Source organism: Pseudorasbora parva, chromosome 9 (genome assembly GCF_024679245.1).
Source record: "Pseudorasbora parva isolate DD20220531a chromosome 9, ASM2467924v1, whole genome shotgun sequence".
Lineage (NCBI taxonomy): Eukaryota > Metazoa > Chordata > Actinopteri > Cypriniformes > Gobionidae > Pseudorasbora > Pseudorasbora parva.
In genome coordinates, this window is record NC_090180.1 from 29,063,863 (window position 1) to 29,208,041 (window position 144,179).

General features: G+C 37.9%; 6 protein-coding genes across 11 annotated transcripts; 2 read left to right on the forward strand and 4 right to left on the reverse strand.

The window, feature by feature from the left end:
- Positions 1-29,276: 29,276 nt before the first annotated feature.
- Positions 29,277-38,143, reverse strand: LOC137088835 (uncharacterized). The gene is made up of 10 exons (XM_067452187.1): positions 37,975-38,143; positions 35,398-35,471; positions 35,167-35,257; positions 34,991-35,079; positions 32,096-32,224; positions 31,132-31,331; positions 30,863-31,022; positions 30,522-30,635; positions 30,362-30,406; positions 29,277-29,592 (listed from the first exon to the last, which is right to left on the reverse strand). Coding segments are annotated over exons 1-10 (1,047 nt in total). The 5' UTR covers positions 38,118-38,143; the 3' UTR covers positions 29,277-29,590.
- A 3,008-nt stretch (positions 38,144-41,151) lies between these two features.
- On the reverse strand, positions 41,152-66,573 carry LOC137089848 (ubiquitin carboxyl-terminal hydrolase 37-like). Its single transcript, XM_067453417.1, has 12 exons — positions 66,388-66,573; positions 46,877-47,240; positions 46,699-46,780; positions 46,452-46,601; positions 45,667-45,792; positions 45,383-45,506; positions 43,872-44,008; positions 43,685-43,784; positions 43,518-43,597; positions 43,326-43,432; positions 42,484-42,600; positions 41,152-41,264 (listed from the first exon to the last, which is right to left on the reverse strand). Exons 1-12 carry the CDS (start codon positions 66,421-66,423, stop codon positions 41,152-41,154), a joined length of 1,536 nt encoding a protein of 511 aa, XP_067309518.1. The 5' UTR covers positions 66,424-66,573.
- On the reverse strand, positions 66,481-68,929 carry LOC137089849 (gastrula zinc finger protein XlCGF57.1). Its single transcript, XM_067453418.1, has 3 exons — positions 68,893-68,929; positions 66,582-67,440; positions 66,481-66,508 (listed from the first exon to the last, which is right to left on the reverse strand). The coding sequence occupies exons 1-3, from the start codon at positions 68,927-68,929 to the stop codon at positions 66,481-66,483; spliced, it is 924 nt and encodes a 307-aa protein (XP_067309519.1).
- A 3,344-nt stretch (positions 68,930-72,273) lies between these two features.
- On the forward strand, positions 72,274-84,215 carry LOC137088836 (natural killer cell receptor 2B4-like). 3 transcript variants are annotated; one of them, XM_067452188.1, is made up of 5 exons: positions 72,274-72,488; positions 72,845-73,183; positions 73,341-73,667; positions 82,510-82,647; positions 83,792-84,215. In XM_067452188.1, the coding sequence occupies exons 1-4, from the start codon at positions 72,449-72,451 to the stop codon at positions 82,641-82,643; spliced, it is 840 nt and encodes a 279-aa protein (XP_067308289.1). In that variant the 5' UTR covers positions 72,274-72,448; the 3' UTR covers positions 82,644-82,647; positions 83,792-84,215. The 3 variants fall into 3 exon arrangements, with proteins under 3 accessions (XP_067308289.1, XP_067308290.1, XP_067308291.1); XM_067452189.1 differs by having other exon boundaries at positions 82,513-82,647; XM_067452190.1 differs by having other exon boundaries at positions 72,274-72,484.
- Positions 84,216-86,937: 2,722 nt separating this feature from the next.
- Positions 86,938-116,778, forward strand: dhx30 (DEAH (Asp-Glu-Ala-His) box helicase 30). 2 transcript variants are annotated; one of them, XM_067452177.1, is made up of 20 exons: positions 86,938-87,114; positions 87,203-87,327; positions 89,014-89,124; positions 90,829-90,995; positions 93,391-93,499; positions 93,933-94,082; positions 94,396-94,548; positions 96,756-97,232; positions 100,018-100,416; positions 100,500-100,575; positions 101,767-101,871; positions 103,814-103,989; positions 104,930-105,136; positions 105,838-105,919; positions 110,642-110,835; positions 110,927-111,077; positions 113,846-114,003; positions 114,301-114,404; positions 115,365-115,504; positions 115,884-116,778. In XM_067452177.1, exons 1-20 carry the CDS (start codon positions 86,940-86,942, stop codon positions 116,177-116,179), a joined length of 3,555 nt encoding a protein of 1,184 aa, XP_067308278.1. In that variant the 5' UTR covers positions 86,938-86,939; the 3' UTR covers positions 116,180-116,778. The 2 variants fall into 2 exon arrangements, with proteins under 2 accessions (XP_067308278.1, XP_067308279.1); XM_067452178.1 differs by having other exon boundaries at positions 100,018-100,401.
- An 8,838-nt stretch (positions 116,779-125,616) lies between these two features.
- LOC137088829 (zinc finger protein 569-like) lies at positions 125,617-137,023 on the reverse strand. 3 transcript variants are annotated; one of them, XM_067452180.1, is made up of 3 exons: positions 136,883-137,023; positions 133,518-133,666; positions 125,617-127,279 (listed from the first exon to the last, which is right to left on the reverse strand). In XM_067452180.1, exons 2-3 carry the CDS (start codon positions 133,603-133,605, stop codon positions 125,727-125,729), a joined length of 1,641 nt encoding a protein of 546 aa, XP_067308281.1. In that variant the 5' UTR covers positions 133,606-133,666; positions 136,883-137,023; the 3' UTR covers positions 125,617-125,726. The 3 variants fall into 3 exon arrangements, with proteins under 3 accessions (XP_067308281.1, XP_067308283.1, XP_067308282.1); XM_067452182.1 differs by having other exon boundaries at positions 125,617-127,109; positions 133,518-133,610; positions 136,883-136,977; XM_067452181.1 differs by having other exon boundaries at positions 133,518-133,610; positions 136,883-136,977.
- Positions 137,024-144,179: the final 7,156 nt, after the last annotated feature.

Genomic DNA, 144,179 nt, shown 5'->3' on the forward strand with positions numbered 1-144,179 from the left:
AATGGCCGATAAATGAGGAGCTTCCTCAAATTAAGATGACCAATCGGGAAAGCTCTTGCAATGTCTGAGGGGGGCCCGGCTCACTGCAACAAACGAAAAAACCTTACCGTCCGGAGAAAGAGCGCACAACGAGATACAAACCCCACCGACCAATAAATGAGGAGCATCCTCAAATTGGAAAGACCGATCGGGAAGGTTCTTGCAACGTCTGAGGGGGGCCGGGCTCACTGCAACAGACGAGAAACTAACCCTAATGGCCGATAAATGAGGAGCTTCCTCAAATTAAGATGACCAATCGGGAAAGCTCTTGCAATGTCTGAGGGGGGCCCGGCTCACTGCAACAAACGAAAAAACCTTACCGTCCGGAGAAAGAGCGCACAACGAGATACAAACCCCACCAACCAATAAATGAGGAGCATCCTCAAATTGGAAAGACCGATCGGGAAGGTTCTTGCAACGTCTGAGGGGGGCCGGGCTCACTGCAACAGACGAGAAACTAACCCTAATGGCCGATAAATGAGGAGCTTCCTCAAATTAAGATGACCAATCGGGAAAGCTCTTGCAATGTCTGAGGGGGGCCCGGCTCACTGCAACAGACGAAAAAACCTTACCGTCCGGAGAAAGAGCGCGCAACGAGATTCGACATGCGCGAAGTTTGAAAACCGTCGATCGGGGGCTCAAGCCGCATCTGACGGGAGATTAGAATCACAGCGTCAGATGAGTGAGCCCTACCAAATTGATAAATGGGGCGTCGAAATTAAAAAGAAAGACTGACCGAGGGGGCCCACCCAGCTTCCGCCAGGAGCAGATTCCTGGCATCAGATGAGTGGGTACTATCGGCTGACGGTACGGAGAAAGAGATGGGGAAACACCCGCCAGGAGAGCTTTCACTGCATTCGACGGGAGATCAATGCTCACTGCAATCGGAAAGGGAAGCTTCACCGGACGGAAAAGAAAAGATGGATAGTGACTGAGAGGCTCTGACGGCATCCGATGGGAGACTAAGACTCATTGCTCCCAATAGGGGAGCCTCGCCAGATGGATAAGGGAGAAAATTAGCCAGAGAAACTGAGCTCCTGCGGGAGCAGAGGAAACAGCACTGCTGCGGCAGTGGAGAAAATTAGCCAGAGAAACTGAGCTCCTGCGGGAGCAGAGGAAACAGCACTGCTGCGGCAGTGGTGAAATTAGCCAGAGAAACTGAGCTCCTGCGGGAGCAGAGGAAACAGCACTGCTGCGGCAGTGGAGAAAATTAGTCAGAGAAACTGAGCTCCTGCGGGAGCAGAGGAAACAGCACTGCTGTGGAGAAAATTAGTCAGAGAAACTGAGCTCCTGCGGGAGCAGAGGAAACAGCACTGCTGCGGCAGTGGTGAAATTAGCCAGAGAAACTGAGCTCCTGCGGGAGCAGAGGAAACAGCACTGCTGCGGCAGTGGTGAAATTAGCCAGAGAAACTGAGCTCCTGTGGGAGTAGAGGGAACGGCACTGCTGCGGCAGTGGAGAAAGTTTAGCCAGAGTAACTGAGCTCCGTGTGAGCAGAGGGAACAGCACTGCTGCTGCTGTGGAGAAAATTAGCCGGAGAAACAGAGCTCCTGTGGGAGCAGAGGGAACGGCACTGCTGCTGCTGTGGAGAAAATTAGCTGGAGAAACTCAGCTCCTGTGGGAGCAGAGGGAACAGCACTGCTGCTGCTGTGGAGAAAATTAGGCGGAGAAACTCAGCTCCTGTGGGAGCAGAGGGAACAGCACTGCTGCTGCTGTGGAGAAAATTAGCCGGAGAAACTCAGCTCCTGCGGGAACTGAAGGAACGGCACTGCTGCGGCAGAAGAAAAAAAATGGTTGAACAGACAAATGGAGAAACATGTTTGTATAACCAACTGAGACTTTTGAAATTACTGCTTGATTATTGCAGAATGCTCTTTTTAACTAGTATGAAGGAAATAACATATACTCCCTCACAATTGTGTGCAACAAATTACGATATAATCGTAGTACAGAAGCCTTGTCATTGTATGCATTTACTTGGCATAAACGAGAACTAATCATGATTGTGAACTGCTCTGAAATAAAGCGTTGTTGTTGTGAAGGCTGTAGAACGCACAGATTCTGAATGTGAAGCTCACGTTTATTTAATGAAATCATGTCCTTTGAGGTTTGCGTAATCGTGATATACGTTTTCTTTCCCCAAAATATAAGATGGCTTAAAATAATAATTATTATGCTATACAATATAGCCTACTGTAAGAAATTTGTGTTATATTTAGGAAAACAGGAGCTCCAAATTGGATTGTATTTCATGAAATGCAGCTCGTCTTGCTTCGTCCGGATTCTGACTTTCAGTTTGCAAAGTCTCTGTCCAGATCAAACTGAACGAAGGTTAGGTTCGTTTCTTGTGCGAAAGCGTTCTGTATGGTTTGAATTATCTGACCATTTACAGGAGGTTCCTTTTTATGTTGATGTAATGTTAAAAGCCTTATAGAAAGCCTTCTTTAGGTGAATGTTGTTTATATGAATGGCTACAACTTGTAAAGAATTTTTTTTTTTTTTTTTTTTTTTTTGATTTTTTTGATTTTATTTATTTATTTATTTACTTTTACACGCAACCACCAATATTTCCACTTCTGGTGTCATTATAAATGTAGTACTAGTGAAGTAATTAGATGTGCTTAGTTTTCACAAAAGCTCTCTCTGTTTGCTGCAGATCATTAAACTGTTACACTGCCTTAGAAGTCTGTCCAAATCATTGACAAAACGCTGCTTTACAAGCCATGTCTCGTAAGGCAGTGAGGCAAAGAGTCAGCTGGCTAAGTTTTTGGGAGTTACTCGCCCGAGTGACAATGCGCTGACGTCAGACGCACGTTCGTTTACGAGCCGATCAATGTCAAGAAGCAGCACACTACAATAGTAATGGGAAGTTCGGATCCTTTTTACTGATACGGATCTTTGAATCTTGTTCAGCAAAATGGACGAATCTTTTCTAAGTTATCCCGTTAATTTAAGCAGAATCTAATTAAAATGTTACATGTTACATTTTCCAGCACGTTTAGTACTTCCCTGTACAGAACATATGCGCGTGCTCGGCAGGGGCGTAGCACCAAATTTTGGGCCCTGGGTACAAACCATCTTGCTGGGCCCCGTACCATGTATGTGTATGTATAGAAAACTGACATCTAAGGCCCCCCCCCCTGCCTCGGGCCCTGGTTACTCAGTACCCTTTATCCCCCCAGTCCCACGCCCCTGGTGCTCGGTAAACAAATGAACGAATCGCTCTCTGAGAAAACTCGTTGTTCAAAAGATTCGGATTAAAGATTCATACAATGAATGAATCGTTCGTACACAGCATCACTACAGCAGGACGCAGTATGTCATGTAAGTTCTTTAGTGCACTCGCACAATTTGCAATGTGAAAGCAAACGAAAATAACCCAACATGTAAAAATGAATCAAAACATGAGCTTCAGTTCAGACCCCGGTGCGGACTTTAAGGTGTGGAAATGCCCTGAGTCGCAAATGCTTGTAAGAAGGTTGTACTCACTGTGTCCCTGTGTGACCGAGCTCATATGGGCGTCAAGTTGAGACGCATTGAATCAAGGGAGAGCTGGTTCCGACTAGTGGCTTGTCTTTTTTGTGATGTACGCTGTAGCATTGTCATTATCTGAGTGATGTAGCCTCAAAATATCTGTACATTCACTTTCCCAGAAGTATAATTATTTGTTTATCGCCACGGTCACCGCGTGCGCGTCCATGATGTACGTATTCTCGTGGATTAAAAGTAAAGTAGGCAAAGTACACAGCGATCGCAAGCTTGAGGTGTGCCAGTAATACATTCATTATTTAAGATCGTTTTCTATTTCTTAAGTCAGAAACTGTTGTAGTTTAATGTTGCAAGTCTCTGCAGTGTGCATTCTTTGATGAACGAGTGCTGCTTTTGCAGTTGACTTTGTTGTCGTGGTTCCAAAAACGCAACGTTATTAACATGCTTTTAGGACATTGATTATTGAAGTTGTTCATCGATTAGAATTGTTAGAAGACAAAATGCCAATTGTGTTTCGTAGGGAAAAGCAGAAATCTTTTACCATGAATGCTGATGAAGCGGTATGAGTTGAGTTTATAAATAGCTTAAACTTTTGTTAGGAAAATTCTTGTTTCTTGAGCATTTGGAGTTAGCCTAGCAGCGTGAGTTTGCAGGTGGGGCGACCTGCCTGAAGCCATCCATGCCAAAATGAAAATGGTCAACGAGAGGAGGTAAATCTGTAGTATAAGTACACCTCCTATCGTTGATCAGATTGATTAGCTTACTATGCTCCACCTGTGTTTAATTAGGTTTAATTATCTGACGTGCTCCTCTTGTTAATTAGGTTTGATTAGCTGACGGCTCCGTTGTTTAATTATCTGTTAGTGCTCCTCCCGAAATTAGTTAATAAAACTTCACTTAATACATTAATAATATAACATATATACACACAATATTTTCAGTACTATGAAATATAACATACAATATAAAATACTTTAACCAAACAAATGTACAAATTTATGTGAAATAATAATTAGAACTGACAGTAAAAGAAATCCTAACATTCTGTAAAAGTGTGACAGGCTATTATCAACTAATTATTTAGGTAAGCATGGAGGTAGCAATAAAAAAAGAAATGGTCAATTTTTTCTTTCATTGTTTTGGTAATTTCAATGTCTCTGGGAATCCTCTGAATAAACATGTCTTCCTGTGTGTAGACAACGAAGTCACACCAGTCCAAACCAGAAATCAACATCTGTCCCTGGATCTGCCAAAAATATGCATGAGATTTTCTTAATGTGTGTGTACCTTCACTGATCTTAATATATGGGCAGTCAACATAGCTTGCTACATTGGGGCATTTCATTTCAACTAGGCCAAACACAGACTGCCCCTTTGGATCATACACGATGCCATCAGGTGATGACCCTATCCAGGGTGCGTCGGGGTGGATAAGAAAGCCACATGGATAGTGGTTAACCTCCCTTGCTCTGCAGTACTCCTCTACTGCTGCAGGTTCCATGTCAAGCCCCCTCCGCATGTCTGCAGTCTGATGGCAAGGTCTAAGAAGCCTTTTGGCAAGATTTTCAGCAGAGCTCTGTGCCCTGGTGTGACAAACCTCTCTGAATTTGGAGGAGGTGATGCGGGGCCGCCTTAGTTGGTGCCACTCAATGCAGGAACTTTGCTATTTTGTACCGTTGGCAATTTTGTGTGCTGTCTCTAATGTTGTTGCCAGGGACATCATGTGGTGCTGCTGATGTTCAGTGCAGACAAAAGAGCAGGTAGAGGGCCCCAGCCTGTAATCATGAAGTGGCAGCTGTGGGAGAGAAGGAGCATCTGTGTGTGGACATGTTTTCGGCACTCTCTTTGCTGGCATGTGATAAGATAGCACACTTCCTTCTTGCACATTTCCAAATGCAGAAGCAACCAGAGGAACATTAATGTCCATAGCCATAGTTGTTATCAGCGGAGCCACATCACTTGGAAGATCATGGTACACTTCATCCACCCTGAGTGTAGAAAGTTCAGGCAGAGGTGAACTGACACCTTTATACAAGTTGCTCCTATGGAAAAGACCACACACACACACACACACACACACACACTTAGTTATAAACAAGTTTAACAAACAAACAAAATTATTATAAAATAACATTATTTGTTTGAAAAGTCTGAAGAGATGTTTTGGACTTTCTAGCTTAAACAGAGCATAAATGCTAACAATGAATGTTAAAACAATGTATCATATGATTACTTTATCTGAGGTCTCACTGATATGATAACTACAGAAAAAGTCTTTAATGATTGTTCATTGTTTAGTTTATTTATTTGAATATGTAATTAAAATAGATAAAGAAAATGTATATACCTAAGCATACAAACCTACATATATACTATACAATTCAAATAAATAAATACATGGATCCTCAGGACAAATTCCAAAATTATTGTAAATAATTATAAGAAATTCAAAAAGAAGAAATTTCCCATGTTCAAAAATGAGTAGGAAGAAGCTCAAACAAACTTATGATAATAAAAATAACAAAAACAAACTTACGATAATAATAAAAGTACTAACCTGATGCCTTCTACCAGTTTTCGTTCCTTGGTTCTGGCTGAAAGAATCACCATGTCATTCACCAGACCAGGCTTAACACCCTGCATGTAAACAAAAAAAAAAGGATACCAATAAACACAAATTTTCATAATTAGAATCAAAGTACTCTGTTAGAAACATTTGTTACCATGGTTCTTGGCTTATGCCACTTTTGTTCAGTCTCTGTGCAGCTGTGTGTTGGGGGAACAGAGGTGATACTCAGCTGGCAATAATGTGCAGTCTGGTACAACAGTGCTGCAACAACACTTACACAAAGCTGTACCTGCCACACAGCTACACTGACAGCTTTCTAGCTGTACAGGACGGGTATCCCTAAGCACAATCTGTGAAAATACACAAATATGTTACAATACAATAAAAGTGCAGTTTTAAAAAGGAAAATGGATGAGTACAGTGAGAATGTTAAAATAAAAATCATTTTTAAAATGTAGCCGAATTATTATAATTTATTATTATTATTATTATTATTATTATTCTCACTCTACTCATTTAACTAACAAGGGACACAGAACGTGTGTCAAAGACGGAACAAAATAGAACTCAGTTTCTGTGAATGCTTAGCGTAAATATTTAAATAATGATAAATGTTTTAACACACTAGTGTTATTGATGGTATATGAAACAAAATATGTATTTAAAACAGCCTTTAGCAATATCACATGCGATGATTCACAGAAACTTGATCTGACGAACGGAACCTGTCTCATAAACCAGCCTGCTCTGAACCTGCAGGATAACTTTCCCTTACACTCAAACTGTGAGGCTTTTGGCTTTTCCTCATTGATCGGTAGCACTCAGCCCTAATGGTTACCTCTCCTGTCTTTGAATCCTTGTTTGAAACTGAGATTGACAATGGCGTTAGGAAAACTGTATCTGATTGACACACAATTATAGACAGACCGAGACAGACACAAACAATTTTCACCTGCTGCGCTAGCGTTAGATAGCTATGTATGTTAAGGGAACATAAACACTACACGTATAACGTTAGATCTTACCTTCATAATTGTGAATGTAGCTTGAAACATACAGTTTGAAGCCCTTCTCCTTCTTGGTTGTCGATGTATGACACAGTGTTTGGATTATTCGACTCACGTCGTTGACCGTAATCCTAGGTACATCTTGAAGCGACCGGGTGAAAAACGCCATAGCTGCTACTGACGCTACGCGCACCGGAAGTGACCTAGCTGGCTGACTTGGAATGCGGAAGAGAGTGTGCATGAAGCGCATTGTATGTGACTGGACAGCTTGCGCTAGTATTCATTTCCGCCCCTAAATACTGTTTCGCGCGCTCGCGGTGTACAAATGCGCGCTCGGGGTGTACAAATGCGCTCGCGGCTGCACAGATGTGCTCTCGCGTTGTTATTTTCCTCTCGTGGGTCTGTTTTGCGCGCTTGGGTTTATTCGCGTGCTCGTGGTTTTCGTGCGCGCGACTTTTGACTTTATTTAAACGCCATACCCACTTGCCTTTGACATCCCACAGTCTACTGTGCACGGCATTTGGCACAGAATGAGCAAGGCAGTTATCTGCATTTTTAGGCAGTTCATCGCTTTACCCAGCGCAGATGACCTGGAGGCAGTGGGAGCAGGTTTTGCCCAGCTGGCAGGGTCTCCAGTGTTGTAGCTGGTGCCATAGATGGATGTCACATTCGCATCAAACCACCAGCAAGTCACATCCAGTGCTACTTCAATCGAAAGCTGTTTAATTCTGTCCAGCTGCAGGCCATCTGCAGGCCATTGACCACAAGGGGAAGTTCCTCAACATTTTTGTGGGGTATCCTGGGTCTGTGCACAATGCCAGGGTGCTGAAGAACAGCCCTGTGTACGCTGGCCGCCTGTATCCACCTGCAGGAAAGTGCATCCTCGGAGATGATGGGTATCCTTGCTTGAGTGCACTCATCTGCCTCATGACCCCATACAGAGAGCCTGTGCAGAATGCTGTACAGGCTCCCTATAGCAGGAAGCATTCTCAAGCACGGAGCATCATTGAGAGGGCCTCGGGGTACAAGAAGTAAAAACGATACAAATTCTGTTCGTTTTCTCACACACACCACTCGTTTCGTGTCTTAGGCCATCAGTGTGCACTTACGGTGGGGGATTGTTTAATTTGGACTTCTCTGTGTTTGCTCTTTGAGGTGGTGACCATAGACCTGCATTATGTGAGGCACAGACAAGAACGGTTTGACCTAAAATGATCAAAATTTAAACTACTATTTACATTTTATCGGTCTAAAAATGATAAAACTATATTTTTTCTGAATTGGCTGAAAAAGGACACCCTCAGTTTTCACATTTTACACTTTTAAAATGTGTAAACTTTTAAAGTCAGTCGTTTACTTATATGATGTTAAACAAATACAATTTAACCACAAATAAACAAAAAGTTGTTTCTAAAAGTACTTACACTTGAATAAAGCTGCGTCTCCGTTTTCCGCCATCTTCAAATACGGCAACTGCTCTCTCCTGTGGCACCATGGGATAGTAAAGTGTCCATCGTATGCGCACTTCATAATCTCACCAGAAGTAGTAGGCCATCTGGGTACTTTTCGCATACTGTTTTTCGAATTCTATGAATTCGGACATACTACTCTGCTCACGTACTGCTTTTCGCATACTATGGAAGTACGCGATATCGGACTCAGCCCTAGCCTTTATTATGTATATCTATGGTTTAAATGTTTTGTCCTGTTGCTTTTGGCTCACTATGGGCTTCTCCCCATTCTTCTCCCATGACTTTATGTCTCCACGTCCCCCCCGACTGCCTCATAGACAGTAAAAAATTGCCTGCGAGCTTCTCCTCCTGTCTATACGGTAATTTCTTGAATCAACTCTTTAGGGGAAACATCAGCTAGAACACCTAGTGGTCATTATCAAAAACACACAAAGGAACCTACATGAAATATTGTTTAATAACTTTTGCAACCCTGTGAAAAACGGTCTATATGACAGTAAGCTAATAAAGCATATCCAGTCTAGGCTTGGGATGAACATGTTTAGTGTCGTGTTTGTGTGTTCGGGAAGCTGCAGTGATGGAAACAGTGACCGTTTAAGATGGTGTTTATTAAGGAAATGTAATTGGCCAAAAAACATTTGCATGCGCAAATGTATATATATATATATATATATATATATTTTAAATAAATACGCATGCATGTGCGTATATTTACTTATAGCCTACATAATAATTATACACAGTAGAACACACACACACACACATACACACACACACACACATTATGTAAACACAAACTTTTATTTTAGATGCGATTAATCACAATAATTTTTTTCAGCACTATTATAATACTATATATAGTATATATAAATTTATATTTTTGTTGCTGAATGAAAGAGATTGCACGCTCAATGTGGAAATTGTGAAAACAATGATACTTTACTGTGTGTGCGCAAACATATTAAGAGGCGCATGGATTTACAACGTTATTTCAGTTGTGCTTATCCAAAAAAAGAAAGGTCAGGATAGAAATTCATAGAAATTTCAGCTCAGTTAGAACCCAATACATGTGTTTTTGTTTTTATTTTATATTTGACTCTTGTTTAATTTTCTACATACATTTTATATTATTTTATATTCAGGCTGTTTAAATTCTTTTCGGGCTACTAAAATCTCAAGGGTGCCTGTCCGAAGGGCTACCAGGGATTTAGACATTTTGCGAGCCCTGAGGAGGTTCAACCAACTCTGAGTTTAAACTTGAACTGAGTTGACTTACCCTGTGAAGGGCAACCTTTCAGAACAGCTGAATTGAGGTAGTTCAAGCAACTTTGAGTAGCTTTACCATCCACATTGGACTCACACCAGTTTGCCTACCGTAGCAGTAGGAACACAGAGGATGCTGTTGCCATGGCACTGCACTCTGTGCTCACACATCTGGAAAATAAGAACACTTATGAACGTATGCCGTTTGTTGTCTTCAGTCAGCATTTAACACTGTCAACCCAACCAAGTTAATAGCCAAACTTGGAGACCTGGGCGTTAAGACCTCCATGTGCAACTGGATTTTGGACTCTGACCAACAGACCCCAGAATGTTCAATCAGGCTCCACCTGCTCCACATCCATTACACTTAACACTGATGTACTAAAGGGCTGTGTGCTTAGCCCGTTTCTCTCCTCCCTCTTCCCCTCCGAGCAAGCCTGTGTATGGATCTAATTCCATCATCAAGTTTGCAGATGACACTACGGTAGGGCTGGGTGATATGGCCCAAAAAGATTATCACGATAGTTTTCCATATCAGTCGATATTGATAAATATCACGATAAATGTAATATCTTTATTTCTTTAAAGTTTAAAGGCATATTTTTGCTCCTGAGTGAAATATGTAGAAAACAGACAGTTAACTGTGGTTTTAAACTATCCTTTATTGTCAAAACATGACAAACACTTCCCAAACAGGTGAACAATTTATTAAAACTAAGGTAGATTTATTTATTAAAATCTTAATTGTGGTCAGCATTTTTGTACTCTATACTGCATATCAATAATATCATTACTTAATCGTGTTAGTAAAACACACCCATCTTACCGACACCTCACCGACAAGTGGGCTGGTCGCGAGAGGAGGGAGAGAGCAAAGTTTAATATTTGTGGATCTCCAGTAAGGGCTGTCTAGTCTATTTTATTCATTTTAAACGTCGGATGACATTATTTCTCTTTTGATACAGGCAATGCTGAGTCATTCATACATCACCAAAGACAAGCAATTATGACAGCGATCATGTACAAGTTCGATGTTTTAGTGATTGTATTTTGGTACAGTTAGCGTTTGCTTGTTGTAAGTCACCCAGCGCAACTAACAAAGTGATAAGCCTGTGTGTGAATGTAGTTAATGTAGATTTAATGTTGGGCTCAGTATTATATGTAAGAACTTCGAAGAATTAGGATAATTTAATAATTAAATTCCGTGTGGTGAAGGTGAACCTATGATAAGCAGTCCAGTCCACGTACGTCACTCTGTTTTATGTCGGATGGGATCGCCAAAATATCTCCAAACCACTGAAGTTGAGCGAACTAACTTATCAACGATATCTGTGTCCTCCGAGCTGGTTGTGAGCTCTGAGTTTTCTTCACTATCGCTCATTTTTATCGTTCCACTTCACTACGATCCTCAAAGCCTTTCAGCCACTGACTGTAAACAACAGCGCGTGCAGCACCCAGCAGGGCTGGACTGTGGCTAAAATTCGGCTCTGGCATACCCAGCACATCCGGCCCATGAGTTCCTCGTGAATGTGTTTGCTGGGGTTGGGGCCTTAAATTGGCTTATATAAATAAAACTAGGACAAGGACAAATAATGATAGATATTATCGAATTTGCTGCAAATGCAAATAAACTTAAAGGGTTACTTCACCGCTTTTTCATATTAAACTATGTTATTCCCTTAACTAAAACGAGTTGATACATACCTCTCTCGCCTCAGTGCGTGCACTTAATCTCTCTGACATGCAGTGACGATCTGATAGCATTTAGCTTAGCTCCCTAAGCCCAGTTCATTCACTATGGTACCAAACAGAGATCAAGTTAGAAGTACCAAACACCTCCACGTTTCCCCTATTTAAATACAGTTACACGAATAGTTGAACGATGAAGTATGGTGACAAAATAAAACGTGGTACTTCTCTAATCGGATTAAAAAGGAGAACTATAATGTATGGCGGATTAGCACTTCTAAGAGTACTTCGGCTCGGCGCAGTAAAAAGTCCCAGCCGAAACATCTTTCCTCACACCTCCCCCTCACTCTCTCATTTCTGTCAATAGGGAGATGTGAGGGAAGATGTTTCGGCCGGGACTTTTTACTGCGCCGAGCCGAAGTACTCTCAGAAGTGCTATTCCGCCATACATTATAGTTCTCCTTTTTAATCCGATTAGAAACGCGCCACGTTTTATTTTGTCACCATACTTGATCGTTCAACTACTCGTGTAACTGTATTTAAATAGGGGAAACGTGGAGGTGTTTGGTACTTCTAACTTGATCTCTGTTTGGTTCCATAGTGAATGAACTGGGCTTAGGGATCTAAGCTAAATGCTATCAATCAATCAATCAACTTTATTTATATAGCGCTTTTACAATCACGATTGTGTCAAAGCAGCGTCACAGTGTCAAACAGGATAATATTGCGACAAAATTAGATTTGGCTGTACAGTCGTTCTGGAGAAAACTGTGATGTTATCAGCTTATTTTAATTTATCATATAGCGACAATGTTGGCAGATCAGTATTATAGTTTATAGAATTAAATAAGCCCCATTCATACATTTTATTTGTATAATAAGTTGAATAACTTTAATCATATTTTTAGTGTCCCCAACTGAGCAAGCCAACCCAAAGGCGACAGTGGCAAGGAACCAAAACTCCACCAGGGCATGATGGAGAAAAATAAACCTTGGGAGAAACCAGACTCAGTCGGGGTGCCAGTTCTCCTCTGGCCTATTAACACACCGTGTATGATTGTTATTCTGGCAACCTTACAGGTCAGAAATCATATTAGATTGGAATATTCAAAATTTCAGGGTATCACGGAAGAGACAGATTTATTTAGGATGGGGCGTTGATTACACAAGAGTATGAATACATGAAAGATCGGAATTATTGCGCCGAAGACGGGTTTTGAGCATGTCGTGCCAGTGAGGCAAATTCGGAGGAGACACCAATTGACACGGCTCAGCAGACACTCCAGGATGCGTCGGTCATGTCCAGGCAGGTCCACAATCCGATCCGGACAGGGCCCAGATCCGGGATAAACCTCGGGATAAACAGAGAGACTAACATTAGCGTAGATGTCACTCTTTTTATGATGTAACGAGTAAATCAGGTGTTATGGGAAGTGTTCCCGGTTCCGGCTGACCTAGTTAATGCAGCCTAACAATCAGTCAATTAATTTGAATAATGAAAGCTAAAAATGTTCTATGTGTATGCCATAGTAAAGAGATGTGTTTTTAGTCTAGATTTAAACTGACAGAGTGTGTCTGCTTCCCGAACAATGCTAGGAAGACTATTCCACAGTTTAGGAGCTAAATAGGAAAATGATGGACCGCCTGCAGTTGATTTAGATATTCTAGGTATTATAAACTGGCCAGAGTTTTGAGACCGCAATAGATGTGATGGAGTATAATGTGTTAAGAGCTCGCTTAAGTACCGGGGAGCTAAACTATTTAGTGCTTTGTAAGTAATAAGCAAGATTTTAAAATGTATGCGATGTTTAATAGGGAGCCATGCAGTGTTGACAGAACTGGACTAATATGATCATACTTCCTGGTTCTAGTAAGAACTCTAGCTGCTGCATTTTGGACTAGCTGGAGTTTGTTTATTAAGCGAGCAGGGCAACCACCCAGTAGAGCATTACAATAATCTAGCCTTGAGCTCATGAACGCATGTACTAACTGTTCAGCATTTTGCATTGAAAGCATGTGGCGTAATTTAGATATATTTTTAAGATGATAGAATGCGGTTTTACAGATGCTAGAAACGTGGCTTTCAAATGAAAGATTGGTATCAAAGAGCACACCCAGGTTCCTCACTGACGACGAGGGCTTGACAGAGCAGTCATCAAGTGTTAGACAGTATTCTCGGTTACTACTTGTGGAGCTTTTCTGTCCAATAATTAAAAATTATCAGATTGTCTATCAGATTGTCACTGCATGTCAGAGAGATTAAGTGCACGCACTGAGGCGAGAGAGGTATTTATCAACTCGTTTAAGTTAAGGGAATAACATAGTTTAATATGAAAAGGCAGTGAAGTATGCCCTTGGCAGTAAAGCGCCGATGATTTTGAGCTAGGCTGCAGAAAAGTAAATTTACTTCTTTTAAATGCTGTCAGCATTTACTCACACTCGTGTCGTTCCAAGCCTATATTTTGTGAAACACAAAATAAGATGTTTTGAAGAATGTTGGCAATCAAGCCATTTTGGTTAGGCTACCATTTGAATATTGTATGAACAAACAGACTCAAATCATTTTATTTTATGCTACACAGAAATAAATTCATTTAGGCTTGGAATGACATTAGGGTGAGTAAATGATCACATTTTTGGATTGAACAATCATATTTTTCAAGAGTTAACACATAATTTAAGTAAGACACTGATATCTATCTTTCATGAGGCTATTAAATTTCATTAAATCTATTTAAAAAAAGTTAATAAACTTTTAAAAAAGGGGAAAAAAAGCTTTGTCCTTAATTCATGGGATCCAGACTTTAAAGCTGTTTTATAGACTGTAGTTTAACTGTAGGCCAGTGTTATTTAAATGTATGATCATGGTAGTCACAGGGTAAAAAACATAGACTGTAAAAAACCTTGCTCCTCATTATGGCTATATGGTTTCTAAAACTATATAAAACATATATAATAAACTATTATATTTGTAAGTTAAAAAAAATGTAAACACCTGTAGAAAATACGAAAACAGCCTCTATAAAAGTGATTTATATTCTGCAATATTAATTTAAGTAATATAGCAACATTTTTAATAAATGTTTCTTCCAAAACACCATATTTCTTCGCGGTTAGCTGCAATGTAAATTGTGGTTCTGCTAAAGTGATACGTTTGTGTGTTGCCATTTTCTACTTTACCTCGTCATGAATACAACATGCTCGCGGCTGTTTTCAGCTGATTCACCACAGAATCTGTAATGTTCCCATATCATAGGATTGTATAAAACTAAATTCGGAGTCAAAGTTTCGTATAGAGCAGCATTTAAACGCAGCATACGTTCGTCAGTGGCTGCGCTGTGCGGAATATGTGGATATTCACCAGTTTCATGCGCTCAAATAATAAATAAATAAATATAAAAAAAACGCCTAATATGGAGGGGAGGTCTCTCTCGCTTCGGCTTGTCAATTCAGAAGACAAACCAATGGGCCGCTGTCGCTGTATGTTGTCGGTGGTACAATTTTTATTTTTTTTTTAAACACTACCGGCCCCAAAGTGCGTCGGCCCACCGGGCAAATGCCCGGTATGCCAGATTACCAGTCCAGCCCTGGCACCCAGAAGCCCGGTCTGCCATGCGCATGCGCAGCATTACGCATAACGCTTAAAAAATAAATTTATCGAACAGTTGTTATCGTCTTATCGAGGAAAATTATATTGTGATAATTATCGTCAGATTGGTCTCATCAGCAACAACAATGAGACTGCATATAGGAAGGAGATCCAGCGCCTGGCCATATGGTGCACTGAAAATAACCTGCTTCTCAACAACAGCAAAATGAAGGAGCTCATTGTGGACTTCAGGAAAGAGTCAAGAGGCACAAACGACACCATCCACATCAATGGAACGGCTGTTGAGCGTGTCTCCAGTTTCAAGTTCCTGGGGATCCACATCTCGACGGACATGTCCTGTAAACACCAACACCTCCAGCCTGGTCAAGAAGGCTCACCAGCACCTTTTCTTTCTGAGGACACTGAGCAAGAATCCGCTCTCCTCAACTATCCTGGGGAACTTCTACCGCTGCGCAATAGAAAGCATCCTGACCAACTGTGTTACAGTATGGTATGGGACCTGCTCTATTGCAGAGCGCAAGGCACTGCAACGAGTGGTGAAAGCCGGCCAACGCATCACAGGGACTCCACTACATCCCATTGAGCACATCCAGAAGAAACGCTGTCTGTATCGAGCTCGCAGCATCCTTTAAGACTCCTCTCACCCAGCCTACAGACTGTTTACTCTCCTGCCCTTTGGCAGACGTTTCAGGTGCCTCCGGACCAGGACCAGCAGACTAAAGAACAGGGGTTTTTCAAAAGCTGTCTCTTTACTGAACTTTAACCCTCGTTGACCCAACTCCCCTCATACATGGCTAACTCTCCTCTCACATCTGCCTTTACTTCATTTGCACTACTGGAATGCTCATTTGCACTACAGACGGTTTAATACAGCAACATCTGTTTACTGTTTACTACTCCACCTTAACTTAAATATGCTAATTTGCACTATATCATCCATTGCTATACTGCTCATCTTAATCTAAATTATTATATGCATTGATCTGTTACTACGTTTATAGTAATAACCATCTGTATCATATTGCATATAATATCATATTCATTGTACATATTCACCTGTAAATTCTGTTTATAGTAATAGTTTTCTGTATATTATATTTATATAGTACATACTAACCTGTATATTCTGTTTATAGCAATGACCATCTCTATTTATATCAGTACATAACCATGACCTGCACTTATTCAACCACTGTAAATACTGCACTTTCTACTATTGCACTTCTGGTTAGACCTAAACTGAATTTCGTTGCCTTGTACTTGTGTAATGACAATAAAGTTGAATCTAATCTAATCTAATCTAATTTTATACTGTGATGAAGATGAATTTCGTGTAAGATTCATAACATATATGGTGTTTTGCATGTAAGAGTTTCCATGATGAAAGCATTGTTGACTAGTAGTAGCTAAAGCTAACTTAGTTCTAAAAAAAAGTTCCTGGATGCGGTGTACTAGCTTTTACACATGCATTTTGTTATCTAAAGTAAAATTTTGCGAAATTCAACACGACAGCGATCAACTTGAGCTAAGCATAATGAGTATTTATCATCACTACTAATGGCTCTCTAAGTGAACATTGTAACTTAACGCTAAGTAATGTTATGTAAGCTATATTAGGCAGCAACATGTGCTAGGGAGACATACTTCATGAAAACATAATCCCAAAAAATGTATAATCAAAATGAAAGATTACCTGAATGAAGTTTACCTTGTCTTGAACTCCTCAAATCAAACGTGCATGTGGGCAGATCCTGTAGCAAAAGGGGTGGTAGCCAAAAAGAGAGAGAGTAACAGTCGCCCAAGCCAATCACTAGTTTCGTCCTGGACAAAAATAATGAGCAGTGTTTATTGCAGATTAAAAAGTCTAGAGTTACTAGATTTGTATACTCTCTTTTTCAGAGTACTTACATGTTAATTATGTATTGACATATAAAAAAAAGTTTAAACAAATTTGGACAAAAGTTTTTTAGATAATTCTTACCTACCCTACCTTTAAAGTTTTAAGCATAAAAGGTCCATATAGGTGTAGGATTAATGACTTTACAAACATTTGACATATTAAATACATTTAATTAAGTGTCTATTACAATGTGCAGCAGCTTTTTCCACATAGTCTAATGCTCTTTTCACAAAATGTTCTCTAATCTAGCCTGTTACATTTGTAAATTAAGGTAATTAAATTAAAGGTAGGAATTGGTTAAAAAAAACTTTTTTTTCCAAGCTTGTTTAAACTTTCTTTATATATCAATATATAATTAAAATGTAAGTACTCTGAAAAAGAAAGTATAAAAATTGAGTGTCTGTAGACCTCTCACGACTGTTTTAAAGACAGCTCATTATTTCCATTCACTCCACCTTCTCCTTCCCTGCGCTCTTTCCAAAGCCACGCCCCCAAAATACATGAACGCCCTACACCGACCCCTCAGCTGAAGACGCATTATTTACCTCAGACTAGCAGTGTGCATGTAGTCACATCATGTCAGAATCACATGTGATAAAACATCGAACTTTATCAGTATGAATATAAACAAATAAGATGTCTTTTAGTACTATCAAGCTAGAATGGTAAAATTTAAAATATATTTTTGTTTGATTTGGTAACGAGCTATTTATATTTATAAGGCAAAGAAAGCGGGTGTGATATAAAACTGTTCAATGTTTTATATGTAATATGTCCCTTGTCCATTGGGTGGCGACCAAGTGCTTGCCAAGAGTTGAGTGAAGTGTTGGGCAACTGAAGAAGTGCAGTCCAGTACTCATGCTGTCAATGTTGCATGTATGTTCCACCAAGTTCTGATGTTAATAAAGCGTACACGATAAAGAATGATGTCGATTTATTGATACATCACATGGTGTCAGAAGTGGAGAGCCATTATCACCATGGCAAAGTTTCAGCCCCCGGACAGTTTTGATTTTGGTCACCCCGAACGATGGCCTGAATGGCGTCAGAGATTTCGCCGCTACAGGATAGCCACCAAACTGGACAAAGAAGAAGCTGAAGTCCAGGTCTGTACGCTGCTTTATTCGATGGGAAAAGAAGCTGAACATGTGTATCAGACATTTACGTTCGGAGAGGAAGAAAGAGAGGACTATGACACGGTAATAAGTAAGCTCGATGACTACTTTGTACCGAAAGTTAACGTTATTCACGAGCGTGCTCGATTCCACATGAGGGCTCAAAAGCCAGGTGAAATGGCCGAGGAATATATCCGTAGCCTCCACGAGCTAGCGAACACATGTGACTTTGGTGCTGCTAAAGACGAAAATATTCGCGACAGACTCGTGATTGGGATTATGGATCGAAAACTGTCAGAAAAGCTTCAGTTAATGCCCGACTTGACTCTCAGAAACGCCGTAGAGCTTGTGAGGCAGTCAGAACAAGTCCGTGGCCATGTTAATGAACAAGCTGCCAGTGTTATGCTGCGTTCACACCGCACGCGAATGACGCGATTCGCGCGAGTGATTTACATGTTAAGTCAATGCAGAGACGCGAATAGGCTTTCTGCGGCGCGATTCGCGCGAATGAGGCGGCGCGAATGGCGCGATTCGCGCGAATGAAGCGGCAATGATCACGCGAATTGAGCGTTTTGAACGCGTGATTCGCGCGAACCACGCGAAACACGCGAATCGCTCAAGTTGAAAAATCTGAACTTTGGCGGATATTCGCGCCGCGTTAACCAATGAGGAGCCTGCTTACTGCTGTCACGTGGTGAAGTGACGGATGGGAAACCCATAGGGGAACCCCGAGGCCAGAGTAATTTAAAAATACTACTCTATTGTGTCACAAAATGTACTTTTAATAGTTTTTCAGGCGAGAATGTAGTTGTTTAAAGCTCAAATATGTGATTTATTTATTAAGAGAGCTCCTATTTGAAAATTTGATCTGGTGTTTTCGGAGGTGTGAGACCCAGGCGATCACCGGAGCTCAGCGCTCATCAACCCCGGTGAGAGCAGCCTTAACTCGGATAGTCTTTCTGCCGACTGCCGCTGCCTGGCAGAACCCACTCCCATGACGCGAATTTGCGTCTGTTGTGTAGTGAATGTCACACGCGAATGAGCACTTTTTGTATAAAAAAACACAGATTTGAGCATTAAACAACAATATTATCGCCTGAAAAAGTCTTCAAACTACGTTTTGTCACACATTAACAGTAGTATTTTTTACAGAAAAGAAGTCAAGTGACCCAGTCAAAATGACTAGCAGAACCCCCTCCCATGACGCGAATTCGCGTCTGTTGTGTAGTGAATGTCACACGCGAATGAAGCGAATTTGACGCGCGAATGAAGCGAATGGATTCAAAATGTTCACGCGTCCAACTTCGCGCGAATAGCGCGATTTATTCGCGTCATTCGCGTGCGGTGTGAACGCAGCATTATGCGCGAATAGCGCGATTTATTCGCGTCATTCGCGTGCGGTGTGAACGCAGCATAAATCGCGCTATTCGCGCGAAGTTGGACGCGTGAACATTTTGAATCCATTCGCTTCATTCGCGCGTCAAATTCGCTTCATTCGCGTGTGACATTCACTACACAACAGACGCGAATTCGCGTCATGGGAGGGGGTTCTGCTAGTCATTTTGACTGGGTCACTTGACTTCTTTTCTGTAAAAAATACTACTGTTAATGTGTGACAAAACGTAGTTTGAAGACTTTTTCATGCGATAATATTGTTGTTTAATGCTCAAATCTGTGTTTTTTTATACAAAAAGTGCTCATTCGCGTGTGACATTCACTACACAACAGACGCAAATTCGCGTCATGGGAGTGGGTTCTGCCAGGCAGCGGCAGTCGGCAGAAAGACTATCCGAGTTAAGGCTGCTCTCACCGGGGTTGATGAGCGCTGAGCTCCGGTGATCGCCTGGGTCTCACACCTCCGAAAACACCAGATCAAATTTTCAAATAGGAGCTCTCTTAATAAATAAATCACATATTTGAGCTTTAAACAACTACATTCTCGCCTGAAAAACTATTAAAACTACATTTTGTGACACAATAGAGTAGTATTTTTAAATTACTCTGGCCTCGGGGTTCCCCTATGGGTTTCCCATCCGTCACTTCACCACGTGACAGCAGTAAGCAGGCTCCTCATTGGTTAACACGGCGCGAATATCCGCCAAAGTTCAGATTTTTCAACTTGAGCGATTCGCGTGTTTCGCGCGGTTCGCGCGAATCACGCGTTCAAAACGCTCAATTCGCGTGATCATTGCCGCTTCATTCGCGCGAATCGCGCCATTCGCGCCGCCTCATTCGCGCCGCCTCATTCGCGCGAATCGCGCCATTCGCGCCGCCTCATTCGCGCGAATCGCGCCGCAGAAAGCCTATTCGCGTCTCTGCATTGACTTAACATGTAAATCACTCGCGCGAATCGCGTCATTCGCGTGCGGTGTGAACGCAGCATTAGTGCTCAAATCAGCGAGGTGGCCGGCACCAGGAAAAAAACTCACTATAGTGAGAGAGTCAGACAGCACCGTGGCTCGAAAGTAGGGCTGGGCGATATGGCCCAAAAAAATTATCACGATATAATTTAGCATATCAGTCGATATCGATAAATATCACGATAAATGTAAAATCTTTATTTCTTTAAAGTTTAAAGGCATATTTTTGCTCATGAGTGAAATATGTAGAAAACAGACAGTTAGCTGTAGTTTTAAACTATCCTTTATTGTCAAAACATGACAAACACTTCCCAAACAAGTGAACAATTTATTTAAACTGAGGTAGATTTATTTATTAAAATCTTAACTGTGGTCAGCATTTTTTTACTCAACACTATATATCAATAATATATCATTATACAGGGCTTGACATTAAGCATGTTCATGTGCTTGTCCTTGGAACAAGTAAATCGTTCAAGCTTGTCCAAGTAAAAAATTAGCTTGTCCGGAAAAGTGTGTGTTTGTGTGTGTGTGTGTGTGTGTGTGTGTTTGTGTGTTGTAAATATAATTTATTCTGAAGCAATATTCTCACCAGTGTTCAATCAGCTTTGACATATTTAAATCTGCATATTTGTGGTTTTTATTTTTATTGAATCATTTGAAATTTGTGATATTTTCACCTTTTATAAAGGGCATTTTCCCTTAATCTTATTAACTATAGGCTAAGCTTCATGTTTCATTTTATATTTGTAATTTTGATCAATACATTTAATTAAAATAAAACACTATAAGGGCTGTTACCAATCAAATTAAATAATTTACACTGAAAAATTACAACAGCATTAAATAATGTTTTGAGATTTGTAGTTTTGAATAGACAAATAAGACATGTTGGAAAGTATGTTTAAAGATCAAATTAAACCACCAGTAGGTGGCAGCAGGTGGCCGTCTTAATGAGCGAGTCATTGAGTCGTTCATTCAAACGATTCATTCAAACAATGAATCGTTCATTTACACACGTTGTTGTGAGACGGTTCTGCTGTGAACGATTTTCGCAGCTGAAACAGAACAAATAATGCAATATTGAGCGTTTATATATTTAATTGTCTAAGTAAAACACTAAGAACGCAATCGGTCAAAAAAAAGCGTTTTAAGAAACATTTTGAGGCCTCTTCTCTTGCCTCACAGTGGATTGGTCCACCGTGCATCTCACCGACACACACACACAAACACACCTCACCGACAGTGGGCTGGTCGGGAGAGAGAAAAGTTCAGTATTTGTGGATCTCCAGTAAGGGCTGTCTAGTCTATTTTATTCATTTTAAACACCAGATGACATTATTTCTCTTTTGATACAGGCGATGCGGAGTCATTAATACATCACCAAAGACAAACAATTATGAAAGCGATGTACAAGTCCGGTGCTTTAGTGATTATAGTTTGGTAACGCTAGCTTGTTGTAAATAAGTCACCCACTACAGCTAACAAGGTAATAAGCCGGTGTGTGAATGTAGTTAATGTAGATTCACCGCTGTGTTGGGCTGCATGTTATATGGAAGGACTTTGAAGAAACAAGATAATTTAATAATTAAATTCTGTGTGGTGAACGTGAACCTATGATAAGCAGTCCACGCACGTCGCTCTGTTTTATGTCGGATGGGATCGCTAAAATATCTCCAAACCACTGAAGTTGAGCGAACTAACTTGTCAACGATATCTGTGTCCTCTGAGCTGGCCGTGAGCGCTGCATTTTCTTCATTATTGCTCATTTTTATCGCTCCACTTATCTCCGATCCTCCAAGCCTGTCAGCCACAGACTGTAAACATTACCGCGTGCAGCACCCAGACGCCCGGTCTGCAATACGCATGCGCAGCATTACGCATAGCGCATAAGCATTATATCGAGAATTTATCGACCTGTTGTTATCGTTTTATCGAGGAAAATTATATCGTGATAATTATCGTTATCGTTTTATCGCCCAGCCCTACTCGAAAGTAAATCAGACGGAGCATGTTAATGAGTGGAAATGCAAAAGATGTGGAAGAAATCATGGAAAAGGGGAAATTTGTCCAGCAAAAAGTGCTGAGTGCCGCAAATGCAGGAAAAGGGGTCATTTTGCTGCAGTTTGTAGAACCCGAGAAATCCATGATGTCAGCAAACCACAAGAGGGCAGTAACGTCACACATTTCCTGGGTGAGTTAACTCACATTGATGATAAAAGTGGAGCATGGATGGTCACACTCCCAATTCATGGCTCAAACATTGACTTTAAAATAGATACAGGTGCAGACATAAGTGTAATTTCTGATAAAACCTTCTCTATTTTGAAGAATAAACCAGAACTTAACAAAGTTAATGTGAAACTTGAGAGCCCAGGGGGAACATTGCACTGCAGAGGACAGTTCAAAGCTATGACTACCTTTAAAGATAAACAGTATAGTTTTGAAGCATTCGTGGTGACTGGTCCCCATGTAAATAATCTCCTTGGTCGTGATACAGCAAGTGCGATGGGTTTAGTTAAGATGCTGGAAGAGCTTCAACCTATTTCCTTTTCTGAACTGGGGTTAGTAAAGACAAAACCCATTAAAATCTGCCTAAAAGAGGATGCTGTACCATACAGTGTGCATACTGCAAGACGGGTGTCCATTCCCTTACTTTCAAAGGTCAAAGCAGAGCTTGAGAGAATGGTACAATGTGGTGTCATTGAGGAGATCACTGAGCCTACCGAGTGGTGTGCCCCTATGGTGGCTGTTCCGAAGAAAACCGGACAAATCAGAATTTGTGTTGATCTAAAACAGCTAAATAAAGCTGTAAAAAGAGAGAAATTTGTGCTGCCAACGGTTGATGACATCCTTCCTAGACTAGCACATGCCCAAGTTTTTTCACTTCTTGATGCAGCTAGTGGCTTCTGGCAGCTACCACTGGATATGGACTGTGCTAAGTTAACGACATTCATTACTCCTTTTGGAAGATATTTCTTCCGCAGGCTACCTTTCGGGATCACCAGCGCACCCGAAATCTTCCAACGGGAAATGTCGACGATCCTCAAAGACCTGGAAGGAGTTGCAGTTTTCATGGACGATATCTTAGTATTCAGCAACACTCCAGAGGAACACGAGCAGCGACTGCAGAGAGCTCTGGAAGCCATTGACCGGGCTGGTCTAAAGCTGAACAAGGAAAAGTGCATGTTACGGCAGAGTCAGCTCAGGTACCTGGGGCATGTCATAGACAAGAAGGGCATACGCCCAGACACAGCCAAAATCGAAGCCATCACACATCTTGAAAAGCCGAAGAACATCTCAGACCTTAGGAGAATGTTAGGAATGATTCATTACCTAGGCAGGTATGTTCCTCATCTTTCTGAGGTTATTCGACCTCTCAACGAGCTCTTGAAGAGAGAGGCAGTATGGTGCTGGGGATCTGTGCAAGAAGAGGCCTTTGAAAAGGTCAAGCGTCTAATCACAGAAGCTCCCGTATTAGCATTCTATGATGTCACAAAGCCCACAGTCGTCAGCGCAGATGCAAGTAGCTACGGTCTGGGGGGTGTTTTGCTGCAGGACCATGACGGACAGCTGAAACCAGTGGCCTACTGTTCCAGGGTGTTGACCGATGCGGAAAAAAGGTACGCCCAGATTGAAAAAGAGTGCCTGGCGGCGGTGTGGTGCTGTGAAAAATTCTCAAGGTTCCTGTATGGATTAGAAAGTTTCATCCTGCAAACCGACCATAAACCACTGATTCCATTGATCAATGCCAAGGATCTAGATTCAGTTCCCTTGAGATGTCAAAGGCTGTTACTGCGGATGATGCGTTATAATCCTGTTGCACAATATGTACCCGGGAAACAACTGGTGGTCGCTGATGCGCTTTCACGACACCCTCAGTCAACCATCTCTTCAGTGGTCTCAGAATTAGTGCAAGAAGTGGAGGCTCATGAGAATGCAGTGAGTGGAGCATGGCCAATCTCTCCCACAAAGCTGGAATCTGTGAAAAGAGAGACGGAAACGGATTTCGAGCTACAAATGGTCAAGCAGTATGTGACCAATGGCTGGCCCAGGTATGCTGCTAATGTCCCACAAGCCATTAAATCATACTACAGTGCACGCCATCACTTGTCAATTTTCCAGGGCCTTGTGCTTTATGATGACAGAATCCTAATTCCCCAAAATATGAGGTCTGAAATACTACAAAGACTGCACAGTGGTCATCAAGGCATTGTGAAATGTAGAGAGAGAGCCAGATGTAGTGTGTGGTGGCCAGGCTTAAGTAAGGAAATCCAGCAGTTAGTTAACGGCTGCAAGGATTGTCTGGAATCAAGACCTAGCCAGAGGAAAGAACCACTTCTAACCATTCCACTGCCCGATCGTCCATGGGAGAGGATTGGTGCTGATATCTGTGAAGTGAATAAGCAGCATTACTTGGTAGTCGTGGACTATTTTTCAAGATACATTGACATTGCTCATCTTAAGGACTTGTCAGGTGAAACAACACGTGCTTGCTTAAAGAACATGTTTGCACGATGGGGCTGTCCCAATGTTCTCGTTACCGATAATGGACCACAGTTTATTGGAAGGGCTTTCAGAGACTTTGCAAAAGACTATGATTTTCAGCACATTACTTCGAGCCCTTACTATGCCCAGTCGAATGGAGAGGCTGAAAGGGCAGTACAAACAGCTAAGAAGATCCTGAAACAGTCTGACCCATTTACAGCTTTGATGAGCTACAGAGCCACACCTCTTCAAGCTACAGGGGTAAGTCCCGCACAACTCTTGATGGGTAGACAAATAAGAACTACAGTTCCCACATTAGAGTTGCACCTGAAACCTGAATGGCCTGATCTTCGACAAGTGAGAAAGGCTGATCAAAAAGCAAAAAGGAGCTATAGAAAGTATTACAACAAAAGAAACAGCGTCAGAACATTACCAGAGATCCCTCCTGGAACTTCTGTTGCGGTCAAGCTGGATGTTGAAAGAGGGTGGACAGGATCCGGTACTATTCTCAGAAAGTGTGAGACACCCCGGTCGTACCTTATCCAATCTGAAACTGGAGTAATCAGGCGAAATCGACGACACCTAATGCCCACAGTCGATGACAATGAACCATCCGGTGAACAGGGGCCGAAGGAACCTCGGGGTCAGGATCAACTTCCGGATTCTATGCCTGATAACGCCACACACATTCCAGTGCAAGTTGACCAACCAGGAACTGATCCATCTGAATCTGATTTCAGTCACACAACAATCATTTCACCAAAAGGGGTGAAAACAAGGTCTGGACGAATTGTCACAGTTCCACAGAGATATAAGGATTTTGTGTGATGAAAAAAAAAAAGAACAAAAAAAACCCTTGAAAAAAAAGGGGGTGTTTCCAACTACAGTAATTTTATGGTTCAACGTTACATTATGTTAAGTAACTCATAGGGAAGGGTGATGTGATATAAAACTGTTCAATGTTTTATATGTAATATGTCCCTTGTCCATTGGGTGGCGACCAAGTGCTTGCCAAGAGTTGAGTGAAGTGTTGGGCAACTGAAGAAGTGCAGTCCAGTACTCATGCTGTCAATGTTGCATGTATGTTCCACCAAGTTCTGATGTTAATAAAGCGTACACGATAAAGAATGATGTCGATTTATTGATACATCACAGCGGGTAGCATCATGTTTTTCCAAGAACATCAGTTATACTGTGATGAAGATGAATTTCGGGTAAGATTCATAACATATACTGTGTTTTGCATGTAAGAGTTTCCATGATGAAAGCATTGTTGATTAGTAGTAGCTAAAGCTAACTTAGCTCTAAAAAAAAGTTCCTGGATGCGGTGTACTAGCTTTTACACATGCATTTTGTTATCTAAAGTTAATTTTGCGAAATTCAACACACCAGTGATCAACTTGAGCTAAGCATATTGAGTATTTATTATCTCTACTAATGCTAAGTGTATAATATTGTAACTGTATGCTAAGTAATGTTATTATCTATATTAGGCAGCTTCATGTGCTCTTGATACATGCTTCATGAAAACATAAACCAAAAAAATGAAAATCAAAATGAAAGATTACCTGTCCAGCAGAAATACAACAGCAATGAGGCATTTTTCAGGTCCCTCAGTTCTCACCATCGTTGAAAAGCCACACAGATATTACTCGCGTTTGATTTCTTTGTTTATCCAAAGACTTTCTGTGCATTGCCTTTTCTCGTACTGTCTTCCTTTTTTTGCATTGCTTGCAAATGCAAATTGCAAATTTTTTGTGAATTTTGAATGCTCTTTCTCTGCCATTATTTTGCCTAGGTTTCTTGCCTCTTGAACTGTTCAAATCAAACGAGCGAGCGCATGTGGGCAGATCCTGTAGCGAAAGCGGTGGTCGCCATGGTAGCGAGAGAGAGTGACAGTCGCCCAAGCCAATCATTTGTTTCGTCCCGAACGAAAATAATGAGCGGTATTTATTGCAGATTACAAAGCCTAGAGTCACTCGGTTTTTATACTCTCCTTTTCAGAGTACTTACATTTTAATTATGTATTGACATATAAAGAAAGTTTAAACTAATTTGGACAAAAGTGTTTTAGATCAGTCCGTCCTACCCTACCTTTAACATTTAAATTCTACTCAGGCCAACAGCAAGAAGGAAGAGGCTCACAAAATGATGGGAGGACATGTACCACCACTCACAGAAGAAGAGGAGAAATTTTAAATCCAAAAGAACAGATTGCTTTTGTATTTGGCAAATAAAGATGACCAAATAAATAGTGAATAATTTGTGTTTATTTAACACCTGTGGTGCAGGCCAATTATTTCAGACTACCCTTCCTTCTGGTATTCTTTCATTCCATAGTAATATGTTTCATTTTTGGAAGGTGTGATGATGGGAATGTGTGTATCAATGCGTTCAACCACATTGGAAATCCTAAAGGAAATTCTAATTATTCGGTTTCTTCCAGAGGTTGCAATAATATCAAGTGAACATCATTTAACATGATTTTTTACACCACTGACCTGCAATCCTGTGAAACTCCTCTTTGAGGCCATCATGGGTTTGTGCCAAGGAAACCATACACACTGCAAAAAATGCTCTTCTTATTTAGTATTTTTTTCTTGTTTCCAGTCAAAATATATAAAAATCTTAAATCAAGATTAATTTACTAGATTAGTAAAATTACGCATTTGGTCTTGTTTACTGGGGGGAAAAATCTAAATGAAGTGAGTTTTTTTCTTAAAACAAGCAGAATAAGAGAAACCAGTCTAAATCATCAATCATACAAAATAATAGATTCCTAAGAGTATATTTTTTATATTAAAATATTGTATTTCCATGCAGCGAGAGTGAAAGAGAACATTTTATACTCATAGCTCAGCAGCGGCTGAGAGACTGGCAGCCACCAGCAGATCACGTGACCACCCAGAATGAGACTGGCAGCTCCCACCACCCACTGACAGGTCACATGACCACCCAGTGGCGGCTCCTCCCAGCCAGTTGAAGATTGAACCCCTACACGAGAATTATCTGCCAATGGGGTAAGAAAAATAATCTTATTTCTGTTTTATACAGCAGGGTCACTCTAGTTTCATGTATTCTGTTTTTATTTTGGCACGTCTTCAATTTGTGTTGTCAAATTTTAAATTTAAAGGGATAGTTCACCTAAGAATTAAATATAATCCCTTTATTTATTCACCCTACAGCCATCCTAAGTATATGACTTTATTCAGCCAAACATAATCAGTTATATTAAATACTGATGGGGAGTCAAATCCAAAAGAGTCGACTCCAGTACAGGAATCGACTCTCGGTGTCGACTCTGTTGTGTGTCTGAAATCGCTCGTTTACTGAATCTCTCATCTAAAGTAGGGTACATGGCAGTTGCGTGCACTAGAAGCAAGGAGTGAATGAAATGAATTAAGCGAGCTGCAGCCCGCGAGGTAATACACTGACGTAATACACCGCGTCGACAGAGCTGCCGCAGAAACTTTGTCACACACATTTATTTGAATGCTTACTTTAGAAATAGAAAACAATCACAGCGACTTTAGTTTGTAATTATAGGCTTCCTCCATGCTAGCTTTAGTTTAATTGATTGTATATATTATTGCAATAAATAAAGATTTGGTTTCCCGTGGTTAACGTCAATAAACTACCCAGGTAGCAAACAGACGTTGGCCCAACGTTGGCCCAACGACTGTTGTTGTGTTGGGCCAACGTTGGGTGCTGACGTTGGCCCAACGTAATTTTGTCCGTTGGGCCAACCATGTTGTTGGACAGCCAGCAGACCTTCTGCCAACCTAAAAACACCTTACCAACCTTTTGCCAACTTAAAAACCACTTAAACAACATTGGGCCAACGTTGGGCCAACCATTTTGTTTGACAGCCAGCAGCCCTTCTGCCAACCTAAAAACACCGTACCAACCTTCTGCCAACTTAAAAACCACTAAAACAACATTGGGCCAACGTTGGGCAACCATGTCATTGGACAGCCAGCAGAAGAAATAGCCTATTTTAACCATCTGCCAACTTTATAAAAAGAAAATCTGCAAACTTATAAATAAATAGGCTTTACCTACACCTTTCACTCAAATTTTAAGATTGTGACATGGCCTATTCATTGTTAAATTGCATTAAGAGAAAGCACAACAGACAAACTGAATAGGTAATAAAAATGAACCTATTTATTGGTAACACAATAACTTACTTGCTGCAATTTCAATGCAGTTAACAACATATGTGTGGTGCTGTTGTTGAAAAACTACAGCAGAAAATAGATAAATAAAACTCAGAATGTTAAAACATCTCCACAGTCCATTATATACAAATACATTCTGCAGATTTTCATTCTGGATTTGCAACGATGAGTCGATGTACAAAAAAGTAGAAAAAAACTACACAAAGACAGCAGAAAAAATGCAAAGAAAAGTAAAACATAAAGTCAAAGGAATCAACAAGGAACCAAAAAGTGACAAAAAAGGCGGCAAAGAAAATCCGGAAGAAAACAGAAAATGTGCAGATTACGTTTTTTACAGATTTTAAGTGAATTAAAGATTGTGTGCGGCTCTGATGATGAAGACAGCGCAGAGGAGAAGTAGCAGCATATACTCCTGTAAAAAACAACAAACAAACAACTTTTTAGAACATTTAAGATGTGTTATTTAATTAATTGAATATTTATAATTATTAATATTTAATAATTATTTAATCGATACATCATCTTCAATAAACCCGTCTCTGGCGTGTTGCCTCGGATCTTTCGAATATTCAGATCTATTATGACCTCTGACCTTTAAAATTGCCAGAATAATAATAATAATAATAATACGCTGTTTGTTAATAGGCCAGAGGAGAACTGGCACGCTGACTGAGCCTGGTTTCTCCCAAGGTTTATTTTTCTCCATTAGGTCTCCTGATGGGGTTTTGATTTCCTTGCCACTGTCGCCTCTGGCTTGGCTTGCTCAGTTGGGGAAAAACTATTTTTCAAATATATTTAAAAATAAATCTAATTATTAAACTAAATTAACCATATAGACCAAATGACTGATCTAATTACTGATCTAAAGCCCACATTGTTACTGTATGATAATCGAAATATATTCTGTTGCATTATTTTTCTGTTTAACACTGTGAAGCTGCTTTGAAACAATCTGCATTGTTAAAAGCGCTTTATAAATAAAGTTGACTTGACTTGACTTGTTGTTCTATTTTAATAACAATCCAAAACAAACAAACAAAAATTCTGATTTTCATCATGCTGGGGTAGCAAATTTTGTATATATCTTAATGCAGTGTATGCCTATTAAAGATGAAATACACCTCTGTTTAATGGTGGGGTTAGACAGAGGAAGATAAAAACAATCATTGGTAGACACTTACATTCACTTTCACAGCTGCTGGAATCTGCTTGAGGCATCTGCTTTTCTGTGTTAAAGAAAAAATATAGTAATTATCAAAATGTAAATTACTTACAACTTATATATTAATATGTATAATAATTAATAACATATTTGATCAGCCTTAAAAGGGGTTTCTGTACCTTTTTCTGTTGCTCTTTTTTTTCTTCCTCCATTTCGGTCTCCACTATACTTCAGCCAGGTTTTTATTTTTTCCTCTGCTTCCACCACTTTTGCTCCTTGTTTTTTGGCTGCATCTGTAATAATCAAATTAAAGAAAATAAAACAGAGAAAGGGTTAGCAAACAGATCTTATCTGAGGTGTATTTTGTAGAGCTCTGTGTGATTAGATTAATTGGCATTCTTTCATTGACTTGCATTGTATTTCATTCAATGACACATTATGTGAGACTCTAAGGGGTTGTTTCCTCTTTTGCTATTTCAAAGTTATGTCTAAGTTTTGAATGTTTTTTAAAACATATCACCTATGACAACTTTTGCTAGCACGAGTGTAGAAAATGGGCTCTTCTGTCCTCTCCCTTGCCAATTAAAATTGTTGGCCAACTCATTGGTTATTATTTCCCTCATGATTCTGTGGACAATGTCTTTGGCAGATGTTCCACCCAAGCTGGTAAGATATCTTGTCTATGAAAAAAATTAAACATAAAATTGTGTTAAGCAGCAGTAAATCAGGTCTAGATACATGTTAGTATTCTTTTAAGTGAAGTAACAGAAGCAGAACATTAGAATTTACCAGAGAACGTTGTGTGTCTCTGTTTGACAGCCTATCCTCCAGATCTTTTATGCCTGTCATGTTCCTTAATGGAAACTGAAACTCCTCATTTACAACTTCAGCTGCATTCTCTCTTCGCATAATGGCCTGAAGGAGGAGCGTATTCTGCCTGACTTGACCCTTTATCTCTTCCAGCATCTGGTAGAGCCGGAGTTCTCTTTCTGAATCAGACAAACATACGATGCAACATTATAACTAGGGCCGGGACTCGATTAAAAAAAAAAAAATCTAATTAATTAGAGGCTTTGTAATTAATTAATCAAAATGAATCGCATTTTAATTGCATATAAATATTTGACCTGAGAACAATGAGAAGTAATTTTTCACATGTATTATTAGTATACCATTGAATAATGACTGAATACATAAGCTTAATCAACAAAATATTGTTTATTTATTCTAGTCCAGCAGACCAGTGCAATGTTTGCCATTAAGTGTAGCAAAAGCATATTTGTGATATTTGAGGCTCGATGTGCTGCGGTGATACGCAGATTCCTTGTTGTATAGCTTGCACAAAACCGTGCTCTTGACGACGCTTCCATCCTTTTGTTTTTTAAAACAAAATTTCCCATCCACAGGGCCGAGCAAAGCGGCCTCATCAGCTTCTTCGTTCATGTTCACTCATGCCCTGCGCCTCAATCAGCTCCCTAGTTCACTAGTTAGGGCACTGATCAGGACATAAGTCAATGGGCTGACTCCCTGATCAGTGCCCTGACTACTGAACTAGGGAGCTGATTGAGACGCACCCATGGTTTGTTGTTGTCGTGACTCCGGAGCGAGCGCTAGTTGGTGTTTCAGTATAATCGGTCCGTCGAAACTCATTCATTGAAAAACGTTCCGCGGTGCAAAAATAAGTGTGGTTAAATACCTCTTGTAAAAAAAAAAAAAAAACTATTGTAGAAGGTTTTGGAGTAATTCTACGTACCATCTTGTCTTGGTTCAGGGACTGTCACAGCAGGTGCTGATGGTGCAAATGGTGGTATGGCTGGCAAGTTCAGGCTTTTGGCTCCATTACTGCAGAATTTTTTTTTTTTTTTTGGTCTTTCCATTGTCTCTGGATATGGAACAGTTAGAAACAGAATCAGTAGGCTACAATGTACAATACATTGCCAAACATCACAAGATTTACTTCATCCAGAGTTTTGTTGCGATCTTATACAACAGGAATGTGGCCAATGTTCAAAAGTTCCTTTCAACATATCGTCCTCTTGGAATGAAATATAGTTTACTACAACTCAATTTTGACAGAGATGTCATATATAACATTGTACTGTAATTTCCCATCTATTAGCCACAGTTTATACATTTATTTTGCTAAATTTTTCAGGTAAATACACGAGAGCAGAACTTAAAGGTAGGGTAGGCCGTTTTGTATGGAATGAATTTTGTGCCATAATTAAACAAATAAATCCATCATTTTGCAAACAAACGCGATCTGCTTTGCAAAGGATAACACGACTTGCAAACAAACAGAAAGCGATGTGCAAATGCAGTTCGCGCTGATTTTCTCACAAATGCAGTTCGCGCTGATTTTCTCACAAATGCAGTTCAGGCTGATTTTCTCACAAATGCAGTTTGCGCTGATTTTCTCACAAATGCAGTTCAGGCTGATTTTCTCACAAATGCAGTTCGTGCTGATTTTCTCACAAATGCAATTCTCTTCCAAAACAGCAGATTTCAGGCATGTAATAATTCACCCATTTTTGGGGGGGAGGGGATAAGCCTTTTGGGACTATTCACAAACAGTATTTGCATTAATTTGTGTTAAATATATTATTAGTCCCGAGATTCTTCGCCTTAGTGAATAAATACATTGAGCGGCTTATATACATCTGTATACCTTGCTGGTCTGGTGGTAGAATTTATGTTAACCGTGTCAAAGGTTTCTGGTTCTAATCCGCTCTTATGTATTTTTTTTTCTTTTCTTCTTCATTAAAATCAAAGATATTCAATGATTGTATATTAAGAGCAGGGACACAGGGAATAGAGTGTCTCTCTCCGCAACGGCATTAAGCGATAGATTGGCTCGTCTGTGTGTGAAGGCTGTATGCACTAGCCAAAAGAGAACGCAAACCCCGCCTACTTTGATTTGATTGGCCATCTCAATCATTTTGACATTGACAAGCGCAGTTACACCTGAGGCAAAACAGACTAAAATGTTACTTTTAAACTTTTTTGTCATCCCAACAACAACATCCAGAGCCTCTGGGGGGTCAATTTGGCCCTTTCTAATTATTGGGGGGGGGGCTTTTCCCCTTCAATGTCTATGGTGGTTACCACCCTGTAGTGCAATACACCTACAATACTTTGAACAAAAATAGTTAAAATGGTATAGTTTTAACAGTGTTCATTAAAGTGCTAAATTTGATATTGCATCAGAGATGAACTATAGTTGGCTGGGCTTGGTCCTTCTCCCCCATTCACAGGGAAATGGTGACAGCAGAAAAACAAATATTCATCATTCTGCTTATAATATATAGCCTACTCTGCTTAAAATATATTTTATTTTATCAGGATTTACCATATTTAATGTGACAGTAACATATACAAAACTAAATCTGTCTAAACTTTAATCCACAATACATATTTTTGCACTTTTGTATTGCAATATATTGTGACACGATACACCCTTACACTATTTTGAATGTTCTCATTTGAATTGTATCATCAAATGTACAAATTACATAAAAGTAAATTCTTTTTTATATCCCGTTACACTACAGTGGATAAATGATATAGAGGATGGATGCATGCATTTTAATGAGAAAAAACTAGCCCTAGCTAAAATGTTTTCAGCCATAATGTCACTACTGATTTCGCTCTTGTTGGTCACAATAATATCTATATATTTTTAGGTTTTTTTGTTTTGTTTTGTTTTTATGAAATAGGGTTGACAAAGTGAAAATCTCAAAATGAATAATAATAGATACAGTAAGACAGAAATACTGCATCCGGTTCCTCGCTCATTTTCATCTGAAAACGTGTTTGAAAATCGTAAATTGACCCAAAGCGCCATCTGCTGTTCTGGTAGAGGAAGTTCAATCAATCAACTTTATTTATATAGCGCTTTTACAATCACGATTGTGTCAAAGCAGCTTCACAGTGTCAAACAGGATAATATTGCGACAAAATTAGATTTGGCTGTACAGTCGTTCTGGAGAAAACAGTGATGTTATCAGCTTATTTTAATTTATCATATACAACAATGTTGGCAGATCAGTATTATAGTTTATAGAATTAAATAAGACCTAATTCATACATTTTATTTGTATAATAAGTTGAATAACTTTAATCATATTTTTAGTGTCCCCAACTGAGCAAGCCAAGCCAAAGGCGACAGTGGCAAGGAACCAAAACTCCATCAGGTTGCTCAACTACATTTGTGAGAAAATCAGCGCGAACTGCATTTGTGAGAAAATTAAGCTGAGAGATAGTAACAAACATGTATGCATTTATGTGGATTTGGTATTTGTTCAAAGGTTACATGCAATTTGTAGGATGGTTTGTATTTATTTGTGAAATATGCATGCTCACTCATTTATTTGCAAAACACAATACATATATTTGTTACTCCTCTGCGTTTTCGCTCAAACTGCTCTTTGTATTTGCACATCGCTTTCTGTTTGTTTGCGAGTTGAGTTTTCCTTTGCAAAGCAGATCGTGTTTGTTTGCAAAATGCTGGATTTGTTTGTTTAATTATGGCACAAAAATCACTCCATAGTTTTGGTCTAACAAACTTTTTCCCAAATCTTTATATACCAATACATAATTAAAATGTAAGAACTCTGGCAAATAGAGTATACAAATAGAGTGTCTGTACCTGTGTGGAGCCAGTTTGTTGAGGCCTGCACTGGAGGTCTTCCTGAAGCTGTATCAGATGTAAATCCATTTACATATTTCGATGATGGTCTGTTGGACACATTAAGTGTAATACATTTTTTAAAAGTGCAGTGCAAATAAGCAGTAGGCTATAAAAGGAGAACAGAGGAAACATACAATCTTTTCCGTACACTGTCCTCATCTGTAGACTCCAAACTGTTGCCTTTACAAAACTTCACCAGCTTTCTTCTGGCTTTTTCATAGGAATCTAAACAAAGAAACAAACAACATCACTAAGCATATTATCTGAACATTTGAAAAGAACGGTTTGGCATAACTCACAAGGAACATCTTTTAATATTTTTTAATAGTTATTTCTAATTAATAATTAATTCCTCAAAGACTTACCATACTCAGCCACCCATTCGGTTATATATTCGCCCCATTCTTCATCAGGAGTTTCATTTTTTTCAACCGCTTTTCTACATTTTGTACCATTATATGGGGGCCAAAAGGAAATTTTTTTATCGATGCTCAGCCAGTCACTAGGTATCACCTCTGTCTCATTCTTTTCAGTAAAAACAACTATAGAATACATCTATAAAAAACAAAAACAAACAAAAAAATATATCTAGTGTTACAAACTATATACATTTATTGAAGCTCTATTAATTACCCAGTGGAAATCTATCTAAACTAAAATATGTCCTAGTCTTATTATTCTGGGGAGTGGGGGGATTGGGGGATTGGGGGAATCAAGCAGTATGCAGCAAAGGATATGCCACAAACCCATCCTTATACTGTAAAAGAAGGACTTTTGAAACAGTCTGTGTAGGAACAATAGTCAATGACTGCCCGGGTTGTTTCACAAAGGATATATCAAGACTTGATGAATCAATGGGATAGGTGAAAAAAGATGACTTATTTTGGAATTAAAGACAGACTAGATGTGATGCTTCCTTGTCTTTTAAAATGTTTTTCACTATATAAATATCTCCATTGAACAGAATATAGTTATCTCCCTCTGATAAACAAATTAAAGTCCCACCATTTACGTATTTCTTATACTGTGTAAACTTCTGAGATGTCACATTGTATGGAAAAGGCCCATTCTTATGTTCCTGGTAAAACCCATCCTTGCACATCCTTATTTTAGTTCTGACACTTGCTTTTCTGACAATCTCCTGATGATCTGTTGAAGGGGCTGGGTAGGGGTCCTTATCAATTTTTTTAATGTGTAGAGGAAGTTCTCAAATGGGAAAGCTGCAAAATTATGCAGCACACCAAACTGCCTTGCATCATTGGCAAGATGTGTCAGCCCGTGTATGTTATACACAACGTAATTACCATAAACAGATTGAAAATGCTCGACAAATGTGATCAGTAACTTTTCAGCAAAATCACAGTACTGGAGACACAGTGATGGGCAGCATAGTATTCGAATGGCTACATGCAGAAGCATAAAATTGTGGTATAGAACATTCGGCAGATGGTCTTTCAGTGCTACTGGACCAGTGTACAAGAGAAAAGTTCTGAACTCGGTTGCTTTCCACCTATCTACCTCAACAAGGGATCTCCCTTTTCCGTGCAAACTCTCTGGGGAGTCTCATGGCAAAGGACATAAGCACTGCAGAAATTAGGCCTATCTGATGAGCACTTAAACGAGTTGGAAGCGGTCCCCTCATCCAAAACCCTATCAACTTTCTCACAACCCCAAGAAAAACCAGGTGCATAACATCTAATGGAAATTGGGAGACCATACCAATTCCAACCCTTGTCAACACACTGGTCCCTTTATGGTGAAACTCATCGTCTTTATTAATAAAAGACGTATCTGTCCGTAAAGGTGAATCGACTTCAGGAAAAGTCATGCGATTTTCCGCCCATGTTCCCTCCTGTGTGCATTTTTCACAGCCGTGGTATGCATTGTGGGCTTTAATGTTTTTTACGAAAGCCCTCGCACTTGCATCGCAAACAAAATTTGAAATTTTAATATCTACATGTTTGCCAATTACATCCACACCCTCTAATTTAAGCTTTTCATATTCATTTACAAATGATTCTAGGAACAGATTGACATTCTCTGGTTTTTTAGATCCAAGATATAAAGCGATGACAAATGGTTGCTTTGTTTTGTCTTCCTCTACCAAGCCTAGAATAGGCCAGAACTGCTTATTGCTGCTTTTGAATAAAGGTAGTCCATCAATATTCACTTGTAAATTAATAGCCTTAGGGAGAGGGTCTATCTGGTTTAACACATGCCTAATGCCTTTCTCAACTCCAAAATAATGCATGGTGCCACCAGCAATCTGCTGGACCTCATAATTAGTTGGAGTGCTTAAAAGAGTGCGGGCATCCTTTGGGAGATATGGATGATATTTTCTCAGGATGCCCAACAGCCCATTTAGATGGCATTGTGGTATTTGGCTGTCTATTGCCCAACCTCTGAGCTCCTCCCCAAGACAACTCTGCAGACTCAACAAATTCTTCATCACTTGAGTCAGTTTCTGTCAGAGCATTTGACCAAAATCCATCCATCACATTATCGTCAACATTAAACTCAGTCTCTGACTCGTCTGATTCATAGGACATGGGCCAATCAGATGCAGCATCTGACCACACATATTCAGCAGGGGCGTTTTTTTCCAGGCATAAGTTAACATTGGCTGCGTCTGATTCAGCATTGACGTGAACCTCACCAAGGATATTGTAAGCCCTTCGCTTTGCCTGACATTTAAGTGTTCTGTCTGAATAAATGTTGTCTGCAGACATAGTTAGTTTGCTGCCAAACAAATAACTAACGTTAATTACTACAGCTGATTTCGGACTACGAAAGCTACAATGCTAGGTAGTTGATGTTAAATGTTAGTATTTAGATTATAAGACTACATTTACATTAGATTGCTAACGTGAAGCTATAACAATGACTTACTAGATAACAGATTGATTATATATTAAAACAATATATTGTATCGAGCAGATTACCTTGGACTGGCTGGGTTAACGGCTGAAGAGAAGTAAAAGACGGTTACAATATAACGGTAATTCGAAATCACGCACTCACTGTTTTTTTGAATGAGCTCGCGCCTCAGCTCTTCTGACGTCACGCGCACTAGCGCAGCAGTCATCTATTCCAGTGTTTCCCAAGGGTGCCGCGGTCCTTCAAAAATATATGTATATATTTACTTCAGGAAAAGTCATGCGTGTGTACCGGAGGCCAGCTAGTAGTAGTTGCTGTGCGAGTAAAACCTCACTCCTCTGACCTCAAGAGACGCTCTAGCGACCGACGCTAGAGGTTGCGGCCTTTAGCCTCCTTGTTAGAGCGTCCGACTCTCATGCCGGTGGACCCGGGTTCGAGTCCCGGTCCAAGCAGTAGGGGTTACATTGGTGCCGTGACCCGGATGGGAGTGAGGTTTAGGGGGGTGAGTGTACCGGAGGCCAGCTAGTAGTAGTTGCTGTGCGAGTAAAACCTCACTCCTCTGACCTCAAGAGACGCTCTAGCGACCGACGCTAGAGGTTGCGGCCTTTAGCCTCCTTGTTAGAGCGTCCGACTCTCATGCTGGTGGACCCGGGTTCGAGTCCCGGTCCGAGCAGTAGGGGTTACACGTGTATATATATATATATATATATATATATATATATATATATATATATATATATATATATTTATTATGATAAAATGTGAATAAAACAATTAATATATTTTGAATGAATCTAATGTCTGAAATAACATATCTAATGTCTGACATCAACGTCTGTATTAGGGTAAAACAGTTCTCGATTCGCATGGTTCGGCACGCACTTGCAACGCGGTTCATCTCACATCTGATGACACATCTATATAATATGGGTTGTAACTTGAAAATAATGCTTTATGTATGTTTCTGTCGAAGGATACTCGTGCTGGATCCTTGGTGATACATTACAACAGTGATATTAAAAGAAAAAGGTGGGCAAAACGTTTTTTGCAGTCATCACCAAGCAGGTGCAGTAAGAAGACGCGAATGAAAACTCGCGCACTGTGAGATCTGTCTCTGTGCACTCATCCGATAGTGCGCACGCGTCTCACAGCACGCAAATATTGAGTTATCTTTCAAATCACAGCTCTTGAACCGAAAAAACTCACACAAAAAGTATGTCAACTCAACATGTCCATCTTGATGAGTAGCCTATTGCATTGTCACTGAACTGTATACATTCGAGAAATACAACGCATATCCGTACATTAAGGTCTTAAAGGGGCAGCCTTCACTGCTGTCTCAACAAAAGACAAGGACTCACTGCTCTTGATTGAATAGCTTTTGTAAGTATAATAGGATTCTATTATATTATTACATTATATTATATTATTACATTATATTACATTATATTATATTATATTATATCAATCTTTAATTTTTACAGTCAAATATGCAATGTTATTTTACATTTGATCAATTTCTGTACCTGAAAACTAGTTAGACCTACCTGAAAAATCTGGAAGCATTTTTTTTTTTGTATCTTTGCTCAATAGTAGTTATTTGTGCTGCTGCTTGTATTTAAATTAGTTGTTCTTATTATTTTCTTTATTTTTATTTGACTTAAATAAAACATGTCAAATAAAATTTCAAATTTACACTATTTTCCCCATGTTTACTGGGAAAAATGGTAAAACATGAAATGCTGCATGCATATATTTGAGGGAAGTGGTGGGCCATTGCAGCTGACCATACCAACGTTGGCCCAACGTTGTATTTCTGTCATATAGGTTGGGCCAACGTAACCAACCAATATTGACGTTGGCCCAACGTCTGTTTGCTACCTGGGTAACCATAAATCATAAAAATTCTGACATCAAGAAGAAACGCATTAATAGTGTGCATTTTTTTATGTATAGGCTAGTATCTTTAACTCACCTTTTAAGACAATGATCATGTGCGTTTAGCGCCATCACTCGACAATCATATCTTTTTTCGTGATTTTTTCCTATGTAAAATTATTGGCAATAGATACAGAAACATGACATCATCGCTAAATTGGACTAATTTGGACGGCCACGCTAAAAGTGTGCAGTTTTAATCAGAGGATTTTAGGACCTTGTGTCAGGGGGAAATGATTCAAATATGTAACAGCTATTTTTTTCTGATTTCTTACCCTGTTTTGATGTAAAGTAAATGGAGTCGAGGAGTCAATTCCATAGACTCCCATAGTGGGAGTCGGGAATCGGAGTCGACTCCAAAAAACTTGGAATCGAACACCCCTAATATTAAATAATATCCTGACTCTTTCAGGCTTTATAATGGGAGTATTATATTATACTGTGATTTTGAAGCCCAGTAAGTGCCTTCTGAATCAAAGCCATGTGTTTTTATAAGAAAAACATTTATAACTTTATAAATTATGATCACTGGCTTCCGGAATCGACCGTATGGGAGTCTAGTTCCGGCATAAGAGTGACCTCTGACCCGATACATGAAGTAGGATGTAGGAGTAGCATATGCTCACGAGAGAATAGACCCCTCTCAAACACATAGAGCTAGAACACACTCAAGCTCCTCCCACATTTCTCTCTAAAAAATCTTCTTGTTTTAGATTTCTAATTTGTGATCTGTTTTGTTTTGCTCTATCCTCTGCGTTTTCTGCATTAGTCAATGTCATATGACGGTCAGGAGTCACTCTTCCTTTTACCAGAAGAACTTTCAGTGCATAGAAGAGCAAATAGAAAGAGGGTATAAACTTCTTATACAATTTTGGTTAAAATATGTAATAACAGACAAATTCTTAATTTGAAAAATAATCATTTTATTGTAAGTAATTACACAGTAATTATGTTGCAATCTGATGACTTAGGACACATTTTTACAATAAAGATCATTTCAAGCAGCTTCACAATAGTAACAGGAAAATAATGCAACTGAATTTCATAGAAATATAGTAAAATATTTACTGTCCCCAACTGAGCAAGCCAAAGCCAAAGACAACAGGGTTGACAGTGGCAAGGAACCAAAACTCCATCAGGTGACATAATGGAGAAAAAAACCTTGAGACAAACCAGGCTTAGTCAGGGTGCCGGGGTGACATTACAAATCAGAAGTCTTATTAGATCCGAACATTGAGAATATTTGTCCAGTTCCATCTCAGTTTAGAATGCAGGAGTTGGGCTTGGTGATGTCGATGAGCCCATCACAGAAAGTCAAATGGTCTCTGCTGACGCTGCGGGGCATCGGTTGTCACATCTAGGTGCAGGTCCACCATCTGATCTGGATTTGGCCCGGATCCGGCTGACAACAGTAAACCTTGGTATAAACAGAGACTAATATTAGTGTAGATGCCATTCTTCTTATGATGTAACGAATACATTGAGTGTTATGGGAAGTGTTCTGGGTTCCGACTGATCTAGTTAATGCAGCCTAACAATCATTTAACTGATTTTTGATAATTGATAATGTTCTATGTGTTTGCCATAGAACACATGTTTACCTTCTCTGTTTTAAAAAGATAGTTTCTCATTGTACAATCATAAGTCTGAGGATCAGGAAGGAGAGCATTCTCTGTCAACAGTGGGACGAACACTAACAGCAGCTGAATCGTAGTAATTTACGATGGCTGAGCTGGTGGGGATTGCAAAATTATCGATAGATTGAAATACAAATGTTTGCACTCACACTGGCAAAGTTATGAATGGCATCGAATGCTCTCGATGAACCTCTGACGGAGGCCCATGAGACATCCCAGGCCAGCAGTGCAAGTTTGACTCGACTGAGTGACGTGAGAGAAACCAGAGCATGTGGGTTTCTCAACAGCCACTCTCACTCGCTATGAGGATTCACATTAAGCAGAGGGATGGAGGGATCCTCTTCATGTTGCTCTCCACTTCTTTAAACGGTGTCATGCAACAGCCGCTGCTCAACTACAAAAACAACAGTGAGGAGGAGTTCACAGCATTTCATCCCAAAGCATGTGACTAAATACAATTTTAAAAACAGAATATTATGGACTCAATACCTCTTGACATAAAACAACAAATAGCTATTATTCTTAGTGTCCTTGGACACCTCCGACCAGCTGGCTTTTCTGACAAAGTTGTCACTGCACCGCAGCCATCCATCTTCACTGGGGTTACGGATATGACTGATGTAGTGTCCTTAAAGACAGAGAAACTTTAGTAGAACTTTGGGACTGGCTAGAACTACACATGGTCAATGAATAAAAAAATGCCACAACTAAAAATACACTACAAATTCTTACCATAAAACAAATTGTTTCCCAAATGTGATACAACACCATTAAGCCTGTACTGTGCGTCGATTTTGGCTGGTGCTCCCTCCTGTTTAAGAAACAAAACAATTATATAAGATGATGCTTATCTATCTATCTATCTATCTATCTATCTATCTATCTATCTATCTATCTATCTATCTATCTATCTATCTATCTATCTATCTATCTATCTATCTATCTATCTATCTGTCTGTCTGTCTGTCTGTCTGTCTGTCTGTCTGTCTGTCTGTCTGCCTGTCTGCCTGTCTATGAATGGCTGTCTATGCCTTTCCTGTGGTGTTGTAACTGATCTGTCCTGTGTCCTGCGATCTGCTGAGCTGTTCATACATGACACTGTCTGCTTTCCGCTTTCTGTTGAAGGTCATAGATCAAAAAAGAAAACACTTCTTGAAACATGAACAAAAAAGTCAAATGTCTTTCTGAAGCTGTCTTTAAGGCCAAGTGTCCACCAAAGCCAGCTGAAAATGCTAGGTGTTCTGCTGACAATGCCTAGCTGCGGCCTGCGGGGGCTTAAGAGCGTTTTGGAAGCACAGCGTTTTTTTCTTCTTCAGTATAGACACTTGGCTTGCTATGATATGGATTATACGGCAAAGTGTTACTAGTATCTCATTTCACAGATAGGTTGTTTCTGTATTGATTCTAAAATGCAGATAGAATGTAAAGTATTTGCGCTGGTTCTTGTTTTAAATTTTGTTCCATTATTATGTTTGTTGTTGTCATCTGTTGACATTGTAGACTCATAATTTGCCCCATCTCCACTGTGATTGTTCGGCTGGGTAAAAAGTGACAGTGATGAGCGCTGCATTTTACTCAAAGTTGAACATTTTAAACTCTCGTCGATTGGTAAGAAACTAGACGTTCAGCGCCACGTTACGTTCATGCTGTTTTAAAAACGTGGCGTTCCCATTGAAAACAACTGGATACACCAGCCATCTGTTAAAAAAAAAAACGCTTTGGTGGACACACGGCCTTAGAGTAATTGAGACGTTACAGCATTTCTATCTACAATCTTCGAAGAATACAACAACTGAAATATTACTTGCAGCAGTTAAAACTAAAAGGCTAACTGTCCATACCTTTAATGCAGGCTACCGTCAACTCCTCAGGGATCTCCAGTCCATGCTTTAGCTTCCTTATGGTGGACGGTTTGATATCAAAGCGCATCACCAGAAGGACCAGGACCCTGTAGAGACATTTAGATGATCAGAAGTGACCAACTATCGTTTAATTATTCTGCAGGGTAGTAACTGATAAACAGTGTGTCTTACTGTGGAAAGCTGAGAAACTTCAGAGTCTCTGTGGCCTTGGTGGCAGAACAGTGGCTGCACACACATTCAATTGAAGATGCCTGAGGAACACACAGATATCAGCCAATCAAAAATGACTTGACATGCTCCTGTTCATGTAATAAAATCACTTTAGCACTGACACTCACGTTAAAGCTCTGCTGAGGACTGTCTGTCAGACGCGCTTTAGGGCCGATGACCAGCGAGAGTTGGTTGGAATCTTCCGTAAAGCTTTTCTGGAAGCCACAGCTGAAACCACAGAATGAAAAACACTTCTTTAAACATTTGTATAATTTTATATATGAATAGTGCTATAGTATAATAGGAGTACATTACCTGTCGCATGTGCGCTCACGTTTGAGTATGAACTCCAAATTGGCCACAGGGCAAGTAAATGTGGGCCAAGACCTCATCAGAATATCACTCTCCTCTTTCAGACAGGACAAGCAAGCCATGAGGAACTCATGGGCATCCTGAGAGAAGAAAGAGAAGGACAGTTGAAGAGCTACAATGTTAAATGCAACTTATGAACAAATCAACACATTTTGTTTGCACAACAAAGATAAAGGTTTGTCTGCTGAAAAGGTTGGCATGAATTTTTCTTGAATGCTGGTGGACCAGAGCCCTGCAGTTCACCAGCAAAAGTAAGCTTAAAACTAGGGATGCACCGAATACTCGGCCACCAAAAAACTTTCATCACCGAAACAAATGGCCAAAATGTTGTGATGACACAAACAGAAACCGCAACCTGCACATGCTTGTCTAAAGCAACATTTCTGTGGTGTGGACGTATATGTGATTCATCTCACATCTAATGAAGCATCTATAAAATGGGTTGTAACTTGAAAATAATGCTTTGTTTATGTTTCTGTCGATGGACACATGTACTGACTCCTCAGTGATACACTAAGACAACAGTGATAATAAAAGAAAAACGTGGGCAAAATAGTCTCTCTTTGTAAACTTTGTTCAATGCATGCAAGAGCTGCCGTATCTTTGAATATGACCAGTACTTTTCGCCGTCATTACCCAGATGTAGTGTCAGAAGATGCGAATGAGAAGTCGCGCGCGCTGTGAGAAGATTTGTACCATCCGAAAGCGTGCACACGTCTCACAGCGCGCAAATATTGAGTTCTCTTTCAAGTCTTGCGCTTAAACGGACAAACTCACACAAAAAGTATGTCAACATGTCCATCTTGATGAGTATCCTAGCAGACATAGTCTGTATATGCCTTAAGAGAACTTTATACAGTCGAGAAAAACGACACATCAGTGCATTAGGTCTTAAAGGGGTAGTAGCCTTTAAACTATTGTTTGTTTAATGTCAAACAAAAGATAAGAACATCACTCATTACTCTTGATTCAATATCTTTTGTAAGTTTATTAAGGATTCACCTTTAATTTAAACAGTAAAATATGCAGTTATTTTACATTTGATTACTTTATTCAATTTCTGTACCTTTTTTGCAGGCCAGCAGGCCTGTACATTATTATTTAATCTACATATGGTGAAGTTAAACATTTTAGTTTGAATTTTATCTTATACTGTGCACTTTTGCAATGTGCTAAATAAATATTTGCATAATTTGTAATTGATTTATTATTTGAAACTTTAATATTCCTTTATGCAGTTGCAATGCGTTGATTTTAGTAAAGTTACACAGTCGTAGCCATAAATGTAAAGTTACACAGTCATAGCCATAAAACATAATTTCTTTAGGCGTTTCGGTTTTCGGCCTTGGTTTCCTCTTTTTGGGTTTTCAGTTTCGGTCAAGAATTTTGATTTCGATGCATCCCTACTTAAAACCATGCTTGAAAAATGCATGCAATTAAAAATTCATCCTCACCTGCTGCTTGTTTCCCTTGAAAGCTGGATAGTGATTTTCAATAGTGCCTTTAACTTTAGCCAAGTTTTTCTTCAGGTTGAAGTCACTGCCGCACAGCCTGCTCATTTGAAGGTCAGATAATGCTCTGGAGACAAATGGATGAATAGTATTTGTACAGAATTGCTGTAATGTTAACTCCCATATGAAGGTTATTCTGCTGTACTCCAGAATGTCATGAGTATTACTTTACGACAAACATCTTAAATGGGAAGATTTTTGATATAATGTTGAATCAGTGTTGATACCTGAGCAAAGTGGCTCCATTTTTCAATTTTTCCTTCTGGGCCAACACATCTCTATGAAAGGGGGAAACACTGAGGAGGCACTGCAAGACGGAGTTCATGTAGCAAGTGTTCCCTAAATTCGGAAGACTGAGAGAATCAGACAGCTTTGGTTAGGAACAGCTTTAAAACACAAATTACAATTGACAGAATCCATGTTTTTTTCTTTCATGAAGAAATTCTGATCTAAACGCTCCTGTTTAAGTACTTGAGACCCGTTTTATGAATTTCTATACAGAACCAAAATATAATAATTTTAAATGGATGACTTGGACCGGGTTATTAAGGAAAAGCAGCCAAAAAGTATCCCAGCATGCACCTTAGAATTAGCAGCGCGTGCTGAGTCGGTGTCTAGACAAAGAATAGTTTTGATTTGTGTATTTTGGGGTTCTTGCATAATTCCTATCCACCATATTTTTAACATAAGAGCGCGTGGGATCATTTTAACTTGAATGTGTGAGGCTTCCAGTTATTTTATCTGTACAAAAACAGTTCATTATGCTGCTTGATGTTGCAAACTAAGTTGCAATCATATTTCATGTATTATCATAATCATAAACATCAAACGTATAGCGTCAGTTCTGGTAGGTCACATTAATCAAACTCGGATCAGCTGGCTGTCAGCTGATCATGTCTACCTATAGGATTATGACGTCTATCTTCTTCTCTATTGTTATAAAATGTGGCAAGTAGTCATCATAAGCATAGGCAGGTATGTCCAGACTTTTAACAATCACAAACGTCTTTACCCCAAAGCAGCTTGTCCAGCATCATCACCCTGCGTCGCTCTGTGTTGTCCAGTCTTTGGTTGCTGTCTGAACAAATTATTGACCCACTGCGGTGCCGATGTCTGAGTGTTTGCCATCGGCTGGATTCCTAAACTCTCCATGTCTTGAAGGCTAAGAAAACATCATGCATATGTTACCTACTATTGTGCTTGTCCAGGTTTGGGGTTCAAAAACCTGAGGCAACACAAATCTCAGTCCCTTTACTCACTGTTGAAGTTCAGTAGCAGATCTGTCTGAGGTTGTCAAAGAATTGTCCAAGCTGGGAGAGAGTTTTATCTGTTCAACTATTGCTGGGAAGAAAAAGAAGGAAATAAATATGTCTGAATTAACAAGTCAAATCAAGAAAAGATCCAGTAGAAAAGGTGCAGAACTGCTTTATATCTTACATGTGACGGGTTCTGTCTTTTGGTTTGCAGCCGGCAGATCAACTTCTGGATGTTCCTCAGATGACCTGTCGACTGCAGGTAAGGAAGAAGTGCCAGTCTTGGTGTCACTGTTCTTCTTTTTATTAGATGAAGACTTGCCTGGCCAAATTAATGACAGCATGTTGCCAAAAATGCGGCGCACAAATCGAAAACGGTGTTTGGAAGAGTTGGGCGATTTGCTGCTGTCAGCAAGAGCTGCAGTGGACGAATCCATCACATCAACTGGAGAAGACAGCCCAAACTTCACCCTGTTTTTTTTCTTCTTCTCTTTTTTGGTCTTTTTATCCATTTTCCCAAATGCCTGAAGAATGTCACTCACCATTTTCTAGAGAGATAGACATTTATGCTTTAATAATTATGCATTAATTCTTCTGTTTGGTAATCTATTCATTAGTGGATGCCGAGGCTAGTTTTCACAATGGAAGTTGCTTCAAGGTAATTAGTTCAAGCTAAGTAAAGATTGTTCAATTACATGGTAACACTTTTCAGTAAGGTTTCATTAGTTAACATCGGAAACCTTCTTTAGTTAACATGAACTAAGAATAAATTATTTCAACAGCATTTATTATTCTTAGTTTTTATCAATGGCTTTGGCACATTTTTTGAAACAGTCTTTACATCTCTTGCTTTAAGTGCAATGGCACAATCACCACCATTTTTGCACAATGGAGGACTACTACTATTAATTATTACATATTGATACTCACTTATTTGTTTTCATACAGTACATTTATATTTGTAGAATTGTGTTGCATGTAAGCTGAAAATTATTGTCATGGAAGAGCAATAGGAAGACATTAATGCGTTAGAGAAAGATAAGAATGTGTAAAAATAAACAACAGTAAGAATTGTGTACAGTATTGACTTTTCACAGTCAATTGTTACCCTCTGTCTGAATCTGTAATAACAGTAAAAGCTCAGTGTAATACACAAGAGCATTCATTGTGAAAAGAAAGCATTTGTGAAGAAAAAAAAAAATGTATATAGATTTAGTATATAACAAATATTTCCATGGTGAAAAAAACTTCTGAACATCAACATCTGAACATTTTGGCCAGTGTGGCTTACACGATGACAAAAACACTTTATTTTTGGTGCCATTGGCCAATATTACTGACATAATACCATTGAAGCATTAATTAAATGTTTTGGGTGAGTAACTGCATTTTGCAGACATGCAATTTAAATCTGATGTTCCAGCAAAGAGTAGAACTTACAGTTTTGAGAACATTAAGACGGTTTCAAAAAATGTCCCAAAGCGATTGAGAAAAACTGCTACACTTTTTATGTCATATATTTATCGCTAGAACATGTCTGACAGATGGATAATTTTGCATGTGATGATGGCTCACAAGATGAAAGAATGTTTAGAAGTTGTGAAGAGTTTGACAGGTTCACTGAGAATCAACATCGACAGTTTTGATCAACAAGCCTGTTAGTCAGTGTGCAAATTGTAGACATTTGTACTAAATATTTGCCCACATGTGCCAAAAACAAATTCAATTTGCTTAAATCAACAAGAAATTATAATCTGATGTGAACAAGAAACTAACTGCTCAGAGATTTGAATTTACTGTTATGAGGGGAAAAAGTCTCATTCGAAAATCGAGCCAAAGCGATTGAGAAAGATTGTTATTTCAGCATTACTAATGCATAAAGCACACATGCACAAGTTAATTTGACAGCTGTATAACGCAGTCACGTAATATTAATGATAGTATCGAGATTTTAAATACATAGCTGTGCATATTTTAACAGTATTTCACATTTCAATTTTTCAAAAACATTTAGGTAAATAAACAGCGGGTATTACCTTTATGATCACTCAACCGGTGTGACTATATGGTATGCAGAAATGGTGGAAATGTTCAGTAGCTATTTGCTGTTGAGTCAAAGTGCAGTAAATGGCTAAAACTCTCAAAATCTTCAGGAATTCGGCGGCGTTTGTCTTCAAGTTATTCTGATTCTGCAGAGCAGCGCGAGCTCTTTTGCCGACTGTAATCCAGCGGTTCACTGTGACGTCACCGTACCGCTGTCGCAAACGTTCTAACCGTTCTAACCTCGCCTCGGTTATTTTTACTTAAAAAAATACAGCCTACTTCTAATATTTAGCATATATTACTTATGCTTTAATAATTTATGCCTGAATACTAATGCTTGGCCATTTGTTCATTATTGAACCCGGGCTAGTTCTCGGGGGAAGAATAAAAAAGGTGAAATCACACAAAGAAATATACTTAGGCTACATTTAATTTTACACAATAACAGTTATTTTAGGGATGCATATTAACTTTAAATGCCAGTTAAACTGGGATGCCAGTTTACCCTCTGAGAGTTTACATCCACGTTGAATTCTAGAATTCTTGAGTGTTAATATTTATGACAAATTTCTTATTTAACCTAACTTTAACAATAGATTTTACAAGAGCCATGGGGCCCGTTCTTCATAAGGCACTACTCAGTTAGCTGGATTTGATTGTTGACGATTTGGCATGATCTCGGATTGGAAGCTCATCCTGGACTTGCTATCATAGCAACAGATCCGTTAGCTTAAACCTGCTAGAGCAGGCTTATTTCATGTAAACAGGATTAGATCGCATCTTAAGATGATACTTAAAATCTGTCCCTGCCACTGCTACTTTATTACAATACTTCATTACTGCAGGGGCAATAATAATTTTATATAATAATAAATAAATGAAAGTTTATTTGAAAATAATATTTTAATGTGTAAAATTTGCATATAATACTATAGACACAGTCAGTTGATTGAGAGATTTATTTGTGAATTGTAATGGAATAAATACTTTATAGGTGTATTGGAGGTTTACACACATTATGCAGTTAATCTTTTTTTTAAAATTATTATTATTTGAGTGATGACGGATAATATGGGAGTGGCTTGATGCAAGAGATACAGATCTTTTGATCTTGACCATTAAGAAACTTTAATTAATACTGTCACATCTCCTTTAAATTGAATTAAAAATAAAATTACGACATTAAAATAAAATGTAAAGTCTGTACAAATATAAAATCCTGAATATCATTGGGAATCATGTTCATCAAAACAGTGCACATTTAATTTATCTAACTTTTATTACACGGCTCTGTGAAATACTTAATTCCAGCGGTATGTTATTTCCAGATAACAACAGCTCATCCGGGTACTACGAGTTATCTTGACCGGTACTACTTCTATGCTTAACGCTGGCGCCATCTTGTGGCTTAAACAGCCGTGGGTTACAATGGAAGACTTCAAGGCAACGTTTTTAATATAGATATTTTTCTTACACAAACGCATCGATTCGAATCAGAAGGCTCTATTAACCCATCGGAGTCGTGTGAAGCACGTTATTTGACGGACAGCTGCATTTTTTATGGAACTTCAAACACAACTACAACTACTGCTTGGATTAACGTTAGCCTGGACTTTTTAAATACATCTCCGATTGTATTTGTCTGAAAGAAGAATGTCATATACACCTATGATAACTTGAGGGTGAGTAAATCATAGGCTTGGTTTCATTTTTGGGTGAACTAACCCTTTCAGCATTCATTTTCAACATTTAGCAAGGGCATATGGCAAATCTTCAACAATAGATAAAGGTTTAAAGCAGGTTGGAACTGTTTTTCTTCGCGGAAGCTTTGCGTAAGAGCTAATAAAATATTTAATCTCAAGACAATATTTTGTGTCTAATAATTATTTATTTGACACTAGTAGCCGTGTAATAAGTGGGATAATGTACACCCAGCCGGTTGTTATCGCAGAATAAACCCCTTCAGAGTGATGCAAGAACCGGTTGGGTGTACATTATCCCTTACTTATGTTGGTTTGGTCGTTTGTCTGTTTCCTTATAAAGTTTTTTGCCAGGTGGCTTTTTTAATTATATGATGTCATTACGCTGTCTTGACACCAGCCAATCGCTGCATTGCTGATCGTGGTTTCGAGTATCGATGCATCTGCCCTCTTCAGGGAACACAGGCACAAGCAGTGATCTCGGATAACTTGATCCAGATATTTTAATCCAATCCGCAAATTCGTTTGAAGAACCAAATTAGCCAGAGATCAGTTATCATGATTAAAAGATTTGGGATCTGTCAAATCATCTCAGATGTATTAAGCGAGGTACGAAGAACGGGCCCCTGAAGCATACTCTCGTCTCTCACAAATCTGGTCCTTGTTTGTTTATTGATTACTCAGCCAGATCCCCCTGATTTTTCCCCTTCAAAGTTGATATTGCAACATTGACAAACTGATCATTGTATAACTGCTACTTCTGTGTTATTTTTTTATCCAGATTTTGTGATCGTTCATTGCAATTTTCAGTATAGAGGAATTACACATTCTCATTGCCGTTACTGTCCTGCAACTATCCAAAGAAACTATAAGTTTACTAGAGTCAAACTAAAGTTGGGTATTCCTAAATTGGGTATTTAGTTGGGTAACTAAAGTTGGGTATTCCTGCCAGGAAGCTCATTCTTCAATAATCCGTAACACAGCACCACCTGCTTTACTCCCTACTGTGCCCGGGCCCCACAGAAGTATACTGTACTTCCGTTAAATCTGGCGACTTCTCAATTCATTACACAGCTACCGCCAGTGTCATGACCCATCCATACATCGATTACGTCAGTGGTTCAGTATCCTCCAACAGTGCTTTCTAAGACAATTTCCTTATGTGAATCTTTGCAGACAACTCACCCTCTTTCTGACCCTCCACTTTCACCCTCTGTGTCCATTGATAGGCTATATCTCCATGTCCAACTCTTTCATCCTTCCACTTGCCACTAGAGTCATTACATTAGAATGACATTTCTTTTTTTTCTTTTTTTCTTTTTTTGCAGTGGAAAAATCTTATATTTTTGTTAGTAAATTATATAAGGCATTACAGATACAAGTACTTGTGTCCATGTTTTAAAAAACACTGCGGCAGTGTGGCTATCATACGCTTGCATAATCCCGATGAAAATGACTGCAGGCTTATTCAAAACGAACACTTCTTAGAGTAACACTATTGCCGGAAGTTTTGGGACGCCTGCCTGCCCATGAACTTCAGCGACATCCAATTGTTAAACCATAGGGTTTAATATTTAACTATAACAACTTTTTCTGGAAAGGCTTTCCACAAGGTTTAGGAGTGTATTTATGGGAATTTTTGACCATTCTTCTAAAAGCAAATTGGTGAGGTCAGGCACTGATGTTGGACGGGAAAGTCTGGCTCACAATCACCGCTCTAATTCATCCCAAAGGTGTTCTATCGAGTTGAGGTCAGGGCTCTATGCAGGAGCATACAATGCATTGGTATGCTGAAGCATTAAGAGTTCCTTTCACTGACCCAACCCCTGAAAAACAACGCATAGCCACATAATCCCCCTCCACCAACCATTACACTGGGCACAATGCAGTCAAACAAGTTCTATTCTCCTGGTAGTAGGGAGGTTAAGTGACTTTTGACTTCAAGTCATGATGCAAAGGTCCCCTTTGGTATGGAAGTACCTTAGGGTCATACAAATAAATTTATCCTAGGACACAAGTGAGATCACACTTTTTTATCAGAAATAAACAGGTTTTTTCAAAAATGATAAAAAGTGTGATCTCACTTGTGTCTTAGGATAAATTTATTTGTATGACCCTAAGGTACTTCCATACCAAAGGGGACCTTTGCATCATGACTTGAAGTCAAAGGCCTATTTTTTGGGCTTAACCTCCCTACTATGGCCAATCCCAGACTCGTCCACTGGATTGTCAGACAGAGAAGCATGATTCGTCACTCCAGAGAATGTGTGATGTGATGTAAGGCTTGGATGCAGCTGCTCGGCCATGGAAACCCATTCCATGAAGCTCTCTACGCTCTGTTATTGAGCTAATCTGAAGGCCACATGAAGTTTGGAGTTCTGTAGCTATTCTGCTTTATAGAAAGTTGGTAACTTCTGCTCACTGTGCGCCTCATGGCCTACCACTTCACTACCACTGCAGTTGCTCCCAATTGCTTCTATTTCACAAATGGACTTGTTGCACATTTGGCAATCTATCACAGTACTAGGCTTAAATTCACTGAGCTACCGAGAGCCACCCATTCTTTCACAAATGAATGTAGAAGCAGTTTGCATGCATAGGTGCTTGATTTTATACACCTATGGCCATGGGAGTGATTGGAACATCTGAATTTAATGATTTACAGGCATGTCCCAATACTTTTGGAAATATAGGCCCTGCCCCAAATGGCACCCTAAACCCTCACGATGTTCCTCTGAGTCTGCACAACATAATGCTGCTTTAACTGCTGGGTAGAAGTCCTCTGTGTAGCTCGCGAACTTGCGGGCTCAGCTAAAGTGTGCATCAAGGACGCATAGCAGCTACAAAGGGGTGCTCAAGAGTACCCTTCTTTAAGCTTGAACAAGTCTTAAAACTCATCTTTTAATGTGTGCTTCTGTCTGGTTCTTAAGGTGATTTAAACCATATCTTCAACTGCACGTAATTGGTGATACATTTCAGTTAGGTTTTAAGTCTAGACATAGCAACGAATCAGTGTTACTGAGGGTCCATAATAACATTCTTGGAGTCCTGGATAGTAAAAGCTCAGTGGTTTTGGTGTTACTGGACCTTACTGCTGCATTCGACACTGTGGCTCATGCTATACTCATCTCTCTTCTTCAACATGTTGCTGGTCTGCAGGGTGCAGTGCTAAATTGGTTCTTCTCATACCTCACTAACAGAAATTTTTCAGTAATGCTTAATTACCTTTCCTCCTCGCTTGCCCCTATGTCATCTGATGTGACCTTCAGATCTATCTTCCTGTGATTCTGAGTAATCGTTCTGCATTGGACCTCCATAATTGCCTACAGGACATCAAACAGTGGCTTTCCCAGAATTTCCTTCATTTGAATGAAGAAAAGACTGAGTACATCCTGTTCAGCCCGGATTCATCTACCAGTTCTTTTAGTTCTGGCCTGACACACCTCAGTTTGCTCCCACTGTGCGTAACCTGGGTGTTATCTTTGACAAAAATTTGCAGTACGATAAACAGATTGGTGCAGTAGTGAAGGTGAGCTTTTACCAGCTTAGACTGCTCAGTAAGGTCAAATTAAAAAGGTGAAAAAGCAATTCATGCCTTCATCAGCTAAAGGATAGACTACTGCAATGCCCTCTACACTGGACATTTCGCTTCACTGGCTCCCGGTGCGGCTTAGGGTGGAGTATAAGGTCTTGCTGTTCATGTTCAAGGCCATTTATGGTCTGGCCCCGGCCTACCTTGCTGAATTATTAACGGTCTACCAGCCAGCCAGAACTCTCCGCTCCTCTGAAAATACCTCTCTGGTCATTACCAAGTTCAATTATAAAAAGTTTGGAGGCCGGTCATTTGCCGTCCAGGGACCAAAGCTGTGGAATGCACTTCCAGCACACCTACAAAACATCACTGTGTTGAGTGTTTTTAAATCGCAGCTGAAAACACACTTTTTTTATACAAGATTTTAACATGTAGCCTTGGACTTGACTGCTATATTATGTTCAATTATGTTGTTGCTTTCTGTTGTCCTTTGCTGTTTTTACTGGAAAGCACCTTGTGCTCCTTTTGGTTGTTGTAAGGCGCTATATAAATAAAATTGTATTGATTGATTGATTGTATGTTTCTCATTTATTGTGTACCAATATACTTTTATTGTACAGCATTCTGGTCACCTGTACTTTAGAAATAAACTAAACTTGAACTGGTCAGTGGTGTTAACAGTCATTTCCTAATAAATTCTGAGATGAGGTTAGATTAGACAGGTTGTCAGAAAGAGCCTAGAAATCTAATCTGCCACGAGTATCGTCCAGCAACTCTCAATACATGTCTGAGCTGTAAAAACCAAACTCTGGTCAGGCCAATCACATCATGTATAGAGTCGGTGGGCGGGGCTTAACATAATGACGGTCGAGTTGCGCTTGCATGCTTCTAATAAACACAGAAGCTGGCTAACGGCGGTCTTTTGAATCAGCTTTAACCGTGACTCTGGAAAACTTGGAGTTAAGCTTTTCTCTGAGAAAAAAATAAAGAATGGCACTGAAGTCATTCTTAAAAAAGGGAAGATGTGTTCGGAGTTTTGTCGACCGGTTTGGTTTGTTACAAGCTGCAGAGACTTAGTTATGATACAGGATGCTTTCACACATTGAAAAATTCTGCTTTCATGTAGAAAGACTTTGTATTACGAGCTTTAACTAAGACATATGGTAGACTATGACATACTGATAAATGTATAAATGAATGAATTTTATATTTTAATAAAGAAACAAGTTTTGATTGTTCATTTGAATTTATTTTTCTCTCTCACACACAAACACACAACAATGACATATTGATAAATGTATAAATGAATGAATTTTATATTTTAATAAAGTAACAAGTTTGATTGTTCATTTGAATTTATTTCTCTCACACACTCACACAGGCATATTGAAAAATGTATACATTTATGAATTTTATATTTTAATAAAGAAACAAGTTTGATTTTTTTTTTTCATTATTTCTCTCTCACACATTCACTCACACGCACGCACGCACGCACGCACGCACGCACGCACACACACACACACCAAGGTTATTTTCGTAAACGAAAACTGAAACTAAGACTAAAACTATTGGTCAAAAAACATTTTCGTAAACTGAAATAAAATTAAAAAATCTGAATAAATAAAAAACTAAAACTAAACGAAACTAACTACTCTTACTAAAAAACTAACTGAAATAAAATAATAATTAGCAAAAATAAATATTCGTTTTCGTTATTAATAAGCTCTCTTTAATGTGGTGGAAAATCTGACTGTGGCGGTTGAGGGAGTGTCTATTGCGCTAATGCGCGTGAAGTGAGCTGAGGAGATTAACCGCTGTCCTGTGACGGACGCGTGCAGACAGGCAACACATCGCCAGTCCTAAAACGGGAGTTCACAAAGAATCAACGCGTCCGTCCGTGGCAGTGAAAGGGGAAATAACACAAGGTAATGAGATGCACGTTAAACTTATTTTAAGCTCAATGTTTTAGAATGCCGTTTCTTACGTGACGAGAGACGCAGGCGCAAAAGTCAGCAACTATATTAGCAAATAACGTTACTAGCCTACTGTGCGTTTGAGATTTCATGTTTGCATAATATTGACAGGCTCAAAGGTGTTATCATAATCATTTACTACTAATAATATTATTATCTGTGTGGAGACATATCCCCACAAAGTAGGGAATGCCAGGACACACACACACACACAGGTTTGTTTCACTATATAAGTGAGGACATTGCATGGACTTCCATTGATTTTATATCAGGTTAATGATATTTTATATCTCCTAACTCAATTCCTATCCCTAAACCTCCCCATCCCAAGAACGTGCAAAACAATAGATTTAAATAAAAACATGTTTTGGCCGATTTATAAGCCTTTTTAACTAGTGAGGACCAGTCAAATGTCCTTACTAGTCAGTTATCATAATATTTTACTAGATAAGTAAGGACATTGGTCCCCTTTACAATTATAGCACAACAAACACACACACACACACGCACACACACATGTCTGGTGCGCTATCTTTGTGGGGACTTGCCATATAGACGGTTTTTATACCATACAAACCATATATTCTATCCCCCTACCCTGCCCCTGCCCCTAAACCTACCCATCTCCAGGAAACTTTCTACATTTTTACATTTTCAAAAGAACTCATTATGTATGATTTATAAGCTTTTGTACCCATGGGGACCTCAATTTAGGTCCCCACGGTGACACGAGTCCCCATGAGTCTGTGTGCATTAAGTTTGAAGTCCTCACTAGGCTAGAAAAACATGTACACACACACACACACACACACACACACACACACACACACACACACACACACACACACACACACACACACACACACACACACACACACACACACACACAGAGCAAAACAGTGTGTAGACACTGCTAGCCTACATTGTACTACTGAAGAAATTAAAATAAGCTTTTAATTGTTTAACAATATTTCATCTGTTATGAGTGAGTTGGTCTGGAATTTATAATTTTTACTTTTATATTTTACGTTGCATCTATTTTGTTCTTTAAGATAGATCCTGTATAGGTCATAGTTTGACTCAAGCTTTTTTGCTCAAAGGTGAAAGCCCAACTTTACTGCATGTTGTGTAAGACCGTCCTGGGTTTAAACAATAATGCTCGTTTATCAAGTTATTTCACTTAAGGATGTTTAGTAAGATTAAACTCTAATCTGTTAATTAAACTTTGCTGAAATTAAAAACCTTGATTTGGTCTCTAGACTTCATTATGGTAACTCTGCTAAACTATAATTACTAAAACTAAAACTGAAACGAAATAAATAAAAACTAAATAGAAATGTATTTGCAAAATAAAAACTAAACTAAAACTAGCAAAACCATTTGTAAAACTAACTAAAACTAAACTGAAATTTGTAGCAAAATTGAAAACGATAATAAAATAAAAACTAATTTAAAAAAGCAAAACTATAATAACCTTGACACACACACACACACACACACACACACTCACCTTCTGTAACACATATACATACAAGTTCCCATATACTGTACCAGCTCAGAATTATTTTTTAAGGGCCTAAATCTATCAATCAATCAACTTTATTTATATAGCGCTTTTACAATCACGATTGTGTCAAAGCAGCGTCACAGTGTCAAACAGGATAATATTGCAACAAAATTAGATTTGGCTGTACAGTCGTACTGGAGAAAACAGTGATGTTATCAGCTTATTTTAATTTATCATATAGCGACAATGTTGGCAGATCAATTAAAACTTAATTAATACATTTTATTTGTATAATTAGTTGAATAACTTTGATCATAATTTTAGTGTCCCCAACTGAGCAAGCCAAGCCAAAGGCGACAGTGGCAAGGAACCAAAACTCCATCAGGGCATGATGGAGAAAAATAAACCTTGGGAGAAACCAGACTCAGTCGGGGTGCCAGTTCTCCTCTGGCCTATTAACAAAACGTGTATGATTATTATTCTCGCAACTTTACAGGTCAGAAATCATATTAGATCGGAATATTCAAAATTTCAGGGTATCACGGAAGAGACAGGTTTATTTAGGATGGTGCGTCTATTACACAGGAGTATGAATACATGAAAGATTGAAATTATTGCGCCAGAGACGGGTTTTTTGAGCATGACGTGCCGGTGAGGCAAATTCAGAGTAGTGATGGGAAGTTCGGTTCTTTTCCGCGAACCGGTTCTTTCGGACAGTTCGTTTCCATGATCCGGTTAAAAAAACCGGATCACCGGTTCTTTTACGTCTTTACGTAATGACGTCATTTCTATCATCCCGGCGGATGAAAATACATTCAAACACATCAATTTAAAGTATTTGTAATCAAAACTTAGTATAGTAATAATTATTATTGACATCATCATCATCTTGGAAACATTTTTTCATTTATGTTTTGCAACAGCACTAAATACAGTTCACCAAATCGAACTGATCAATTGTTACAACATCTTACTTCAAGATATTAGTTTTATTTCTAGTTTGAGAGACTGTCACTGTCGTGCAAACACTGATGTTTTACACGGATTAAATAAACGTACATTCACATAGGCCTACTTACACAAATCCTCAGTGTTCACCCGGGCTCATGTATTATCAGCATCAGCTGTCCCAGTCCGAGAGAAACAGTTCGGTTACGACGCTATCACGCATGCTCAGTATCTCAGCTCACCGGTTTTCAGAATCGAACATGTCCGAAAGATCGAACGTGTCCGATAGAAACGGTTCTCGATTCTGTACCAGTGATCCGTTGCAACCGGTCGATCTGACTCCAGAACCGCTGTATCAGTGTGTGTGTGTGCTGAGCTGCGAACTGCTGCAAGCTGAATAGTCTATATCAAATCACTGTTTTGATTACATGTATTTTAAAATCTGTATCGACTTAGAAATTAAATAAGATAAAAGCTGTTCCTGAAAATATCCTGCATTATTGATAAAACAAATAAATGTTTAATTTGACCGTTTTACAATCCATTGTTTCCAAAACTTTAAAATAATACTGTGACAGCTTTGTTATGATGTTTCCAAACATGATTACATTAGTTTTAAATACACTTCACCTGCATTTCGTTCCTCTGAACAAATAACACGCATGCGCAGCTCATCGGCTCATCGGTTCTCAGTATCGAACGTGTCCGACAGAAACGGTTTTTGATTCTGTACTGCTGATCCGAGATCCGACAACCGCTACGTTCAGTTACACGCACATGCTCAGTATCAGCTGCTCGTGAGTTCATCAGATCTCTCAGCAAAACATGTCTCACTTCAGCTAACGATTGGAGTTACAGCATCTACTTCAAGATATTAGTTTTACTTCTAGTTTGAGAGACTGTCACTGATGGCAGAAAGTTAATAAACTTGTGGGATCAGCCCTGATTTGAGACGCGAACCGTTTAGAACGATTCAGTTCGATTTGGTGAACTGGTTCGACCGGTTAACTATAAAGATCCGGTTAAAAAGAACGATTCGTTCGCGAACCGGACATCACTAATTCAGAGGAGACACCAATTGACACGGTCTCAGCAGACACTCCAGGATGCGTTGGTCATGTCCAGGCACAGGTCCACCATCCGATCCGGACACGGCCCAGATCAGGGATAAACAGAGAGACTAACATTAGCGTAGATGCCACTCTTGATGTAACGAGTACATCAGGTGTTATGGGAAGTGTTCCCGGTTCCGGCTGACCTAGTTAATTCAGCCTAACAATTGATTTGTCAATTGATTTGAATAATGAAAGTTAAAAATGTTCTATGTGTACACTATAGTAAAGAGATGTGTTTTTAGTCTAGATTTAAACTGACAGAGTGTGTCTGCTTCCCGAACTATGCTTAACGTTAGTAAACGTTATAATTCCAGGTCATTCCAGCATCTTACATTACCCTGTCAGGCTTGCAACTGGGACTGGGGAGCTAAAATCCTTTAAAAAGAACTCTTTTGCACAGCTTCTTGCGTATGCTTGCACTCTGTAACTCCAGGGTAGTCAATTTTGCGATGTGGCACAAGCATGACACAAGCATGACACAAGCATGAAATGATAATGATGTATACATTGTAAAATAACCTAAATTATTGTTCAATCTTATTTGTGAAATGTAATCCCATGCGATCTGGTATCAATATTGCGTTATTGCAACCGTAAGCTGCACAAAATACGGGCATAATTGCTCGCTCTCTGTTGACTCTGAATGCCAGCGTTGAGTGGAGAGACCCAACCAGTATGGCGACGACGCTGGATCACGCTCCAGCACGTCATGAGGCGTCTATGTATATTATGTCTATGGTTCAATCTGTCAGCTAGCTCCGCTTCACCTTCGTTGCTCTGGTTGGTTGTAGCGCTATCCTATTGCGTGCAAAGGGAGTTCGAAAGACAACCGTTTATCCCGCCCCTCGGATTGAGCCCTGTCTATGGTGAGTTTCCAGACCAAACATCTTGATGGGGGTCTGGCTTGTCAGGCTTGGTCAGAAAGCCTGCTATACACCAATCGATCACAACTCGCTTTGAGAAAGATTTCAGACTGGATATCAACCCAACACAGTACAGAAATTGTTTATCTGTATCATGAAATTATGATTTATTTTGTCTGTGAAAAAATAAAACGTGGGAACAGTAAATTGCATTTTTACATTACATTTAACATTAAAAGTAACATTACTTTTTTTTTTTTTAAGGACTCACCCTGTGATCCCAGGTGGAAAGATGGTTGTGGCTAGAATGAATACAGCTACGCCAAAAAATAACAATAAATACATTTGCTTTTTATCAGATTGTTTTATTAACATCTACATCAACTCCAACCCTAAAGCTACCCTTACAATAATGCAAAAACAGTAATTAATTGTTGTCCAGCATGACAAAAATGATGCAATTATTGATGTGTGCATGCCCAGTAGGACAATCTGGCCTGACAAGACTACTTAATTTGTTTTCCTGGTCATATGATTTGTGGTGTGGCTACGATTTCATCAATCCAGACTTTTTGTTTTGAAGGACAAAAATTATAATTTTTTAAAGGCAGAAAAAACACATCAGCTAAATTTAATAAAAACTTGACAGGGCACATTAGAATAAGGTGTTTAAAAAAATTGGGAAAACCTTTTAGTTGTTTATTTTACAAGTGACATTATGAGGGTTAGACTAAATAAACCAATATATATTTAAATATATGTAAAATTATTACATAAATTCTTTATATTGCCTCTAGTAATAAACTAGATTTTTATAAATGTCAGTTGTCTACAACTATGTCTCTCTTTTTTTCACTTTTATGGGGGCACTATTTTACACCAGTTCATAGTGACCCGTATAAAACAAATTATTAAAAATCTTACTTTGTGTACAAAAGTTGTTTTATAAGAGAAAGCTAGTATACACCAAGCTTGACTTAAGTACACAAAACATTTGCTTCATCCACATTTTTTAAGGTGAACAAACATTACACATTTATTTAGTTTATTTAGTACATTTATTTTGAAGACACCTTTGTCCCAAGCAAATTACATTATGGATTCAAAGAATCAACACTTGTGTTAACTGAAAATCAAACTCAGTTTGGCATTGAAAGAGTCATGTTGTTCCAGTTGCCTTACGAAGCCTACATCAACAAAATCTCACTGAACTCACAGTGAAGTCTCTTCAGTTCTCCACTATTGATAGAAAGGCACGGTAAACACTGAATGAGAATGTCACAATCCAGTGTCCAATGTTGCTCAACATTCTTTTCTTCTTCCACAGAAAACATTTTGAAAAAAGTCTACGTTTACTGCACTTGCACTTGACCGTCAGAATCACACACCTGTTTCAATGTAATGGAAAGAGCATGATGTAAGGAAAGAGCTTGGATATCAGGCTTAACTATCTCCATTTGTCTTCAGCAGAAAGAAATCATAGGGGTTTGGAGCAACATGCAAGTGCGATGAAGTTTCATTTCTGAGTGAACATCAATATACTTGTTTGTACTACTGCTACTTCAACATAAAAAACACCTCTGTCTAAAACATGGCACTTCACAGCAACTTACTACTCTGCATTAAATTTCATCACTCTAAGTAATGTATTTTAAAAAGGCACCCACTTTCATGATGTTTGTTTCAATGCCATGTCAGCTATGAATATTTCCACTGTGAAATCCAGGTTACATAAAACATAAAATCCTGTGGCACAGTGGTTCCCAAACTGGATGGGTTCAGTAAGACTAAGGGGTATGTTATGCAAAAGAAACATCTTCAGGGTGATACAAGACCCCACTGCATAATTAACCAGCTTAAAATACAGCTACAAAAGTAAACAAGTATTTGACTTGTATATTTGATTACCTCAAAATGACCCGCAGTGCTCGTTTGAGCAGTCTGTTGTCAGTTATAGTGGTTGTTGTCACGCAATACCAGACCAGTAGATGGCAACATTGTAAGAATCAGAATGAAGTATTGCAGGTGTAACGGTGCGTGTGGTAAGACCATAGACTGTATAAAACAACAGTCTGTATAGTGTCAGTGATGCCACTCGCAGGTTTCTGAAGAGCATTTTTGAAGCCCAAAGTGGACGGAGCCGGCTGTCGCCATCTTGGCAGCGCATCACTCCCAGATAACTGAAAATGGGCAAAGACACAGGGGGGCGTGGGTGGAGAAAGACAGCAGATCAATGGCTAGTTTGTCAATCCACCCGTCACTCAAGTGGCCACGCCCTTTCCTGTAGCTCAACCAGTAGAGCGTGGCGCTAGCAACGGCAAGGTCATAGGTTCGATTCCCAGGGAAAGCAAGAACTGACAATAATGTAAAAATGTGTACCTTGAATGCAATGTAAGTCGCTTTGGATAAAAGCGTCTGCCAAATGCACTAATTGTAAATTATGCAGAAATTTTAGGCTTAATATAATATAATAAAATTCACCCCCCTCACAGTTGTCATGAAGGGGAAAATTTGCTTTGTAGACCAAAACACTTTTTATACTAGGCTGGAGGGCTGGGCGATATCTATATATAAAAAATATTTTTATATTGTCAAAATTTTCTTTTGCCCCCATTAAAAACACACACACACAAAAAACATCTACATAAAATTAAATTAAATTAAAAATGTTTACATTTAGTGAACAGGTTGGGATGACCAACATTTTATTTCATTAAACAAGTAATTTAATATTTTTTTAATGCACTTTTATAATTAATATATATTTTTGGTTTTATGTTTTTCTTTAAAAAAAGAAAAAAAGAAAAGCAAAACATGCAAATTAAAAACAATATGACACAAACAGTGCTTTAAGCAAGTCAAGAAAGAAATTAAATAAATCTAATATTAAATAATTGTTTATTTAATTAAATTAAATAATCAAATATATAACTGCTTAGTCTTTACTCTATAAATTACTATACACTGATTTTTAATAAATATATTAAACTTATTTAGCCAAGCATGGGGTGGTTTTCTATTTTTCATTGTTGTTTTATTAACATTAATCACACAGAATATTAGGTCCAGCTTTCCAGTTACCTCAACTGTATACGCTCACTAAAGACATCCCTGGCTGCGTTTAGCTGAATACTCGCCAGGACATGCATTTACATGTTTGAATTTTTGACCATTCAAACCCAAACCCAATAATAATTATCATCATCAATAATCAACAAGCTGAATCATGATCGCATGTTGTCTGCAAGGCGTGTGCACGCACTTCAGGTCAGAGTCTGTGTTTCTGTTTCTTTCTTTCTTTGTTAGGTGCTGCGTGTACAACTCTTCTGCTTCCAATGTTTAAATATTAGATATTCACAATATTTTCACATTTTACATTTTTCACAATTTTTTTTACATTTTTCATCAAAAGGATTGCGATATTATAGCAAATAGTTGATATATCACCCAGCCCTACCAGGCTGTAAAAAAAAAAATTGTCTCTAGTGGCCAGTCGATGAATTGCAGTTTAAGTCAGAAAGTGGGAGAGTTTGCCGCCATAAAAAAATATAGATGAAAGATGCATGGTTCTGCATTAGGCATGGACAAGTTTGTGCCATACCTGTCAAGTATCCTGTTTTGGCCGGGAAAGTCCCGTATTTTACCCTTCTTTCCTGCCGTCCTCACATATTAGTATTTTCCTGTATATATCCCGTATTTCAATGTGCGTTATTAAAAAATAATAATACCAGAGGAAAAAAAAAAGCTCTGTAACTAGAAAATCTGAGCTCTGTAACTAGCCTCGCGATAACCGCCATCTGCAGTAGCCTACAGTACTGTAGGTGGCTGTTGTCGTGAGGTTAGATGATGAGTGACAATGCGGGAAAAAAACTAAAACAAAACAGAGACAGATAATGGAACGTAAAGATAGAGATGGAAGGCACTCCTGCCAAAAAACCATAACCCTCGTGTAAATACTGTGATCAATGGGACAGCGAATTTAATTTTATGAAGAGGAGCAGGTGGGGGACAGTCACGTGTTTTGTAAGTTTTGTAACTGCGACCTCAGCATCTCACATCCACATCTTGTGCGACAGCGGAAGATCTTTTAAAGTGACAGTAACCACTTATAATGACAATGCAATGAACAAAAGTAATTGCTCAATAAATATGCTCTGCTCTTGACTAAATAACTTCAGTACCTTTAATAAGGATTAATCTATATATAATTCATAACGTATGCAGTGCAAACTGATAACAATGTAAATTTCCTACTTGTTAAGTTGTTATACAAGTAGGAAGAGCACAGTTACACATTAAAAGTAGTATTATTATGGGTCTATATGAGGATTTATGCCAGCCCCCACCCCACTCCCCGATCTCTCCCAGATTTTGATACCCAAATGTTGACAGGTATGGTTTGTGCTAGGACTGACAAATATTTTTCTCTACAAAAAAGAGAAAAGGTTTGGGAACCACTGCCATAACAGCTACAGTAATATAGACGGTTTCATCGGATGCATGCCGGTTGCCATGGTTACGCACCTGGCCCAAAGCTAACTTACGTTTGTTTGTTTATCGGTCTAGTGGCTAGTATGGCACACTAGTAGAAACACATTTTTGATGTACTATTCGTGGATAACATGACATAAATAGTAATGACCAAGCAGAGAAAATTGGATATTTATAAAGCTATAGTGGACCTTTTTGGACCTTTTATAAAGCTTTATAAATATCCAGTGTGACTGCATACAAGAGCACCGTCATGTCTTCTTGATGTTTACTTATTTATTTTGCTTGTTATCAGAAACAATCTACTCTAGAGGGACATTTACACTTAGCATAAACATTTGATCGCCATGATCCAAACAAGCAGAACGGATCACCGGTAAATCAGGTCACGGCCGTGTTTACATTTGTTCACATCAAGTGGTCTCTCTGTATCTGGATAACTGATTGGATTTATGTTTCCAGATAAATATTTAAATTAGGTATGTTTTAGTTGTAATTAGGTATGTAAATGTAACTTTTGCTTTATCCTCTATTTATGGCAGTGCACATAGAGCAGGGGTTTTCAAACTTTATGATGCCAAGGACCCCCACATTTGATAAACCTTTTATGAGGGACCCCCTTCCTAAAATCCATTTATTTTTATGTATGAATTTTATTTTAAATTCTTAGATAAATAATAAGTGTGACATTATAAATACAACATATTGTTTCCTAACCTAATTTGGCTATACTTTAGCAACTTTCACAATAAATGTAAGCAGCTTACGCACTGCGTTAATAATACTGGCTCCAGTGAGCAAGATAAAGGGGACTATAGTGAGAACAACTCACTAGAAATATACAAAGCAAACAATTCTGGAAGTATGTGTACTACAAGAAAGTGAAGATATTTAGAAATTAAACAGTTAGAATGTTCGGTAGACTTTATCCCTTTTTGCTTTGTCTTTTTATTCTCTGAAATTCTTTGGGGACCCCTTATAACTTTCTGGAGGACCCCAGTTTGAAAACCTCTGACATAGAGCACATGATATTTGTGATGTATTCATATACTATTTCAAATAGGGGTTATTCATCACTTATATAATGAAATGAAGTAACATGTTATTCCAACGCACTGCATAATTTAAAGGAGAGCGTGCAAGCCTTTATATAGGCTACTGTATGTGTGGCATTTCCCCCCACTCTATATTGCAGACAGAAATAGAGATAATGTTGCACAATTAAAATGAAAGATGATAACGCAGCCTATTGTTACTGTTTTTTTGCGGACATCTACCAGAAGTTAAGTTTGGGCCACAAAAGAGTGCATGCACAGTAACGTTTGTTTGTGTTGTTGCTGTTGAAACCGTCTATATTGACGTTATTTTTTCAATTTGATCCTGGACTGACTTTGTTAAATTTTTTAAGGATGTGAGCAGGTTAAACCTCAGTTCTCTCTAGAAATATATGACACGCCATCCTTGTAGATTAAAGGGCTATTTTGGGAGTCTATGATTTGATTGAATGACACACTATTTACTTGAAAGCGTTGCACCTGGGGATGAACTTTGCTCATCTTGGGGCCTGAAGATGAACTGCGACAACTTTGGACAGTTTTGCTGTTTTAAATGTCTCAGTAGATGGCTGAATTGGCTGAAACTCTTTCCACATGAAGGGCACTGGTACGGCTTCTCTCCTGTGTGCACTCGCTCGTGTTTTTTTAGGTTTCCAGACTCAGCGAAGCTCTTTCCACAATACGAGCACGTGTACGGTTTTTCTCCAGTATGGATTCTTTGGTGCATTTTCAGTTCACTGGCTCTGGTAAAAGCGCTACCACATTCAGAGCACACGTGAGCTTTCACACCGTTGTGTTTCTTCTGGTGATCTTTAAAGTAGCAGAGCCATAAAAAACTCTTCCCACAAAAAGAACACACATACGGTCTCTCGTTCGTGTGGATTTTCAGGTGTCTTTTTAAGTGCGCCGCCAAAATGAACTTTTGACCACACTGATCGCAGTTAAATGGCCTTTCTCCAGAGTGAGTGAGCAGGTGAGTTTTGAGACTTGTTGCATGCGTGAAACTCCTTCCGCACTGAGCGCAAGTGAACGGCTTCTCTCCAGTGTGAATCCTTATGTGATCTGTGAGGTTCGCTTTATGCGTGAATCTTTTTCCGCACTGCTGACATGCAAATCGCCTTTCTCCCGAGTGTATTCTCATGTGATCCTTAAGGTTTCCTTTATGTGTGAAACTCTTTCCGCACTGAAGGCAGGAGAACGGCTTCTCTCCGGTGTGAGTCCGTATATGATCATCAAGGTGTCCTCTTTGTTTAAAACTCTTTCCACAATGAGGGCAGATGAGAGTGTTTTTTTGTGTACATTTATTTTCAGTCTGCGAGCAACTCAAAGAATTTGCACCATTTATGAATGCAAGAGGTTCCTCAAAATGACAGATGAGAGTGGTTTTCTGTGCACATTTACTTTCAGTCTGTGAGCAACTCAAAGATTTTTCACTAGTTACTAATGCATACTGTTCCTCAAATCGAAGTTTCTCCTCCACGTTCAAATCTTGACTTTCCTCTTTCACCTCCACCAGGTCTAAAATGAACACAAAATAAAATGTATACATCTCAAAAAATTACCTCACAATTGCAGTATTGCTGCAGTGATTACGCTCTCTAGATTGTGTTTTTCTTTAAAAATTACTTTGTGAATGCAGGAATGTAACTTCAATATGGTACAATATCAACATATTGCATGTCTTATGCTTTACTTAAATAAGGAGACCCTGCAATCGCTATGTGATAAAACTGGGGACCAACCTTTTCGTTCCTCTGAGTCATCCTTTAATATTTTGAATGGTTCCGGATCACTCGTGTCCCCGATCACCACTCTGATGAATTCCATCTTTTCAGTAATGTGTTAAACAGGATTAGTTGTTACACCAGGATTATTCCTGCTTGTTTGAATCCACATTGTCTTCTTCACTTGTTGAATGACTGAAATATTCCCATCTCTGGAAGCAGTTTCACTGGAGGTCCAGATCTGTCAAATTTAAAAGGTTAGTTGAAAAAAGAATTAGCTTTGCTCATCCTCAAATTGTTCCAAAACTGTATGATTTATTTTTGCTGCTGTAAAAAGATATTTTGAAGAATATTCATAGCTAAACAGCTGTGGGGCACCATTGACTTCCATAGTATGGGGAACAAATCTATTTCAGTAAATTCTGTTTGGCTACAGACAATAATTGCAATAATCTGGAACACACCTTGGTTAGACATACATATATATATATATATATATATATATATATATATATATATATATATATATATATATATATATATATATATATATATATATATATAAAATGTACATTATAAAAGAAAAAATATTTAGTACATTTGATTTAAAGAAAATGTAAAGTTCCATAATTGCCTACTTTTATATATTTTTGAGCAATAATCTGCTGAGTCTTCTTTAAAACAAGACCAAAATTAGTTCTATATTCCAAAGCATTCTTGAATAACAAACAGTTAAGTTTGGATAGTGCATTTTCACATTCTAAAGAAGAAGAAAAAGCCTATTTAAAAATGTAATTGACTATTTTGATATTTATTTAACTTTGGAATTCAATATGTCATAGACATGTTTCAGTAGTACTCAGCTAAATGCACTTCAATCATTTACTTATAAGGTTATTTATAAGACACCAAAGATTTCACTAGATTCATGGAGTGATGGTGACAGAAAGATAGCACATTGTCTATAAATTACAGTGCACGAAATAATAAATGCAGCTTCTGTAATAACATTAGATAAAGCATAACTGTATAAAACGTTCCCATTTTAATCGTTTTTACTTCATAGTTGATGTGAACAGGCCTTGAACCATTATATTCGGCAATAATCTATTCTAGGCTATATTTGTTTTACATTTGTAACGCATTTTTTTTTAGTACCATGTGGTCGGGGGCACTTCGGTCAAAACTTCCAAACGTATTCTATGGCTTCAAACACATTAAACACTGAATGGATAAAAACACAAACCTTTCCTCGGCAGAATAACAGCAAACACATCGTCCATGTTCGTGTGACGTCAGCGTGACGTCGTGCGGCGAAGCAAAAGTAAAAGTCTGTCATAAATAAATACAGTTTAAATCTTCACGGTGTCTTCCGTTACTTCTTTTTAAATTCGACTCTGTAATTACATCCCTCTAACTTATTTAACGCAATAATGAAAAATGCCAGGTTTTATGGCTTATGGGAGTTAATTTAAAGCAAAAAGGTTCGTTTAACTTTAATACTCTGCTTTTCTCATTAATTTCACATAATACTGATTTCAGTAATATTAAAATCTTGAGAACACATTTTTTAAAAACATAAAATAACTTTTGAACGTTTTGTAAAGTAAATCCCTTAAATCACATATTGCAGTAGCCTGTACGTTTTTCCCCATAATTAACTACTCTTTTTCCAAAATGTAATTGAATTTATTGAATTAAATTATATATATTATATATATATATATATATATATATATATAAATTATATATATATATATATATATATATATATATATATATATATATATATATATATATATATATATATATATATATATATATATATATATATATTCATTCTAGCACTCTCTCACACTTACATTCTCCTTTTACATACATATATTTTTACTCTCAAACACATAGGCCTTCTCCTTTCACATACATATGATTACTGTATTATATGTCTACTTCAGCACATAATGTCATTAGCAAAATCGACCATAAATCGACCAAAATCAACCATAAACAAAATCTAATTTTAAAATACTACAAAACAGAAGCAATGCCAAGTGTACTGCACCTTTGAAGACTGGATGAACTCTTGGCGCTTCAACCACAATGTGTGAAAATTAATTTTCAGTTCTGAGGAATGTATTCACAGACCATAGACATTCATGTGCACTACAAATGCAAGGCCCAGCGTATTCAGCTCTTGTTTGAGAAGGACCTCACACGCAGTAAGTGGAACAATTAAGTTCTTAGGAGATAGATCTTATACTATTTTATTTGGTGAGTAATATGCTACAGACATATTGTTATTGCTGTATGTAGCCTACTGTTTTTATTATTACCGCTTTTTTGTGCTTGCTGTTTAATAATCATTTGAAACTTAGCAAACTGTAGTGAGATGAAAAGATTGAACTCTGTCTTGGACCTTAAGTAAACCTTAAGTAAACCATTTAAATAATCAAGTAAAAAGGAATGTATATGATATTATACTGTAGCCACATTGGACCAGCAGTTTGGAAAATAATGATTCAGCTGTGGGTGCCAATCTTTGGCGTGGTATTATGTGTATTTTTTAGAAGCACGTTTGAGCTTCTGTAAAGAACCACTGAGGTTAATTCTTTTGTTATGCAGCTCGTTTGAGCTTCAGCAAGAACCAATGAGGTTCATTCTTGTGTCATGCAGCACATTTGAGCTTCAGCAAGAACCAGTGAGGTTCATTCTTGTGTTATGCAGCTCGTTTGAGCTTCAGCAAGAACCAATGAGGTTCATTCTTGTGTCACGCAGCACATTTGAGCTTCAGCTAGAACCAATGAGGTTCATTCTTGTGTCACACATCACATTTGAGCTTCAGCTAGAACCAATGAGGTTCATTCTTTTGTTATGCAGCTCGTTTGAGCTTCAGCTAGAACCAATGAGGTTCATTCTTGTGTCACACATCACATTTGAGCTTCAGCTAGAACCAATGAGGTTCATTCTTTTGTTATGCAGCTCGTTTGAGCTTCAGCTAGAACCAATGAGGTTCATTCTTGTGTCATGCAGCACATTTGAGCTTCAGCAAGAACCAGTGAGGTTCATTCTTTTGTCACGCATCACATTTGAGCTTCAGCAAGAATCAATGAGGTTCATTCTTGTGTCATGCAGCACATTTGAGCTTCAGGAAGAACCAGTGAGGTTCATTCTTTTGTGATGCAGCTCGTTTGAGCTTCAGCAAGAACCAATGAGGTTCATTCTTGTGTCACGCAGCACATTTGAGCTTCAGCAAGAACCAATGAGGTTCATTCTTGTGTCACGCAGCACCTTTGAACTTCAATAATAACCAATGAGATTCATTCTTGTGTTACGCAGCACGTTTGAGCTTCAGCAAGAATCAATGAGGTTCTTTCTCATGTTACACAGAACTTGCCTCAGCACTTTCCAAAACATCTGCTTTTTGTGATGCTCGTGGAAATTTGTCTGCTCTTTGACGGCCAGCAGCGCAAAGTTTATGCTGCATTAATAATGATTTTTTTGTTTTGTTCAAGATAATTATAACAACAGTTGTTTTTTTTTCTCTCAAAAAAGTATATTTGAGGTAAATGCAAGGCAGTCCTAAAATATGGAGAAATGGTCAGCAGGGTACAGTTGAGACGCAGTGTATCAATTATACCTGCACTAGAATCCTATTGCAGCACATGCAATTTTTGACTTATTTCAAGTCCAAACATCAAAAAGTTAAAAAATAAATAAATAAATAAAGTAAGAAGTATTTACTAGACTGGTAAAATCTGTCTTGTTTTGGGATTTTAAATTTTTTCCCCTAAAGTTTTTGCTTAAAATAAGCAAAATAATCTGCCAGTGGCAAATGGCAATTTATTATAGATAAATAATCAAATAAAATACTAATTGGAAATAAAAAATGTTGAATTCTCATTTTTAAAGGTATTTTACTAATTCAATGAATTGGTTGGACAGTTTTACAGGATTACGGATAGGTGTCTCAACTGTACCCAACATGGGTACAGTTGGAATGAAAAAGCTTATTGTGTTTATGAGCTAACTGTGGCAAATATGACCTACTTATGCATGTTAATAATTATTAATATTTTAGTAGACAAGTAAAGGAAATGCCATATGAAAAAAAATACTTATTTTCAGACCTCAGTTTTGGTGTGGTAACTGAAAAAGCAAGAAGTGTACCAACTGTACTCGGTCTACCCCTGTGTCCCCATGCCGGTGAGCTTTTTGCCCCGTGTGTCTGTGGGGTAACCCCATACATTTATGAGATTTTTAAACAAAATAAACCACTTTTATGATTAAATATGTTGCTCCATAAACGTTCAATACAAACATGTATATTTTTATTTAATCATCATTTTTATTTATTTATTTTTTCTGCAATCACAATCATACATTATGGGATTAATGAAAAGCACATTTTCTTAATGGGTGCCTTTAGTCCTGTTGTATTAACCTCCAAAGTGAGAAACGTTTGCCACCTGGTACTAACCATAGACCGTAAAAAAATAGGGTAGCCTATACTAACACAAACACAAACACAAACACAAACACTCTTCTTCCTCCAAGTGTGAGAGCAATGGGCGTGCCCAAAGGTAGTGAGCGTGTCGAACACGAGCGTATTGATTCATCTCACCTTTAACACGTGACAAACATACTGGGAGTCGATCCTGTTTTTTTTTATTTGGCTTAATCGATGAGCCACTAGCGCTATAGCCACGAACTATATTTCGACAAGCATTTTTTACCAGTTCTAGTGAGTGTGGAGCAGTTCTTAACGCACAGTTTTCAGACACTGTTTGGAGCTGTGGAGGACAATGCGTTTCAAGACTGTCTTTATCTCGTCTTTACTGGTCGGTAGGTTAAGAAATGTATTTATTATTATTATTACTACAGAGATCTGATCTAATATTTCTTTAACAGCGTTGTGTTTTTCAGAGTTTGGAGCAATGCAATATTATTACAGTTTTTTTTTAAAGTGCTCTTTGTATTACCTTTTTTTAAACTATTTATTTATGTAGTTTTTAATGACATCAAACACCAGTTAACCAAACTGCAGCCACTCCAGCAAATTATCTTAAAACAGCAATGATGGCTGTATTGAAGCTTAAAATTAGGAAGCATAAGCAAGATCTGTTTAAAAAGAACATTTCCTCAGCTAGGATTAAGTCATGACAACATGATTTCATAACAAGCAGTTTGTGTTTCTGCAGGTGTGTTTGGTGCAGAGATGAATAACTCTGAAACAGTGTCAGTTCTGGTTGGAGATTCGGTCACTCTGGACACTGAAATCGAAAATATTAAACGAAATGATGACTTATTGTGGAAGTTTGGACCTAACAGCACTCTGATAGCTAAAATCATTAAATGGTCCTACATGTTCTCCATATTTGTCAGTGGACAGTTGCCATTCAGAGATAGACTGCAACTGGACCATCAAACCGGCTCTCTTACCATTAAAAACACCAGATCTGAACACTCAGGAGTTTATAAACTAACCATCATCAGTGGCAGAAAGACTTTCAACAAGAGCTACAGTCTTAAAATCTATGGTGAGAATATTTGTAACAATAATGTTCCATTTGTTAACATGAATTTGTTAAACACGTTAGTTAATGTGACCTAACAATGAAAAATACTCCTAAAGCATTTATTAATCTTCATGTTTATGTCAACATTTAACTAATAGGACCTGATTGTATATTCCAGCTCCTCTGCCCATTCCCATCATCCACAGTGTCTCTGTACAGAACTCGACAGAGCCTCGACAGATCAATAGCAAAGATCTCGACAGATCTTTAGCTCCAGCATGTGCCTTGATGTGTTCTGTGAAGAATGCCACTGGGGCGACGCTCTCCTTGTACAAAGGCAATGATTTAGTCTCCAGCGTCAACAGCTCCGATTTTAACAGCAACCTGTCCTTACCCCTGGATATGGAGTATCACGATGATAACACCTACAGCTGTGTGGTAAACAATCCCTTCAGCAACCAGACAACACTGCTTAATGTTACAGATCTGTGCAAGCTACCTTCAGGTATGTCAGTGGTGTTTTATTCAGAACTTTCCTTTTTAATTCCGAACTTTTTCTTTTCTTATACATGACTGAATCTTCTCTGTCTAGACTCTACTGTACTGTATTGTAAATGAAAGCTTAGAAGAGATATTTGTACTGTTGTGCATGACATTTGAAAGGTTACACTCTTAAAATAAGGAAGAACCTTTGACATCTTAGGAACCTATCTATTCCAAAAAAAGGTTATTTATTGTGGAAAACATTTTTTATTAGAGTATAGTTATTCCTAATAAGAAAAAATGGTTCTTTTAAAGGGATACTTCACCGCTTTTTCATATTAAACTATGTTATTCCCTTAACTAAGACGAGTTGATACATACCTCTCTCGTCTCAGTGCGTGCACTTAATCTCTGACGCGCAGTGACTATCTGATAGCATTTAGCTTAGCCCACTAAGCCCAGTTCATTCACTATGGAACCAAACAGAGATCAAGTTAGAAGAGACCAAACACCTCCACGTTTACCCCATTTAAATATAGCTACACGAATAGTCAAACGATCAAGTATGATGACATTAAAAATGACAGCAGATTAAAAAGGAGAACTATAATGTATGGTGGAATAGCACTTCTGAGAGTACTTCGACTCGGCGCAGTAAAAAGTCTCGGCTGAAAAATCCTCCCTCCCATCTCCGCCTCCCTCTCTCATTGCTGTAAATAGGGGCCGAGTCGAAGTACTCGCAGAAGTGCTATTCCACCATACATTATAGTTCTCCTTTTTAATCTGCTTAGAAAAGCGGCACATTTTATTCTATGTCATCATACTTGATCGTTCGTGTAACTGTATGTGGTAAACGTGGAGGTGTTTGGTCACTTCTAACTCGATCTCTGTTTGGTTCCATAGTGAATGAACTGGGCTTAGTGGGCTAAGCTAAATGCTATCAGATCGTCACCGCGCGTCAGAGATTAAGTGCACGCACTGAGACGAGAGAGGTGTGTATCAACTCATCTTAGTTAAGGGAATAACATAGTTTAAAATGAAAAAGCGGTGAAGTATCCCTTTAAAAGCTGTTTTCTGCAGAACCAGCGTATCTTCTATGGCATTGCTAAGAAAACTCAGTTTTCTTTCTAAAAGTTTTCTTTTTTAAGAGTGTAGTTCACCCAAACATATGGTCATCATTCCCTCACCCTCATGTTGTTCTTTACCCATATCTTTTATTTTATTTTATTTGAAGAATATTTCATCTTATTTTTCAACGCGCAAGTAAGCTGTTTTTAATGTGCGAGACTTCTAATTCTATTCACCTTATTTAGCAACACAGATGTAAATATGTTTTATTATCATTTTTCTAAAGAATGACAAACATAAATAATGATGACCCAAAATCTTAAACGTCATGAATGAATATTCGCTGAATAGTCCACTATTTTGAATTTACACCTGAGATTTGTAGCCAAATTACAGGGAGGTAAAATGACTTTTTACACAGAAATTGGTTGGTCTATTAGTAAAATCTGTTGACTATAGATATCTTTGTTGCTTTATATACCAACAGAGACCATTAAAAATGGGGATAAAGCATTCAAATTCAAAGATTTTGAAGCTACCAGTATCTCTGGGATTGACTAATACAGGGTCTTAAAAATTAAGATTACAAAAGAAAAGTTTATTAAGAATTAGAATCTAGCAAGTTACTAAGATACCTTTAATACTTTTAGAGTTACATGCATGTAAATCATGTTTATGATGCTCAGTCAGGTAATTGTGTTGATAAAAAACAAGATACATTTCTGGTTTCAACATTACTTGTTCTTTAGATATTCCAAGTATCTGCTGTGTGCAAATGGATCCACATTTGGTTTTTGACCACTGAAAATGTGTACAATTTACTCCTTGTGGGATTGAGCCATTGATGGCCTTTAAAATTAAGATACCAAAAGAATGTTTGTTAAGAACCACAATCTAAAAGTCTTTTTCCCATTTTTGAACCATCACCGTTGACATATAATCCAACAAAGATTGCTAAAGTCAACAGATTTTTCTAATAGACCTACCAATCTCTGTTAAAACAAACGTAGGTAATAGTGGTGTTAGGGGACAGTAGTTTAGTATGGAAGCACGTTTCAGCCACTAAATATAAAAATAAAAAGAGTAATTATGACTTTTTTCTCACAATTGCGAGCTATTAAGTCAAAATTCTGGGATTATATTCTGGGATTATAACTCACAATTTATAATTCAGATTTCTGAGATAAAAAGTCGTAATTACTCTTTTTATTTTTGTATTTAGTGGTGGAAACAGGCTTCTATAGTTTAGGATCCATGAGCAGTTGTGAAGAATAAATACCAAGAATCAGGAATGCAATAGTTTGCAGTTTCATCCGCAGAAGCCTGCTTCAAGTTTCTCAAGGAGTTTGTATGCCGTACTCTATGCATATACCTTTTACATACCAATTATACTCTTTCCCAAGGTCTAGCTACGTCATTACTGCAGGTTGAATGATTCTGATTGGCTAAGAGAAAATGGTCATAGTAAATTTTCACACATAGCCAGTTAATCAGATACACATCTCCATAAAGCACTTGTTGATGCTTTCAATGGAATTAGGCACGTGGTGACCTTCCAGGACTGGAGCAGACACCATCTTACCCAGAAAACCAGAAAGTGTCCCAAAACATGCTGATAACGTGCTTCCTCTCAGTAAGAGGTAGAGACAATATTCACTATTATTCTCTAGGGAAGGAAGATGCAAAGAAAAATCTTATAAATATAAAATTTATAAAATATAATATAAAATTAATATAAATAAAAGCATATAATTCAGTAAAAAGATATTAAGGTGAGACACTACAGGTAAATAGGGATTTTTTTTTAAATTACAAGATATCACTATGAAACGTTTCCAGTTTATTACTGGCATATAAAATAATTTTTAATATGCAAATGAGGTCTTGTATACTTAAATGTATGCTCATTTGCATTTATTTCCAAAAACAAAATCTGGAAATTGGAAAAGACCAGGTTCAAAATTCTTCGTTCTATTTGTTGACATATTAGATGAGAGGGGATTCTGGATATCTTATTTTGTGCTTTAGTAAATTATAGAATACTGACAATAGCCTTGAAAAATCAATTTCCCCCATATTTTTTTGAGTAAAAAGACCTATAACTCAAGATAACTCTTTCCTGTAGCTCAATGAGTAGAGCACGGCGCTAGCAATGCCAAGGTCATGGGTTTGATTCCCAGGGAAAGCAAGAATTGACAAAAATGTAAAATGTGTACCTTGAATGCAATGTAAGTCAATTTGGATAAAAGCGTCTGCCAAATTTGGAATTTTTTAACAACAAATCAGTCTGAAAAATCCTTTACAATATAGTTGAGTATAAGGCTGGAAAATGTGGAGCTTGTATGCTACTGAAGTGGAAATATCTAACTCTGAGTGTGAGAAAAAAACTCATTTTGAGAAAATGGCCTTTAAAGTTTTGTATTGTATAATTGCATACATTTCCCCCAACCTAAAAAAAAAAGATATATTTACTTAATTTATATCAGCAGTATATAACATTTAAAACATATGTAAATTAATAACTTGATAAATTATTAATAGCAAAAGCCTTCAACAAACACATCATAAAAGGTCACAAAAACAGCAAAAAAAACTGTCCCTGTTTGCTGTATGTCCATCTATAACTATTTGAATCTAATTCTGACAAGGTTTCATCATCTAATCTGTTGTTGTTTACTTTCTTTTTATCATCTCTTGCTACTTTATCCTTTCTGTGAACGTTTATGAGCTTATTTCGGCATTGTCTGCATTTTCTCTCAGATGGAGAATACACAAGGCAGCAGCAGCCGGCAACATGTATGACGTAGTGTGAAATTGACATCGGCCAATCAGATGTGATTTTCGGCTGCAAACTTTCGTGGTTGGTTAGTTCTACAAAGGAAATACCCATATTTGGATTAGATATTATCGTACACAGCGCTGAGAGCTTTACAATGATAGCAAGCATGACATGTTTCTGTGAATGGAGACGGCACGGGAGCTCGCGTTAGAATAACTTTTGATGATTTCGGGTAGAACTCTAAAGGCGCAAGTTGACAAAATATAGTGAATTAACCACATTAATGTGTAATGTCGACATATTTTTTATTTTGACATGAAAGCTTACATGTTAAGGGAGCAAACTGGCCCAAAATCTCAAAATTGACCACTGCATGAAAAAAATGTTTTCACCTGCCGTGTCTCGCCTTTAAAAAAACAAACAAACATATATATATACACACACTTAAAGGGTTATTAGGAACACCTGTTCAATTTCTCATTAATGCAATCATCCAATCAAAGTTGCTTCAATGCATTTTGGGGTTTGGTCCTGGTCAAGACAATCTCCTGAACTCCTGAAATCTGATTGTCGGAATGGGAAAGAAAAGTGATTTAAGCAATTTTGAGTGTGGCATGGTTGTTGGTGCCAGACGGGCCCGTCTGAGTATTTCACAATCTGCTCAGTTACTGGGATTTTCACGCACAACCATTTCTAGGGTTTACAAAGAATGGTGCGAAAAGGGAAAAACATCCAGTATGCGGCAGTCCTGTGGACGAAAATGCCTTGTTGATGCTAGATGTCAGAGCAGAATGGGCCGACTGATTTAATCTGATAGAAGAATAACTTTGACTGAAATAACCACTCGTTACATACGAGGTATGCAGCAAAGCATTTGTAAAGCCACAACACGCCACATATCCACTTATCTCCACTACAAATAGGAAAACGAGGCTACAATTTGCACAAGCTTACTGATACAGTTAGACAGTTGAAGACTGGAAAAATGTTGGCTGGTCTGATGAGTCTCGATTTCTGTTGAGACATTCAGGTGGTAGAGTAAGAATTTGGCGTAAACAGAATGAGAACATCGATCCATCATGCCTTGTTACCACTGTGCAGGCTGGTGATGGTGGTGTAATGGTGTGGGGGATGTTTCCTTGGCCCACTTTAGGCCCCTTAGTGCCAACTGGGCATCGTTTAAATGCCACGGCCTACCTGAGCATTGTTTCTGACCATGTCCATCCCTTTATGACCACCATGTACCCTGCCTCTGATGGCTACTTCCAGCAGGATAATGCACCATGTCACAAAACTTGAATCATTTCAAATTGGTTTCTTGAACATGACAATGAATTAAAATGGCCCTTACAGTCACCAGATCAACCCAATAGAGCATCTTTGGGATGTGGTGGAACGGGAGCTTTGTGCCCTGGATGTGCATCCCACAAATCTCCATCAACTGCAAGATGCTATCCTATCAATATGGGCCAACATTTCTAAAGAATGCTTTCAGCACCTTGTTGAATCAATACCACGTAGAATTAAGGCAGTTCTGAAGGCGAAAGTTGGTCAAACACATTATTATTATGGTGTTCCTAATAATCCTTTAGGTGAGTGTATGTACAGGTGGTCATATAATTAGAATATCTTTAAAAAGTTGATTTATTTCACTAATTACATTCAAACTTATATATATTATATTCATTCTTTATACACCGACTGGTATATTTCAAATTTTTTTTTTTTTTGATGATTATAACTGACAACTAAGGAATATCTCAAATTCAGTATCTCAGAAATTTCGAATATTTTGAAAAGGTTCAATATTGAAGACACCTGGTGCGACACTCTAATCAGCTAATTAACTCAAAACATCTCCAAAGGCCTTTCAATGTTCTCTCAGTCTAGTTCTGTAGGCTACACAATCATGGGGAAGACAGCTGACTTGACAGTTGTCCAAAAGATGACAATTGACAACTTGCACAAGGAGGGCAAGACACAAAAGGTCATTGCAAAAGAGGCTGGCTGTTTACAGAGCTCTGTGTCCAAGCACATTAATAGAGAGGCGAAAGGAAGGAAAATATGTGGTAGAAAACAGTGTACAGGCAATAGGGATAACCACACCCTGTAGAGAGGACTGTGAAACAAAACCCATTCAAAAATGTGGGGGAGATTCACATGATAATATTGTCGTTCTGAGACCATTTTCATCTAAAATAATGATAATAGCATAATAGTGCAGGCGCACCTTTTCAAAGATCAATAAACTTTTATTTCTAAAGACTATTTAACACTGAAAACATTAAATATCCACAATAAATGAACAAAACAACCAAAAACAATAAAAGCAATGGAAAAGCAATGAAAAAAAACTGCATCAGATTGCTTTAGTTGCATATTAGGGGTGGCATGGTTCACAAAACCCACGGTTCGGTTCGTATCACAGTTTTGACATCGGCCAATCAGATGTAATTTTCGGCTGCAAACTTTCGTGGTTGGTTAGTTCTACAAAGGAAATACCCATATTTGGATTAGATATTATCGTACACAGCGCTGAGAGCTTTACAATGATAGCAAGCATGACATGTTTCTGTGAATGGAGACGGCACGGGAGCTCGCGTTAGAATAACTTTTGATGATTTCGTGTAGAACTCTAAAGGCGCAAGTTGACAAAATATAGTGAATTAACCACATTAATGTGTAATGTCGACATATTTTTTATTTTGACATGAAAGCTTACATGTTAAGGGAGCAAACTGGCCCAAAATCTCAAAATTGACCACTGCATGAAAAAAATGTTTTCACCTGCCGTGTCTCGCCTTTAAAAAAACAAACAAACTTATATATATACACACGCACTTAAAGGTTTATTAGGAACACCTGTTCAATTTCTCATTAATGCAATCATCCAATCAAAGTTGCTTCAATGCATTTTGGGGTTTGGTCCTGGTCAAGACAATCTCCTGAACTCCTGAAATCTGATTGTCGGAATGGGAAAGAAAAGTGATTTAAGCAATTTTGAGCGTGGCATGGTTGTTGGTGCCAGACGGGCCCGTCTGAGTATTTCACAATCTGCTCAGTTACTGGGATTTTCACGCACAACCATTTCTAGGGTTTACAAAGAATGGTGCGAAAAGGGAAAAACATCCAGTATGCGGCAGTCCTGTGGACGAAAATGCCTTGTTGATGCTAGATGTCAGAGCAGAATGGGCCGACTGATTTAATCTGATAGAAGAATAACTTTGACTGAAATAACCACTCGTTACATACGAGGTATGCAGCAAAGCATTTGTAAAGCCACAACACGCCACATATCCACTTATCTCCACTACAAATAGGAAAACGAGGCTACAATTTGCACAAGCTTACTGATACAGTTAGACAGTTGAAGACTGGAAAAATGTTGGCTGGTCTGATGAGTCTCGATTTCTGTTGAGACATTCAGGTGGTAGAGTAAGGGTCACGGTTTTTGATTCTGTATGTTTCTTGTTGTTGTTTTTTCTTTAAATTGTTAACACTCCAGAAATTTACTTCAGCATATGATATATAGCTTAATTGTCAACAATTTAGGATACAGAATAAAAAAACATTATATCATGTAATCATGCATCAACTGAACTGACTTGACCATCTCTGAGGACAGCTAGGTAAGATTTTGATACAGCGAAATAGAAGACATTGACATACTTTTCATTTATTTGGCAAAAAAAGGAGACTGTGTTGCCATCTCTACAGAATCATTTCAAGATCGAATTGAAGATTAACTTGCATCTATCAAACTACCAAGTTCAGTGTAGCTTTAAGCCTTGTTTACACTAGCACGAGTGCTAGGGCGAGGTGTGTGCAAGATCCCATTTTTGCTTGGCGGTGTTCACTTCAAATTGTGTAACTTTTTGTGAATATCCGCAACCGAAGAAGCACTAGTTCCAAGTGAATCTGGCCAAGCATGATGTCTCATCACGTCAGCACCCAGTGTGTGCGTCGAGTATAAACACCTCCCCAAACAGACGAGGTATTCTCGCTTTATCGTCAGCGAGAGTGACGAGGAAAACAAACAAGCATGCAAATGGAAATCATCGCGGATGCAATAATTTGGAGCAATTGTTGTTGAAGGCACTGCTTGTGATCCGTGGGATTTTGTTTTATGACGGGACACAGTCGCCGACGGCATTTCCGCATTTCAGGTCATGAGTATGAGGTAACACAGCTATGTTTATCAATGATGTTATGATGTTACTCTGTGTTTGCTCACTGGCTGCTGTGACACATGTTGCACACTCCGAAGAGTAAAGCATTTATACAGAATAAAACCGAGGATACTGCAGATATGACAGAATTGACAGGTGACTCACTCAGACGTCCCGGCTCCTTGGATAAAAATAGCAATTTTCTCACAATTTACAAATGTTTGGAAACATTTGAGATATTGTAATAATTCAACTGAACAAAATATATAACACTGGCCTAGTTTTTTTTTGATATTTTACTGCAAAAATACTACATATTAATACTTTTAAGTAATACTCTAATTTTCTGATGCACTAAATTTGGGATTTCCCTTAGTTGTCAGTTATAATCATCAAAATTAAAATAAATAAACATTTGAAATATATCAGTCTGTGTGTAATGCATAAATATAATATACAAGTTTCACTAGTTTATTAATGAAATAAATCAACTTTTTTGATGATACTTTAATTATATGACCAGCACCTTTATATACTGTATGTGTATATGTATGTATATTAAAGCGGCAGTGGATTTTTTTGTTTAATTTGTCGACACGTGCATACAGAAGCCAAATCCAGGAAACAGCTGAAAGATTCTTCAAAAATCATATTTTGTGATTCACAGAAAAAAGAAAATCGTACAATTACGGAACAGCATGAGGGTAAAGAAATTACACAATTTTAGTTTGTGGGACTGCAATGCTGTGTGTGTCGTGTGTGTGTGTTGTGTGTGTGTGTGTGTGTGTGTGTGTGTGTGTGTGTGTGTGTGTGTGTGTGTTCTGACATGAAGCTGTTTATCATTTCAGAAGACTCATTGCTCTACTGTCTGGTGCTCCTGGTGTTGATCCCTGTATCTCTCGCAGTCTGTGTGATATTGTATGTCTGTAGAAAACGTGGAAAGACAGATCAAGAGATTCACACAGTCTGCTCAAAAGATTGAGGTGGTAAGTTTAAAAACAATTTTTTTTTGAAAGATCACAGGTCACCAGTTATATGAATAAAAAGTATACAGTACAGTAAAACGGTCATATTGTGAAATATTAAACTTTAAATAACTTGTCTAAATAACTGTTTTCTATATGAATATTTAATGTAATTTATTTCTGTGATCAAAGCTGAATTTGCAGCATCATTACTCCAGTCTTCAGTGTCACATGATCCTTCATAGATCATTCTAATATGATGATTCATTGATCAAGATTTTTTTATTATTTTTATTATTATACCAACGTTTAAAACAGTCATGCTGCTTTATACAATAACACACACAAGCACACAGAACCACACACACACACACACTTTTCTGGTCAAAAGTTTGGAAAGATTACTATTTTCAATGTTTTTGAAAGAAGTCTCCTCTGCTCATCAAGCTTGCATTATTTGATCCAAAAAAAAACTGTATTATTGTGAAATATTTTTACAATTTTAAATAACTTGTAGTTGAATATATTTTAGTTGTAGTTGAATATATTTTAAAATGCAATTTATTTTTGTTATTCAATGCTGAATTTTAGCATCATTGCGCCAGTCTTTAGTCACATGATTCTTCAGAATTTGCTGCTCAAGACACATTTATTATTATTATTAATATTATTATTATTATTACTATCAAAGTTGAAAACAGTTTGTGTGCAGTTTCAGGATTATTTTATCAATAGAAAATTCAAAGAACAGCATTTATCTAAAATATAAAGCTTTTGCAATGTAATACAAGTCTATACTGTCACTTGATCAATTGAATGCATCCTTGCTTAATAAATGTATTAATAGTAGTATACAATGTTACAAACGCTTTCTATTTCAGATAAATTCTGTTATTTAAATCTTTCTATTCATCAAAGTATTCTTGAGCACCAAATCATCATATTATAATGATTTGTGAAGGATCGTGTGACACTGAAGACTTGAGTAATGATGCTCAAAATTCAGCTTTGCATCATTGGAATAAACTACATTTTAAAATATATTCAAATAGAAAAGTTATTTTACATTTAAATCATATTTCACAATATTACATATGTATATATCGGTTATATATGCGCTTTGTACATTTTTTGTGTGTCTTCTAACATTTTTTTTTTTAAGCAGCTGATGAAAATTAAGAGCTGAGGATGGAATACAGATTGTGTGTGGAAAAACAGAAAAAAGAGACTATATTAATGCACACACTGAACCTCTGGTTATAGGGGTTATTTTAAAGTCTACCATTGGAACTGTTTTTTTAGTAGAATATTTAAAAAGTCATGTGTTTCGTCACCATCACTCAGAATGTCCATCCAGACATGATGAAAATGGTGGTCTGATGACTGTTTTTAAATCATTTTAATCTGCTGTGCTTTCGATGCCACTTACTGAAGAATTCTGTGAAAAGCGGTGAGATTTGTTATATATCACTTTTGTGATGAGAAACTTGAAGATATTTTAATCCTCACATCAACTTGCTCATTTGTAAATATATTTTATTAAGATTCTAGCAGTTTCAGTAGCTACTGTAATTCTGCTTTTATTTTTCCTGAAGGAAAACATATTTGTTTGTCATTCATTTATAATTCTCAGTATGTCAGTCTATATTCTGATTGTAAGCTTGAATTTGTTTTAAATAAATTATATATCTTAAAAAAAAAAAAAAACATTCTCAGTTTTGTCATTTGATGAAGTGATACTGTGACCTGCATGTAAGAGTGCTTCATTTTGACCTTAGAATATATTTGCTCTGGTTAAATTTGTATTCATAATTCTAGTTTTAGCTAGTTTCAGTCAATTAAATTGTTTTGTTACTATTTTGATTAATCACTGCTCTCTTGCCTAGCCGAATATGATTGATATTGGCATTACAAAGTAATTAGGTTGCTTGCCTTACACATTTCAGTCATCATCTGATTTAGAAAAGACAAAAAGAAGATTAAGAATCTGTGGAATAAACTATGGAAGCTTTTTTCCACAGCACAGAACAAAAAACATTTAAAATTGTGATTTTTCTTCTCACAAATCTAACTTTATATCTCACAATTCTGACTTTCTCATAATTTTAACTTTATAACGCGCAATTCTGACGTTACAAATCTCAATTCTGACTTTATATCTCACAATTCTGACTTTATATCAAACAATTTTGACTTTATGTCCCTCAATTCTGCCTTTATATAGGCTATAACTCACAATTCTGACTTTATGGCTTTCAATTCTGACTATATCTTGCAATTCTGACATTATATCACGCTATTCTGACTTTATAACTCACAATTATTTGTTATCTTGCAATTCTGAGAAAAAAAGAATTACATATCAGAATTGAATTACACATCAGAATAGCGATATATAAACAATTTTGAAATAAAAAGTTGCAATAATCTTTTAAAATGATTTATTCTGTGGTGGAAACAAGGTTCCATAACAAACAGAGTGATGTATGTGAGAGGTCATCATTTTAGTCAATGTCATTTTCTCTGCTTTTTCTCTGGTTGAATATTCCACAGGGTCTACATGTGTTTATGTTACTGTTCTAAGTTATAATGCAACCGTGTAGCCTACATGAACACTTTTACAACAATAATTGATCCTCATTATTAGCCTAAATAGATATTTGAGTACACCGGAGCAATAGTAATGTTTGGCAGTACACGGAAAAAAATTTAATTACATTTATTTGTGTGTCTTGTTTTTTATGTATTTGGAAATATGAACGATAGGTGTTGTTCAAATGTGGAATGGAATTCAATTCAACTTAGTGTAGGTGGCGCTGTCGCCGGTAAGTTTCTTGTCAAAAGCGTCGAAGAAGACAGTTAACCTCTTAACCCTCGCCCTGTGCTGAGAAATAAATAAAAAAATGACATACCCCAAATAAAAATGTCTGCAGCTCTTAAACCCTATGGTCTATATCCATAAATGTGGTCTTATTTTAAACTAGACACTTTAAATTATGTTACCTAAAAATCATAATAACTCAAATAGTATAGGGACAGATTAAAACAAGGGGAAATATGCATGTAAGTGACTCACGTTTTTATTTTTTTATTATTCCCTTATGGAAAAAAATATTAGATTTTAATTTTTATGCCCTGAAAATAACCTAAATATAAAACTGAATGTCTGATCATGCTTTGATTAAAATTTGAGGACGATTCTCTCAAAAATGTAGCTTCTGTAAGCTTTTATGTCAAAAAAGACTGGGCGTCCTTTCAATAAAGTCCAATTATATTAGAACATTTGTGTAATAGTAAAGAGTAGTTTTTATTCAAATAAATCTGCAATAAACTGCTAATTATAATGCATTTGCAGTCCCTGATAACTAAAACAACTATTTACAGAATTTACAAGTGTAAAAAAAACTCATTTAGTTGATAAAAACAGTCTCTTATTTAGTCTGCGCGTTGTGTGTAAGTATGTGTGCTTACACTGGCAAGCGCTGGATACGATGAATGAAAACTGTGGAGACGACGGTAAGTAACAGATAAGTAAGCATGAGGTATTCACCAATGCTTCTTACGACATCTCTTACAGAAACTACGCAAAATATTGTCTTTTGATTCGTTACTACATCCATCAATCAAATCTATGCTGGCTATGCATTGGCTAGGCATTGACTAGGCATTGACTGGCTTATCCAACAAAGGACCGGCGAGTTTGACTGACAGATGTATCACCCAGTGACGCGCTCCCTTTCTATTTATGTGTCCTAGTCAGCTTTTGATTGAAGGAGAGAGACCTGGGAGGGTTTAATATAACCGGAACAGTCCACAGTACAGGGGAGATTGTCAAAATAAGGCTTACAATCGCTATTTCATTGAAAATGGACATGATTGATTACTCTTAACACAAAACGCTTATGCAAACAACGGAGGATTTTTAGTTTTTTCCCCTTATTTTTTCGTTGTTTTGGATTAAAAGTGGGATGCATTTTGAAGAGTGGACTCTTACACAGACATGTATGCTGTTGTTTTGTGGATTCGTCCGATCTGATCTGAACGTCAGGAGATGAAAGATGAGTACCGCGTTCATTATGCTAATGTTTAAATAGCCACTGCTTTAGCATTTAATTTAACCCTTTCCTCTCTGGTGTATTTATTGCAAAAACGAGTTCAGAACATGAATCTTGAGTGTTTTAGCTTTCAAATGATGCATAGTTTGTGATAGTTGATTGAACAGTTTGTATAAAACAAAAGTAATTATAAGTAGAGACACGCCCACTTGCGTCAGACGCCCCGCCCACGATCCGGTGCGGATTAAGAAGTTAAACATGGCGATGTCCTGCACTGCACTCATGCCGGTTCGGGCACTCGTCACTTTGAGGAGAAAAACTGTTGAAATTAATAAAGACATATGGTCAAACTGGACTTTTGTAAGTCAGTATAGGACTAAAACCGGTGTCATCCATAAACATCGCCATTCTCCGCCGGAAATAGTTCACAAAGGTAAGATATGCGATTCTGCGAACTGTTATGCAAAAGATAATACACGCGCTGTTTTTTATTACTGACTGTTTCGCACATTTGCGTACAGGTCCTGATCTTCTCCGAGAGTTTCCTCAACCGAAGAACCTCCTGTACGCCACACTGTCCAAATCCCTGGGTCTGTCTGATCTGTCCCAGTACATCCAGTACAGCTGCAGTGATGGGGAGGTCAAGGTGAGACTACTCAAGGGGGGACTATTTGGGTAATGTGGGTTTTCCCACATTTGGGTTTTCCCATTCAATGCAGTGTACAGTGTAATTTGCATATTAATGTGTTATTGGAGAAACGTAATGAAAAAAAAGAAGTATAATGACATGTGTCAGAGAAATTCACTGAAATATAATGTCATTGTACAAGGTCAGTGGCACTTTGTAGTATGACTCTTCACTATCAACCTAGATCAATATATGTTTTTATGTAACAGACATTTTACCCAAAAATTAAAATGTCATCATTTACTCAGCCTCATTTTGTTCAAAACCTGTATGAGTTAGTTTTTCTGTTGAACACAAAAGAAGATATTTTAAAGGTGGATAAGCTTAACAGTTGATTGACTCCTACTATTAATGTTTGACGACTTGATTTGATGAATTGATGACTGATGTGTAAGACTAGTCTTAACAGTTTATACAACTGGCCAAGGGGGTTTTCAAACTGGTTAAAAAAAAGGATTTGATGTTAGTAAATGTATAAAATTAAATATAAAATATTAAAATTAATTATAAAAGTATATTAAAAAGAAGACAAATTTGACTTAAAACATTATAAACAAACAGATAACACAGTACAGTGCTATAGTGGGTAAAAAAGTGAAATAATTATTTTCCAAATAATATATTACTAAATTGAGTATAAATTGGGTCTCATCATATATAATGCCTTTCAAATTTTAGGATGGAATCCTTATCAAAGGAATGATATGGGGGTCTGTGAGATCTAAAAGATTGAAAATTCCTGTATAAAACTTGTATAAAACTAATAGTTTTAAACTATCTGTAGATTTCATCCTGTAAGTGTGTAACTTTTGTGTACACCAGAACCTGTGCAAAGTTCCCTTTATAAAACCCATTCAGCGGAAGACATGTGAAAATAACCATATGGAGCTTAGAACACCTAGTTTTTCTAGGCATAACGTTAAACGTAAACATTTAAAAAAAAAAAGAGATACAGACTATGTGCCGTCACATTACATTGCTAAAAATCATTCAGTATCTTTGACTTGTTTAGAATAAACAAATCAAAATTGTATCAATCAGAAATTAGTTTTTTTTTTTTTGAATAGAGAAGAGTTTTTCTAAATCTTTTCCATTGGCCAAAGAGTATTTTTAATTGATTTAATCAAATCAAATGTATGCCATTTTGTCTATAAGGTAAACCATATATATTAGGATGTTTATATGTTTTTAATGGAAGTTGGCCTTATTTTTTGCAGTGTAAATAATCTGAGTGTCACTGACAGACATTTTAACGTTTTTGTAATTCTATTCTTTACACAAATACAATGTTATGTAATATTAGGACATTTTTTATCATTAAGTCTGTCTGTGCACAACACCAACAGCAGCACACCTGCGTACAGTATAATGTGTCATCAGAACTTGGATAATGAAGTTAAGCAAATGTCTGTGCTTAACATCATTAACGAAAGTGGCATTTTTAATCTACACGTGTACATCATATATTAAACAGTTGAATTCGTTCGGTTTGCACATCAGCATTTACACATCAGACCCCAGGTCTGGACAGCTTATTCAAATGAAGCTGCATATTATATAGCTTGATGAAACATTACTGAGTGATGATTATGGTCATATTGTTGTATGTCTTGTACACTTTTACTTTTATACGATGTCTTTTAGAGGGCGACAGTCACTCTACACTGGCCCGTGAGGATGGAGGCGGAGGGCTTTGGTTCTCGTAAGCTGGAGGCCGAGCGTCAAGCAGCAGCTGCAGCTCTTTGTAAACTCAGAGTAAGTATGAGCTGGAGAGTCACTTCCATCACCTTCACCATAGAACTATTAGAATATGGAGCCTTGGCAAGCTGTTTTGACCTTCGGAAATCAACTCCAAATGAACTTCGTTTTGGCCTGGCTTAGATTGAAAGCACGTCACTAGTATGATCTTCAATTTAGCTTAATGTATATTTGGGCTTTGAAGGAGAAATTCTGAAGTCTGTGCCAGTCGATCTTTCACTGATGATCTTTCCCCCTTCAGTGAGTTAACGGTTACGGCCGGAACATTGAAGCAGTCAGTTAAATCAGTGAACTAAAGAACCAGATATGTTTTGGGAGCTGCATGTTCTTTAACAGAAGTAAACCATTTATTTTGTTAATTTAAATAAATTCTATTTGAGATTTAAAAGGCTCAGTCTAATAGCTCAGTCGAAACATCGCCAGACAAACAACTTGAATTTTGGTCAGTTCCTCACATTAATTTAGCAAATGACTTAAGAAAGTGATAATATAGTGCAAGATAAAGCGTCACGATTCTCGGTTTCAAACTAAACAAAATAAAATTATGTAATTTACTAGAGGTTCTGACATGTTAATTGCTGCAGTCTATTTAAAGGGATAGTTCACCCAAAAATGAAAATTAGCCCATGATTTACTCACCCTTAAGTCATCCTAGGTGTATATGACAATCTTCTTTTAGACTAATAAATCGGAGTTATATTAAAAAAGTCCTGGCTAATTCAAGCTTTATAATAGCAGTAATTGTTGCTCTGTTTTCAAATAACTTGCTCTGCACAGCTCTGGGAGGTTAATAAAGGCCTTCTGAAGCAAAACGATGCATTTGTGTGAGAAAAATATCCATATTTTAAACTTTATAAAGCAACGTTTCTTTATAACTTTATAAAAAAAAGTGTTGAAAGTGCCTCTCACCGTTCAAAATGCTTACTCTACTTCTGACGACCGTAACTGGTCACGTAAGCATTTTGAATTGCAGAGGCACTTTCAACACTTTTTTTCCATAAATTGAATACGGAAGTCGATCGGCTGAAACTTTGCTTGATAAAGTTTTGACAGACAGATGATTTTTTTTTTTTAAACAGAGCAACAATTACTGCTATTATAATGATTGGAAGAGTACATTTTTGATATAACTCAGATTTTATACGTCCTAAATAAGAATGTCATATACACCTAGGGATTTGAGTAACGCATGGGCTAATTTTCATTTGTGTGTGAACTATTCCTTTAAATTGTTTAATTAATTAAAATTAATTATTTAAAAAATGGTTTTTTATGAATTATTCAATGACAAATGTTTTTATTGCTGGGTGAATCAGTGTTTTTTTTTTTAAACAAGTTTCTTGAATGAATGAATTCAATTACACTTTTTTCACAGTTGTATGGACTTCTTTTTTTATTGTGCTTTCGAAAGCTTCGGTCCCTATTCATTGTAAATTCCTGAAAAAAGTATGAAAAACTGTATTTCTATTCAAATGTTTTTGATTTTAAATTCAGCATGGTCTCCTATTTCTATATGGAGTAGTAGCCCATGATGAAGAGTTGCTTGCTTTAACTCAGAGTGTATAATTTAGCATTATAAACCATTCAATTGTGAAAGTAATTTCACAAAAAAAGGTTTGTTTTCTGTGCTGTTTACAAAAAATGATAGGTGATTACAATTGTGGGTTTAGTAATCCTGAAAATGATGCGTTGTGTCTTTAGGAGCTGGGAGTCCTTGGTCAAGGAAAGCAACCATCCATAACAGGAAAGACAAGACCGAAAGGGAGGCAGACTTCTGTATGGGAAGATAAAGAAGAGGATGTGGCTGTTCGTGAACCACTTGAATCTCTGCCTTTCCAGAAGAAAACACGGAAAGAAATGGCCCAATGGTAGTCTAATACTTTTCCGGAATACTGCACCTAAATTTATTATTTCAAGTTTGTCATTCCAGTCAAAAAGTATATAGATTAATAAAATGCATTAAAAAGTACAAAATATATTGTAGCCCCCAAATCATATATAAATGTCCAGGCACAGAAGCAGTTAACACAATGTGCTAACAGTATTAAATGGCGATAAATATGTAGTGCTATTGACATTGGAATATATCACTGAAAGAATATGCTTGCAAGGATGGTAAGCAAATTCAGTGTTCGTAATTAATGTCATAGTGATTTCTCTGTATTAGAAAAAGTGGAAGGGCCAAGCAGTGATCTCGTAGGTACCCCATTTTGTTAGTTGATGTGACATGAGCCCTATTTGGAGTGTAATTTTCTCATGGGGACGCAACTTATTTTCAATATTTACAGAAGCTAGACAGTCATTTTTATTGCCGCCTTATTCCAGAATAAGGTTGTCTGGTAATTTAATTGCTGTTATATCTCAACATCTCAGAGTTTAACCAATTTTAATCACTGACAAACATTGTATGGTAACAGTTTTGCTTTGCAGTAATGTGCATGCATTTTAAATATGAAGGGTTTGATTACTGAAATGCTGAAACTTTAAAAATGCACCATATTGCCCAAAATATTGGGACACCCCTCCAAATAATTGAATTCAGGTGTTCTAATCACTTTCATGGCCATAGGTGTATAAAATCAAGCACCTTGGCATGCAGGGTGCATTACAAACATTTGTGAAAGAATGGGTCCCTCTTAATTCAAGTATGGTACCATGATAGGTTTCCACCTTTGCAATAAGTGCATTTGTGAAATTTTGTATTACTACTAAGTGGAAGCAATTGGGAACAACAGCAACTCAGCTACGAACTGGTATGCCACATAAAAATCACAAAGCGGGGTCAGCGCATGATGAGACACTGTGCACAGAAGTCACCAACTTTCTGCAGTCAATAGCTACAGACCTCCAAACTTGGAGTGGCCTTCAGATTAGCTCAAGAACAGTGTGTAGAGAACTTAATGGAATGGGTTTCCATTGCTGAGCAGCTGCATCCAAATCTTACATCAAGTGCAATGCAAAAAAGTGGACTCTAGAGCAGTGGGGACGTGTTCTCTGGAGTGACAAATCACGCTTCTCTGTCTAGCAATCCGATGGACGTACACTTTGTGCCAAGTGTAAAGTTTGATGGAGGGGGATTTTGGTGTGGGGTTGTTTTTCAGGGGTTGGACTTGGCCCATTTGTTCCAGTCAAAGGAACTCTTAATGCTTCAGCATACCATGACATTTTAGACAATTTCATGCTTCCAACTTTGTGGGAACAGTTTGGGTATGGCCCTTTCTTGTTCCAACATGACTGCACACCAGTGCACAAAGCAAGGTCCATAAAGACACGGATGAGTGAGTTTGGTGTGGAGAAGCTTAACTGGCCTGCACAGAGTCCTGACCTCAACCCAATAGAACACCTTTGGGATGAATTAGAGCAGAGACTGCGAGCCAGGCCTTCTCATCCAACATCAGTGCCTGACCTCACAAATGTGCTTTAGTAGAATGGTCAAAAAAATCCCATAAACACAGTCCTAAACCTTGTGGAAAGCCTTCCCAGACGAGTTGAAGCTGTTATAGCTGCAAATTGTTTGCCAACTCCAAATTAAACCCTACAAATTAAGAAGGGTATTTTATTAAAGTTCATGTGTATTTAAAGGCAGGCGTCCCAAAACTTTTGCCAATATAGTGTATATTACATCACAGCTCCACTACTACTTATAAAGAAACAAAAAAAGAGAGAAAATGGGCTTTGTAAATATGGGCTTGTATGACATCTACTAGTCAACCAGATAACCTGGTAAAATGTTTACCTTATTGTAAGGAAGAGGTTGGAATCTGGAATTGTAAAACAACATTTGTATTGCCTACCCTACATTGTTACTATATACCAGCCAAAAATGTATGCTTGCTTTGCCGAGTCAAAGTCTTAGGCACAACTTTCCTTCAGGATGTCTGGCCTCAATCCATTAAAAGGGATAGTTTTCCCCAAAATGAAAATTTGATGTTTGTCTGCTTACCCCCAGGGCATCCAAGATGTACAATTAGACTCATTAACATGCATTATACGAGCAACGGTTGGTGTTAAAAATCTTAATTTGTGTTCTACTGAAGAAACAAACTCACCTACATCTTAGGTGCCCTTGGGGGGTAAGCAGATAAACATCAAATTTTCATTTTTGGGTGAACTATTCCTTTAATGCAGGAGAGTGGACAGGAAGACATATGCTATGATTCAGTATACTGCTCACATAAATTTGACACATTTGATATCTTTTGTTGTACTTGTCTGTACATTTGGTATGATCTTTATCTACATCTGAAATTTGATGTTTTATAGGCCAATAGAAGAGGATCCAACCGTGACAGAGGCACTCTCCATGTTTCCAAAGCCGAGAGCACTTCTTGGTACTGTCATTCAAGTGGCCACATCATCCTGTAGAGTCAAAGTAAGTTAGAAACTGTTAATGACCAGTACACACACCTAACAAAAAGACAACAAGCATGAACATACAATTGCTGGTGAGTCCCAAAAATCTGTTTATTGAATTAATAAGTTATTCACTGGTAGTCATGTCAAAATCGAATCATTTGTGTATCTGAATGATTCCAATTGTTCTGCAAGATGTGATGTTAAGTAAGTATGCAGTTTTTTGACTGAAGTACTAGTTCGGCAGCATGATGACAAAACATGTTTTAATTTCTTGGGTCTAGAGTTTGCAATATATTTATTCCTCCTCTAGTGTGAAATGCTCACTCTGTCTGGATGAGCTTGAATCCACAGTAAGGATGCTTTCCTGTGATTTTATCACGCATACATACATCAATATTGATTTAATAGTTTAGTTTTTTTTTTCTTTTTCTCTGTTCTGCCGTGTGAAGGAGCTGCTTCAGTACAGAACTACTGGTGGGACGGTAAAGACATGTGAGCTGACCTTACGCTGGCCGGAGGAGATGACCTTTACAGCCCATGGCCGCCGTAGAGTGGAAGCGGAGTCAAAAGCAGCAGCACTGGCTTGTCTCAGGTTTAAGGTTGGTTTGTGTTGTGTTAGGCAGACAGATTATTGTGAAAGCAGCTTAAAAAATATTGTGTAAAAAAATTATGGAAGTTTACTGTAAAGCATAAAGTAGTGGTTTTCAAAGTCAAAGACAGTGGGCCTGCCTTTAACATCACTGGACACTAACACATTTGTGTTCAAACACCTTATAAAAGTTTAAATTTTGCCTTTTAAGATTTTAGTTTTCATGTCTGAGATGGCATGAATGCACCATCATTTTCATAAGCGCAGCTTTGGAAGCACTAGTGCTGATATTCGCTACTTGACTGGTTTGATTATGCCCACAGGAACTGAAGCTTTTGGATGAGCAGAACAATCCTCTGACTCACGCCAGGTATCATCAGGAGGAGGTGCGTGAAGCCGGCGAGAGGCACAGACGACCCTGCCGTGTTGAAATACCCCAGGATCTAGAACAGAGGATTCAAGAGTACCTCTCACAGGTGACCCGCATGAGAATTACTCTGGACTGATGCTTTGGCCAATCTGTGTTTCAATAGGTTACATAATGGATAAATATTTCTAAATTATGTATGTTAGAATATAGTTGAGCAAAAATAATGTAGTTACGCTTGATTTTGTGGTGACATAAGTTGTGTTTCCATCCAAATGTGAAGCAAATCTTTTCAAAGTTTGCAGACGTATTATTTTATTTAAATAATTTAACTCAAGTCTGATGTGAAACAAAATGTGCATAAAACATGGCTATAGTTACATTGTACTTGCTTTCATAAATACCAAGTAATATTAATTAACTACTTATAACTATAGTGTTACAGTTAGGGTTTGGTTTAGGGTTAATTACTTGTAATTATGCATCTTTTAATATCATAACAAATTAACCTCAAGTGAAATTAGTTAGCAAGCATAAAGAGAAAGTGACAGTAGCTATAATGAAACACAAAATAACACTGACTTTTCAGAAATGCATTTTTTTTTTGAAAGTGCATCCTTTCATCATAAAAGTATAACATACGACTCCAGGGGGTTAATAAAGACCTTCTGAAGGGAAGCAATGTATTTTTTAAAGAAAAATATAAACTGTTCTCGCAGTTTAAACAAATAGGGCTGGGCAATAAACTCAAGCTCCTCCCACATTTCTCTCTAAAAATTCTAATTTTAGACTTCTCATATGTGACTGGCATTTTGTTTTTGTTTATTCTCTCCGCTTCTGTGTTCATCAATGCATCATGCGTCGGGTCAGAGGTCACTCTGTGACGATGTCATAAAATAAATAAAGTGCAAGGACTTGTTCATTTATCAGTCATCATTCATTTGTATAAACAGGCATCGTTCCCTATTGCCGAATTAAGATGGCGGCGTCTTATGTCCAGCCTCTTTACCTTTATCTGGAGGACGTGCGTCACTGACAAAAGGGTAGATGGTGGCAAGATGGCGGCGGCTGTCGAGTGTCATTGAAACGCTCGCGAAACTCCCCTTAAAGACTCCCGCGGCGATTTGTTGCTTTATCCGCGGGTTGAAGTACTCGTCGGCGTGTTCTATGGAGAGCGCTTTCCGGAGCATGAAGAGAAAGGATCCTCGTCATTGAGTTACTAGCGGCTCGTCGTTGAGACGCTGCAGGGAGAACGCTATGAGAGGATTGGTCTGAAAACCCGAAATGAATGAACGGAGTGGGAGTTTGCAGCCTCGTATTAATGCCTAAGGAAAGGTGTACAAAGCCATGAGGAGTCGTGAGTAAAATCCAGCCTGCCGTGGATGACTGTTTGACTTTGACTTGACTGTTTTTAAGGGGAATAATTTATTTATTTCCTCTTATTATACTTTTTGACTATTTGAACTATTTTTGTTGCTGATTATTTATCGTTTGTATTTTGGATTGTTTTTTTTTGATGCCTTTTGGACTGAACTAGTTTTGTTTATTTATTTTTATTAAGCCTATTTTTTGGCTGGACAATTGGAACTGATATTTTTGTTTTTTTCTCGAAATTCTTTGGTTCTCTACTTATGTAAATGTTGGGACTTTTGATAAATGCACATGGTTGAATATATATATATCAAAAAGAAATTCTACATGTGTTGTGTTGAATGAGTTTTGCTTAAAGAGGGTTTATTATGGGTTTTATTACCTGCATCGCTGATATCAATTCCTTATCTCACTTATAAAGGTTTTGTGTAAGACCATTGACAAAACAGACTATACAGGACCTTTGTACGTTTTTTTCCTTAAAGTTTAAAGTAATGACAGAAACCCTGTCTGGCACCCCAGCAAATAAAAAAAAACCCAAAACAAAGAAGTGAGAAAGCGTTACAACTCTTCCGCTGGAACTAGACTCGTGTATGACTGTTACTGAAAAATAATTATATATTTTTTATATTAAATTGTATTATTATATAATAATATGAGGAATTAATAAAAGGATTCTTATTAATCCCTCAAACCAAATGTCTTTTTCTGGGTATCCCTACTTAATGAGCATTAAACTTACTTGACATTGAAGTAAAAAAAAAAAAAAAAAACATTTGTTATGAAAGCACAAATCAGTAAGATGGTCTAGAAATTGACAATAAAGAAAAGGGACCTAGGTGATAAACACACGTTTAAAACAAGTGAAAAAATCCACCAGTGCAGTAAAACTAAATAAATTATTTTAATAATTTTATAGCATCACAACTGTTTTATCTGTTTTAGTATCCAGTAGAGGCTGAGGTTCAAAAATTGTGGGATGAAGAGGAGCAGCTATCAGTTCAATCGTCTTCCATCAGTGCAGATGATGATGATGATGACGACGACTTCATTACAGATGCTATTACAAATAAGCCATACCGCTCTTTGCGCCCCGATGAAGAGGACAGTCTCAGCGACCACCTCCTCAGCCTGTGGATGAGGGTGGGGCCTGGACGAGGGGTGGAGCTTCCGGTGGACTCTTACAAAGAGAGCGTGCTCGCAGCGGTCAAATCATCACAAGTCGTTGTGATTGCCGGAGAGACGGGCTGCGGTAAGACCACACGAATCCCACGGTTCTTGCTGGAGGGCCGTGTTAGGAGCAGAGAGGGGGCCAAATGCAACATCCTGGTCACACAGCCTCGACGGATCAGTGCCGTGTCTGTGGCGCACCGTGTAGCGCAGGAGATGGGACCTGCCCTCCGCCACTGTGTGGGATACCAGGCAAGAACATCCAAAACATTTCAGTCCTTTCAATTTGTTTACAAATGTGCTTTTGTTTTAAAAATGTATCTTAATGATTTTATTACATGAGTTATAATGTTGACCTTGAATTTTTAATCAAAATGTAATAACTGGATCTTCCAGTGTAATGACAGACTTGATTAAGGCAACTTTTTTTTGTGTGGGTCTGACTGATTTTCAGCTTTGTCATGCGTCGTTTGTCATGAGGTTTTCGTGGAGTGTACAGGGGGAAACGAGATGCCGATTAAACCTCTCCCGATCGGCAATCAGGTGGTCGGATGAACCTGAAAATAGCAGCAATTTAGCAAACTGTTGCATGCCTCCAGTTTGTGTTACAAAATGGATAATCCACAGCTTCCAAACCACCTATGCAACCGCCTATGCTGCACCTCTTTTATTAATTTAGCTACTTGATCATTAATTTCACTTTCACACTTTATTTGCTAATTTATTTAATATTTAGACTACTTACTTCACTTTATTATCACAGGAAATGTGAACCTTTGTCCATCATTTGACAAATGTGAAAAATATCACATCGCAATATTGGATTATTTATTTTTTTACTCATCATGTGCATAGTCTCACAGAGACAGCGAGATATAAACTATTTCAACATAAGAGGATAACGGTATATAACTGTCTTAATTTATTTTCTTAATATTTCTCTTGTGGCCCTTATAGTGAATAAAAGAGAAGTAGACCTATTTTGTGTTAAACAAGTTGTTTTAAAAAATAAAGCTGCTCTTTTCATTGAAAAATAATTGCAGTGTTCTGACATATCATAGTTAATAATTTTAATTATAGGCCTATAATTGTTATAATTCATAATTCTCTCTATAGTAGCTGAGCCTACACCATGCTGTATCAGTCTAACTAGGCACGGGGGTTTATAATGTATATTTTACATATAGTGTGAGCCGACAAGTCGCTGGTCGGCGATCTGACGAAACAGTGTGAGCACATAAATCGTAAGCTTTGGCTTTACATCGCACGCAATCTACTAATACAGTGTGAGTAGGTAACCTTACTGAAATCGCAGAGTGTATGCCCGCCTTAACGTATGCAGGACTTCTCCACACATTTAGTCTGCTTAAACCCCACCCCTTTCTTACAATCAACACCTCCGTTTTTAATGGCAATGCACATCTGAATATCCAATTAACAATTGATGCATAGAACCAAGTCTCTGCCCATTCTTTTTTGTGTGTGTGGATGTACAGCATAATACTTCAGTTTCACTGAGATATTAGTTCTCCTTCAGATAAATAAAAGAAAGTAAAAACAGAAGTAGTGTTAAGCCCTATGCGGATGGTAATTGTTTCTCATGTAGATATCCGTAAAAATACATTTGCATGCCACCATGATCATACGAACCTGGGAACGCGCTGCTCATGTGGTCATGAGCATGATTGTCTGCTGTAAATAAAATGTGGGCTTGGAATAATAATACATTCATATTTAATTTAATAATAGTACAGTTAATCATTATTTAAATCTCCTGTTTAAAAAATAGGAACGCACTAGTCATTTTATAAATGTGGAAATGAGCGTAAATAAGTTAATAGAGCCTCTTATTTACATAAGGTAAATATAATGCTGCTAATTTAAGGTATATAATGTTAATTACTGCTGTAATAACAGCCCATTTCAGATATTTACTTGTTTTTTTCCGCTTCTGAGCGGTGATAAAAGATTATTCTTGTAAATACTTTCCAGCGTGTCCGTAATAAAAGTGCTAGATCTTTAAAATGCATGAAAATTACAGCGAAGCGCAACAATAATGCACTTCACAGTGGTCAAAAAGGATATACACAGTAAATTTTCAAGCAAGCTTTTTAAAAAAAAAAATCTAAGTTGTGGATTTGGACAGCAATTAAATGTAATATGGCCGGGATTTTAACATGGGTGGTGGAAGAAAATAGAGCTATAATTTTGTTAAATAAATGAACGTCGAAAGAGCTTTTCTGTTAAAAGAAAAAAAAATGTTTTGCTTTATATTTATGTTTTTGCTTATATTTAGCATAGTTTTGCTGGCAACTGGTATTAAAGTGTCATTCAGTCGGTCTGTGTTCCTTCACGAGCCGTTTGTGCTGTTTTCTGCAACTAAATCTGCCATTAAACCTACTCAGTGATGAACTGTAATAAATCCAAACATGGATCTCTCAAATATGTTTGCGATTTGTGGTTGCTGAATAAATGCACTGATGCAATCTCTGTGTGACAATACAACGTCTTTTTATGCTGTTGTTTTAATAGAAAAACATGAATATAATTTGGATTGTTGGATTGCGCAATAATTCTAATGAAATGTGTGTGGGGGGGTCTATTTATTATAGATGATTTTATAATTTTAAGCAAAATAATGGTTATCAATCTAAATATTATGCAGCATGATGAAAATATGGCTACACTACACTAAACTACACTACAATGCTCAGACATTTAGTCTTCTAAAACTTCTTTAAACAAAAACAGGACAAGGTTGACTAAAATGGTTTAAAATGATCCCTGGTGCGAGTGATCTTTTAGTGCGGTTCATTTGAATAAGTGGGAACGCTGCCATCTGAACCCTGGTGCGCACCACACAAGCGGACTGAGACCAGTGAAAAGATGATTCTCGGTTCGCTTCCAAGCGAACTCTGGTGAGATTCGAAAGAAATACAACATGGACCAAAAACAGACTAGGACTAAATGTCCTGTCCAAATTAACTGAACTACTAGTGTGTACATGCCCTTAAAAGGACGTCTCTTGCTCTTACAGGTTCGTCTTGAATCACGTCCACCTGAGCGCAGCGGCGGAGCTTTGCTCTTCCTCACTGTCGGCGTCCTCCTGCGGAAACTGCAGTCCAACCCCAGTCTCCAGGGCATCAGCCATGTGGTGGTTGATGAGGTCCATGAGAGAGACGTCAACACCGACTTGCTACTGGCCCTGCTGCTCTCGGTCCTGAAAGAGAATCCAGAGCTGCGAGTGGTTCTGATGAGCGCCACGGGCGACACTCAGCGGCTCTCTCAGTATTTCGGCGGATGCCCGGTGGTGCGTGTGCCTGGTTTCATGCACCCAGTGCAGGCGAGGTACCTGGAGGAGGTGGTGACAGAGATGGGCCGACCGTTACTGGAGAAGAGCAGGGAGAAGAGAAACGGGGTGGTGAGTTCTGATCAAGTATATGTTTTGGTTTGGTTGTAAGGATTTTAAATTGTGAACAGACCACAGCTAAAAGCTTTGCTTTCATTCTTTGTTTTAAGGAAGAAAAAGATGTCGCTCCTGATCTTGATCTGGTGGCTGACGTGATAGACCATATTCATAGATCTAGAGAGCCAGGTAAAGATGATTTCAAGGGTGCACAAATCACAACATTTTAGGAGGATGTGGCCGGCAGTGTTTACACTGGTCTCTTCATGCATTTTCTCTTATCAAATAGATATAGGACTGTGTAAAGGTCAGCTGTAAATGCATTATGAGACGATGGTCATAAGCTGAAATAAAGTGCAGTTCATATCTGCTGCTTTCAGTGATAAGAACTGTTTTAAATTTGCACATATTGGGGGAAGATCAGATTCATAATCGTTTAGCGGAGACATATTTATGTAGGCAATTGTAAATGGAACAATTAACAAATCTAATAGTCAAGTAAACTTTATTTATATAGCACTTTTACAATGACGATTGTTTCAAAGCAGCTTCACAGTGTTAAACAGGACAATAATGCAACAACTTGATTTGGCTGTACAGTGGCACTGGAGAAAACTGTGATGTTATCAGCTCATTTCAATTTATCGTAGACCAACAATGTGTGCAGATCAGTGATATAGTTGATACAACTATTAATTTAATTAAAAATTACCATTTTATTTGGAAATTGAATTGAAAATGTTTTAGTGCCTACTGAGCAAGCCAAACCAAATGCCACCAAAACTCCATCAGGGCATAATGAAGAAAAATAAACCTTGGGAGGAACCAGGCTCAGTCGGAGTGCCAGTGCAGGCAACCTTACAGGTCAAGCATCATATTAGATCGTAATATCCAAGGTTTGAGGTATCGCGCAAGAGGCGGGTTTATTGGGGATGACATGTTGATTAAACAAAAATAGGAATATTCAACGGATCTGAGTCATCACGACGGAGACAGGTTTATTTAGGATGACGTGTCGAGTAAACGGTTATTAAATATGAATATTCGACTGAACGGAGTCAAATAATCAATTATAGCTAATTGATCAGAGAAGACGCATGAAGGGTCAAGTGTAAATAGACCTGTATACACTTTTTTAAATACATTTGCCATTGTTAAACATTTAGTTTGAATCTGTTGACAGCCATAATGTGCATACACACCAGCAGTTCTCAGGAAAGGTTTTACTTAAAATAGTTTTTGAAATTCATACCCCATAGAACCTTTTTCCTAGGTATACACAATATTTCATAGCAGACGTTGAATGGCGGTGTCTGCTTAAGCTTTTGCTGTTCTCTCTGGTCTCTTGTATACTGACTAACAGTGTTTGATCTGTTCCAGGGGCTGTGTTGTGTTTCCTCCCAGGATGGCAAGACATTAAAGTTGTACAACAGAAACTGGAAGAAAAAGCGGCTTACAGATCAGGCTCTCAGATGATTTTACCGTGTAAGCTCCCTTCTAGATTACACCAAACAAATTCGACCAGCCAGTGCTAAAAGAGGAGGGTGGATGATGACTGATACAATTGTATAAAATACAATTAATGATGACAAATACAGTGATGAAAATCCAAATTCAGTGACATTTTTATAAGCATAGGTGCTAACATTTCTTTTAATTAGCCAAGTGGACACCAATTATGTAGAAGCTTTTATTATAGCCAAATACAGCATTGCAGTTATGACGCATTCGTCAGCATTCACCTGTTTCTCTCGACAAAAACCCAAAAGGAATTTTCTATTGGCTTTTGGAATATTGCAGAAAATAAGAATAATGCCAGGTTCAGAGTACTTGATATTTTTCTTATGATAGTCACTGTGTCAGATTATGTAAAAAAAACAAAAAAACAAATTGACTTGAATTATTGGACAATGAACATGTTAGGCTATACATTGCTTTGCAACCAATCAATGTTTGCCCTCTTTAACAATGTGCGTGATGTCACTGAGAAGGTGGAACTAGTGATTGACTTCTGGAAACGAGTATTGCTGGCATACTTTAGCTCCACAAACCTTTCTTCCATAACAGAACTTGTCATGGAGGACCAAAAAAAAATTAAACAGCCTTTCTGTTCACATCACAGACACGGCTATAGACACACTATATCTCAAACTCAACTTACCTAGAGGTAGAGTCTGGGTCAGGCTGGGCGGCATCAAGTATTCCACACAAGTTTTTCAAGTATTCCAAAAAAAGGAGCACAACTGATCCAGTCTTCTCAATCTTTATTATTAACAGTTCTTCAACAGAAATGTTTCTTTTGAACATGAACTGTTCCTCTGAATTTGAAAATTCTTTTTTGAACATGAACGGTTCTACATGTCCTTTTGAACATGAATGATCTTTTTTTTTTTTTAAATATGGCTATAGAAATTAAATCATTATGCAATAATGAAATAATGAGTAATTTAAATGTTATTTAAAATAATAGACAAATTCAAAGCACGGACGTAACCGGGTCAAACAGAACAGTGAACAGAATTCTAGGTCTAATTCTAGTTGGGAAACAATCTTTTTGGGACTATTTGCAAACAATATTTGTGTCAAATATATTATTAGTCCTGAGATTTTTCGCATTAATAAATACTTAAATCTGCTATTATTATTTGAATTCCGCAATGGTCTAGTGGTAGAGTTTTTGTAAACCGCGTCAAAGGTTCCAGGTTCTAATCCGCTCTCATATATTTTTTTATTTTTCTTAATTAAAATCAAAGATATACAGCAATGATTGTATATTAAGAGCATGGACACATTTGTGTGCATTTTGTTTTGTGATTTCACCGGAAAGAATAGTCTCTCTCCGCAACAGCATTAAATGATTACTTCAGCGGTTTAGCATATGGCTTTATCAGTAGAAACCCAGGAGTATATTCAAATAATTGTGCTTCCCCCCCTTATATTACCCCTGAGACGAGAGATTTATATATTTTATTTCTGGAAAAATACTCCGATGACGCAAATATCGTCATTTTGTGTCATCGGAGGATTTTTGGGCCAGAGGCTAAAGACTACAGCCAGTAAAGGGAGCTATTTCCGCATGTTTTCAACCCGCGCATGGGGGTGGGATCGCACTCACAGCACTCGGCTCCGGCAACTGCGGGAATTCTGGGAGTTGTCTTGCATCCACATGAGCCAAAAGAACATTTTCAGGCTAGAAGGAACCAAATTCAAAAATAATTTCACATTTCTACTACATTAATGACCCAGTTAAAAATACACATTCTTCTTCCCAGCGCTAAAGTACCCATTTAATAGTGCGCACAGTCTGGCTGAAAAAATCCAATTTGCTTGCACTATCCACATAGCCATACTTGTCTGATTAATTGCTGTACCTAAAGAAATGTTTGCTAGTCATTCTGAAGACACACTTTGACTGTTTCTGCTGTAGTGCACTCAAGTATGGCTGTAGCCGAGCAACAAGCTGTGTTCCAGCGCCCTCCGAAGGGACAGCGAAAGATAGTCTTGGCCACCAACATCGCAGAGACATCCATCACCATAGACGACATCGTGCACGTTGTGGATGCCGGCTCTCAGAAGGAACAGAACTATGACCCCAGAACAAAGGTTGCTTTAAAGTCTGAAAAGCGTGAAACTGAAGTTACAATACTTTGTATTGTAGTTAACTTTTCTTCCCTGTTGTGAGTGTTTTGTCTTCATGTCACGATCGAAACGGTGTATGTTTGAGTCCATAGGCTGAGGCTGATTTTAATCCCACCCTTCCATTTTTTGATCAGGAACTATTCAGGTCATTATTTTGAGGTAAATGTGTTCAAAAGTCTGAAAATCTGTGTGTAACGGTGATCTTCACTACCAAACAACTATTCAAACTAAACAATCCTTAACTTTGAAATCTGTATGATTTAACTTTATACCTTTTGCAAAGAAAGATTGGATTCAAAATACAACAAATCTCATAAATTACACTTAAAATATATTTAAAATGGTAATTGTTATTGATTTATCTGTGAAAATATATTAAATATATTTACATGGTAGATGTAAACATAATCATAATTGGTCAATATAAGGAACTATCATAAATGATTTATTGTGTTTCGGTAGTGACAAATTTGGGGAGAGGGAAAATATTCCCAAATGTTCTTAAAATACAATATGAGAATGAACTGCACTAGAATTGGTACCTTGGATTTGTGGAAAAATGAAAAAATTAAGATGTTTCCATCTATGGCTTTGAACAAGTCAAACCAAACCAATTGAACCAATCGGGGCTTGATTTTGTCGGTGGGGAACTGATTGGATGGTTGTGGTTTGCTATTGGTGGATCTGATGTGAGTGGCATGAGAAGAGATGTCACCTTGAGGGAAAAGTTGCTTTGATTACAAGGCACATGAATTTAAAACAATAATAATGTGCGCAGATAAATAATTTATAATAAATACTGTAATATTCCATAAAAAAACAAGAATTGACCATTTTGATTTCATTGTGACTTGAGAACTCCCATAGCAGTAAAAGTAAAGCTGATGTTGTGTTGTGCTCTCAGGTCTCTGGTCTGAACACGGTCTGGATTTCACAATCAAATGTGACCCAGCGAAGAGGAAGGGCAGGCCGCTGCCAACCTGGACATGCCTACCACCTCTTCCCACGGAAACAGCTCGACAGCATGGACACGTTTCCCATCCCTGAAATCCTGCGCACACCTCTGGAGAGCGTGGTCATACAATCCAAGATTCACTGTCCAGATAGCAAAGTGCGCAATGTTAAAATCTACTGGAAAATAATTTCTTGTCACCGTTTACAGTTGGCAGAATATCTGTTTTGATCTATTTTAAAGGGGTGGTTCCATGCGATTTCACTTTGTTTAACTTAAGTTAGAGTGTAATATGGCTGCTTGAGCATAAATAGTATCTGCAAAGTTACATCGCTCAAAGTTCAATGCAAGCAGAGATATTGTCTTTTAAAGTTAAAGCAGTTTATTGCCTACAAAAATGGCCGGTTTGGACTACAACAAGCTTCTTGCCGGGTTGGTGACATCATAAACCCTTGCTAGTCAGCGCAGATGTGACTTCTGCCTGTAATGATAAGGGGCGTGGCGTTTCCGGACAACCTGTGCTTGGCACTTCAGCCAATAAAAATACATGAAACGACATTTGGCTATCTAACCAATCTAAGAACATTGCATTTTTTCGGAGGAATGGGCTTCATAGAAGCTGGAAGCAAACGAGCCGTTCAAAGGACAGTGGAGACAGCGGTGTGGAATAAGGTACAATATAAGAAAAATACGGCGTTTTAAAATAAAATAATTATTAAGACGTTATATTGGGCCCTATAAACACAACCAAGCCTAGAAAAAAAAAACACAGAACCACCCCTTTAAAATTCACCAAGTATGCTTAATTTTGTGAGTTCACAGCATAGTGTTTCTAAACATTGTCATTCTTCCTGGTTTAGGCTGTGGACTTCCTGTCACAAGTCCTTGACTCCCCAGACAGCCAGGCAGTGAAAGTTGCTGTGAAGAACCTTATGGAAATTGGTAAATGTCTTTTAATTTTTATAAAGTAAAGCTTTTAAAGTGAAACTGCTAAAGGGTTAGTTCAACCAAAAATGAAAATTCTGTCATTAATTACTCACCCTCATGTCGTTTGACACTTGTAAGATCTCCGTACTAGACTGGGTGAACCCAGCCTGACCTGCCGGTGATTTGATTTTGCCCGGCCACTCAGTCTGGAAACCCGTACATTCATTTGTACTGCTTCTGTTACACTTTTGCGGGAACCAATCACAGACTGGCTTATCCACCTGGCACGCTATTGGCAGGTTTAACATGATGACGGATATAAAAACAATGGGTCATTGCTAGGGGTGTAAGAAAATATCGATACACGTGAATATCGCGATATTATGTTTGGTGATACTGTATCGATTCTCAAAAACGCTGTATCGATATTTATTTATTTATTTATTTATTAACATCCAAGATTCGTGGCTTTGTTTTCGGTTTAAACCACAGACTGTATAACACCCAACCGCTAGATGGCAGTGTTATCTCAGAACGTATAACTCACGCGGAGCCGGAGAAGTGCAAGGTAAGGGCGTGCGTCACTAGTGTTTACATTAGCAAACCCAGCTCTCAAGACGATAGCATTATTCCGCTCCTGCAGTATACAGAGCTGAAGTGTGGACTCATTTTGGCTTCAGCTAAAAAGAAGCCCCTAAGGAAATCGACAAGAAACATTTTGTTTGCAAAATAGGCCAAGTTATAATCTAATACTCGGGAAACACATTGAAACAGAGCTCGCTTAACATCCTGACGTCACCCGCGGTGCTGAGAAGTGTTTCGATAGAATGTACTGCACGTTTTCCTCTCCGTAATAAAATAAACACATGCCAAAACTGACAGCGGTGTCAGGAGAACGAAAGATAATAGGGATGTGGATATGGATGCACCTGCTCTGCAGTTCAGTTCTTGAAATAGCACTTTATACAATAGACTGCTTTATAGAAAACAGCTTTAGGGTCCGATCACACAGAACGCGTTTTTCAGGTTCGAAAACGCGAGGCGCACTGCACTCCCTTTTTTGGTCAGCGTTTTTTCATTCAAAAATGAGCAGTGCGCTTTAATGTTTCTAGGCTACCCCCGAATCACCTGTACTGTCAGTCAAATCAATGTAACGGTCAACACAACGGAAGGCCCGCCGCTTCATTCATTCGTTTGGACAACAGAACATAAGCGTGATGTTGCGCGCTTTTCTGCTCAGACTTTTTTTCAACTTCATGCGCTCGCAGCGCTTCTTCAAAAACGCGAGGCGCCCAGGGCGCATAAGCAGCGCGCATAACGCTCTCTGCCAACTGAAATCCATTCAAAAAAGGCGCCTCTTGCTGCAAAAACGTGTTCTGTGTGATCGGGGCTACTGTGTTAAATATAAAACAAACAGTCATTCAGTCATGAAATGGACTGCACTTTCTGTTGTTAAATAGCCACTGCTATACTGTGAACCTTTAAAACATATACACATAAAGAATCCTGCAGTCACTTTACATTTCCCCTTAACTTAGATTGCACATTGCATATTAGTGATAAATTATAGGCTGTATTAATTAAATAATATACTTTGTCTCGTGTTTTAGCCTTATGGTTGTGTTCTTTATTCTTTTAAATTATAAAAAACAAAAACATAAAAAAGAAATATCGTTTATGCCTCTCTTACAATATCGCAATATATTGTAATATATCGTATCGCAACCCCTGTATCGTGATACGTATTTTATCGCCAGAGTCTTGGCAATACACAGCCCTAGTCATTGCCCGTTGATCACGCCTCTTGTGGTCTGATTGGTTGAAGGACTATCAAAATTGCGTACAGAGTTATTCAAATAATGGCAGTTGATCATGCCCCTTGTGCAGTAGAAAATACAGAGCAGACTCCCCAGAACAATGTTCAATTTTAAATTGAGCTTGGTCTGGTGATAGCCAGACGACCTCCGTTCATCTTCGGAACACAAATTAAGATATTTTTGTGAAGATATTTTTTATAAAGTGACGAGAATAGTTTTTGTGGTAAAAAAAAACAACAACTAAATGACTTGTATAGTGATGGCTGATTTCAAAAGACCACTTCCTGAAGTCTTGGAGCTTAATGAATCAGCATATCGATTCATGAGTTGTGTGACTTTGGCAATCTGAACCATTTTTTTATTTTGTTTTGGTAATTTTTTTTTAAAGTTTTGCATAGTTTTTACATTACTGTGTAAATTGAATTTACATTCATTCTTATTGTGCATTCACAGTGTGTGTGTGTGTATATATATATATATATATATATATATATATATATATATATATATATATATATATTAGGGCCGGGACTTTAACGCGTTAATTAAGATTAATTAATTACGTGACTTTAACGCGTTAATTAATTACGCAAAAAAAAAAATTAACCACACTTATTTTTGCACCGCGGAACGGTTTTCAATGAATGAGTTTCGACGGACCGATTATACTGGAACACCAACTAGCGCTCCGGAGTAACAAACCATGGGTGCGTCTCAATCAGCTCCCTAGTTCAGTAGTCAGGGCACTGATCAGGGAGTCAGCCCATTGACTTATGTCCTGATCAGTGCCCTGACTAGTGGACTAGGGAGCTGATTGAGACGCAGGGCATGAGCGAACATGAACGAAGAAGCTGATGAGACCATGGATGAGACCGCTTTGCTTGGCCCCGTTGATGGGAAATTTTGTTTTAAAAAACGAAAGAATGGAAGCGCCGACAAGAGCACGGTTGTGTGCAAGCTATACAAGGAATTTGAGTATCACCGCAGCACATCAAGCCTCAAATATCACAAATATGCTTTTGCTAAACTTAATGCAGGGTGTCCGCGGGGTTTTAAAAAGTTAAAAAGTGATAAATCAAAATTGTCAAATTTAAGGCCATTAAAAGTGTTAAATGTCGTCTCAGAGGTATTATTTTTTTCCAAATTAGGTATTATTTTTTCAGACTATCAGGTGTCCTATTCTGATTGAAATTCTATCTGCGTTCGCATTAGTTCGTTATAATATGGGCTTTAGCATATCTGGGCACATAATCAAAGATCTTTCGTCTCCGTCTCGGCGTATGTTTGATGCTGACGTCATATTCAGTGATCGTTCGGCATCATCTCAGAGCACAGCGCGCTTAACAGAAGTGGCTGGCTTAGGCTTTATTTTAGACTTGCTTCAAGGCATATCTTCAACGACTATCCTCATAAGAACAATCTTAAATGATTTATATGAAGTCTAAAATGAACAAAAAAACTTTTGAGAGAATGAGGCGCAATCCAGACAGTATCCCTGCGTCTCAATCAGCTCCCTAGTTCACTAGTCAGGGCACTGATCAGGACATAAGTCAATGGGCTGACTCCCTGATCAGTGCCCTGACAACTGAACTAGGGAGCTGATTGAGACGCACCCTATATAAACAGTGAGATCCGCGTGTCTGTCTGCTCTTAAAGGGACAGCAGCCAATAAAGCTTCCTGTCAGGGAACAGAGAAAATGACTCGCTGCGCTTGACTAAATAACTTTTGTAGCTTTAATAAGGATTAACTATTTAATTTATAGTTTATGCAGTGCAGACTGCATATAACTTTGATAACTTTATTACATTTCTGTATATTTCCTTACTGTTAAGACAGGAAGGGCAGGAGTAAACATGACGTTTATTATGGGTTTATGTTAGCGTTGTTTTAAGTTTACTTAAATTAAAAACTGTTATATTTTTGAAGCCTAATAATAAATGTTAAAAAAATAAAAAAAAATCAGTAGCTGTTTTAATATCAGTAATACTGGCCTTCATTCATAAAAAGATGCCATTTAAACAAGTATTTAAAATATACTGTCTTTGTTGTTTCTACATTAATTTAATTAACTGTGAAATTATTATATTAAAAAATATATTAAAATGTACAAAAACATTTCTTTTTTTTAATTGTGATTAATCACAGAAAAAAATTGTGATTAATCTAGTTAAAGTTTTTAATCGATTGACAGCACTTTTTTTGTATTTTGTTAAATTCAACAACTTATCACAGTTATAGAAATATAATATTTGGCTCAGGTTTTGTTGTTGGAAAAAAACACTAAATAATTTAATTGCTGAATTACCAATTATTAATTGAAATCAAATGTGTATGCAGTAATGCTTCTCCTTAACCAACCTTTGTGAATGTTGAGATCTATTTTACTGTGTCAGAATAATAACTTATAACAGATTTCCTCCTGGTGTCGATTCTAAATCTATTCTTTTTTGTATGTTATATATGTCAAAATCTGTGTAAATAATAGAAAGGTCGCTGATTAACACTTGCAATTCAGTGTTGTGATGGTTTTAAAAAATATTCTGAAGGTAGTAAAAAAGGTATTAAAAAGTAGTAAATTTAACTTAAGGATTGCTGTATATACCCTGTAATGGCAAACATTGCGCTGGTCTGCTGGACTGAAATAAATAAACAATATTTTGTTGATTAAGCTTATCTATTCAGTCATTATTCAATGGTATACTAAAAATACATGTGAAAAATTACTTCTCATTGTTCTCAGGTCAAATATTTATATGCAATTAAAATGCGATTAATTTCGATTAATTAATTACAAAGCCTCTAATTAATTAGATTAATTTTTTTAATCGAGTCCCGGCCCTAATATATATATATATATAATATATCTGTTTCATGTGGCAGTTCATTCATGTGTAGAAGCTCACACTCTGTGTCTGTCAGGTGTGCTGGACGGCTCAGAGAATCTGACTCCACTGGGACAGCGCGTGGCCTGCATGTCGTGTGACCCACGCTTGGGGAAAGTCTTGGTTCTGTCTGCTCTGTTTTCCTGCGTTCTTCCCATTTTGTCTGTGGCGGCCTGTTTGACTCGAGATCCCTTCTATAACAGCATACAGAACCGGGCCCTCGTCTCCAAGGTCAGAGAGCCACTTGAAGAACTGAGTTCATATTCACAACTTTTTTCTGAGTTCACTTTTCTGTGCTAATATAAACTGTTCCTCTCTGTAGGCAAAGGCGTCTCTGAGTGGGTCCAGCTGTAGTGATTATCTGGTCTTCAGTCGTGTTGTTCAGAGCTGGAAAGAGCAACAGGGCAAGGAGTGTAAACAGGAGTTCCTGGACAGATATACTCTCTCCGGAGCTAGTCTGCGGTTCATACATGGTAAGAAATCTTTTTGAACAGGACGATCAGGGTAAATTGTACTTACTTTTGTTGTCTTCTGGGAAAAATGTGAGTAACTTCTAATATGAGAAATTGACTCCTCTTGTTCAAAAGTTTACACTCCCAGCTCTTAGCTCTTTTCCCGCCAGCGTAAAAAAAAAAAAAGTTGCCTGGGTTTTTGACCATTTTCACATTTAAAAAAAAAAAATTTAATAACCCATATAATATTTTGTTTTATGAATATCTGAGCATGTATCAAACGAAAGAGCTTATTCTCTTCTTTTAAACAAAAAAAAAGTTTTTTTCCTGTTTCATGCATTTCTTTTTTATCAACACTTGAATATGGGTATGTTTCATAAAAAAGCTACATTTTGTACAAAAAGCTAAGAAAATCAAATTTTTGTGAAAAACTACATCCAGATCAGATTTAGAGCGATGATCAAACACAGATGGAGTAGATCGGGTCCATCAACACTCCTAATGCTTGCACAGTCCTGTAGCTCATCCTAGGTCTACATTTTATTCAGTAACATTAGATAGTTTTGATTTTTTTATGCTTTTTAATGTTGATGATTACATTATTTTGCATGTGCATCTGCTTGCAAAGGTTGCTTGTTTCACTGCATCTTCCTCACGTGTGTTTTGATCAGGAGATTTTGTACTCATTCAGAAGCTACATAATAGCACCCCCTAGCGTTTAACAGTGAAAACACGGAAAATTTGTGAAAAAGTGTTTGGTGGGTAAAGAGTTAATGCATCAGTGAATGCAGCTTTTGCAATAGTTGTGTATGAGTCTCTCATTTAACTCTTTACGAGGAGTTTGATTGTCGAATGCCATAATTTCGGAGAAATAAACCAGACCAGAGAGTTAATAGATTAACATGCCTTTTGATGCTCACTTATGTTTATGTGGTAGTACTATAACCAGTAGGAAGAGATGATGGGTTAACATGCCGCTACAGTCTGTCACGACCCATTAAAGTCCAAGCTCAATTTAAAGGGTTAATTGTCCTCAACTAATATTCTTTCTCGTGGACTATAAGTAAACGAACGTTTTTAACTTCCAGAGGTAGTCGAAAACGCATTCGACCAGGTTGCTTTCCTAGTGTAGACACTCATGCGATCGAATGCATTTGAACAGCCTCTAAAAGACCCCCTACTCTCCACCTACTGACCTAACACATAGACATTATAGGGCAGTGTGCCAGCCAGACGAGATTTAAACTTTGTCAGCAGAAGTATCAAGTTTGGTTTGAAAACGAAACGCGTACTAAGCACAATGTTCTCTCATGATTCCTTATTTCTAGCACACACTGACAGCATTCGGCTGGTCTTGAGGCTTTCAGAGCAGAAACTAAAACTGATGCTCTCCGTATGTTTTTCCATCATCTCTAGTAATGTTCATATGTAAATTGTTTTGTCCAGTAGACTGAAAAAGCTCATACATTTACCCAACCATAGACCCTCCCCTTGAAGAAATCTAGACAGAAGTGGTTGAAAGTGGACTAAAGAGAGGGATTAAAACACCAGGTGTAAACGTAAATGTGTCTCCCTCATCTACAGATTCGATCGACCAAAATGTATCTTATTACTTAATACCAATTGTAAACAGGGCTATTGTGAATTGAGGGCTGCTGAATTAATTAGTGTAATTGAAATTTAATTTTGATCAATCTAAACTCTGACAGGGTTCTGTCAATTCTTCAACCAATGTCTTGGCTATACAGGTTCTGGTCATATGATTAGAATATCACTTAAAAAGTTGATTTATTTCACCAATTCCATTTCAAAAAGTGAAACTTGTATATGATTCATTACACAAAGAAATATATTTCAAATGTTTATTTCTTTTAATTTTGATGATTATAACTGACAACTAATTAAAATCCTTAATCCAGTATCTCAGAAAATTAAAATATTTCTTAAGACCAATACAAAGAAAGGATTTTTAGGAATCCTGGCCAACTGAAAATTAACATGAAAACTATGAGCATGTACAGAACTCAATACTTAGTTGGGGCTCCTTTTGCCTGAATCACTGTAGCTATGCAGCGTGACATGGAGTCTATCAGTCTGTGGCACTGATCAGGTGTTATGAGAGCCTAGGTTACTCTAATATTGGCCTTCAGCTCTTCTGCATTGTTGAGTTTGGCATATTGCATCTTACCCAAGGTGACACGCTTCTGACACAAGGAATGCGACAGCTGAAACCCATGTCTTGCATATGTCTATAGGTAGAAGTTCTTGAAGCACTAACTCCAGCTGCAGTCCACTCTGTGAATCTCCCCCCCACAATTTTGAATGGGTTTTGTTTCACAATCCTCTCCAGGTTTCCTTCCCTTCACCTCTCTATTAATGTGCTTAGACACAGCTCTGTGAACAGCCAGCCTCTTTTGCAATGACCTTTTGTGTCTTGCCCTCCTTCTGCAAGGTGTCTATTGTGAATGACTTCCCGGGTCACTAAATACCAGAGGTATGCGTATATGGGTTAATTAGAAAATAATACAACTTAATCGTGAACCTGCGGAAGAACAAAAACATGTTTTGCTTTTTGGCAGACCTAAATGAGTGTAAATTTTTTACAGACATGCATCTTTAAAGTTCAATCAGAGAACACATTTACATTTCTTCACTCCCTTAATAAATTGTGCCGTGGCCATAAATAGCATGTTTGAAGATTAAGTGTAAAATGCTCAAGTCAGTTTGATAGTTTTTTTGTCATTTTGTAGTCATAGTAATAAAAAAAAACTTTTTTGTCTCTTAAACAGGCCTGATGCAACAGTTCAGTGAAAATCTGGCTGAAGCTGGCCTGGTGAATCATTCTGTTGAATGTCTGCGTCTCTCCTCTCATCTGAACCAGTACAGTCAGCAGGAGCAGCTCCTTAAAGCAGTGCTGGTCGCGGGCCTTTATCCTAACCTCGTACAGGTACCACACACCTGTCATACACTTCCACATACTTCATATATGCAAAACACATTGTATGAAAGTCCTGCATTAACTAAAACACTATTGCGCTAGTCAGTTTTGTTTTGATGCCCAGGTTTATGTGGACAAGCCTGAAGCATATGGTTTCACTTTGTGAATTGTATTTCTTTATAAAACAGGAAAGGCAGTACAGATTTGTATTGCTGCATCATTTTATTATCATTTTAAAATTGTGTCAATTTTTCAATTTTCATAATTTCAGGTGAGTCTATTAATAAAATATCTGAACTTTACCAGGTGAAAAGAGGCACAGTGACCAAAGGTGGAAGATTTCGGCCAGAAAATCTTTCCTACCGCACGGAAAGCACCCCTGTGCTGCTGCACCGCTCCTCTGTCAACAGGTAAAGACATGTTTAGAGTAAACTGCTGAAGTAAATGGATAGATTGACATGACGCTGTTTTATTGTTGTATTATGAATTTCAATTGAATTTCTTTTTTGAAGACATTGGGAATTACAGCAGAGATTTATTCTGTATTTAAAGTGCTATCCCAAATCCTGGTCATTTTCCACCCATCTTTTTTACTACTGTATCTGTATAATGTTCTGTGATGAATCATTTACCTCTTTGTGTGAGGAATTAGTTATGGCCTGTTCACACCAAGGATTATAACTATAAAGATTCAGTTTTAAATGTACAGTTTTAAATAAAAAAGTCCACACCACAACTATAAAGATATAGTTTATATATAGATATAACTATAAAGATATAGCTTTCCCCCCCATCTATTTAACATGAATTGATGGCAGCCAATCAAAATCCTTTCTGCTTTAAACGGTTTGAATATGGGCTCGGGCTGGGAACCTGCGCCGGAACCGGCAGGGCACTGATCAGGGAGCCGGACATTTTAAGAGCCGTCTCAATTGTAGTGGTGTGCAAAACCATAGTGGACGTTATTGAGTGTACGCATTCAATCCTATAATGCACCGCAATGAGTGTACAACCGATGTACGCTTAATAGCTAGAGAATACCCATAATGCACTGAGGAAGCTACTGAATCTATCCATTTTCCAAACCACTGGTCTAATGTGGGTACAGCGTTTTATCATATAATTACATGTATTTTTTTACGTGATTATTAAATTGTTTAATTATGGTTTATACATGCTAGTTTCCATGACAGAGTTCAAGATAAATCTTTTCATTTCTACTGGAGCTGCAGCAAGCACAAACTATGCAAAAGCAGAAGGCCTTCGATGCACTCAGTGTCCGAATTCACTCACTCGTTTTAAATTAATTTGCCTGGGTTTAAGAAATATGAGTCTAGTTCAGTTGAAGTCATGTGTTGTTTGTCATCTAGGGGGAACCAGAATCTCTCGAGTCGCTGGCTCACATTCTTCTCTGCTATGAAATCAAATGGTCAAGTCTTCATTAGAGACTCCTCGGTTGCTCATCCACTAGCGTTGTTGCTCCTGACAGACTGTGACCTCAGCGAGAGAGGTAATGCAATGCCAGACAGTTGGATCATCTAGGATTCAGATCAATAATCTTTGGAAGTTTGTTCCTCCTGCCACAGAATAAAAAGGAAAACCATTTTTCTAAAACCAAGCTTATATCTCAGAATTCTGACTTTAAAACTCACAATTCTGAGCAAAACCTTTTTTCTCTCAGACTTTTAAGATATTAACTCGCAAAATCCCTCAGACTTAGAAGACAAACATGCAACCAAATTGTGAGATTAAAAAGTTGCAATTACTTGTATTTTTCTTTTTATTCTGTGGTGGAAACCAGCTTCCTTATTATTCGCTGATTTATCAATGCATGTTAGCTCAGAAAAATTGTGGATACAGTGGTGATCTCTTTTTTTTTTTTTTTTAAGTTCTGGGAGATCGTGTGGAGGTGGCATTACCAGGTCACACCCTCATACGTTGGGAGTTTTCTCCTCACGTCTGGGAGTTGCTGTGGGATCTACGCACCTCCCTACAGGCCATGATCCACCGCAATCTCCGACCATCTGAATGTGAATCCCGCTCCAGCTCCAACAGCGGGAAGGACAGTAAGCTTATTGGCTTATTAGTGGAGCTTCTGAATAACACAGATTCAGAAACGAGTGGTGATCAGGATGACTTCAACAACAGTTTAAACTCCAACACAGACAAAGATGACCATTTTTAATGTGCCTGTATGTCTCTGGTACGGTAAATTCATTAATGTTTTTTACCATTCCAGCCAAACAGCTGTGCATTTGAAGACTTTCTGGGTAAAGATTGTGTAGTATGGAGCAAACTCTCTCCTGTCATAACACAATCGTACAGGTCTTGTCGAGGCACTCAAACTGCTTAAATAGCTCTAATTAAAGTAATTTATTTAAGTTAAAAGAACAGTGACATTTCTCACTAGTATAGTATGTAAAACATTTTGCACAAAGGTCTTTTCATGGAGAATAAAAGCTGAATGTTTGAGAGACGGAAACACAAAATGCATTGTGTTGACGTTAACTTGTACAGGCATCGTGTCAGAGGGTGTGTAAAAACCATTATAATACTTATACTTTGCTTAATTTATTGTCAATTAAAGATGTAAACATTCTGCAGCACTGAACTCAACAGAAATCCTGTATTGCAAAATCCTATCCCAACAGAATTACATAGTGGCAACATTTCTCACATGTTGTTTCTAACATTACAATGTTGTAACTTTGTAGAAATGTATGATGATATAAGATTGCACCTTCCCAAAAGAATCTATAAACATTTTTTTACAGTAACAAACAAGGTTTTCTGTATGTCTTTGTGGAACAAGCCCAAACTTCATTACTATGAAACATTATTTTAGACTCTCACTGGAAAAACAAATACACTGCCTCTTTTTGTCTTTTAAGCACTGGTTTGTGCAATCCTTTTTTTATGACTCAGTAGATCACTTGATCAGCTGAAACTCTTTTTAATGCACTGACAAATTCCACACAGACAAAAAAATAATAATAATAATATTCAATATTCATATAATTTCTATAATCAGGAATTTCCAGTGTAATTCCTATAAAATCTCTTATCTAATCCCTGTCTTCGTTTAAAAAAAATGCTTTCAAGGTTTAGTCCAGGATCGTTCTTCGTATGTCACTAACTCTAACTGAATTTGATTATTGACAATTTGGCATGATCGTGGATTGTTTGGTTTTCGAAGGGCGCGCACTGCGGCACCCTCACATCTTCGCCCGTTATTCACAGAGACGCAGAATTTGCAGGAGTAATATTTAAATAGTAATTTGTAGTTTAATATTCACAGACACTAGTATATATTCGGCTACAGTTTGGAGCCCTGCGCTTGGATTAACATGAAAGATGATTGTACCGAATATATTCGCATTTGCATGTTTACATTTACATTTGTTTATAAATAAAAAAATTATAAGTCAGTCTAAATTAGCTCACTCTGATTAGATGCAAAGTAGCCTAAAGCCGCCTTTCCACTGCACACGACATTCGGACACGACTGTCGGAGTTTGCCCCAGTCTTGGCGAGCTACCTCCAATCAGGCCACGAGCTACTGGTAGCTCGCGAGCGACGTGTTGGAGACCCCTGCTATACACAATGTGATTGGCCCGGCAAGAGTTTGGCGTTTACAGCTCAGAAGGGTATTGAGAGTTGCTAGACGACACTCACGGGCAGATTAGATTTGCTGCCGCTAGGGTGCGTCTAGTTTTCTAGGCTAGCTGCATGCTGGATGTTTTTCCATTTTCATACCATTCTTTGTAAACCCTTGAAATGGTTGTGCGTGAAAATCCCAGTAACTGAGCAGATTGTGAAATACTCAGACCGGCCCATCTGGCACCAACAACCATGCCACGCTCAAAATTGCTTAAATCACCTTTCTTTCACATTCTGACATTCAGTTTGGAGTTCAGGAGATGTTCTTGACCAGGACCACACCCCTAAATGCATTGAAGCAACTGAGTGATTGGTTGATTAGATAATTGCATTAATGATAAATTGAACAGGTGTTACTAATAATCCTTTAGGTGAGTATATTATATGAATTATAATTACTTTTAATATATAATATATAAATATAATTATTATATTAATTGACAATTAGCCAAATATCAATATAAATATATAATGCATGCATTTATAATTCTTTTAAACAATGTGTGTTCACTTGAGCTCTTTGTGAACCTATAATTATTAGGAATTTTTCTTTGATCACATCATGCATTGATATAGTCAGATATTCTTTTAGCTGTCATCTCAAACTTTCGCTGCAGCAGCAGTGTTTATTCCTTCCTTGTAAATGCATTTATCTTCATGATAATTTTCAGAACGCTCTCAATCTTCAGAAAAGAAGTGAATTGCACGTCTCTCTTGCGAGAAGTGAATCAAACGGATGTGCTGCCGCAGGTGTCTCACTTTCAGGTGCATGCGCTTCAGGGTTAATTGCAAACTCTGGATTAAACCTGAGTTAACAGAGACCATTAAACTTGATCTAAACCAGGTTGGATTTATCTGGATTTGTTAACTCTAAATCTACCTTCATGCAACAGGCCTCTGTGGTCTTGCGGTTCACACAAATCGTTTATATGCAATCAGTTGAAACTATGTCTGTTGTCTCTCACAGTTTTAAAATTGGTTGAGATTTGAAAATCATTTAGTGTGTACCAGGCCTAAGGAAACAAACTGACAACTACATCACAGAACAAAGACATAAACACAGATAAATCCTGACCATAAGTTTTTTGTTGTTGTTTGTTTTTGAAAGGAGTCTATTATACTCACCAAGACTGCCATTATTGTATACAATAAATACAGTGATATTGTGAAATATCACTACAACTTACAGTTTGAATATATTTTTTTTAAATGTTGGCTATTTTTTCTTGCCATGGCAAAGAAAAAGCATTACTCCAGTCTTTATGTTCACAAGAGCCTTCAGAGCTAATGCTAATGCTGATTTGGTGCTCAAGAAAAATATATTTGTCTCATTATTATTAGCTAAAGAGTTCCTATTTAGAGCGGCTTTTTATCAGGGTTTTTTTTTTTTTTTTTTTTTTTTTTTTTACAGAAAGATTGAAATAGAAATGTGAAATGGAATAACAATGTGAATTATTTGAAATGATTTAAAATGCTAAATGTATATTAACATTACAAATGTCTCAACTGTCTTTTCAATATTTTTGTTGCACATTTACAAAGAAGGACAGAGACCATACAGTGGGGCAAAAAAAGTATTTAGTCAGCCACCAGTTGTGCAAATTCTCCCACTTAAAAAGAGGAGAGGCCTGTAATTTTCCTCATAGGTACACATAGTTGACAGTAGTTGACAGAATAAGAAATAGAAAATCACATTGTCTGATTTTTAAAGAATTTATTTGCAAATTATGGTGATTGATACATGGCACTTTTTAGGGATCAAAAACCAAGCCAATACTGGTTGCATTCATCATGAATATCACATGGTCTAATTAAAAGTAAATGTAAAATGCAGTATATCAATTAATATCAAGTAGTAAATGAGATTAGCTACTAATGTAAACAAGGTGCAGAATGCCAATGATATATGTCAAGATTAACTTTATTTTTATTCAGCAATCATACAAATATACAAAAGACATAGGGTATAACGGAGCTAAAGGCACACCCTCAAATGTGTTCTTCATTGCTTCTATGACTGCAGAAAATGTGTTTTTATTGAACATTAATGGAGCAACAGATTTTGTGTGAAAATAAATCATAAAAGCAGTTTGTTTTTAAAAAAAAAATGTATAAAATGTATGCGGTGGCAAGGTACGAGTTAGTCATATATAATTTATGCAGTTAAGAAAGGTGTTTGATAACTTTATTTGATTGCTGTATGTCTAACAGGTTGGAAGGCCACAGGTAAATGTGACATTTATTATAATGGGATTATGTATAAAGATTGTTTTAAGTTTACTTAAATAAAAATGTGTTCTTCTAACAGCCTAATAAATACTGAAATTGGTCGCTTTCAATTATACTGTAATGTTGTCTATCATTAATGTTTTAAAATGTATTTCATAAAGACATCAGCAGCAGTATTAGTATCAGTGATACTGGCCTTCATTCATAAAAAAAAAAATATATGCCTTTACAACCAATTTAAAATATACAGTCTTTAAATTGTTTCTACATACATTTGGAGAGTAACTGCAAAATTCTTACAATATAAAAATATAAAAAATGACAATGTTTTTAATAGTGAATAAGTACAGAAATAAATGTGAGATTAATTCGTTTAAAAACAATTTCTAGCAAAGTTTGCACTATTTTCTTTGGCACTCATTGATAAATAAAATTTTAGTTTAACATATTGTTCCGTTATATGTACCTTGACCAAAACTGAAAATCATTAACAAGACATTAGTCTCATAATATAGACATTAATTTTATGTACATAAATATACAACATTTCTAAACAAAACTTTAAATATTCGATTGTTTTCATGGATCAGCCAATTTTCCATATGTATATTCAAAAGCGGTTGTTAAGAAAAGTGCAGAGCCATCTAATGGTTTAAAAAAAATCTGTCAAACGCCCCGTTTTTTACCCCGCTGTGCCTTTAGCCCCATTGTATCCTATATATTTTTACTAAAAGGTGTAAGACATGCAAAATAAAAATATTTACAGAGGAAATTAAAAACTGAAGAGCTCAGATGCAAAAGCCGCTAAATGCAACCTCTGACCGAAATGAGATAATCATATTGAGTGAATGCTCTCCACACATAGTGTACATTTATCAAGTGTCAACCCATTCAGAAATACTAGTTTGTTGGCAGAAACCTCTAAACACCACTTCCCGTAGTGAGCAAAAATTCTTTAAGTCCACAAAAACCATGAATCGAATGATATGATTTCAAGATGAATGACGGTGTGCGAATGAGACATCTTTCATTTGCCGAGCTTCCATTGTTACAGTTGCAGGGATTTTGCGACTAGCAAGTAAACACAACAGGGTTCCTTGTGCTTCTGTAAAACTCTGACAGAAATTGATGTGGCCGTCACTTTGCATCATAGCGCCCCCTACTCTGTGGATCAGTTTCTTTATTGTTACATTTTGAATTTTCCTTTAATCTTTTGCAATGTTTCCAATTGCATCTTTAGTGATTTTGCAACTGTTTACTATGTCCCTTTGTCCAAACAAATCATACCGGTGAGGTGACATTCTTCAAAATAAGGCATTTCATTAACTGACTAATAACCTTTTCATTGCCATTAAAGTGAAATTACTAACCCTAAACATAGGAGCCTGATAAAAAAAATTAAATTTAAAAGACCACATGTAAGATGGACTTAGGCAAGGCAAGTTTATTTGTACAGCACATCTCATACCCAATGGCAATTCAAAGTGCTTTACATAGAAATTAATTAAAACAGTGGTAACAAATGCATGAGAAAAAAAAGAATACCATATGGACGAATAAAAAATTAAAAACAAGCATAGTTAAAACAGTTGTAAAGATAATAATAGTAATTAAAAAATAATAATAATTAAAAAAATAAGATAAAATAAAATGGTCAGATCCACAATAATGGTCTGATATAAAAACAAACATTCTTCAGTTTACAGCCTACATACATGTACCATCTTAATTAGAACACCTCTCATTCATTTCTTTCTCAAACACGTTCATAACATCCAATTTTGATCACTCTTCCGATTTTTACTCAGAAACCTTCTTGTTAAAACCCTTACTCACTCATCATACCCTCCACAGATTTACACATACTCAAACCTTATTGTCAAACTTACTATTTCCATCAAACCCAGTTTTCACTCGTCATATTTAACTCAAAAGAACATATAAAATAAACAATAACCAGAGATAAGAACAAAGGTAAACTAAAACAATTATAAAAAGAATAAAGAGATAAGATAGGGTGCAATCAGTCGGACGTACAGTGCTCGGAGCTCATTCAGTAAATGCACAGCTGAACAGATGTGTTTTGAGTCTGGATTTGAATGTGGCTACTGTTGGAGCACATCTGATCTGTTCAGGAAGCTGGTTCCAACTGCGGCTGGCATAATAGCTAAAAGCAGACTCTCCTTGCTTTGAGTGAACTCTTGGTATTTCTAACTGACTTGATCCTGCTGATCTGAGTGATCTGTTGGGTTTGTATTTAATCAGCATATCTGCGATGTATTGAGGTCCCAGCTCATTGAGTGATTTATAAACAAGTAATAGTACTTTAAAGTCGATCCTAAATGTAACTGGAAGCCAGTGTAAAGACCTGAGGACTGGTGTGATATGGTCATATTTTCTGGTTCTGCTCACAATCCTGGCAGCAGCGTTCTGTATGAGCTGCAGCTGTCTAATGGTCTTTTTAGGAAGGCCAGTGAGAAGGCCTTTACAATAATCCACCCTACTGGTGATGAAAGCATGAACGAGTTTCTCTAAGTCTTGCCTGGAGACAAAACATCTAATCCTTGCAATATTTTTCAGATGATAGTATGCTGATTTAGTTATTGCTTTGACATGACTACTGAAACTCAGGTCAGACTCTAAAATCACTCCAAGATTCCTGACTTGATTTTTTGTTATCAGGCCTTTAGCCTCAAGATATGCGTTCACCTTGAGAATTACATCTTTGTTTCCAAATGTAGTGATTTCGGTTTTGTCTTTGTTTAACTGAAGATAGTTTTGGCACATCCAGTTGTTAACTTCATCAATGCATTTGCACAGGGAGTCAATGGGGCTGTAGTCATTAGGTGATAGTGCTAAGTAGATCTGGGTGTCGTCAGCATAGCTGTGGTAAGCAATATTGTTCTTTTTCATTATTTGGCTCAGTGGCAGTATATACAGGTTAAACAGGAGTGGTGCTAGAATTGACCCTTGTGGGACTCCGCATGTCATGGATGTCCACTCAGACTTATGGTCTCCTATACTCACATAATAACCTCTCCCTTCTAAGTATGACCTGACACAATACCCAGATATTCTAGAGACAAATAGTCACCAAATGATACTTGCTTACATTGATAGAAATCTTTAAAAAGAGCAGCAACACCCCCACCTCTCCTAACAGATCTGCAAACACTCATAAAAGTAAAGTTAGGAGGGGCTGCTTCATTTAGGACTGTTGCACTACAGTTTTCTTATAGCCACGTTTCATTTAGAAGCAGAAAATCTAGGTTGTTATTGGTTATTAGGTCATTGACTAGAAATGATTTGTTCTTAAGTGAACGGATGTTTAAAAGCGCTAACTTAACAGTAATAATTTTTTTCTCCACATTAATCCTATTTTGGCAGGTAACAGGCAGCAGATTATATTGGTTTATTAAATGGCCTGACAAGGCCTTAGACTTTCTTTCACGTAACAGAACAGAGATAGAGAAAGAGGCAGGCACACTGGGTTCCCCCTTGTTTTGTAAACATTTGATAAAGTTACTGTTATCATAGCGGGGCCCCAAAACACATCACTGAGAGCTGGAATCAGTTGTTTTTGGTTCACCTACAACAGATGGAGGAGGGTGTGGGCCCTGGCGTTGTGACCGAAGAAATCTCACAGGAGGAGGGCGAGGACAAGCTGGGCCCACAGGCTTTGGTGTTTGTGGGGCTCGACGATTTTTGGTCGATATTTGGGGGCTCATAGCGATTGAGTGTGATAGTCTGATTCCAGCATGAACCAAGTCCTCCATTTTCTCTGAGAAGCTCAGATGCGGGGATGCTGGAGAGAGGAATGACATGTCCGGTGAGAGGGGCTGTTGCTCTGGTGTTATCGGAAGCTGAAATATGTTGTCCTGGCTTCCATGTCCATTTTCCAGAAAATCATCCTTGGGTGCTGAATCTTGGAGCAGATCTAATCCTTCACAGTCAGTCTGTGGTGAGCTCTGTGGGCAGGGCTCAGCTGGGAGTGTGTCCGTGAGCAATTGTTGTTGTGGGGGCGTGGTCTTATAATTGTCCTTGTGGGATGTGTCAGCCACATGTCCATTCAGCTGCTGAAAAGTCCTGTGGTCGTCCATACTCTGTATCAGGTTGAGTGGGTTAGAACACACAGCTGAAGGATGATGAAGGGAAAAATAGATATTGTCCTTTAACACTCTTGCACCAAGTTTGTTTGGGTGGTGGCCATTTGATGTAAACAATTGTCTCTGGCTCCAGAAGAGATTAAAGTTGTCGATGAAATTCACTCCCTTCATCATGCAGGTTTTTTGCAGTCATGTATTAAGCCCAAGCAACCGTGAGAATCTATTTGTTCCTCTTGCTGGCAGTGGTCCACTGATGAACGGCTGAACTTTCAGTTTGCTAAGTGTTTCAAAAAGTTAATTGAAATCCCTTTTAATGAGTTCTGACTGCTCTCTCTGAATATCGTTCTTCCCTACATGAATGATAAGTCGATTTGCGGTCTTATGTTTTATCAGGATGTTCTGAATTTCCCTGTTTACATCAGAAATGGTTGCTTGTGGAAGGCAGCATGTAGTTGTATCTCTGCTGCTAATGTTTCTGACTGTAGAGTCACCCACTATCAGAGTCCTTGGCTCGGCTGCGCTCTGAGCTGAGGGCCGCTGTCTGCTCGACCTTGAGCGCCTGTTAGCATTAGTGTTAGCTGTGGGCTGATGCAATCTGTGTTCGATCACATTCATCACGTTTTGGGATTCATCACCCTCATTCATTAATACTTCAAATCTGTTTTCGAGATGTATCGATGGTGGTCGGAAACTAGTGTTTGCAATCCTTGTGTCTGGGGTAGAGCATACTACTGCAGCAATATATGAAGCTCGTGACAATCTGACGTCTCGAGTGCGTTTGGGTCTTGCCCCCTGTTTGTGCCATCGATTAATGTGTTGATCAGTTACTTGTTTCTCCATCTGTTGAGTAGCACTAAATTTACGGGACTCACCAGCTGTGTGCAGAGGACGTCTGTAATGAAGCTCTGCTGTGTGATTCGTCCGGTTTGGTAGTTGCGCAAATAACTGTTTCAAGAACTGCGATCCGTTGTGAAAGTCTGTGGCAGTTTGTTCAGCAAGTAGATTCTTGAACTAAAAGAGGCATTTTCTTATCCTTTCGATAGTAGGCAGCTGTGTTTTCCCTTCCGGAATGTAAGCTGATGGAAGGGAGAGGCTGGTCGAATGAAGTGTTCGCTTTTTTGTAGTAATCCAGTCTCCAGAGTTTCAAGTTTTATCATAAATGTTAAGCTTTGTTGTTTGAGCGCTGTGTTGATTTGCTGAAGTTGAAGTTATGAGATAAAATATAGAAGCGATAGAGCAAAGCGCGGAGCAGTAAGCAAGAGCGTCCGAACAGTAGCGAAGCAGGAAGCAAGTCTTAGAAGCAGGACTTAGAGGTTTTTGCATCTGAATCCTTCAACTGCAGCCAGCATTTAGACTGTATTACTGTAAGTAGTTATAGCAATGTGAATACAAAGATAAATTACTAGGTTTATTATATAACTGGGCTTACATTATATACTGTGTATCAACTCTATTATGAACACTTTTAATGAGAAACATTCTTTTTTATTTTTGCAGCAACACATAGTCAAAACATTACATTTGGCCAATAACAAGTATTTCTTGCCAGGTTTTGTACTCTTGAACATGAGACCTAGTCTTTCAATGTGACTTTATGCTTTTTTGTTCTTTTTTAGAAGCAGCAACCATATGGAATGTTTAATATTTATTAAAATGACAATGATTTTTCGTGACTTTGCTTATATTTTTCTTTGTTGGAAGAGGACAAACATCACCACTAGCTCACCGAATATCACACTATTTACTAATTACAGAAGACAAATTTTGCACTTTCTGGACAAGGTTTTTGTCTAGGTTTTCTCCAGTGTGAGTCCGTTGGTGCCGTTTTAAATAGCTTGCTCTGGTAAAAGCTTTCCCGCACTCAGGGCACACATAAGATTTCTCACTGGCATGTATTTTCTGGTGTGATTTTAAACTGCCAAGCAGTTTAAAACTCTCTCCACACAAAGAGCATAAATAGGGTCTCTCATCTGTATGAAGTTTCAGATGTGCCTTTAAGCGTGCTGCCAAAATAAACTTTTTGCCACACTTTTCGCAACTAAACGGTCTTTCTTCAGAGTGAATGAGCAAATGCGTTTTCAATGTGTTGCTCTCTGCAAACCTCTTGCCACACTCAGAACACTCGTGTAACTTCTCTCCAGAATGATATTTCATGTGCATGTGTAGGCTTCTTTGAACTGTGAAGCTCTTCCCACACTCATGGCATGTGAACGGCTTCTCTCCGGTGTGAGTTCTTATGTGCTTGTTAAGGTGTGCTTTACAATTGAAACTCTTTTCACACTGAGGGCATGTGTAAGGCTTCTCTCCGGTGTGAATTCTCATGTGATCTTTAAGCTGTCCTCTATGTGTGAAACTCTTTCCACACTGTGGACACTTGGATGGCTTCTCTCCGGTGTGAATTCTTATGTGAATTTTAAAGTTTCCTTTATGTGTAAAACTCTTTCCACACTGAGGGCATATGAAAGGCTTTTCTCCGGTGTGACTTCTCATGTGACGCTTTATGTATCCTTTATCTGTGAAACTCTTTCCACACTGATGGCATGTGTAAGGCTTCTCACCAGAGTGAATTCTCATGTGACACATGAGGTTTTCTTTATTTGTGAAACGCTTTCCACACTGAAGGCAAGTTAAAGGGCTCTCTTCTGTGTGAATTCTTGCATGAAACTTTAGGTTTTCTTTATTTGTAAAACTCTTTCCACACTGATGGCAACTGAAAGGCCCCTCTTCGATGTGACTTCTCATGTGAAACCTAAGGCTTCCTTTATGTAAGAAGCTCTTGTCACACTGGGGGCAAGAGAAAGGCTTCTCTCCGGTGTGAACTCTCACATGACATGTAAGACTGCTTTTGCACGCAAAACTTCTTCCACACAGGTGACACGTGAAAGGCCTCCCTCTAGTGTGAATTCTCATGTGAACATTAAGGTTTCCTTTACACTTGAAGTTCTTTCCACACAGGTGACACGTGAAAGGCCTCTCTTCAGTGTGAATTCTCATGTGACTATTGAGGTGTCCTTTACACATGAAGTTCTTTCCACACAGATGACATGCATATGGCTTCTCTCCAGTGTGTATTCTAATGTGTTCTTTAAGGTGTCCTTTGTGAATAAAAATCTTCTCACACTGAGGGCAGGAGAAAGAATTATTGGCTTCTGTTTTTTGTGAGAAATTATTTTCAGTTAGCGAGGAACTGATACATTTTTCTCCAACTATAAAATCTTCAGGTTTCTCGAAATAGTGGTTCTCCTTGACGTCACTCATTTCTTGACTTTCCTCTTTCACTTCCATCTGGTCTAAAATTAACATATTACATTGTCAAAAATAAGTTAAATAAAAGGTGAAACAAGAAACACTAAATTGAAGTTCAGCTTAAATAGTTAGTTCAACCATTAACCCATAATTTACTCGTTCTCAAGCCATCCTAGGTGTATGTGCCTTTCTTCTTTCAGCCAAACACGATCAGAATTACATAAAAAAAAAATATCCTGGCTCTTCCAAGCTTTATATCGGGAGTGAATGGTACCCTAGATTTCGAAGGCCAAAAAAGTGCACCTATCCATCATAAAAGTGGCTCCAGGGGCTCCAGGGGGTTAATAAAGGCATTCTGCACAAGCAATGCATTTTTGTCAGAGTAATTTCCATATTTATAATTTTCTAAACTATTATCACTGCCTTTAGGTAACAGCCATATGTAAATCTAGTTCAGGCCGAAGAGTGACCTCTGACTTGACACATGATGTAGGAGTAGCATAAGCATAGGTGAGAGTAGATGCCTCTCGCATTTTAAACAAATACCGCTGGGCAGCAAATGCTCCGGTAACTAACATAACCTTTGTTCTTTGAGAATGAGGATTGCGTCAGTTATCCTTATGCTATGGGGAAACTCTGTTTTCACCAAAATACTGAAGCAGGGCTCAACAGTAATGTTAACATTACTGATGTAAATAAAAATTATTTTCCATAATTTTCCATTTTTCTTTGCCAGAAAGTCTCAGGGGAGAAGTGCAAGTCATCCGGGAGGCACCACTGGTCCGCTACAGAGGCTTGCTTCGACTGCAAGTAGAGAGGCTTCTTCGTCCTTCGGATGAGACGTTAAACTGAGGTCTCGACTCTCTGTGGTCGTTAAAAATCCCAGGATGTCCTTCGATAAAGAGTAGGGGTATAACCCCGGCATCCTGGCCAAATTTGCCCATTGGCCCCTGTCCATCATGGCCTGCTAATAATCCCCCTATCCTGATTGGCTTCATCACCCGGTCTCCTCTCCACCAATCAGCTGGTGTGTGGTGAGCATTCTGGCGCAAAATGGCTGCCGTCGCATCATCCAGGTGGATGCTGCACATTGGTGGTGGCTGAGGAGATTCCCCCCTTCTATATGTAAATCGCTTTGGGTGTCTAGAAAAGCGCTATATAAATGTATTGAATTATTATTATTATTATTATATTATCTATCAGGTGACAGTATTTTGGAAAAATTTCAGCGTTTCCCCATAGCATTAGGATAACTCATCTCAGCCTCAGACATCACGCCCATTGACTGTTGGCTGAACGTCTGATGCATATGGCACACTAAACTGGAACACTTCAGGTGTTTTGATAGTCATTTGATTGTCGTCATGTTTGTGTTGCATTCTTTAACAGTCCACCTGGAAACAAAGCTGTCATAATGCAAACTCCCTTGGGGAAGAAGAGTGCTGTCGTGTTTACATTGTAACAATATCCCTTTTCACACATATCTTAACAGATCATGTGTGAACAAGCCCTTTTCAAAAATACTGGAAAATGGGTTTCAGCAATATACCAGTAAAGAAAGTTGTAACATTACCAGTAAATTACTGGCAGTGATGCCAGTAACGCATTACTCTAATCTGACTACTTTTTTTCCAGTAACGAGTAATCGAACGCGTTACTATTTCCAAACCAGTAATCATATTAAAGTAACTTCTCCAAGTCACTTTTTTAGTCATTGTCCTTAGTAAAAAATTAAAAAATATATTTTTGAATTTTCTCCGTCACAGTTTGTCTGCTATATTATTTATTAAAGCTTATTTATTAAATTCAGGCAAATTATGAAACATTTATTAAAATTAAGATAAAATTTATATAAAGCTTTCTACAAAACAAATCTTAATGAAGTGGTCGAAATCGAAATCTTTGACATATATTGCACATCTGTGCATGTTTCATAATTAATATAGCCTAGATGAAATTTAAAAATAACATTATACTATTTAAACATAATACAAAATACATTGTTTGGCTAAAAAAGTAATCTTCTCCTCCTTTCCTGTTGGCGCCGATAAAATGTTTGCCCAATGAGGATGTACATTTGGTGAATTTGAACTAGCCTCGAGTATAGTTGGTGCTGCAGATAGTAATGCCATAATATTAACAGTATTGGCAACGATATGCGTCTGTTCATTCATTCATTCAAATGGATACAAATGTATTAAAACACAAACTTTGGTTCGGACCTTGGTGTGGACTTTCAGGTGTGAAAACGCCCTAAGTTACTTTTTAAAGGAGCAATGAGTAATCAGATTACTTATTCAAAGTAACTGTGGCACTGGGAACTGATTACCAGTAATATGCTCTGTGTTAACGCGGAATAAAGATTACGTATATTCATGTATGAAATCAGAACACGGCTGACGCAAGTCTGCTTTATGGCCAGTCATAAAGACTTGATTACATGATTAGTCCGCTCTGTTTAAAGTAAGGTTTTTAATTGTTTTTCTATTTAAATATGCGCTTAATTATCATTTTTGACCATTGTGCCACGTCTTGGAGCTTTTTTAATGTATCACGCTCGACGGATAGTGAAACTAAAGCGTTTCTCCTCATTCGGGCGGATGAAGAAAAAACAGCAGCACATGGGCGTAAATTTCATCTAACACTTGGGGGCAGTTTGGAAAACAAAAAATATCTTAAGGGTATTAAGGGTTTTTGAAGGGGACACATAATACAGCCAAAATTGTACTTTTAAGGATATGTGTGGTAGCCTGACAAGCCAGACCCACATCAAGATGTTTGGTCTGGAAACTCACCATTGACAGGGCTCAATCCGAGGGGCGGGATAAACGTTTGTTTTTCAAACTCCCTCTGCACGAGATAGGATAGCGCTACAACCAACCAGAGCAACGAAGGTGAAGCAGAGCTAGTTGACAGATTAAACTTTCGGCGTATCCGGTCGGCAAAACTCAGAACACATCTTCCCTTTTTAAGAATGACTTCAGTGCCGTTCTTTTCTCAGAAAAAAGCTCAACTCCAAGTCTTCTAGAATCACGGTCAAAGCTGATTCGAAAGACCGCCGTTCGCCAGCTTCTGTGTTTACTAGTAGCATGCAAGCTCAACTCGGCCGTCATTATGTTAAGGCCAGCCCACCGACTCTATACACGATGTGATTGGCCCGACCAGAGTTTGAATTTTACGGCTCAGAATTGTATTGAGTGTTGCTAGACGACACTCACGGCAGATTAGATTTGCTGCCGCTAGGGTGCGTCTAGATTTCTAGGCTATATGTGTGGCATTTTGGTGAACTGCAAAATTATCTTAGTCCTTTTTCTTTTTTTCTGTCATTTTATCTAGACAAATAACAAAACAATAGTTGTTTAAATACGAGTTATCATAGGTTCAATACATTAGGGGTGGGCGATATCTCGATATTTAAAATATATCGAGATATTTTTTCAGCTCGATATGGATTTGGACATATCGTATATATCGATATATTGTTTATATTAAATTCTGATTCCGCCACTTTGCTTGTTTGCCTTCTCTGTGTTGTGCTCGCGGAGCCTCGCGCGCCTCCCGCCTCTTGCTTTGTTCCCCCTCCCCTCGCGTGTTGTCTCATTGAACACGGCTGCTTCCACAACCAGGTGAGGATTAGTTATCATGTTGACAAGCACGCGCGTTGTTCAGGACTCAGTTTAGAGACCATGTTTTCCTTCTAACACAACTGCTTGCTAAAATTCATAAAGAAATATTAATGTTCATCATAGTTCAAATCGCACGTTTCACCCCACAGTCAGGGATTGACACTACTGGTGCAAGACGCGGTTGCAATCATGCCAGTTTATGATCTGTGTCTAACTGATGATCGCATAGTTTTCGGTTAAAATGTCAAAATGATCGCATATCATTTGAAAACATTTAAAAAGTATTGCAATATCATTACTATAATTATTTTGTCAGCTTTATCACGGGATTATGATGAATAGGTCTATTCACGTTTTAACCAAGAGGGAAAAACGCGACATCCCGGGTGTCCTGAGACACGCGGTGCTCTTCTGTCAGTTGTACTGTATCATATTATCATATAGCCTACCTTCTGACATTCATATTTCGTTCTGTAACTGGAAAAGAAGTGAAATTCAGCTCATGTGTAGCCTACATGATCTGCATGATGAGTTTGAATTTTGTCAAACTCATGACAAACATCACTGTTTGAATTTTGATACAAATTTAACAGGAAGTGGTGTTATGACAAACAGTTTATTTATATCTCAGTCATGCCCCATCTTTCGGCAAAATGCTTACTGTTTACTTTAACTGTAAAAAAGGGAGTCTTTGATTCATCTTTTGAAAGCATGAAATAAATGAAAAGAAGGCAATATTATTTATTTTCTTTTACAGTTAAATTATTATTATTTATGTAATCAGGGAGTTTTTTATTTTAAATGTCGCAAAAGCACTTGACTACCTCTTTGCACTTCAATAAAAAAAAAAAAAAAAGGTTTTTGTGGTATTTGGCATATTTGTTTTTGCTGTAGTTTTTAGGGGGTTATTTTTCCTGTAAAGATATCGAGATATATATCGTATATCGAGATATAGCAAAATATATCGAGATATATTTTTTGCTCCATATCGCCCAGCCCTACAATACATGGTAATTCAATTATTAAAGATAAAAAAATAAAATAAATAAAAAACACTGCAGTAGATCCACAATATTAGCCTAATATCAGTTCATACATAGGATCATTGCCGTGTTAGTAGTAGTGGGTGTCATAGAACAAGCTACCAAAACAACAATCACTAAAATATCTGAATTATAAATCGGTTATCATTTTATTTGTCATTGCTAATTTATTAATAACTCAGCATTGTCTGTATTAAAGAGAAAAGAATCACTTCATCTGGTGTTTAAAGGGAATAAAATTGCCTTAACAGCTACTTACTGGAGTTCCACAACTACCGAAGAACTTTGTTCTCTCCCACCAGACTTGTGCCTGTAGGTGAGGTCCGTGGTGAACCAAAAACACAGTGAGGCAAGAGAGGGGGGAACTCAAAATGTTACTAAACTTAAAACGTATTTAGGCCGCGTTTGCGTTTTTATTGTTTTACTACTTGTTTTACTAATACAATTATTTTAGGTATATAAATATATTATTTACAATACACAAAGAGGTTTTGAATTATTTTTTAAAGGGGGACACACCTCAGATAGATGACAACCCTTTATGGTGAGGGGTGATTTTTTTTTTTAAACATTCGTTTGCATTATATAAAGCCATAAAGTTCTGCATGATTAAAGGCGTGGCCATTTTGAGTGACAGGTGGGTTGCTGTTTGTCTGCAAGTCACCACATCACCTCAGCTCCAGCCACGTCCTGCCTCTTTGCCCATTGTCAGTTATCCAGGAGTGGCGCACTTCCAAGATGACTTTACGCTCCAAAAACTCTCTTCAGAAACCTATGGGTTACATCACGGACACTACATCCATAATTTTTTTACAGTCTATGGTCTAGACCTTCTGCTGTCAGTCTAAATGTCTGTCTACGGGAGCCTAGGATAACTCTGGCACAATGCTAGTGCACCATATCGAAAAGGAAACTCAAGCTCCTCTTCACTTATATAGAAATTCTCATTTTAGACTTTAAATCGTGACTGGTGTTTCGTATTGCTCTATCCTCTGCACTTGTGCATTTGTCAGTAAGTCATGCGTCAGGTCAGAGGTCACTCTTCCGCCAGAACAAAACCGTTACTGGATGCCAGTAATTATAGTTTATAAAGTTATGAATAAGAAACTTTTGCTTTTAAAAAAAAAAAAAAAATGCATCGCTTCGCTTCAGAAGTACTTTTTTTGATCCCCTGAAGCTGTATGGATTACTTTTATAATGGATGGTGGACTTTTTTGGGCATCAAAATCTAGGATACCAAAATTTGGAAGAACCAGGATTGTGTTTGGTAAAAGTAACCTTGAAAGGCTTGAGGGAGAGTACATTATGGCATATGAACCTTTTAAGTTATGTGATCTTTAGTGTGCTAAAAGTTAATTCTGACATTCTCACGTTAACAATTTGAAACCTGCAAGATTACTACTGATATAAAATGTTTGAATTGATTTACAGTGTTACTCAGAATTATTTTTAATTGCTATTTTAACTCCTTTATAAAATTCAAGTCTGATGAATTTTCTTAAACTTTACTTGTATTACTTTCTTTACAATGAACGCCACATATTTCGCTGTGGATCTCCAAAATGCATAACTGTAACAAATGTACTTTAACAGTCCTTAATCAAGAAACAAACCTCTTTGTTCATCAGCATCTTCTTCATCTTTCACTCTGCAGGGTTCTGGAACATTCTTGTCCACAATCTCCACTTTAATAAACTCCATTTTTCCTGCAGTATGCCAAGCAAGATCTCAGCTGTTCAATCCTGCTGGCCTGGAAACTTTTCTTTGTCACGTTTAAGTGGGAATAATCAATAGAGAAAAGGGACACGTCAATCACCCTGTTCCCTATGTATGGATGCGCTTGAAAGTAAAGGCGGGCGTACACGGTGCGATTTTTGCTGTCGTACGAACTCGCAGACGATTTTTTTTTCTCGGGAGAAATCGCGTGGACATCGTGGATGCTCTTATCGTCGCAGCTCGCACCGTGTGAGAGGAAATACGAGACGAGCACGTTAAAGGGTAACTAAACCCCTGTTCACAGCCTAACTCCGCCCTCTGGCAATATTTGAAAAATGCTGCAAAAGTGGGCAGAGCCCAGCGGAGACAGAGGGGACGAGACGAGGGCGGGGCTGAGCGGGGGGGGGGGGGGCGTGCACCTGAGACCCGTAGTGACAACTTGTTTGACAGTTGTCAGACTCGCAAAGATTGATAGTGACTGGAGTGAGGACAGAAGTTTTGCAACAGAGCAGTCATCTAAACTAGAGGACTTTTCTCCACCACCTTCACCTGAAGTGGAGGAGGGTGAAATGTCTGTAGACACAGAGTTTGTAGGCTCAAACTGCTTTAACTCCCGATGCCGACGATGCTTTCATTCATTCATTCATTCATGCTAGCGAAGCAGCAGCGCAAGAGAGAATGAGATCACTAACTAATCTATGAACACTGAACAGCCATATACTTATACTGAATGCCACTAAAAAAGCGCAGGACCAATAGGTTCAAACCTAATAGCCTATTACAACAGATTTCCTCATATTAAATATTCCTCATGCATTAAATAAAAGTTAGACTACATACGCCAGCAGTCTAGCACGTTACGGATTTGTTGTTTGTTACCACGGCAACCATTTGCGTGTCAGGGTTTGACTGAAAGCTTCTGAGGTATGAAAATTATCTGTAGACATAACAGGCGGCAAAAATATCAGAAGAAAAGCTAAACATGTACTTACAACTGCATTATATATCTGTATTTTCTTCATTAGGATGTTGAAAGCAAGTGAAGAGAACTTCTAACAATGCTACACTAACAACTATGCTAATTAACTATCTAGGCTACACAAATTAATCTAAATAACTATACAAATGGCTGTGCTAACTAGATGATAGTATATGCTATCCTGATAATTTTCTATACTCGCAATTACAACTCCTGACTCGCTACAGAGGTTTTGAACTGAAACAGGATGCTTTTATACCAGGGGCGTGGTGAGCTCGCGCCAGGGGCGTTGTGAGTTCCCGCCAGGGGCGTGGTAGTGAGCCGTTGGAAGTACAAACCTACGTAAGGCAGTACCATAACGTCCAATAGGAAAATTCAACTGCAGTAGCCACCGTTCAACCTTAAGAGGGCAGCACTAAGACGTTTTTACACCATATATTATAGAATTTAAACACTTTAAACCCAACTGTCAAAACATTTAGTCGACTCTAGATGTCTTATGGCGGAATCACCATCGTCATCACCGGCGGCCATCTTGTCACAGGCAAGCTTTCTGTCGGGCTCTGTGGAACCTGATGTAAGGTGAGTGATCTGTACGAACATAAATACTCTTATCTCACTGAAATCTTGACGGATTTACAAATGGTTTGGTTTCTTACAAACGTTATTAACATGGCTACAAATCTGGATGCTTTAACATATTGAAATAGCAGCTTTTCGTTTAGATAAACCACTTAATCGTGCAGCTTGTGTATCACAGCTATAACTTACGTGCACTTTATCAAGGCTGAGACCACAATCGAGCTGTTCAATTATATAGGTTTTATTGAAACCAATAATGATTTTATGACAACCAATCTTTTGTCAAGTTAAAATAAACTTAGTTTGCATGTTTTTTTGTTTTTCTGTAAAAAAAATTAAATACAAATTTTATTATAATAATGATATATATATATATATATATATATATATATATATATATATATATATATATATATATATATATATATATATATTAGCAATAGCTAGCCCTGAAAAAAACATTCAGAGCTGTATATGTGTGTGTGTGTGCGTGTGATTAATTTCTCATGTTGCCATTCGGTACACAGTTTTAGTAGCCTATTGATTTAACATAAATACCTTTTTTATTGCACCTGTCTGTTCTGTTCAATGTTACTTTCATATTAAAGTCCAAGGTTATAATTCTTCATAAATATGTAGTGTCATAACTACATCTCTGACGTTTATAACAAACGAAACAGTTTGGAAATCGGTTGAAAATTGAGCAAGTTATGGCTATTTAAAAGTGCATGCACCATTAAAACACACTGTTACGAGTGAGCGAGCTGCCTGTGACAAGATGGCCGCAAGTTGCGGACGGCGACGTCCATTGGCCAACAGCGCGCACGAGACATCTAGCCTTGGTCGACTCAATGAACAATAATAATAAAGCTCCATTCTTGCAGATCATTAACTAAAAAAAGTTGTTCTAGGGTTTAGTTACCCTTTAAGAGCACCTCCCGACCTTACGATAATTTTTAAACATGTTTAAAAAGTTCGGCGAGTCGGCCCGATTTTTACCAGCATGACTGTCCCCTATTGCCAAATCAATCTATATGACTATTATTAGCTCAGTGGCTGCCACATACTGCGTTCACACACACACACACACACACACACACACACACACTTCTCTCTCTCTCTCTCTCTCTCTCTCTCTCTCTCTCTCTCTCTCTCTCTCTCTCTCTCTCTCTCTCTCTCTCTCTCACGTGCACTCTTCTCTCTCCCTCTGGTTGTTTCGGTTAAAAGGAATGGCTGTTCTCTGCTTTTCAACAAATAATTTTCACACCTTTGTTCTTTATTTTTTGTATCTAAAGCTATAGCAGCAACATTGAAAGCTCCGGAGTCCAGTGTCTGTGTTACATGAAAACTCGTGTGATCGCGGCCGGCTCGCGGTGCAAACAGTCGTGCCGTGTACCAGCTGATTTGATGCGATGATCAAATTAAATGACTCGTAGCGTCTGCAATATCTCACGACCTTCCGAGTGTCCGAATTCGCACAGTGTACGCCCGCCTTAAGTCATACATTTTGGTCCTATTTATGAGTGCAAAATATCAGCACTTCAGACAAAGCCATCCATGTCTACAATAGGTTCAACATTTTCAAAGCAAAATGCTTTCGGTAATATTATTAACATGTTTTTGGAACTAATTTCTTAAAAACTTTAAAACATCTATGAAACGTTATATACATATTAATTTAAATAAGGACTAAAGACAAACCTTTCTTCTTTCAAAAAACGTAACTGGCGCGGACCTTTTGATGTCAGCGGTACGGAGTGGCTGCTTCTTCTTCTGCTTCTTCTTCTTCTTCTTCTTCTGTTTTTATTGGCGGTTGGCAAACAACTTTCAGGTGCATTACCGCCACCCACTGATCTGGAGCACATGCTGGAGCAAGCCTGCAGTCTCCCTCTCATTTACTGAAGCTTTCGCGCCTCGATCGCCCCCCGGTGACCGGTCCCAGTATAGCCGCTCCTCTGTGTTTTCTAATGGACGCGAGGCAAACTAAATAATAAAATTACACTTTAAAAATGTTTCCCCAAAGTTAGTTTATGTCACTGAAGGCAGTTATCATCACGATGATTTCATTTCAGGTGTTCGTTTTAAAAGTAAGTTTAGTTTGAGTTATTTGATGCTATAAAAACGGGGGGTGTGACGTCATGATTGACAGCTGAGACTGACGGCTTCTCTGAGTGAAGTTGTCACTGAGGCACTAACGGATGTTTTTCGAAATTTTTGGGAGCAGATTAGAGCTTTAGCTTTAATTTTTACATTTCCATAACTGTTTATTTCACACCAACATAATTAATTGTTCTGCATCTGCGAGAGTGTGGGCGGGCTTTTGATATCGCAGCTGTACTTCCTCCTCTACTTCCTGCGCTCTACTGCGCAACTCCGGTGTCATGACAAATCCTGTCCTGTCCCACTGTGAAATCGTGTCCGCTGGTAGCGGTTTTAAATGCCTGATCAAAAGTTGTTATACATGGTTCTGGACAATCAATTGTTTAAAAATAACTAAATAATAAACTAATAAACTATGAATTCATTGCCACACTAAGTACACACGCAAAACATTTATTTGAAATATTTAATTGATTGCTATAATGGGAGCAAAAACATGTTCTGAATTATATACTTATATAAGCACTTATAGCTTCAGTTATATACTACTAATATATAAAACATATGCTTTGTAAGACATTAAAGACTATTTTAACACAATTTAAACAGTAAAAATTAAAAACGCGATTGTGTAAGAATTGTAATCAGGCTCTGAACAGATTACCTATTAAAATTTCTTTCAGCCAATAGAATCGCTCTAGGGGTCCTTGCGGACACGATTTCACAGGGGGACAGGATTTTTCATGACACCGTGCACCCCCGCCTGAAAGCTTCAAATATGGCAAGCGGAAACGGATGATGTCGAGTCGTCCATATTTTTTTACGGTCTGATCTGGAATATGGACTAATGATCTATATACAAACCCAATTTATAAGAGAGAAAAAAAAAAGAAAAAAAAGAAGAAAAAAAAACACTAAATTTTAAAAGAGATAAAAAACAAACAAACAAACACCTATAAATAAATAATAACAAATAAACAAACCTAAACAAATATAAATACATACAATTATAATTCTCAAATTCTATTCATTAATCTTGTTGATCCTAAATACTCTAGAAGAAGTTTCCAACCCTTGTCACCTGCAGATGTTTTAAGAATATTACTGATATTTTCCTCTCCATTTTCTCTTAGTGCATGCTTTAAAACTTCTCTCTCTGATTCATACTTCTGACAATATAATAAAACATGATCCACTGTTTCTTGTTCTTCACAATAGTCACACTTCCCATCAATATGTTTTCCAATCATGTAGAGAGAACCGTTTAACCCAGTAATCCCATTCCTTATTCTTGTCATAACCTTCTCCTCTATTCTATTTCGTCCTCTAGACTGTGTACTCCCAACTAATGGATTATTTTTGAATAGATATCTTCCTTTACTTTCTTTGTTCCATTGATTTTGCCACAGCTTTTTTAATTGTCTTTTAATCACCACTTTGGCTTCTGACTTACTAATATTTACATTTATATTCTTATTCTCACTCCTCAAAGCCAGTTTTGCTGCTTTATCTGCCCTTTCATTCCCATCAACTCCAACATGTGCAGGTACCCACACAAAACTAACAGACAAATGCATTTTTTGGATTCTAAATAATGATATTACTATTTCATACAATAAATCCTCTCTACTCCTGGAATTGCAAAATTTTAAACTCATTAATACTGCACATGAATCTGAGCCTATTACCACTCTCTCTGACCTGACCTCCTCTACCCATTGCAATGCAATAACAATGGCCATCATTTCACATGCAAAAACAGATATATCATCAGTAAGTCTCTTTCCACATTCAACATTAAAATCAGGGATTACTACTGCTGCTGCTGTTCTACCTGTCGTAGGGTCTTTAGAACCGTCTGTGTACATTTGAAAATACCCATAGTAATTTCTTCTGATGTATGAATTAAAAATCTTATAACTTCCCTCATTTATATCTCTTATCAATTCAAGGAAGCTAAGATCTATCTCTGGCTGTGGCAATAACCAAGGTGGTATAGCTGGCAGAACTACAGTTGGAGAGTAACTCCTATCCAGTACACCCATTTCACCTGCCTTCTTTCTAACTATCCAACCAAAGCTCTTTGTTTGCCTTTTTTCATGTTCCCAGCATGGCTCAATAGCACTTATAGCAGGATGGTTACTATGTCCTTGCAAATTAACCCAGTATGTTGTCAAGATTTGCTGTCTCCCTAACTCCAATGGCATGTCCCCCTTTTCCACCTGTAATGCTGCCACAGACGTGGTTTTAAAAGCCCCACTACATATCCTTAATGCTTGCGCTTGAATTGCATCCAGTTTTTTCAACAAGGTTTTAGATGCTGACCCATACACAACACATCCATAATCCAAAACAGATCTTATTAAACCAATATATATAGTTTTCAAAGCAGACCTATCGGCTCCCCACTCTGTTCCCACTATATATCTCATCACATTCAATACCTTTTTACATTTATTTACCATACTATCAATATGTACATTCCATGTGAGCCTAGCATCAAACCACATACCTAAAAATTTGAAGGATTTAATCCTTTCCAGCTTCTTGCCATATAAAAACAGTTGGACCTCTGCTCCAATTTCCTTCCTTGTAAAGAAAAGTGTTTTTGTTTTTTCCACAGAAAATTTAAATCCCCATTCCCAGGACCATTGCTCCACTCTTTTAATTGTTTCCTGCATCTGTTTCACAATATATTCAACATTCCTACCTCTCTTCCACAGTGCCCCATCATCTGCAAACAGAGATCTCCCTACACCTTGCCCAATATTATTATACACATCATCAATCATTATAGAAAACAATAAAGGACTTATAACACTTCCTTGTGGCGTTCCATTATCCACCGAAAAGCTTGCTGACAAGGTGTTACCTACTCTTACCTCTATTGAGCGTCCATATAAAAATTCCTTCACCCATCTAAACATTTTCCCTGATATTCCTAGTCTTTTCATTTTAATCAATAATCCCTTTTTCCATAGTAAATCATATGCTTTTTCCACATCAAAAAACACTGCTACCACTACCTCTTTATTTACTTGTGCCTTCCTCACCTCTGATTCTAGACATATTATCGGATCCATTGTTCCTCTACCTTTTCTAAAACCACTTTGATATTTTGATCTAATGTTCCTTGTTTCCAAATAATATGTTAGTCTGTCTGTAATCATACGTTCCATTATTTTACACATGTGAGATGTCAATGCTATGGTCTATAGTTTCCTAATAGTTACCATAACTGCTTGTTTCCAACATCCTGGTAATTTCCCTTCTTTCCAAACCTTGTTATATAAATATAAAATGACTTCTAACACTACATCTGACATGTGTTTCAACATGATATAGCAGATCTGATCTTTCCCTGGAGCAGTTAATCCTGATTTAAAGATGGACCGTTTCAATTCCTCTAATGTAAATCGAGAATTAATAGCATCATCCCTCTCTTCTTCTCTTTCCAGCTATTCTTTATTTCCTTCACTAGTGTTTTTCCTTCCTCTTATCCCCTCTTCTGTCATGTTTCTAGGGCTGTACTAGAATAATCGAATATTCGAATATTCGTTCGGTGAGGTGGCATTCGATTTTCAGTTTTGAGATTCGAATATTCGTTTTTTTTTTTTTCAACACGTGACTTCCGTCGCGGACTCATTCTCACTCATGCTTGAAATAATAATAATAAATTTTAAAAAACACCGCAACATGCTTTCAATAAAAGCATCGCACATTTTAAAGATTTAAATTAACAAAAAGTCAGAATAAGACAAAAAAAATCCCTTATATAGAATAAAACTAATTGTAATAGATATTACATTTTGTGTCATTTTAAAAACAATTCATTTATTCTTATTCAACTGTTTATATGCATGCTACCGTGTTCTTTATTTATTACAGTTCATTGAAATCACTGTGTGTTACTAATTTAATTTCTATTTTGGGATTCATTTGTTTTAAAGAAAGGTTCGTTATTAATACCTTATTAAAGTTCTTGCTCTCAACAGACTTTGTGTTTTGTAACACTTATGCACTGTCCGTTTTCGGAGCATAAACCTGCCCGTGTAATGCGTACCGGAAACTGTTCTATTTAAAAGATTATTAAATGTTTATTAATATTTAAAGAATGTGTGCCACCTGATCATATTGCACCAAATGCAACACTGCACTCCACTGGGTCTGCCGCAACACATTTACAATGCCAAATAGTGAAACGTGAAGTCGTGAAAGATGATACAAATGCAAACCGACACTATTATTATATATTTAGCCCCACTCACCGAAGCTTCGAATATTCGATATTGATTGCCACCTAAGCTTGGAAGCTCAAAAAATGGCATTCGAAACAGCCCTACATATTTCTAAGTGGAGCGTGGCGCACAGACGACTGGATCTGCTACACCTGAGAGCAGTGTTTATAGGCAGCGTGCATCTAGTCACGCACGCTCGCACGCGCACCTTTGTGGGAGAAGAGCCCGTACGGCCTATACAAGGACCTTCCGCTCTATCGACATCAAGCCGACCCATACTCGAAAAAAACTCTCCGAAACTTGTGAGAAACCGGAAGGAGTATTTTTGATACAGAAATACTCCATCAAACGTCCAACATTAGTTTTTGAAACTTTGTCTATGTTTAGGATGGGAATCCAAGTCTTTAACAGTGTAAAAAGATCAGTATGCAGTAAGTCCTTGTCAACCGCATCAATGAAGATTCCAATTTAATCCCCAACATGATTATATGCATTAAACATCTCGTAGACCAAAAAAAACCTTCTACAAACAGAAAAAAAACAAAATAATATTTGTTTAACATAATACCCATCAACCACAGGAAATTTTACCCATTAGTTTTGTTTTATACAAAATTATTAATCAAACTACCGTTTTCATAATTAAATGAAGGTAAAACAAATTACGATACTCACAGTTGAGAATGAAGTAAAAATGCTTCTCAACAAGGGTTCCTCAAATGTAAATCAGCTCAAACACTGCTACCATGCACATGGGCACACAAACTATACATATCCATAATAAGGACTAGATATCTTACGGCGGAGTCACCATCGTCATCACCGGTGGCCATCTTGTCACAGGCAAGCTTTCTGTTGGGCTCTGTGGAACCTGATGTAAGATAAGCGATCTGTACGAACATAAATACTCTTATCTCGCTGAAATCTTAATGGATTTACAAATGGTTTGGTTTCTTACAAACATTATAAACATGGCTACAAATCTGGATGCTTTAACACATTGAAATTGCAGCTTTTCGTTTCGATAAACGACTTAATCGTGCAGCTTGTGTATCACGGCTAACTTACATGCACGTTATCAAGGGGGCTGAGACCACAATCGAGATGTTCAATTATATAGGTTTTATTGACACCAATAACGCTTTTATAGTTTGAAATAAACTTAGTTTGCATGTTTTTTTTGTTTAATAAAAAAAAAAAAAATATTTTATTATAATAGTGATATTCTTATTATAAAAGCGTATATTATATAAATATAGCTGTGGAAAAAAAATCAGAGCTGTATATGTGTATAAATATATATAATTTCTCATGCTGCCATTCGGTACACAGTTTTAGTAGCCTATATATTGATTTAACATAAATACCTTATGTGTATGTACAGGGAGTGCAGAATTATTAGGCAAGTTGTATTTTTGAGGATTAATTTTATTATTGAACAACAACCATGTTCTCAATGAACACAAAAAAACTCATTAATATCAAAGCTGAATATTTTTGGAAGTTTTAGTTTTAGCTATTTATTTTAGGGGGATATCGGTGTGTGCAGGTGACTATTACTGTGCATAATTATTAGGCAACTTAACAAAAAACAAATTTATACCCATTTCAATTATTTATTTTTACCAGTGAAACCAATATAACATCTCAACATTCACAAATATACATTTCTGACATTCAAAAACCAAACAAAAACAAATCAGTGACCAATATAGCCACCTTTCTTTGCAAGGACACTCAAAAGCCTGCCCATCCATGGATTCTGTCAGTGTTTTGATCTGTTCACCATCAACATTGCATGCAGCAGCAACCACAGCCTCCCAGACACTGTTCAGAGAGGTGTACTGTTTTCCCTCCTTGTAAATCGCACATTTGATGATGGACCACAGGTTCTCAATGGGGTTCAGATCAGGTGAACAAGGAGGCCATATCATTAGAGTTTCTTCTTTTATACCCTTTCTTGCCAGCCACGCTGTGGAGTACTTGGACGCGTGTGATGGAGCATTGTCCTGCATGAAAATCATGTTTTTCTTGAAGGATGCAGACTTCTTCCTGTACCACTGCTTGAAGAAGGTGTCTTCCAGAAACTGGCAGTAGGACTGGGAGTTGAGCTTGACTCCATCCTCAACCCGAAAAGGCCCCACAAGCTCATCTTTGATGATACCAGCCCAAACCAGTACTCCACCTCCACCTTGCTGGCGTCTGAGTCGGACTGGAGCTCTCTGCCCTTTACCAATCCAGCCACGGGCCCATCCATCTGGCCCATCAAGATTCACTCTCATTTCATCAGTCCATAAAACCTTAGAAAAATCAGTCTTGAGATATTTCTTGGCCCAGTCTTGACGTTCTTGTTTAGTGGTGGTCGACTTTTTGCCTTTCTTACCTTGGCCATGTCTCTGAGTATTGCACACCTTGTGCTTTTGGGCACTCCAGTGATGTTGCAGCACCTGATATAGGGTGTTGATGTCATTAGACCACACCCCTTCTCATTACAGAGATGCACATCACCTAATATGCTTAATTGGTAGTAGGCTTTCCAGCCTATACAGCTTGGAGTAAGACAACATGCATAACGAGGATGATGTGGTCAAAATACTCATTTGCCTAATAACTCTGCACTCCCTATATATTCATTGCACCTATCTGTTCTGTTCAATGTT

Excerpts from the sequence above, each read along its gene's own strand:
- LOC137088835 (XM_067452187.1), bottom strand. The coding sequence starts at position 38,117 with ATGACTGCTGCGCTAGTGCGCGTGACGTCAGAAGAGCTGAGGCGCGAG. Across the intron at positions 31,332-32,095 it reads CCCTGAACCAAGACAAGATG|AAAGAGAACTCCGGCTCTAC; the intron begins GTACGTAGAATT and ends TGTCTGATTCAG. Across the intron at positions 30,407-30,521 it reads AAAAAGAGCAACAGAAAAAG|AAAAGCAGATGCCTCAAGCA; the intron begins GTACAGAAACCC and ends TCTTTAACACAG.
- LOC137089848 (XM_067453417.1), bottom strand. The coding sequence starts at position 66,423 with ATGAGCAAAGTTCATCCCCAGGTGCAACGCTTTCAA. Across the intron at positions 47,241-66,387 it reads CCCAGGTGCAACGCTTTCAA|AAAATGGTGAGTGACATTCT; the intron begins GTAAATAGTGTG and ends CTATCTCTCTAG. Across the intron at positions 46,602-46,698 it reads TCTGCTACTGAACTTCAACA|CCTTCAAGACATGGAGAGTT; the intron begins GTGAGTAAAGGG and ends ATGTTTTCTTAG.
- LOC137089849 (XM_067453418.1), bottom strand. The coding sequence starts at position 68,929 with ATGGACGATGTGTTTGCTGTTATTCTGCCGAGGAAAG. Across the intron at positions 67,441-68,892 it reads TGTTATTCTGCCGAGGAAAG|ACCTGGTGGAGGTGAAAGAG; the intron begins GTTTGTGTTTTT and ends TGTTCATTTTAG. Across the intron at positions 66,509-66,581 it reads TGTGGAAAGAGCTTCGCTGA|AGTTTCAGCCAATTCAGCCA; the intron begins GTCTGGAAACCT and ends TCATGTGGAAAG.
- LOC137088836 (XM_067452188.1), top strand. The coding sequence starts at position 72,449 with ATGCGTTTCAAGACTGTCTTTATCTCGTCTTTACTGGTCG. Across the intron at positions 72,489-72,844 it reads TATCTCGTCTTTACTGGTCG|GTGTGTTTGGTGCAGAGATG; the intron begins GTAGGTTAAGAA and ends GTGTTTCTGCAG. Across the intron at positions 73,668-82,509 it reads TCTGTGCAAGCTACCTTCAG|AAGACTCATTGCTCTACTGT; the intron begins GTATGTCAGTGG and ends TTATCATTTCAG.
- dhx30 (XM_067452177.1), top strand. The coding sequence starts at position 86,940 with ATGGCGATGTCCTGCACTGCACTCATGCCGGTTCGGGCACTCGTCACT. Across the intron at positions 105,920-110,641 it reads GAAGAACCTTATGGAAATTG|GTGTGCTGGACGGCTCAGAG; the intron begins GTAAATGTCTTT and ends TGTGTCTGTCAG. Across the intron at positions 114,004-114,300 it reads TTTATCCTAACCTCGTACAG|GTGAAAAGAGGCACAGTGAC; the intron begins GTACCACACACC and ends GAACTTTACCAG.
- LOC137088829 (XM_067452180.1), bottom strand. The coding sequence starts at position 133,605 with ATGGAGTTTATTAAAGTGGAGATTGTGGACAAGAATGTTCCAGAACCC. Across the intron at positions 127,280-133,517 it reads AGATGCTGATGAACAAAGAG|ACCAGATGGAAGTGAAAGAG; the intron begins GTTTGTTTCTTG and ends TGTTAATTTTAG.